This window comes from Patiria miniata, unplaced genomic scaffold, assembly GCF_015706575.1.
Source record: "Patiria miniata isolate m_02_andy unplaced genomic scaffold, ASM1570657v1 HiC_scaffold_7, whole genome shotgun sequence".
Classification (NCBI taxonomy): domain Eukaryota; kingdom Metazoa; phylum Echinodermata; class Asteroidea; order Valvatida; family Asterinidae; genus Patiria; species Patiria miniata.
Window position 1 is genome coordinate 25,004,765 of NW_024037074.1, and position 144,179 is coordinate 25,148,943.

General features: G+C 41.2%; 3 protein-coding genes and 5 long non-coding RNA genes across 9 annotated transcripts in view; 4 read left to right on the forward strand and 4 right to left on the reverse strand.

Annotated features, from left to right (window-relative positions):
- The first annotated feature begins 11,434 nt into the window (after positions 1–11,434).
- On the forward strand, positions 11,435–26,460 carry LOC119718845 (caprin-2-like). Its single transcript, XM_038188265.1, has 3 exons — positions 11,435–11,542; positions 22,326–22,388; positions 24,469–26,460. Exon 3 carries the CDS (start codon positions 24,470–24,472, stop codon positions 25,043–25,045), a length of 576 nt encoding a protein of 191 aa, XP_038044193.1. The 5' UTR covers positions 11,435–11,542; positions 22,326–22,388; position 24,469; the 3' UTR covers positions 25,046–26,460.
- A 5,058-nt stretch (positions 26,461–31,518) lies between these two features.
- LOC119745053 (DNA-binding protein Ikaros-like) lies at positions 31,519–32,601 on the reverse strand. The gene has a single exon (XM_038221276.1). The coding sequence runs from the start codon at positions 32,599–32,601 to the stop codon at positions 31,519–31,521; it is 1,083 nt and encodes a 360-aa protein (XP_038077204.1).
- A 12,721-nt stretch (positions 32,602–45,322) lies between these two features.
- Positions 45,323–46,836, reverse strand: LOC119745911. Its single transcript, XR_005273674.1, has 2 exons — positions 45,851–46,836; positions 45,323–45,689 (listed from the first exon to the last, which is right to left on the reverse strand). It is a non-coding gene; the product is annotated as an uncharacterized LOC119745911 (long non-coding RNA).
- Positions 46,837–48,095: 1,259 nt separating this feature from the next.
- LOC119745912 lies at positions 48,096–49,767 on the reverse strand. Its single transcript, XR_005273675.1, has 3 exons — positions 49,712–49,767; positions 49,355–49,485; positions 48,096–49,204 (listed from the first exon to the last, which is right to left on the reverse strand). It is a non-coding gene; the product is annotated as an uncharacterized LOC119745912 (long non-coding RNA).
- A 1,108-nt stretch (positions 49,768–50,875) lies between these two features.
- LOC119745913 lies at positions 50,876–55,764 on the reverse strand. Its single transcript, XR_005273676.1, has 2 exons — positions 55,538–55,764; positions 50,876–51,051 (listed from the first exon to the last, which is right to left on the reverse strand). It is a non-coding gene; the product is annotated as an uncharacterized LOC119745913 (long non-coding RNA).
- Positions 51,883–52,120, forward strand: LOC119745914. Its single transcript, XR_005273677.1, has 2 exons — positions 51,883–51,972; positions 52,009–52,120. It is a non-coding gene; the product is annotated as an uncharacterized LOC119745914 (long non-coding RNA).
- Positions 55,765–60,122: 4,358 nt separating the features above from the next.
- On the forward strand, positions 60,123–110,805 carry LOC119746284 (S phase cyclin A-associated protein in the endoplasmic reticulum-like). 2 transcript variants are annotated; one of them, XM_038223128.1, is made up of 28 exons: positions 60,123–60,555; positions 64,589–64,715; positions 66,977–67,302; positions 69,629–69,729; positions 72,499–72,597; positions 74,158–74,304; positions 75,339–75,553; positions 77,774–78,205; positions 78,714–78,802; positions 80,645–80,827; positions 82,956–83,149; positions 84,502–84,613; positions 86,360–86,500; positions 87,859–88,014; positions 88,934–89,076; positions 90,109–90,190; positions 91,367–91,522; positions 92,942–93,043; positions 93,397–93,593; positions 95,670–95,799; positions 98,641–98,753; positions 99,357–99,480; positions 100,547–100,752; positions 102,472–102,627; positions 103,638–103,875; positions 105,940–106,092; positions 107,963–108,154; positions 110,725–110,805. In XM_038223128.1, exons 1-28 carry the CDS (start codon positions 60,253–60,255, stop codon positions 110,788–110,790), a joined length of 4,683 nt encoding a protein of 1,560 aa, XP_038079056.1. In that variant the 5' UTR covers positions 60,123–60,252; the 3' UTR covers positions 110,791–110,805. The 2 variants fall into 2 exon arrangements, with proteins under 2 accessions (XP_038079056.1, XP_038079057.1); XM_038223129.1 differs by lacking the exon at positions 72,499–72,597.
- A 25,674-nt stretch (positions 110,806–136,479) lies between these two features.
- The window catches only part of LOC119746285, a 24,797-nt gene continuing 17,097 nt past the window's right edge, over positions 136,480–144,179 (forward strand). Inside the window, exon 1 of the long non-coding RNA XR_005273718.1 lies at positions 136,480–137,386. This is a non-coding gene — a long non-coding RNA (uncharacterized LOC119746285). The remainder of the gene's footprint in view (positions 137,387–144,179) is intronic.

Below are 144,179 nucleotides of genomic sequence, written 5' to 3' on the forward strand. Positions count from 1 at the left end.
TGCACAGAAAGATAGCAAAATTTGAAAGTAACATGTGACTCGCTCTCGTCCAATCAAGACACAGAATCTGTGGGTGAGGCGTTATAATACACGCTACGCGCAACGCCCAACGCGCACACCAGCATGCATTTGGGCACTAATACCGCGCCATGGTATAGTACTTTGGTTGCTAATGGTATAGTTCTTTGGTTGCTACTGGTATAGTACTTTTGGCCGTGCACTGAAAGATAGTAAAAATAGAAAGTACCATGTGACTCGCTCTCATTCAATCAAGACACAGAATCTGTGGGTGAGGTGTTATAATATACAAATATTGAGTGGCTCAGCGTGGAATGGGAGGAATATTATCGCAAGGTAAAATCTGGACTTTTCCATTTCACGAGGCGAAGTGAACTGGAAAAGTCCAGATTTTACCGAGCGATAATATTCCTCTCATTTCACAATTTAAAGCCACTCAATATTTGTTTTATATAACTGACATATAGATCATTGTCATTTGATATATTTTAACTTTTTTCAATACAAAACTGGAGGAAAATGTATTTCTCTCTTCCAAACCACCCTTTTACGAAATGTTTGAACCCAACGCTGTAGCGCTGGCTCTTTGGAACAATACGCGCTACGCGCAACGCTGAACGCGCACACTAGCATGCATTTGCACACAAATACTGCGTCATGATCCTAACTGTTGAATAGTATTTCCCATTCCCCATGGGCGGATAGTACTTTTTGAGCCGCGGCATGAATGGGAGCAATAACGAATGCCACGTGATGTGAGTTCCACCAATCAAATGACAAGGATCCTTATGTCGGTTATATAAACTTTAATATTTGTTTACCGGGCTACCCGTGGTAGTGAGTACATTTCTGATAGGCTGACATACCTGCCAGCAAATATTACGAAGCGGTCAAGGGCACTGCTTTCATAAGCTCACTGGCATGGATTATCTAGTTATTTGAAATGAAACTTGATAATCAATAATGACCTTATTTATGCTGGTCCATACTCCATGAAAGAATAAGAAGTGAGCAATATCGGAATCGTACCCTAATTCTCGGTAGGTAACTGTGGTCTAGCGGTAGAGCACATGCGCATTATGCAGGCTTTATGATCGTGAGATTGTGGGTTGAAGCCGCGCCGTAGCCATGCCATGGTGTGCCCTTCAGTGAGGCGCTTTACCTCAATTACCTCACTCAACCCAAGTGTAATATGGGTACCGGCATTATTCAATGCCGGGAAGGTAACAGAATCGACGTGGAGGAGGTGTGGCGCTCCCCCCCCCCCCCACACCAGCCCAGCAGCATTACAGGGAGGAGTCTAGCCCAATCGCTTCAAAAGAGAGATGGGCACTCCGTTCTAGTGAACACAGGTTCCTCCCCTTTACTTTTACCTTTACCCTAATTCTCTCCTTGCATCAAAAAGGTTTCGACGAATATTTGGGTGCAAGATGATGAAAACAAATCCCTAGAATTGGGGGAGGGGGAACGGATATGGACTTATTGTGTCGCTTGTACTCGAAATACATATTTCGATAAGTCTTATATATTTTAACGAAATCACTTTTCTTTTTACCAAAAAAATATATTACGGCTCGAAAAATATTAGGTTCTTGGAAGGCGGTTTCGTTTACGCGCAAAACCAAACAGTCTTTTTCATCGGGCACCATGCGCCTCAAATAAAGAAAACGTGTTTTTGTTACCACAAAACATACACATTAAAATTTCGTTAGGAGAAAAATAAAGAGCACGGGCATACTTCTTCAACACAGATATTGTTTAGTAGTTTATTATCTTCTCTCGCGCCCTATCCGTTTCTTCATTTCTTTCAATCGACTGTTTTAGTGAATGGGTCTACTTTAATTAAAAAGTAAATTAACTACTTTAATTAAGAGGACTTTACTAGTGCACTCGAATAGTTACAAGGATCTGCAGATCATCGTGCATGGATATAGCCGGCGCCAAGTGAAGGTCGTAGAGATTACAAAGCGTATGAGATGACGTACCAGCAGATTACTGCATTGAATTACTGCACTGAACTCTGTTTCAACCTCGGTATTTGGCGATTGCTTCTTGCTTTCTATAGGGCGGTACATTATTATTATAAATTTTTGACAAAGTCATGGTTTGTGGAAAGACTGTACAGCAAATCTTAAACCACATCCCGAATAAAATAAGATAAACTTAAAAGTAATCAGTTAAAGATGAGAAACTAAACTAATCATGTAAACTGTAAAACAAAAAGGACAAGATTACTGCGTTGAATTACTGTACCGAACTCTGTTTTAACCTCGGTATTTATCAAGTTAGGTTTTGCCCTTCACCGACGTTTAAACACTGTATACTCAGTGTGTTACCTCCCGAGTGAAAGTTGGAAAAAATCAGTCGGGTGGGACTCGAACCCACGACCTCCTGTTTTCTAGTGCAGATGTCTCACCACTCGACCCCTGGTACCCGCTGCTATGTACATCAGATTCGAACCAGCCAACCGATCCCGTTAGCTCGGTGGTCGAGTGGTAAGACATCTCCACTAAAAAGCAGGAGGTCGTGGGTTCGACACCCGAGTGATTTTTTCCAACTTTCACTCGGGAGGTAACACACTGAGTATACAGTGTAAACGTCGGTAAAGGGCAAAACATAACTTGATTTATATCACCCCGACGCAAAATTCCATCTTATAATAACCTCGGTATTTGGCAATACTCGAATAGCAGTACTCGGGGGTGGGGGATGTTATAGCTTCACTTACCATTGCCTAATTTTATCGATAGTTTCAGTTTGAAATGGTTGATTGGCTTGCGGAGAAATCGAGATTTTCTGATTTTCCTCTGTGCAAGCCCGGACAAACACATTTAACAGGTAGCCGTGAGTGGGTCTGTATATACCGGTCTGACTGGGCCTGGGCCAATTACGCACAATGAACCATTTGCCGTATGGCTGTATTCGGAAATGCGAGTACTCGTACTCGTACTCGGAAGTACAAGTACTCGTGCCCGCAGACCCGTTCTTGTACTCGGAGGTACAAGTACTCGTACTCGGCAACCTTAGTACATCGGCAGTACTCGGTACTCGGAAAAAAGTACTCGACTACAACACTGCTTTCTATAGGGCGGTATAGTAATTAGGAAACTTACCTGTCACCCGTGCGAGGGGGTGGGGCGATATTGTCCGAGTCATAATTGTGCAGCTGTTGATTTTCCTGAATTTCTGACAAAACAACGGACACGGATCTTAAACTGTGTACTGTCAGATCCACGCTCAATGACACACCACTGTTTACTGTTGAACAGCGCCCGAAATGACCTGTGAAATGATCATAGTTGTAGTCCGTGGGCCATGGGGGATCCCAGTGAACCCCCCCCCCCCAGAACCCACCTTCACCGATTTTTTTTAATTCTTGGCATGTCCCCTATAGAAAAAAAAGATGTTAACAGTGCAAATTTAGGGATGTACTCTCTCAGGACGCCACTTATTAAATTAGAACCGCCTCTGATTGAGCTTAGATGCATTTTCTTAGCACAAGGTTTGAAAGGGGACGAAACGAAACGCCCTGCTTAGCGATCTTTATCAAACTAAGCACAATTACTATTCACGAATAGGTCTTTTGAAAAATATGTTTGGTTGTCATGGGAACTAACTATAGAGGGCGCTACAGTCAAACGAAATATATATACCCGTTTATTTTGAAAATATTCAAAAGACAATGCTCATCATTAACAATAAAGTTTACTTTTCGTCTTGAAAGCCACCGAATTATTAAACTTCCGTTGAGCTAATTTGAGAGTAAGTTCTTGGAAAATTGAAAATTATAGGCCTATACATTGGAATACGTTAAACACCGTCCTGCTGAATCCAGGCTCTTGTGTTCTGAGCCTCTGGGTTGGTAGGTGTCAGGTAAAACTTCCAGATGCCTTGATTCGTCATGGAAACCGGCTACAGAGGGTTCTATACCCGTATAAATATAATAATACATATGCATTTTTTAATAAGAAGAGATTTTATGAGTTTGTAGTCTAAGTGGCAGTCAAATAAAAGTAAAATCAAAAAAGAAATGTGGATGTGATCAATTCTAAGCTGTTGCATCCATACTCTTGTAACCACAATTGGGTAAGATATTGAAATAATTTCATTTATTGACGATTTTGACCTCACCAAATTGTGCTTATAATTTATGTTACTAATCTATATTTTTAGCTCACCGATGGACATACGGGAGGTACATTAGTCACCGTAACACATGTAAATCTTAACAAGGACGGATCTAGAGTGGCTATTGTGGGGGGGGGGGGGGGCTGTGCCAGGGAGAGGGGAGGAGGCTGAAGGGCTCTCACAAGTGACAAATGGCCTTATTGAGAACATTTCGGTCATTTCCCCCTCCGGCCCCCCCCCCCCCCCGATTCGCCAGAGATCAAATAATTATTGTCTCACTGAAGTTCACCAACCGTTTACATTTATCACTGCTTGCGATAAATAACAGCGTAGATCAATTTTACAACAGCGTGGTTCACCTTTTTACAACTTTGTTCCCAAACCCTGTGAAAAGAATAAGGTTTCATTATTCACAGGCAAGACATCATTCCTTTTTTTCGTATGTTAGGTTGTGAAATTAACCAAGGGAAATTCCAGGTTTGGGACAGTATGCTCTGCACTTCGTCAGGAGGAGACAAAGGGATTCTAACACCCACGAACTGCTATGTAGGTTGACTGGGGCAGGGGGTGTCTTGTAGCTGAGCATTGGGGTATCAGTGTGATGGAAGGAAGTTGTGAAAAAAGGTTGTCAAGGGTAAAGGAGACCCATAGACCGACAAATATGTGGGAACTGAGCTTTCCGTACGTATTGGTTACCCATTGGATTGTCTGAAAGAGGACAGAGCACCAGATGTCACTGATAGACGAACCAATATCTTGGGGGTACCGTGTCCTGGAATAGACCCAGTGGTTGTCCTCAGACTGTTCAGTATCTCCGGGCAACTGTTGGTCTCTTGCATCCGATTGGGAAGGTTGGAGATCACTACAACTCGATCTATGATAGTCTTGGGCAACTGAGTACATGTAGTAGTGGAAGTGGGGAGGTCGCTATAACCAGCCATATGGTTGCGAAGGCAAAGCTTCGGTCGTTGTCCAGGAAAGCTAATCCGATTACGTACTAAGACGCTGTAACAGAGCATTGGAATTCGTGAACCCCCCAAAACATTGCGTTTTGAACGTTGTGTTTCTCCGAAAATATGCTCGGTATGATCGATATGTTACGTTCGAACTGAAGAAAAAATTATAAACTTCATGTCAGTGAAAACATCGCCGTCATCGATGCCGAAACGTCAATACTGGTGACTGTCACAGCTGACCTTTATGTCTGGAAGAAATCGTTCGAAAACGTCCCCAAATGTATGTATTTATCCCATTTTCTAGGAATTTACCGAAGTTGTTATTTCACGAGAAGTTGAAAACTTATGTCCTCCAAGTGTATTCCGAATTTCAGTTTAATTTGTTGATGCGAACTCTAGTGTTACACTTTGAACCATCTCTAAGGAAAATTTCGAAGACGATCAAAACAATTATTTGCTGATGCAACCCATGTGCATTGTTTAGCAAAGCGCCGTAGGCGCTACGGCTGACCGATTTCGGCCCGGCACACAATTTATGATCACATATTAACCTATTCACTAGCGTCACTCGGCGTGACATGGCGTGGGTCTCGGTATCGACCAATGGAAGCCGACACTAAAAAGGGTGATATTTGTTAATTAACAACTCGTGAAGGAGGCTTGTATACATTTGTTCACTGCACACCGTAATGGATAGGAACCTCATTAATATTCGTGAGGCTTGAAAAGATTGATAAATATTGCGCACGCCAGTGTTACAATTTTCGAGATTGCACGTAACGAGGCCTATTTTTCCAATTTCAACAAAAAGTAATGAACATATCACAGCGACTTTTAGCACATACTTGGATCATTATAGGGGAAATAAAACCTAAAAGTTGCATGAAAATACTGTCTTCCAAACGGGAGAAATCCAACCATTAATTCTTCATGTTGGGACTAACAATACCAAGGACGACCCTGACTCAGTTGTAAGTGAACTAGTACGCGCAGCTGAAACAATTGTAGGCAATTTTCTAGCTTTAGTCACTCTATTATCGATCATCCATCACAGAAGTGAAACCATCATCCAAAAAACAGAGCCCAAGTAATAAACAGAAACCTACGTGGCCTCTCCTCACAACTTGTCTGAGTTATTTATCTCCAATTCCAACATCACGGATATGCAACTGGCAAATGATGGAGTACGCTTAAACAATCGTACAACTGCTACAATTGCGAGTAATCTGACCAAGCACTGGAAGACTCTATCCATCCCATTGTCCCTAGCACTCTCCTGAAATAGTCTGCCTGAACACGTCATCCAAAGTTTATCTGTGAATGTGTTCAAAAGTTCCCTGTTTGATTGTTGACCTTTTAGCTCAGTAAAGTATCATTTTATTTGTTTTATTATAAAGCAAGTTTATCGTTGTTTATTTTTACTATATATATTTTTTCATTTTTCAACTCTTTTAATGCTTCACTGTTGTGTGTATTTTGGTTTTATTGTGCATTTCCATCATTGTTTAGTGTTATTTGTTTTTCTATCTTTCAGAATTATTTCTACTAGTTTAAATGATTTATTGTTGCGTGTTATTGTTTGATAATATCTCTATTTTATCTTCTACATTTTCGTTGGCCAGTTGGAGTCTTATGGTTTGAGTTTTTTTTTTCACTTTTAAATTTATATGTATTTATTTTTAACGGTTTTAATATTGTGAGTAGTGCTCGTCTGCACGTCTATTTTATCTTCCTTGTTATTTTGGTCGGTCATAGATTTTGTCATGTTACTTTTACTTTTTCTTTTCTTTTTATACGTTAAATTTCAAAATTGTCCTTTTTTTGTTTTACAGTTTACATGATAAGTTCAAGTTCTTATCTTTAACTGATTACTTTTAAGTTTCATCTTATTTTATGCGGGAAGTGGTTCAAGATGGGCTGTACAGTCTTTCCACAACCCATGACTTGTCTAAAATTTATAATAATAATATACCGCCCTATAGAAAGCAAGAAGCAATTGCCAAATACCGAGGTTGAAACAGAGTTCAGTGCAGTAATTCAATGCAGTAATCTGCTGGTATGTCATCTCATACGCTTTGGAGTCTCTACGACCTTCACTTGGCACCGGCTATATCCATGCACGATGATCTGCAGAGCCTTGTAACCATTCGAGTGCACTTGTAAAGTCCTCTAAATTAAAGTAGTTAATTTACTTTTTAATTAAAGTATAGACCCATTCTCTAAAACCGTCGATTGAAAAGAAAAGAAACTGATAGGTCGCGAGAGAAGATACCAACCTTCTAAACAATGTTCTATTGGTGACATGCCAAGGATTACCAAAATATCGGTGGCGGTGGGTTGGGGGTGCACTGGGACCCCCATAGACCACGGACTATTGCCTCTGGGAGAAAAAGTTGAGGCGAAGCTCATGTCAATGTGATTGATAAGATTTGAGGGTGATTCGAAGGAACGGACAGGGGTGTTAGTCCTGGGGAGAATAGGGGAATAAATACCCCACCATTTTTTTGAGGGAGGGGGCATTGGATCATCCCGGTCAAGATGTTCGTGGTAAAAATTGTAAAAATATAATGTTGTAGCCAATTAAACAGTTAAATATCGACTCGTAAAAAAGCATGCTGCAGTAATTGAGGTTATGCGCTTATGAAACAGTGCCGCAAATGTGTCTTTATGCAGTGACACGTAGTGTCGAACGGTGTCTAGCCACCCCTCCCATAGGCAAGCCTAGCTTAAGCATTTGCAGAGTCTGGTAAGGTTTCAGAATTTTGGGATGTCAGCCCCCCCCCCCCCTGTCGTCCCAGATGTCGTCCATGCCACCATGGGGAGTCGGATATTAACTTGAGCATGTAGTGTCACATTTATAAGTAGTAAATCACTGAATTTCAAATATTCTGAGTCTTGAAAAAAATACTCACACTTTTTTCTGACTGAACGCTTCACATAGTTCATATCTGTACGAGGTTAGAGAAGTCATGGTTTCAACTATAACTGCAATGTATTAAACACAAGCTGATTTACCCGATCATAGATCGGGTAGGGCGTATTTGTGTTGGGGTTGAAAGTGTGGGGAGTTAAATGTAAATGGGGGATTTAGTTGAGAAGATATGTAGCTATAGAAAAGCAATTTACGCGATCTGAGGCAATTTCTGACCACGTACGATAGTAAAACAAAAGATCATCTTTTAAACATCATTTTCGAGTTTGGAGTCATTGAATCAGCTGTTCTGAGCAAAAGAATATTATAGTAGGCTACAATTTTTATTCGGGGAAGAAAAAGTGGGGGTAGGGAACCAAACGATATTGCCCGCTTTAAAATGTTGGGGTGGGGGTCCCCCGTCCCCCACCGATAGACGCCGCGCCCATGATAATTATGTACCATGGCATTTATAACTGTCTGTAAATTTTCCCGTTGGTCTGTTAAATTGCATTTTGTGAGGCAGTCGCGTTTGTTAATGTGGGAAAACTGAGTTGAAAGACTTACCGTATAGTACACAGGCGAAGGCTGATTGTACTGTTTTGACAATAAATCATAATGGAATAAAACGTGAAGGTGGCATTTGCAATAAAAATGTTGAGTGTGTTACCATAAAATTACATAGTCTGAATCATGGAGGAAGGTCATTATGAAGGTACAGTATTGGACTCTTCAACAAACGTAAACTTGAACTTCTTACAATTTGCGAGACCTGCGAGGAAAAAGCCGATTTAACTATTTTATTCAAGTTGGCATGGTTCAACCATAATATAAGCAAGGCCAAACAGCCAACAACCGCCAATATTATTATTTATGCACTCTTCGTTATTCCAACCCAACATAGTTCAAAGATCACAATATTTGAAGCAATGCATCGATCCCTCGTTGATTTACCCGATCACAGATCGGGTAGGGCGTAGAGTTGGGGATGAAAATGTGGGGAGATGAATGTAATTGGGGGATTTAGTTGAGAAGACATGCAGTTATAGAAAAGCAATTTCTGTGGTGCGATCTGAGGCAATTTCTGACCACTAAAACAATTTTTTTTTTAGCAAAAAATCATCTTGTAAACATCATTTTCGAGTTTGGTGTCATTGAATCAGCTATTCTGAGTAATAGAATCATTATACATGTAGTAGCTACAATTTTTATTCGGGGAAGAAAAGTGGGGGGAGGGGACCAAAACAGTGTCCCCCGCTTTAAAATGGAGAGGGGGGGGGGTGGGGTGGAGGGGTTCCCCGTCCCCCACCGATTGACGCCCATGATAATTATGTACCATGGCAACAGTCTGTAAATGTTCCCGTTGGTCTGTTAAATGGGCATTTTGTGAGGCAGTGGCATTTGTGGGAAAACGTACTTGAAAGGCTTGCCGTAGCACACAGGCGAAGGCTGATTAGGAAGGTCATACTTAAGTTTCAGTATATTTGACTCTTCAACAAACGTAAACTTGAACGTCTTACAATTTGCGAGACTGTCTGCGAGGAAAAAGTCGAGTCAACTGTTATTCAACTTGGGTCAACCATCTGTATAAGAGCAAATTTTACTCGGCCTCCGAGAAATGTTTACTCCTGAAACGATCTGAGACCGCAGTCTTTCGCGACGCCAAAATCGCTCCACGTCCGTGGAAAAATGTGGAGGGTGTCTTCCACCGGATCGGACACATTTTCGTCGATTTTTTGTGTGACTGCGTTTAAGATCGCAATGTTTGAAGCAATGCATCGATCCAATGCACAGGCCCCCGAAATTATAACGCAACACTGTGGCGGGCAGCGAACTCACAACGCTCAGCCTTGGTGGAAGCATGGAGTTGTATTAACACACGATGGAAGCAACAGAGCACTATACACGTCACATGCTTGTGCTTCAAATCATGCAAATAGCGAGCACCGTAGACCCAACCTCGTTTCCAGGGTGTGGAGCAGGCTGCAGTACGCGTTGCCATCGACAGTTTTGCATAGCCCGGAAATACTACGCAGTGTAGACTTACGATTGGTCAGACCGCGCAAGGCATACTTAATGTGTAGTCCTTCTGAGTATTCGTTGCAGTCGGCGCAGGGGCGGCAAGCGAAGCATACGAAAGAATAGGGGCACTTGGTGGCCACGCACCATGGAGAAAAAATATTTTACCAAAGTCACACCAACCACAATTTGGTGAACGCTTTTGCAGAACGGCCGAGTAGAACACGTAAACGGAATTCCTACGTCGAAGCCGCTGACCTCGCACAGTCCAGACACGCAGAAAAGCCAGCACAGGGGGCGGCCAGGCAGTCAACGTGAAAGCGCACACGACGGCAAATTCCTGCGCAAAATGCAGTCACGAAAAATAGACGAAAAGGATCGCCGGTCCGTACGGGAAAATCAGGACGACCCGAAGTGTCCGACCCGGCGCAAGACACCCTCCGTATTTTTCCACGGACGTGGAGCGATTTTGGCGCAGCGGGAGCCCGCGGTCTCGGATCCTTTCATGAGCAAACATCGTCTCGGAGGCCGAGTTAAACTCTCTCTTATATATATAGATGATTGTACAAGTTACAGTAAAGCTTGAGGGATAACAGTATTGTTTTTTCGTAGAAAGAAACTTTAGTGTCATGGCAGTGGATTGTCTCGTTTCACAAATCTGAATAAGTGGTGTTACAGATTTGTCATATACAAAGTAGTAATTAGCTATTGCTTTCGTTAAAGTTTGTTGGCTTTTTCTGCGGAAAAGCCTTTTTGTTCAGGATTTTTATTATTTTCGTTCAGGGTCAGATCCGGTGCATTCACATGGCGTATTCGAAACCACGTTCTCGGGTAACCTGCGAACAGTGTTCTCAGGTGGCCGATTACGAACGCCCAAGTGTGTGAGTGGAGTCCAGCTGAGCGAAAAATATGTCAGCCGCTGTATAACGCCGAATGAAAAGAAGGGACAATTAAGTGAATTAATACGAAAACAACTGAACTCCCGAAACAGCTATAAACATTGGCAAAGACTATGCCGAAAAGCCCACTCAATGACCACGTACAAGTGTATTATTTAATCATTACTATTACTCCTGCACTGAATGAGTGCTTTCAATTGTATGCACAAACATTAACGCCAATTCTGGTACTGGCAGAAATCCGCCATTTTTGTTCTTGACGTTCTTCATCTGCTCCCCGATAAGCGTGCTGGTTGTTATTCGAAATCCCATTCTCGAGTTCATTTAACACGACAACGGGGTTTCGAATACGCCCACAGTGTTAGTGACACAAGCCTTCATGGTGACTATAGCCTCAACGACATAAATTTCGTATCATCAATATGAATCGAGTCAGTGACGTGTGATTGACAACAAGCAGGGGCCAATCACAAACCGGTCCCAAATCCCTCAGTCAGTTTGCAAGTTTTAAAGCAGGTGAAGCCGCTCCACTCCTCAAATTAACCACAGCTGGTCTTCACATTCGGACCGCAACCCGATAGAGAACGCCTGCAAGAACAACATTTTGCTCGGTGAGTGTTTGAAACAGTCATTTCTTTTCTGCCGAAGAAAATGTGGTGTCTGTTTTCGGCATCCTTACGAAAATGTAGATATGGATTTTGAAAGTCCGTGAATCCATTCCTATAATTTCTTTCCTTTTCTAAATTTCCTTTTCGCAATACATTTACAATGTGGCTTCCAATATGGCTTTCACGAGGGCCGTATTTAGAACATGTATATAAGATGTACGAAGCGAGCCACTTGTACGGCGGCGCAGACCAGTATAGCTTTTTACAGTTAAAGCATTACTGTGCTTGTTTGGCCTTTGCGCCCTGCTTTTTTGACTTCATATTGCAAAAACTTCCAAATATCTTTGGAAAAATCATTCAACAGCCTCCAAGATAGATGTTAGTATAGGAATAATGTAATATAACACGGTAATACTACGGAAGCCCTCTCGTGCCAGGTTTTAAAAGTGAAAAATGTTGTTATCGCGAAATAACGCAATTACAAGATCAAACATAGGCCTACTGGTTTTCAGCACCCCCGCCCCCCTTTCAAGCAAAACCGTACCACGAAAAGAGCACAATGGATACAAGCGCAATGACCATACAGGAACTTCAAGAATATTTCATCAAAATGGACAAATAAAGGCCAAACTAAACACCCGGGGTGAAGTTTGTACACGACAGTATTGCGTTATTTCGCAATAGTGTTGCAAAATAACGCAATACTTTTGCGAAATAACGCAATAATGTTGCAAAATAACGCAATAGTTTTGCGAAATGACGCAATAGTTTTGCAGACCAACGCAATACTTTTGCGAAATAGCCTGCAGTATTGCGAATTGACGCACCAGTATTGCAAAATAACGCAATAGTTTTGCAATATAACGCAATAGTGTTGCGAAATAACGCAATAGTATTGCAAAATATCGCAATAGTATTGCGAAATAATGCAATACTGTCGTGTACAAACTTCAACCCGGGTGTTCAGTTTGGCCTATTTTGTGCATTTTGATGAAATATTCTTGAAGTTCCTGTCCGTCATTGCGTTTGTATCCATTGTGCTCTTGTCGTGGTACGGTTTTGCTTGAAAGGGGGGCGGGGTGCTGAAAACCAGAAGGCCTATGTTTGATCTTGTAAGAAAACGTTGCCAAGTTTTAAGTGATTTATTAAGGGAATAAATGTGTGCTCCAGAGGTTTTTATCACTCTGTTTAAGACCACTTAGAGTCTGGGTGCTTATAATTACCCGAGCCGGAAGCGAGGGTAATTATCAGCACCCAGACTCTAAGTGGTCTTAAACAGAGTGATAAATACCGACGGAGCACATATTTATTCCCATTCATAAATACCTTTTCGGTAAAAAAAAATCATATAATTCGTTCAAAACATCCCGATTTTGTTCAACAAATTCACTTTATGCTTTTTGAAACATCCCTCTAGCAAAATAATGGAGTGTTCAGCTGGCGAGTAAGATGTAAACAATAGATTGACGCGCGCGTATCATGTTCTGCGAGATGTCGCGCAGAACGCACCTGGCGCGTTTTTTAAGTTCTATATCTATGTCATAAATAACCATAGATATAGAACTTAAACTAGATCGGACGCGCGTTCGAACGCGCCATTCACTGTGCACAAAACTTCTGGGTTCTTCATGGACGCGCTGCAAAGTCACGTGAATAGGGCCACGCGCAAAGGGCAGCTGAGGAATGCTGGACGGAAAAATATCGCCAACACCCCCACCTGAATTCAGCTATGCGTTGAAGTTCTTAACAACAGGTTGACATTTTTAACTACGATTTTTGACAATGTGACATTTCATATTCCTTTGAAAAAGTTACACATGAGTTTGCCTCTGTGTCTTATTTGGGGCCAAATTGGCGATTGTGTTGAAGGTAATTGATTTTCAGCCAAGAATACTAATTTGTACCGAAAGTAGCCACATTGTGTTATTATATCTTTAACAAAGACAAATGTCAAAAGCGTAGTTAAATATCAACCTGTTTCATGAGATTTTCCCCTCTTTTTTAAAATGTGCAATAAAAATCAACCGTTACTTGCCTATCAGACAAAACATAAACTTTTAATTTTACCAACATCAAAATGAAATAACAGAAAATCATTTTGTAAATGAGCAACGATAAAAACGGGCACTCGAAGTATTGCGTTGCTTTAATAATAATAATAATAAATCTTAAAATTAATGTGGCCTGACGTTGCGAACTTAGCAAGTTCTTCTTCAGAGGCTAAAACAGAAATGACAGAGATACATACATTAACATGGGGGTGCACACAAACATGCAGGGCTGAAAGAAGAAACACAAAAGGAGGATTAGGAGGGAAAGGTGTGGAAAGATGCAGGGGAGGGTGGATGAGAGAACAAAGAAACAAAGGGAGATGGCAAACCACAAGGGGTCTGGTGTAAACAGGGGAGGGACCAGAAAGGGGAAGGATCAAAGGTCACAGGGAGTGGGAACGGACAAAAGAGTGTGAGAGTGAAGGGATGATGCGGGGGGGGGGGGACAGTATAGAGGTGGAAAGGGATGAAAGATGGTGGGAGATGTGTTAACACAAACAAGGAAGACCAGATGGATTATCTGTAACAGAGGACAATGGAGGAAGAAAAGGATTAATCATTTCCAAGTTGGATGTTGAGACCATGTGGTTGAATAGTTCGAAGACGATTCATCCACACCTTCTCTCTGCTGAGGCGAACTGACTCTTTGCGATGGCCAAGAGATTCAATGCCCTGCAAAATCATATCAGAAATGGAGTGGTTAGGCAGGTTGAAGTGATGACCAACAGGGGTGTCTAGTTTCTTGGTGTTGTAACATTTTAAACGTCTTTGATACAAAAATCCTTGCAAAATTATCACCTTCATTGAGACATACGTTCAAGTTATCAATTCCCAAGTCACTAACCCGGACAACTTCCCCCACAGGACTCATGATAATCTCCCCAGAGAGGAGCGCCTGGCTCTCAACTCCTTGCGCTCTCGCACCGACATCATCATCAAGCCAGCAGATAAAGGTTCAGCTGTGGTCATCATGGATCGTCAGCAGTACATTGATGAGGCCCACCGCCAGTTGGATAATCGCACTAACTATACCCGCCTTGACTCTGACCCCACAGGCACTTTCTGTCAAGATATACAACAGGTACTTGACGATATGCGATCACGTGACCAGTTGTCGAAGAAAGCTCACAAATTTCTTTCTCCCTGTGATTGTAGGACTGCCAGATTTTACCTGCTACCCAAGATTCACAAGGCTGGCAACCCCGGTAGACCCATCATCTCCGGTAATGGCTCACCCACGGAACGCATCTCCCTGTTCATTGACAGTTTTCTCAAACCCCTTGTCCCACAGATTTCGTCATACATTCACGACACCCCAGAGTTCCTACGCAAGCTTGAAGGAATCAAGGACCAGATTCCCAGCACAGCCATCATTGGGACTTTCGACGTCTCATCTCTGTACACCAACATCCCACATGAGGAGGGAGTTCGTGCTTGCTCCTTGGCTCTGGCCAAGGCAGGACACACGACTCCTCCCATCAGTGATGTTGGCACCCTCATGAGACTTATACTAACGAAGAACAATTTTTCCTTCCTTGGTGAACACTATCTACAGGTACACGGCACTGCAATGGGCACTCGCATGGCCCCGTCGATGGCTTGCCTCTTCATGGGCGACCTCGAAGAACGCATTCTTGCCTCGGCCCCATGTCGCCCTTGGATCTGGTGGAGATATATTGATGATGTTTTCTTCATCTGGACCAGTGATGAGGACAGTCTCTTGACCTTCACTAACCACATCAATTCCTTCCACAGAACCATCAAATTCACATCGGAGTTCTCGGCTCACCAAAGCCACTTTCTGGATGTCACCGTCCGCAAGCAAGGCAACTCACTAACCACTGACCTGTATTCCAAACCCACAGACACCCACCAGTACCTCCACTCCTCCAGCTGTCACCCCAGGCACAGCAAAACTGGCATAGCGTTTAGCCAGGCACTCAGACTCAGAAGAATTTGTTCTAATGATTCCGATTTCTCCCGCCATACACAGATACTGAAGAACAACTTGGTGGCCAGGGGTCACAGCTCTCGCCAAGTTCATCGTGCCATTGCCAGAGCTAAATCTATCCCCAGAAATCAAGCTCTCACGGCTAAGGCCCCTGATGCCATGGCCAAACCCATGATTCCCTTGGTTACCACGTTTCACCCCAATCTCCCTCCCCTCCGCAAAATCACTAATGACAATCATCATATCCTCCATACTTCAGATCGCCTTGCCCGCACCATCCCCAACGGCCCCACATTGGCTTACAGGCGTCCTCGAAATCTACGGGACTTGATTGTTCGAGCTGAAGTCCCATCCTTAGATGCATCCCCTCCCACCCAGCATGGTACTTTCAAGTGCAGTTCCAGATGTGTTGTCTGCCAGATTCATATCCAGGAGTCTGACTCCTTTTCTGGCCACTCTTCTGTCACTACCCACAGAACCATTGGTAACATCACTTGTAACACCTCTAATGTCATATATCTCATTTCTTGCAGGGTCTGTGGAGTGCAGTATGTAGGTGAGACTAAGAATACGCTCAAGAAGCGTTTCTATGCCCATCGGTCAACGGTCAACACCAAGAAACTAGACACCCCTGTTGGTCATCACTTCAACCTGCCTAACCACTCCATTTCTGATATGATTTTGCAGGGCATTGAATCTCTTGGCCATCGCAAAGAGTCAGTTCGCCTCAGCAGAGAGAAGGTGTGGATGAATCGTCTTCGAACTATTCAACCACATGGTCTCAACATCCAACTTGGAAATGATTAATCCTTTTCTTCCTCCATTGTCCTCTGTTACAGATAATCCATCTGGTCTTCCTTGTTTGTGTTAACACATCTCCCACCATCTTTCATCCCTTTCCACCTCTATACTGTCCCCCCCCCCCGCATCATCCCTTCACTCTCACACTCTTTTGTCCGTTCCCACTCCCTGTGACCTTTGATCCTTCCCCTTTCTGGTCCCTCCCCTGTTTACACCAGACCCCTTGTGGTTTGCCATCTCCCTTTGTTTCTTTGTTCTCTCATCCACCCTCCCCTGCATCTTTCCACACCTTTCCCTCCTAATCCTCCTTTTGTGTTTCTTCTTTCAGCCCTGCATGTTTGTGTGCACCCCCATGTTAATGTATGTATCTCTGTCATTTCTGTTTTAGCCTCTGAAGAAGAACTTGCTAAGTTCGCAACGTCAGGCCACATTAATTTTAAGATTTATATATTTCAGGTCCATCCAGTCAGTAAGCAGTTTGCAGCAGTTTTACTTTTTTTCAATAATAATAATAGCTTTATTTACAGATGGTAGCCGTGTCACCTGACAGATGATTTTCAATGGGCCATCAATTAATACTGCTAACCTCAATAGGAACATTACATTTGAAATGAATGGATGACTACAAAAACAAGTCTCTGGCCATCTGTTAAGAGTACTGAACAAACTGATACTTAAATAACTTTTAGGTAATAAACAATTTATATACAATGAAAACTTACTCGCTAGCTAATAAATAACCTGATGAAATGGCAGTTCCATATCCATATCATCCATTAATCAAGATGTCAAGAATATCATTGCTCATGAAAAAAATATATTTGGTTGTCACCATCCGAATATTTATGTGAAGGTCTAGCCTATGCAACTTCCGAGGGTAGATCCATTTCTGGTGGTAGACTGTATGCATGCTCTATCGCTGATGTTTGTTTTGCCGGTACAGCCATGCATTGAAGCAATATCTTCGACGGGGGCTTGGGTCGGTTCTTTCCTTGCCGTTGGCAGCTTTTCTCTCTCGTGCTGAAGTCCATACACGAGACTGTAGTCTTTCTTCGAAATAAAACAAATAAAGCACATGATAGGCCTTTAAATACATGACAGTAATTATCGATAGCCTATCCTGGCCCCGAGGCTCATTGTAATACTTACAGGCTTCAAATGAGTCGGGTAGTCTTCAAAGATTGACGGTACGGCATCAACACGCAGACGTGTTTCCCCCCCCCCCCATTCCACCTTGAAGCACTCTGCAGGGAAATGGTCGCTGCAAAGACGATCGTGCTTTGTTGGATTCCATTTGCTGCCATTTGGAATATTTCTCATCGATGTGTTCAAACTAGGAGAATGGTGCATTTTCTTTAATCACCCACATCCCACAACAAAAAGTGACTCCCAATCCTCGTTCCCCCGCGGAGTCGGACTATTATTGAAAAGTAGGAGAGGGGAGGGTGATGTTAGGCCAGAAATAATTGTTATTCGATGTTCAGGATCAGGAGTACCATCTTAACTTTTAAAACAATACACTGAAAATATTTTAAGTAGGCCCTACGCGGTTATTACAAAATTCGGAGGATCCTTTGGATCACACATGGGGGATTTTTCTCCACACCCATTCCTGTGATTTATGCCCATTTGGCATTGCGTAACGTAGCCTATATTGAGTTAATTTTGATAAAAGCTGTCTTGTTCGAAATGTACTCTCAAGAGATAAATTCTGTGTATTAAGTTACTCTTACATGATGTTAACTTCTTGAGAGACTGTTCTCCGGGTCCCTTTCTACGTCTTAGTTCAACTTTGCTGCCGCACAGATTGCCGCCATTTTCAAGCAGTGATGGAGTACAAGTGATCGTCATGCCCAAGAAACGCACGTTTAAATTTTTGACCCTATTCACGTGACCAATGGCAGCGTCCTGTCAAAACGCGCGTATCATACGCGCGCCCGATCTAGTTTTTAAAGTTCTATATCTATGGGCGCGTTGCGTTTTGAATTTAAAACTATAAAATTCTGACTCCCTGGTAGTGTTGCACATGCCTACGTGAGGATTGTGAACGTTCAACCAATGAAACGATAAGAGGCACTGGATTTTTAGGAGTCTACATTTTATTGTGACACTGGAAAAGTGTTTAAGTCCAGCTAGCCATGTCTTTATCATCCGTTTAAGACCGGCCACGTGACGGGCTCTCGACCAATTGGAATGCGTAAACTGTCTTAGGTATTTATGATATCATTTCACACACCCACCCCGTATTAAATCATGTGCGTCCTGATTTTTGTTTAGACACAACCGACTAAAAAATGGCCACAAAGCACAAACGCGTGCTGACAGATGAGAACTGAATGATATCCTCGCAACTAGAAAGTACTGCATAAATATTATAAGCAATTTTACCCATGCACTTGAAGGATACCAACTTGAGAATGTTAATAATCCCTTGAATTTAATAATGCATCCACAGTGCATTCGTATTGTAACAATTGCACTGATATAATGGGTTTGGGGGATATGTCAACAATACGCTTTATATTCCGCCACGCTGAAGAAAAGTAATAAAAAAACTTTATAACAAAAATCCATTTGTTCTTAAAGCCCTGGGGCCAATTTCATAGAGCTGCTTAAGCACAAAATTTGCTTAAGCACAAAAACGTCTTGCTTAATAAAATCATGTTACCGGCCAAACTCCATGTGATTGTTACGCTAAGTAAACAGCAGCTAAATACCGGTCACAAGCAATGTATATCACATGGAGTTTTGGCCGGTAACCTAGTTTTACTTAGCAATGTTTTTTCGTGCTTAAGCAAATTTTCTGCTTAAGCAGCTCTATGAAATTGGGCCCATACGTCACGCGAAAGCGAAAGCGAAGCGAAATTCGTGACGTCAACAATACATTCGAAGCGCGTCCACCATAGGTGACGACATGAATTTCGCTTCGCACAAGCTTTCGCGTGAAGTATGAACCGGGCTTAAAGGGGCCGGGGCGAAATCCGCCTCCCTCAACTTTTTCCGCGATAGCTTTAAAAAAAAAAACAATTCGCGACCCGAGCTGTTCTGACTTTTTATCCTCGAGCCTTGCCCGTTTTTTGATACCAAAAACATAAAAATCAGACAAACTTAAAAAAAAAAACGTTCCGGCACTACAAGCCGGGAAAGTAGAATAACCATTCATGCATATTAATAATAAATTCCAAAACCCTTGACCTATGGTCATGAAATTTCTTGGGTATGTTCATGATAAGTTGTTCTATGCGTGTACCGATTTTCAAAATGTTCATCACTTGATGGCCGAGATCTTTAAGGATCTCAGGCGGAATCCCCCCCCCCTCCTCGGCTGAGAGGTGGTCAAAATAGCCCGACCCTTTTAGGGTTAAAGTTAAAACGTGTTTGTATGAGGTAATTAGGCACTGGTGGGTTATGCGAAGTGTTGGGATGATTAACCATCATTTTCAGTTTGGAAAATGCCAACTGAGTAGAAAATCCCAATGTTTCCTTAGATTCGTGAAATAACACTCGTCATACAATCTCCAGTCATTGCTTTAGGTCTTTGATCCCATTTATTATTTGTCCTCCGCTATTACCCCCTTTACAAATCAAGGATCCGCCATGCAGGGTGAGGTTTTATACACCATAAAAACTGTATCTGTCATAAAAAATGACGTGAGAATTTGCCTACAAGTAGCCCTAAAGTAGGCCGAAGTAGGCCTATAGGTTCAATAATTCGGACACACGCATGTTTCGTTATCACGTTATTTCGCAATACTATTACGTTATTTTGCAAAAGTATTGCGTTATTTCGCAAAAGCATTGCATTATTTCGCAATACTTTTTGCGTTATTTCGCAATATTATTGCGGTTTTTTTCGCAAAACTATTGCGTTATTTCACAATTTTTTTTTTAACTTTTAGAACTGTCACGAACAGGGTTCCGTATTATTTGTTCACTGTGTTGTGGTGCCGAGCTTTCTGACGTACTGTCCTTCATCAGGGCTCGGAGGCAACCAACCCTGATGGAGGGCAGGGGTCACATTCACGAAGACTTCGCAAAGTAATAACGAAGTCGCAAACACCTCGCTGACGCGTATTTCGTATTCACAAAAGCTACGCTTCGCAAACACTTAGGAAATGTTAGCGAATCCGCCATATTTTCGCAAACACAGCACAAAACGTTTGCACGTTATTCACAAAGGCCTCGCCACCTTTGCGATTTCGCAATCTCTTCGCAAAAGGTTCGCTAACTGGCTACTGTTTTTGCGACGAGTCCGAGGTCGTTGCTAACTCCTCGTAACTGACATTATGGCGCTGTTGCTCGCACTGGATGAAAAACGAATTACGCAGAAATATGGTGTTTCTGACCGCACCAACGCGTTAGAAAGACACAGTGATGATAAATAGTGACACATAAGGTATACAAAATTGATTGACCTCTCCAAGGGAATCAGACGTCAGATATGATGTCCCCACATCTGAAAATTATTTTCATGGCAGAAAGAGTTAACATTTAGACGTGGGTCATGAGAAAGTGGCATTTACAAGAGTAAATCTAATTAATATCTACAGATAGGGGATAGAAAGGTTATGACCTCTCGTTTTGGGTCCCCGGAGGTTAAATTTGAATTGTCCTATATATGGAAACTGTTCTTCATAGCATGAACACCTACCATTTAGACTTGGATCGTGATACTTGGATTTAGACTTGCGGTTTAAAAAGTAAATCTTACAAATAGCTATAAATAAGGTTTACAAAGGTCATTGACCTATACAAGGTCACCAGAGGTCAGATATGAATTGTTCCCACATATATTTATCATTTTAATTTTATGAAGACCTATGACGTAGACGTGGGTCATAGGAAAGTGAAGTTATGAAGAGAAGTTGTAATAAATACAGTTTGTAAAGGTCGTTGACCTCTCAAAGGTCACCGGGGTCAAATATTAAATGCCTCCATGTCTGAAAAAAGAAGACATGAAGAACTAACATGCGAAGTTTCATGCTTTTATAACACAAAATTGCAAAAATTCTCTGAAGTATTGGGGCTTTGCCACTCCACTATTGGGAGAATCGAGCTCTCCCTTGCGTTGCTGCCCGTCTAAAGCCCGGTTCATACTTCACGCGAATGCGAATGCGAAGCGAACTTGACGTCATCGCCCCTTCGCTGCGAAATTCGCCCGAGTTGAAACATGTTCAACTCTTACGAATTCGCAGCGCGAAAACTTGCCATGATGTCACAAATTTGCGTTCGCTTTCGCTTTCGCGCCGAGTATGAACCGGGCTTTAGGCATTGTAAGTATGCACGTATACCGATTTATATATGGATGATTGTGGGTCGAATGAATCATACCTAGTGATTACATAACACATAGTTTGGCGTATTCGCTGATGTATGACCCAAGTTAAAATTTTAATAAGAACCCACTGTTTAGACTTTGCGAAAGTTTGCCAACTTAGCAATTTCGCAATTTTAGCGAAAGCTTTGCTGAAACCTTCGTGAATACTACGCACCGCTAAGCTAGCGATTTCGCAAGTAGTTCGCTAATATTTGCGAGGCCTTCGTGAATTTGGCCCCGGATGTTCGAAAACTCGGCACCACCAACCTAACAGTGAGCACTATATACGACTATATATTGTCTTCTCTAGTCCCAATAGAGCCTGAAAGTGCGCCATTTTGTCTTTTAGATTTGTCCATAAATGTTAATTCAACTAAATGTAGTCCGAAAACACGTTTTAGCAGCCTGTTTAAGTTTAAGTTTTCACCCAACGACCGCCAAAATTTGTTTACGTAAATTTACGTAAGATATCTTGGTTAGGGCCGTTGATGAACGAATTCCCCTCTGAATAAATAATCAATCCGAATCATGTTTTACTTAACGTGTGATTATTTACGAGGTGTTGTACTTGTGAAATGTATTTGTGAATGTACGCCTCTACCACCTTCCCCCAACCTATTTCTGAGCGGGATTTCAATGACTCATTCTCTTTGGTATTATTTTTAGCCAGCAATCTGCTCGAGTGTTGAGGATTCCTTTTGTGATAGAGTTCAAGAAAGTTGCAGCAAGGTGAGTGTCTGTTATTTGACATTGTCCTCACACAACTATTAGAATAGAGGTAAATTTTGAGGGAGGCAGCATTTTTCTACACATTCATAAACTGGTTTTTTTCTTGGTAAAAGAAAAAAACGTCCCTTAAAGAGAAGTGATATTTTAGAGAAGTGAGGGATCGCTGCTCTCTTTGCATCCACCGCACACCCGTGCCCTTGGCAAGTCCTTACCTATCAAACCCATGGTGAACACCACACTGTTTTTGAAGTTGTTTGTAAGCTCTGGCATAACACTTGACAACCCCCTCAGTGTCCCATAAAATGTAATTACCAAATTAAAATCTTCACAAAAAGAGGAAACAAAATGTATTAAACTCTATTTCAAAAATTATATGAACCACTTCGAGAAGAACCTTTGCAAATGGAGGCAAGATAGTGTGTAGTAATGTTATTGTCAAGTGGTATAGCGCGCTATTAACCTAGGGGTCTTCTTCGTTAATTCGTTCGTAACAGACCTTGGAATGGGGAGCATACCTATGTTCCCCGATTACTATGTTCCCCAATACCGATGTTCCCCAAATTCTAACCCTAACCCTTTCCCTCGTCCGAAGGGTTTTGGGGAACATCGGTATTTGGGAACATAGGTATTGGGGAGCATCGGGTAGACCCCTTGGAATGCACACCTGTGCACTTGACATCACCTTGGCCAACTCATGCCACAGGCTCTGTGTCACTTTTAATGGGTCTCCAGTGAGGGAGACAGAGTTGCAATATCAAGGTCACTGAGTTTGCAATGTGACGATCAACAAAAAAAAATACCCTTTATTTCAACTGACAATCATGACCAAGTGAGTAATTGTAAATAATTTCGTGCAAAACTTTCAAGTTAAACGGCCGGAGATAATGGTGCACACCAGGCGCGGTTCTACCGGGGGGGGGGGGGGGCTTAGGCAAAATGTTGTCTAGCCCCCCCCCCAAAAAAAAATTCCGTAAAAAAAAAAATTGCATTAGCAAAAAGAAGGATTGTGATGAACATGCGAACGGTCTCCCCCTAAAGAAGAAATAGCCGTGACAAGGGTGCATTAGTTAATATAGTGTGAATGATTTTAGGATTTTATTGGCGCTCCCCATTGAAAATATGGCATGGCAAATAATATAGCCTTACAACATCAACGATATCTCTAGTTTGCATTGATGGATTTTGTTGATATTTTCGCCAATTATAAACAAGACTATAGGCTTTAAAATAATATACAATTTGATAAGCTAGTATGACCACCTTTGGAGCAAATCAGCGACTTTTTTTCATGCATAATGTTTATTGAGACACGCTGTCGTCTATAATAGACCCTTGCGAAGGGTAGATTAAATTATGCGAATGAAAACCTGCGGCTAGACCTCGAAATTCTGACCATTCAGCAGGCGCTTTCTATATCGGTGCGCGCATGGTCGGGACTGAAATCCAAAGTGCAGGAAATGCAATGCACAAGTTACGTGATTTGTTGTTTATTTATTTCTACGCGTGCATAAAGCTACTCTGAAATATCTTGAACTTTCGCTAAATTGAAGCGGATGGTGTAAACGCTTGCCCGTTTTTATGCAAATGTGAATAAAAGTTGTGCATAATTGAATGAGCAAAGTGTGGAATTGGACGAAAATTTTAAGCATGCATTTCATATTTGAATGAAGAATTCGCTGCAATTAATAATTACATTGACAAAAAATATAGCTCCTGATTGCTTCTCTCATGACTTTTCCTTAAATTTATCGGAGAGCAAATAATAACAAAATCAAATCGATGGGTTGCATTGGCAACCACATTTATAAGCTACGCGTTTCATGAAGTTTAGCCCTTGCTTCCACTGTTATATCGCGCCGAACACATTCTGTGAGTATTAAAAAAAAAATGATTTTCCAAATCTCTCGTCATAGGCTACATGGTTTTCAAAGGCCGGCGGATTGTCATGATGTCACTAATCTTCCACTTAATTGGACCTCAGATTTGTCCCTTTACTCTTCCATATTCTTCTCTCCTTTTTATCCTTTACAAATGTTCACCTGATTTGTTTTTGTTTAATATTTTTTTCTTTTCTGTACAGAATGAAGATCTACGTGGCAACCATTATTTCAATCGCCCTCCTCCTGGGCAACTCTGTCAACTTCGGTGACTCCACCCCGCAAGTGAGACGAGTGGACAGGTCATCCCGACTAGCTCGGTTCGAGACTAGAGATCTCCGAGTTTTAGTAGGACTACTAGCGAGAGAAACTAGCGTCAACCAGCGGGTAGCATTCACCGCGGTGAGGACGACCAACACGGATGTCTCTACGAGTAACGACACCCCTTTGCCCTTCGAGAAGACCGAGACGCTCCTGCCGGGTACCAGCTTCGATCTGAAGACCGGCACATTCACGTGTAGTGTGCCAGGCACCTACGTGTTTATGTTTTCTGCACTCAAATTTCATCCAAGCAGCGACCTGTTCGTTTTTCTCCGGAAGAACGGAGACATAGTTGTCACTAGCATTAGCACTGATTCTATTCATAATGAGCAAGTGTCTGGGAGCGCGGTGCTGGCTCTGCAACAAGGAGACACCGTGTATCTGACCTTATATGGTAAGGCGTTTAGTGGTTCCTGGCAACAGACCACATTCAGTGGCTTCCTCCTTTACCCCGAATAAATAAAGCAATCCCAACGCACCAGCATCGTTTTGCTGATTTTTTATTTGCTTTCCATTTTGTCGAAACTAGAACCAATGAAGGAAAATAAAGGATGCTCAATGTCACAAGAAAAATAAACTACCAGTATTCAGGCTTTTCGTTTATGCATGCGCAAATCTGTATAACAATACATATTAACACTTATTGAGTTCATGTGTTAAGATTTATAAAATGAGTATCAGATATTTGTATCAACTGTAGAGTGGAGTATTTGGATAGAATACTTTCCTTCAAAGCAATCTAGGCCCTAGTTATTTCTTTTTGTTCAAACAAAACCGTTTTGCAATAAAGCAGCGCCACAAGCATGTTGTTGAGACATAAACAAAATTGTGTTTACGATAACTGAACTACATGGAATTATTTTAGGCTAAAATTGCCAAACACAAAATTTATATTGCCACATTTAGCCAAACAAAACCATAAAATAAAATATTTCTTCAGGAAATTAATGCATCTATTTATGTTATTGGGTAATTAATCAATAAAAAGGGGGTAACGAAACCAGATATATCTAAAAAGGTATTACAAAGCAAATAAATATGTATAAAAGACAAATAAACATACAAACAAACTTTTCATGTTAGAGCGTAGGTGTAAACACACACTGTTTTAGCTGTCTGTTCCCTGTATGTCCAGCACAGATGATGACCATCATTGATTAATGAATCCTATTACATTGTATGTCAAGAACAATTTCTCAAAGTGGTGAATCTAATTTCCTTATTGACTTAAAGATTGGTGTTTGGAATAATAATTGTTTGAAATGTTGTCATGCTATTCATATCAATTTGCTGAAACGTTGAGACTTGCATGTAAAAAGTTATAGTTTACAGATTCTTTAGAAAAACATAGAATGCATTGGTTTTTTATCAAATGGTTGGATAATTTTAACATTATAATCTGTGAGAATTGTGTTTCAGTAACAATTGACTGGCTATTAAAACAATAGGCCAATATAGAAAAACATCCTTTCCATGATTACGAAAAACATTAAGGGCCTACCATTTAGTTTTTGATGAATATTTTGCTCGACATCAGTGTGCAAACCAATCTTTTCTTGTTAAGCAAACGATAGTTAACCACTTTTCATATTTTCTGAAATATAAAGGTACCCACAACAACGGAAAAGATGGCGTTTGCTGCAGAGTTTAAAACCCACGAAAAGTACGGCATTTTGTGTTTAAAAGACCCAAATTATATGATGTTTAATATTTTTTAACCAGCATTACTGTATTGCATTCTAGAAACTCACATTGAAAATCAAAATACACGGTACAATTTACATTAAAGTGAAGAGGGTTATACTCAACTGGTTGGAATTGTCTTTTGTCCCCAATTTTTGTAGTGACTTTTATTTTGATACCATATTTGGAAATAATAACCTACAGTAATCTCTTTAGGTGTGGACCTTATTTGGTCGTATAAGCATACTACTGTTATATCTTTAATGTACAATTCAATCCACTCACACGCAAGTAAAAGTGCGGGGAGTTTTGACCGTTAAATTGTAATTCATATAAAAGTATACCTAAAACAGTTTACCCATTCATATTGGTTCAGAGCCCGTCACGTGGCCGGTTTTAAACGGTTGATAAAGGCATGCGGCTTGCAGGTCCTAAACACGTTTCCAGTGTCACGTGAAATTTGGACTCCTAATGAAATCAGGGGCCAGCACCGTTTTATTGGTTGAACATTAACAAGCATCACATATAGGCATGCGCAATATGAGCAGTGAGTCAGTATTTCACAGTCCTATTAAATTCACACAACACCGGTACATGTGCTCTACGCCACATCACGTAGTACGCGCGCGCGCCAATCTACATATAAAAAGTGGTTTACACATAGGGTCTTACCACTGTATAGTTTGTAGTGTGGCTTTAAAGGGACATCGCACATATATATTGACGCCAATATTCACGACATGGCCCCCATGTCGCAAATATTGACGCCAATATTGACGCCAATAGTCACGACATGGACCCAAGTCGCAAATATTGACGCCAATATTGACGCCAATATTCACGACATGGCTTAAGTCGCAAATATTGACGCCAATATTGACGCCAATATTCACGACATGACCTAAGTCGCAAACCCACTCGGGCGTGAATATTCTTCTTCTTTTTTAGCAACCTAGGTAGCGATTCAAGCAACTTGTCTGGCGCGCCCTACTCTACAGCACACGCTTTTTAATATTGTGTTTGTGTTAGCGCGAACTTCCTTCGATGCAAGGACACGGACGTCCATTCAGTGTGACCGTAAGGTCAGAGCCAAATTGTGCTAAATGCACATAAAAAATCTGTCAGATTTATCAAAAATCTGCCAAATTCCCCAGAATTACTCGAAATACACTATAAACACTTAAAATCACATGTAGATTGGTAGTATTACCTTAATTAAGGTTCAGCTCACATTATAAACAATCTATAGTCACATAAAGATGTTATGAAATTATCCCGTAAATTTCGGGCAAAACGTGGATCCGGCCACGACGACGTTTCCAGTGAACTTCAGCACCTAGACCCAGTGTTGTAACGAGTCACTAATTTTTGTGACTCGAGTCGAGTCGAGTCATTTTAAAGAAGTGACTCGAGTCGAGTCGAGTCATTTTAAAGAAGTGACTCGAATCGAGTCGAGTCATTAGGTCAAAAGGTCGAGTCGAGTCGAGTCGAGTCAAATATTTAGCTCGAGTCAGTCCGAGTCACGATTATTTGAACACTATGTATACCAAAATTTATTAAAGGAGGCCATAACTTTAGCAAGCGTTCAAATCCAAAAGCTTTATAAGAAATCGCCCAAAACCAAAGATGAAACAGCGAATGAGAAAATGTGTTTAAAAATCTGGTTCCCAGAAAGCATTTTGTGCATTCTAGAACCAATTTATGTGGGAGTCTGTGACACTCGTATATTTGTACATGACTGCTATTCGCAAAGTAAAGTGAGCATAAATTTTGCACCGTCATTGCAAATACTTTTCGCAAAGTTGCGCTTTTTATTTTGGGACTCGATCGAGTCTTATTAGCCTTCGCTTGAGTCGAGTCGAGTCTTCTGATGAGGGACTCGAGTCGACTCCAGTCATTTGCTCGCAGTGACTCGAGTCAAGTCGAGTCATTTACCCTTAGGGACTCGAGTCGAGTCGAATCACCAAAAATTGTGACTCGAGTCGGACTCGAGTCAAGTCATTGACTCGAGTCATTACAACGTTGTAATGACTGGAGTCAATGACTCGACTCGAGTCCGACTCGAGTCACAATTTCTGGTTACTCGACTCAAGTCCGACTCGAGTCACAAGTTTTGGTTACTCGACTCAAGTCCCTAAAGGTAAATGACTCGACTCAACTCGAGTCACTGTGAGCAAATGACTCGACTCGACTCAAGTCACTGCGAGCAAATGACTCGACTCGACTTGAGTCCCTCATCAGAAGACTCGACTCGACTCGGGCGAAGGCTAATAAGACTCGATCGAGTCCCAAAAATAGAAAGCGCAACTTTGCGAAAAGTATTTGCCTAGACCAGCCAACCTGTCCCATTATGCCAGTGTTTGTTTGAAAGGATTGAAGATTTTTTAAACATATGTACCATTTTTTGTTCAAATTTGCGGTTCAAATTTGTGCTGTTTTTTTTTGTTCAAATTTGCTGTTCTCATCAAATCAAATTGACAACCATTTTTGCAGAATTGTGCCAGAAATCTGCCCCCAAAAAATCCATTCTGTCAAATTTTCTGTCAAACTCTAGTTTTTTACAAAAATTCTGTCAAATCGGCTAAAACGGTCACCTTGCGTCCAATGTACATGTACATCTATGGCTCACGCTGCGCCTCGCGACGAACGTTCAGCCAGAGATAGGTGTGTCTGGGTGCCAGACTGTGTGGGTAACGGACACCCCAAGTTGCTGTGAAAAAAAAATCACGCCTGAGTGGGTTTGCGACTTGGGCCATGTCGTGAATATTGGCGTCAATATTGGCGTCAATATTTGCGACTTGGGTTCATGTCGTGAATATTGGCGTCAATATTGGCGTCAATATTTGCGACTTGGAGACCATGTCGTGAATATTGGCGTCAATATTGGCGTCAATATTTGCGACTTGGCTGCATGTCGTGAATATTGGCGTCAATATTGGCGTCAATATTTGCGACATGGGGGCCATGTCGTGAATATTGGCGTGAATATTGGCGTCAATATATATGTGCGATGTCCCTTTAAAACCACCATAATTTTGAGGGTTGGTTGATCAACATCGTTTACAAATAATATTTGTTTCACTTGTTTTTACTCTTGGACCAAAACGTTTTGATTTGTTTTAACCGAATAGATATATATAATAGGAATAAATATGCAGTTGGTCGGTATTAAACACGTCGTTTAAGAATAGTTGGAGTCTGGATGTTCATAATTACCCGAGCCGAATCTAGACCCAACCTGTCTTAAACAGAGCATTTAAAACCTCCCAATCACACGTTTATTCCCTTAGCATTTATTGAAATTATATGTTGTCAATGTGACCGAACATCCCCCGATCTTCCTCTTAATTTATCTTGAGTAAACTGAAATCTTTGATGATTTAAAAAAAAAAAAATGTAATCCCCTTGACGAAATGTAATCGCCTTGACGAAATAAACATATAAAATACTCGAATTTTGTGACATTTCTTTCTGCTAAATTTCCAGAATTGTTGTGATCATTACCAGGGGCCATATTATTTCCAGCTTTGATATTGTGGCGGATCTCGATTTTCTCGAGAAGTGACGGTCTCGAGAACCCTCCAGACGAGCGGCAGTCCTAGGCTCCAGGGGTTTCCTAGGCTCCAGACGACCCTCCGAAGTCTCCCGAAGGCAGATGCCGATCCTCCTGATGAGCTCGACCCTTCGTCTCCCGCGAGGCAGTTGTCGATCCCGATACGTTAGGAAATGGGCTCCCAAGGGAAAGGGTTTACTTAAGGGAAGGGGTTTCCGTAAGGGAAAGGGGGTTTCTTAAGGGAATGGATTTCCTTAAGGGAAAGGGAGTTTGTCAAGGAAGGGGGTTTCCTAGGCTCCAGACGACCCTCCGAGGTCTCCCGAAGGCAGATGCCGATCCTCCTGATGAGCTCGACCCTTCGTCTCCCGCGAGGCAGTTGTCGATCCCGATACGTTAGGAAATGGGCTCCCAAGGGAAAGGGTTTACTTAAGGGAAGGGGTTTCCGTAAGGGAAATGGGGTTTCTTAAGGGAATGGATTTACTTTAGGGAAAGGGTTTCCGTAAGGGAAAACGAGTTTCTTAAAGGGAAATGGTTTCCTTAAGGGAAAGGATTTCCTTAAGGGAAAGAGATGTTCTTATCGATAGTCAACAATAAAAGTGCTTCACTAAGATCTGCCAAGTATGTCTTCGAAAGCAAATGGAGAATTCCTGCACAGAGGTAACAATAATAAACCCAAATATGCTGTCTTCAATCGAACGAGTATTAAGCTTCACTTAATCAAGTAAACCCAAGGATCAATTCCACAATTGCACCACTACTTATAAAAGAAAAGGAGTGTGTAACATTAACAATACAGCAGCTCAACACTCACGGTAAGATTTGCGGTCACTCCCCGACACAACACTCTGTCTGTCCCCACGATGCTTTTCTTAGTCTGCCACTCTACGGCGCGCCAAAACAGTCTGGCCAGAATGCGCGCGAACGCTGCCTTATATACCCCATTCTAAAAATAGCGCACAAGCTATGGCGGGCAAACGAAACATATAAAAAGTATGGAGCGCCGATTACATTTCGTTACACAGCCCCCCTCTCAAGTTCAGACCGTCCCGGTCTTTAAAACTAATACAACTTCAAAACGAAATGAAGAAGGCGCTCGTCTTATACAATATAAAACAAATTTTTAACTGCATACAAATATAAGGCGCCTGGACTGCAAAGGCAATCCTTAAGGTCTCCTTAAGGACACTCGCTTAAGGCACTAGATAATAAACGATTTATATAAAATAAAGTACAAGCCACTCTTCTGGGGTTTACTTTAAGGTAATCGAAAGGTAAATCTTTCCTCACCGTAAACAGTGATAAAACTTCTCTCCTTGAGACTTCATAAAAATGTACAAGTATGTTTACATATACTAGATAACATTTAAACAGTGCAACTTTTTCTTCTACTTCTTTTCTTTCTAATAAACATCTTTAAGATCACAACAGGCAATAATAAGGCACAATCTTGAATACAAAAGGTTCCTTCTTAACACAGTTACCTACTGCAGTATTTGTACACTTTGATCGTTGGTGACACTTCTTCATACAAGTTTACAAAAATAAAGACTCTGCTTTCGCAAAATGCGAGAGTTAACTTGCTTAAGTTATTTCACAAAAGGTAAAGAAAATAAACATAATCAACTTCATACTGCAAACAAACTACAAGTTATAAAAATATCCTTAATGTGATCAAGTTTCGGCGAACGAGCTATCTTTAATCAAAAACAAAACCGGCTTCGAAGGTCACGTCGTAGATCCTTTCTGTTATTTCTTCTGAGATCTTGACCCCACCATGGAAGATGCTGCGTGTCGAAACTTCTTGCAGTCGCTGCACCCTACCCACCATCATCCTCTCCAAGTCGGTCGTAGAAGCTGGCTTTGCAGTGGCACCAGGGTCACCATCAACTTTATACATCCTTGCAGATGCTGGCTTGGCTTCCAGCTGACGTCTTGACTGCTCAGAACTACTCAGCAGTTTCAGCCTACTTCCCTTCAATACTCGGCCTACATCTACTCGAGTAGACACTTGCTCAGGTGACAGGCTTCCTTCGCTCTCCTGGCTCTTGGACTTACTATTTATCTGTAAGCCGCTGCTGTCCTCACTGTCGCTGCTCGACTCCAATTCGTTCGCAAGCAGTTGTAGCATGCCTCTGGGTTTCCCCCGGACCGGAACACAAGGAACAGCAGGAACCTCGCTGCTTGGGCACTGGTCAATCAGGGAATTTGATGCAGGGGATAGAGAGATCAAGTGTTCCGGGGTACTTGGATTCTGGTTGATGCCACTTGCCGCTTTCCTTGGAGAATCTTTTGGAGTCGTTGGAGGTGTCTTGTCCTTCCTCCTTGGTGTGTTCTGGCGTTTCTTCGGATCTGGCTGCTCCCGCGGCTCTGACTGCTTCCGCTTAGATCCGGCCTGGGGTAATTGAGTTGGAGTTTTTGATACTTCCCTAGGTGGTCTGGTCTCCGTGTGTGTACCCTTCCTACCCTCTCTCGACTTCAGTGCTGTATCCTGTTTATCCTTACTCATCCTGTGGTGTCTTTCGTCCGTGGTTTCTGCAGGAATGTCCGCCACCTCATCTACGGCCGACGGATGGTGTTCACGGTAGTGGGCTCTTAAGTTGTCCTTCCGAGTGTAATGACGTTCACAAAGATTGCAGAAGAACATTATCTTAGTTTCATGCATCTGCGCATGCTTCTCCAAGCTCTTCTTGTATACAAATGATTCGCCACAAACGTTGCAGCGAAGGATCTTCACCTCGTGCCAGTCTTTTGGCCTGACGAACTCGTCCCGTTTGTCCATCTAGTAAGACAAAATTGAAACAAAAATATGGCATTTGTTATTATCAAAATGGCGAGTGCAAATCTTTCCCACTACTACCCTTACTCCAGGTATCGTTTGGGGCGCTTACGTTCCCTCTTAGGATTCCTTCTTCCCACCGAACCCATTCCTTGGGGAGCAATATTAAACCCTTTCTCCTTCGACTGCCCGTGTGTTTCTAGCCTTTCAGAATGCTGTATGTCTTCCCTATTTTGCTGGTTTTGTGAATTGGCCTTCTTGGCCTTTCCAGACGTAGACCCTTCAGGTAGATCTTGTGTCTTAGCCCATCCAGGTAGGTCCTGCGACTCAGCCCCTATAGGCAGGTCTTGTGTCTCAGCCCATCCAGGTAGGTCCTGCAACTCAGCCCCTATAGGCAGGTCCTGCGACTCAGCCCCTTCAGGCAGGTCCAGCGACTCAACCTCTTCGGGAAGGTCCAGCGACTCAGCCCCTTCAGGCAGGTCCAGCGACTCAACCTCTTCGGGAAGGTCCAGCGACTCAACCTCTTCGGGAAGGTCCGGCGACTCAGCCCCTTTAGGCAGGTCCTGCGACTCAAACCCTTTAGGAAGGTCCTGCGACTCAGCCCCTTTAGGCAGGTCCTGCGACTCAAACCTTTTAGGAAGGTCCTGCGACTCAGCCCCTTCGGGATGGTCCAGCGACTCAGCCTCTTCGGGATGGTCCAGCGACTCAGCCCTTCCAGGCCGTGCACGTTTCCAGGGATCTAGTGGTTTCCCCTTGTATGGTTTCAATCTGTCACAGTGGATGACTTCAATTTTTCCTCCACGCCGCTTTTGAATCCGGAACGTTACATCTGAAAGTTTGTCTTGAATCAGATATGGGCCTTCCCACCGACATTGTAGTTTGGGCGAGATTCCCTTCTTCTTTGCAGGGTTATACTTCCAGGCAAACTGGCCTGGCAAGTACACCTCCTTGCACGTCCTCCTGTTGTAATTCAGTTTCTGTCTTCTAGCGCTTTTTCCAAGCTGTTCTTGAGCTCTGTCATGTAGTTCACTCCCTTCGGCTGGTTCCATCAGACCCAATCCAGAGAATCCTGCGACCACTCTGCCGGTAACCAGGGCTTCATGCCCTCCAGGAACCGTGGTCGTTTCCTGAACGATGACTCTAGCACACAGATTTGTTCCTTCTTTGTCCATACAGCGGACCCTTTCCCCGTTCAGGTCCAGCACGGAATTTCCAAAATCCAATTTCCCGTTCGTGGTTCTAAGAAAATCAATTCCTAGTATCCCTTCCACAGCAACGTCAGCAAATATTGCATGTACAGGGCAGGTTGTCCTACCCACCCGAATGTCAAGCCAGGCACTCCCAACAGCGTTAACGGGGCTTCCATCTACGCTATATAGTTTCCCTCCGTCCGTTGTGAGTACCGGCCGTGCCTGGGGTTCCATCCTGTTATACAAGGCTGTCGACAAGACAGTATCAGTTGCCCCTGTATCAATCAAAAGATGAGCCTGCAGTCCCCTGACAACCGCAGACACGAACAAACCCCCCATTTGTCTGAATGATCCAATAATTGCTCCCTTTGTTTCTCGCTGCTCACTTACAAAGGCTTTTGTTTGTCCTCCACCATCACTTCCTTCGTTGCTTGGCCCTGGCTCTCTGGCAGCCTCCCCATGGGCCACTGGGATGGCTGAGCTCCGTTTCCCTGCTGTGACTTTCTCCTCTCATTAGGCTCAGGACAGTCCCTGGCGAAATGTCCCTTGCGTTTACAATTGTAACACGCATCCTCTGCACCTGCCTTGCGACGGCTATATTTGGCTTCCTTGGCTTGCCTTGCGCCCAAGTCCTTTTGGAATGGAATTTCCTTCGTCACGGCCCTTTCCTGTAAAAGGGAGTGGATACTCCTAATAGCCTGGCTCATTTCCTCCCGATTCTCCCGAATCTCCCTCTTCAGGCTCTCCATTGTCGAGTCCCCTTCCGTTTCTATCATTCTGACGTACTTCCTTGCTTTGTCTCCGGCCCTTCTTTCTTCTGTCCTTAGGAAGCTCTCAGTCGCCAAGGCGGCTTTGATCGAATTGTCTAGCGTATCAGGCATCGACCTGAATGTCCCTTCCCTGATAGCTCGGTCGGTGATTGCGTCCATGAAGTGTCCTTTAGCAAGGCGCTCCTTGCTTTCGTCCGAAAATTCTGGGTATGCCAGTGCTGCCAATTCCCTTATGCTCTGCCCAAGTTCCTGAAGACTTTCGTTTTCCCCTTGCCTTCGATGGCGCAATTCCATTAGGTGAAAATCAGCCTGTTGGCCCGGTCCAAACCTCTGGTCTAGTCGACTAAAGAGCTCCTTGAGTGAGGGCTCCTTACCTCCTGATTGGCACCCGAGTACCTTCAGGGCAGGACCCTGAAGACTCGCTGCCAGGAATACAGCTGCCTGTTTGTCGTCCCAGCCATTGGCTTTACGATATGCCTTGAAATGCTCTTTATAGTCCTTCCATGGGACTTTTCCAGTAAACCTGTCAGGGCAGATGTTGGGTTTCTTAAGCACGCCTTCCTTTGGTGCTACTGTTTCCTTATCCAGGGGTGGCGACTTGCCCTCATCCTTCACCTTTGCTGGTTGAACTGTTTTGGCTGCAACCTCTTTCTCCTTTCCTGTTGTCGACACAACTGTGTTGGCAGGAGTCCGTAATCCCGTCCTAGGAGTTGTCCTGAAGGTGCTGGAGACTGCAGGGCTGGGTGTATCGAAAAACAACTCTGGGGTGTCCATCCCTGTCATCCTTCCGGGACTCTGTTTTCTTCCTCTTTCCTCTAGTAAAGATCGCATGCTGATGAGCTCCTCTTCGAGAATCCTCTTGTCCTCAAGTGCGTCCCTCAACATGGTCTCCCCTCTGTCTGCCTCGATTCGAAGAACAGCTATTTCCTCCTCCAATAGCCCAACGTCCTTAGCATCCATATTTTAAGTTCAGTCTTCCTTATGTGGTAAGTAAATCTATCGTTGGGTTGGTTAAATGAAACCAATGAGAATAATTTGTTACGCCTTATCCCACTTCTGACACCAATGTGGCGGATCTCGATTTTCTCGAGAAGTGACGGTCTCGAGAACCCTCCAGACGAGCGGCAGTCCAGATGGTCCTAGGGCGATAATCCGTTTGGAGACTGTCTGTCGCCGCACGTAACTAATTTTCCCTTATATTGTTCGAACGATAAATCTACCCAACCAGACAATAAGTGGGACCCAGACACACAAGCTAAAGCTTCAAGAAGTCTCTTTATTCAGCCATGCAACAACTGCAGTTGCTTTACTAAAAATGCCTCAACAAAAGGCAAGTACTTAAAAAGATGGGGGTTTCCTTAAGGGGAAGGGTTTCCTTAAGGGGAAGGGTTTCCTTAAGGGAAAGGATTTCCTAAAGGGAAAGGGAGTTTCTCAAGGAAGGGGGTTTCCTAGGCTCCAGACGACCCTCCGAGGTCTCCTGAAGGCAGATGCCGATCCTCCTGATGAGCTCGACCCTTCGTCTCCCGCGAGGCAGTTGTCATTCCGGATACCTTAGAAATGGGTTCCTCAAGAAAGGGGGTTTCCTTAAGGGAAAGGGAGTTCTTTAAGGGAAGGGGCTTCTTAAGGGAAGGGATTTCCTTAAGGGAAAGGGAGTTTCTCAAGGAAGGGGGTTTCCTAGGCTCCAGACGACCCTCCGAAGTCTCCCGGAGGCAGATGCCGATCCTCCTGATGAGCTCGACGCTTCGTCTCCCGCGAGGCAGTTGTCGATCCCGATACGTTAGGAAATGGGCTCCCAAGGGAAAGGGTTTACTTAAGGGAAGGGGTTTCCGTAAGGGAAAGGGGGTTTCTTAAGGGAATGGATTTCCATAAGGGAAAGGGAGTTTGTCAAGGAAGGGGGTTTCCTAGGCTCCAGACGACCCTCCGAGGTCTCCCGAAGGCAGATGCCGATCCTCCTGATGAGCTCGACCCTTCGTACGTCTCCCGCGAGGCAGTTGTCGATCCCGATACGTTAGGAAATGGGCTCCCAAGGGAAAGGGTTTACTTAAGGGAAGGGGTTTCCGTAAGGGAAAGGGGGTTTCTTAAGGGAATGGATTTACTTTAGGGAAAGGGTTTCCGTAAGGGAAAACGAGTTTCTTAAAGGGAAATGGTTTCCTTAAGGGAAAGGATTTCCTTAAGGGAAAGAGATGTTCTTATCGATAGTCAACAATAAAAGTGCTTCACTAAGATCTGCCAAGTATGTCTTCGAAAGCAAATGGAGAATTCCTGCACAGAGGTAACAATAATAAACCCAAATATGCTGTCTTCAATCGAACGAGTATTAAGCTTCACTTAATCAAGTAAACCCAAGGATCAATTCCACAATTGCACCACTACTTATAAAAGAAAAGGAGTGTGTAACATTAACAATACAGCAGCTCAACACTCACGGTAAGATTTGCGGTCACTCCCCGACACAACACTCTGTCTGTCCCCACGATGCATTTCTTAGTCTGCCACTCTACGGCGCGCCAAAACAGTCTGGCCAGAATGCGCGCGAACGCTGCCTTATATACCCCATTCTAAAAATAGCGCACAAGCTATGGCGGGCAAACGCAACATATAAAAAGTATGGAGCGCCGATTACATTTCGTTACACAATGCATGCGACATGCTACCCTGTCTGTCTTCATTGCATTACGACTGGCGTAAAGGGTATGAACTTCTGCTGTCATAGCGAAACAAATTACGTTTTTTCCTTCATCTTTTTACCTGACGGAGGAAGCTGGAATTTCGTTTGCAAAGATGCTCGGTTCAGAAAAGGTGAATTTGCCGATCTATGCTTTCGTCGTAAACATCCTCAGTACGAACCTTCATGTCTTGTGAAGACTATTCGTGTGCGTAATTCCTCACACGATATTGGTTGATTTGATTCACAGGGTTTCATTTACAGCTCTATGGCTTAGTTGAGTGCATGTGTACTGCTGCATTATCTTCAATTAAACTTGAATCCTCAATCCTGATTGGTCAATCCATGGCAACTTGAACAAGCCGTGCTACATCAACCTCGTGCCCCGTGGGTACGACCTTGCAGCGCCATGTTGTTTCACATCATGCCTTGCGCGATCGTAACCCCTGGAATTGTGTGATTTAAATGTGCCAAAATATGGCACATTATAATTAGGGCTGCAGTTTATCCGTTTTACGTGCCGACGCCATCTTTAAAATGTTAAAAGTTGTGATTTTGAAGAATCAATCCTTTCCACAGCGTTTGGACGTTGTGTTAATTAGCAAAGATTTGTATTAAATGTACGTACCCCTTTCGTGCCTTTACAACCACAGATACAGGTGGGTTTTTTTAGCGAAAAACGCGGCTGACATAATCCATATCGTACAGGCATCGCGACTTTTGAATCATAATTTTTTTTCGTACGTGACGTTACGTGCAAAGCACGCGAGCGCATTATGGGCGCGCCCGGCGTGCGATCTTCGAAATGCGCGCGCAGTACGCTGTGAATAGCCATTCAGCGTCATTTACGTCATCATCACAGCCAGGGGTTAGTGTAAGGAACGAGCACGCGCCCCTGGAGTCGAGGCTGGTGCTACATAATATGCTAGTTCTAGTATATTCGAGTAGCGCCCCTGTTGTCTCAACAGAATATTCTTCTGGGTTTTTCCTCCCACCTCTAAAACTGTAATTTCTTCTCATTGTCTTCTCTCCACAGGTTTCTTCAGGCTTTCGAGCTTACAGTGCCTAGGGCGCTATTTGGTTTCAGTACCAGAAGTAAATAAATAAAAACTAGTGGTTGTGGTTGTGTACAACCACAGAGCTGTTCCCAGTTTTGATTCTCTATTGGACCGTAAACAAAATGATTTAATGATTTAAAAAAAATGAAATTAATAAAATTGAAATTATATATTACTTTTAAAAATTGCACTTCAGGTACAACCGGAAGTAAGGGTCAGATGACCTCAACATACACATTTTCATTTAAAACACTTCCCTGTCTATAAACCTACCATATTTGAGATCAATCGGTCAATCAGTTTTATAGTTAAAGACTACTTGTATAAAGATTGCCTCATTAAATATTCATGACGTCATAACATGAACATATTAAACTGCCCATTAATAATAATGCAACATATTTAACCTTTAATGTTGCTTAATGCTAATATAAGGTGTCAACTCCATCAAATTTATAATTCATTAGATATGCTAATTAGGGTCAACATAAACGCTTCCGGTAACACCGGAAGTAGAGGTTACATGACCTTGACATACCAATTTTCATCTAGAACTTATCCCTGTCTATATACCTACCAGGTTTGATATCAATCGGTCAAAATAGTTCTATATTTATAACACTGTAAAGATTGCCTGATTAAATATTCATGACGTCATAACATGCCAACAGTTAAGTGTAAAGTAATAACAATGCAGTATAATTATCTGTCAATATAGCTTTATATTAATGTGAGGTTTCAACATAATCAGATTGACTTATCAATTTTCTGTCTGTATACCTACCAAATTTGAGATCAATCGGTCCTGTAGTTCATTAGTTATAAGGCTGTAAAAATTGAGTCTATAAATAGATGTCACGTGACCCCTGATGACGTCACGATGACGAACAGTTTCGGCATACATCTTCAGATGATGGTTAATGACTATGCTGAGTTTAAAGTTGATCGGATTTAAAATAATTCCCAAAGTGGCTTGTAGAATAAAAACGTGTACAAAACCTATGGGGAAAAGTGGAAAAAGAGAAAAAACTAGAGCTGTATGTCTGTATGAAAACAGAACACAGGGCTTTTTCGCATTTAAGAAATTTTATTGTTTTGTTGGTCCTTTTGCAGTCACTTTTTAGAGTGCTTCATGCAGTTAAAGGTTGTTCAAAATGCTTATAATTATTCCTAAAATAGAATTTTATCACACATGCCCTGCAATGACGTCTTGACAGCAGTTGTCATTACACATTTTGTCATTGTGGTCTTGGTTTGTACCAAGTTTGAAGTCAATCCAATGAAAGGAAGTGTACAATTTTGGAAGCAGGATCAAACTGTAAATATTAAAAAAAATCATTAAAAAATGAACCGATGACGTCATCGTGACGTCACTTCGGATTTTGCAAACCAGTACCATAGAATGTGTTTTCAAAAATTGAATTTTTTATGACGTCATCATGACGTCACATGTTTTTCAAAACTTTGTGCAAATACCTATTACCTAACAAACAAAATACAAAAAGAACTTTGAACTTTGCATGTTGCGTTCGTGAGATATGGCTGAAAGGTCCAAAAATTCAAAAAATTATATAAAATCGCACGATGACGTCATTATGACGTTACCTCAATTTTTACCTATAACACACCCCGGCCTATCTACATACCAAGTTTCAACCCGATCGGACTTGTATTTTTAAAGATATAGGACTTTAAAATATGCACATTTGTGATGACGTCACGTGACCCATGGTGACGTCATGATGACGTCACTCTTCGGCATACATCTTTGCTATAGGGACTATGCCTGTGGTAACTATGAATTATGTATGACAAGGATTAATGCCAAAAGTAGCACTGAGAAAAAACGTGTACAAAGTCTATGAGATTTAGGCGACAAAAAGAAGAAGAAGAAGAAGAAGAAGAAGAAGGTAAAGAGGAAGAAGAAAGAAAAAAATGAGAACAAAAAGAAAGGCTTTTCCGCAACTATGCGGAAAAGCCAAAAAAAGGGGGAAAAAATTTAACGAAAACAAAAGCTGTTCCCAATTGAAATTGGGAACAGCTAAAAAAAAAAGGGGGAAAAAAAACGTTATTGAAAACAGAAGCTGTTCCCAATTGAAATTGGCCCAATTGAAATTGGGAACAGCTAAAAAAAACTTTAACGAAAACAAGAGCTGTTCCCAGCTAAACAAATAATAACAAAAACAAGAGCTGTTTCGGTGTGTACACCGAAACAGCTAAAAAAAAAGGGGGGAAAAAAAACTTTAACGAAAACAATAGCTGTTCCCAATTGAAATTGGGAACAATGTGGAAACAATGTTTTTGTATAATATTAATGTCAGGGAAGGCTGTTGACGTGGCTGTACTCGACTTCATCCTGACCAGGAGGAAATGGTGTAACAGTACTCAACTCTTGCGCCCAACAACCTCTACAACCTCTATTAATTTTTTCTCAGTTTTGGTCAATTTAATGTTTTTTGTGGTCTTTTCCCCATTATATTCGTTGCATGGATATAGGTAGCTCAGTTGCTTGCGATACCGTCAATAGCAATAGCTGTAATAGTGCATGGAGTGTAGGGGGTACGTAGTGGTAGAGGAAGTATCTTTGTTTTAGCAGTCAGCCACATCCCCTGGATGAACTCTGGCCCCTTCACCTATTGCGGCAGGCTGTCAGGAACTGACCTGTTCATGTAAGAAAGGCTGCACCAAAAGTGCAGATGTTTTCGAGCCACACTCCCCTGCACTGCACTATAGCTGCTTGTTATTCTTAACGGGAATTAACGCGCAGCTAAGCGTATACACTAAAAGCTCCACACATTGTAAAGAAATTTGCAAAACATTTGAATGACAAGTTTCTTTACCAATCAGAATAATTGCATACGTCCAGATTTACTGATTGAAACTTACTATTACAGTTCTTCGATCATATCATGTGTAAAGAATTGGATGGAGTAGAATTTAATCAGAACTCTTCTGCATACCAAAATAATTTTGCTCTGCCAGAGAAAGCTGTCATGAATCAATCAAGTCGAGGCCATATGTCAGCTCCATGCCCGCCCAATGATCTTGGTCCAGTCCGGCATGTAGGAGCACACATCCTCAGCAGTGGCAAAGCGGGTGTCCCATTGCATTCCAGCATGTCCACAAAGGATAGACTTCTTTTCCCAGGTGAGGCAGTGCCCCTTGTGGGCTCCGAGAGAATGATGCACGCAATGTCCTGCAAGCTCGAGACGGTGTTCCCGGATCCCTGCAGTGGCGCACCCAGGATTTGCTTTTTGGGGGGCACAATTTTTTTTTTTTTGGAAGAACATTTTGGCCGCGGAAGAAATTGTTGTTTGTTTGTTTGTTTGTTTGTTTGGGGGTTTTTTTTGGGGGGGGGGGGGTTGGGGGTTGGGACAGACTATTTTCACGTTGGTGGCACCACTAACACCCCTATTATACTACTCGAAAATATGCTACATACATAAATCATCACGCTCAAATCGTGGGACTAAAAGAAAAAAAAAAATTAAAACTTGACAACTTCTGGGGGCTCAAGCCCCCCCCCCCCCCCCCCCCCCCCCCACGGTGCGTCACTGCCGGATCTTTTCCGTCACCTCTGGCAAGCCAGCGTAGAGGTCCACATTCCTCATGTAATCCTTTCAGGGGATGTCAGGGTCTTACGCAGCATCCTGGTGTAACACACAACCAGACATATTTCTTCATCTTAGAAGTGAGGGTCCAGGTCTCAGCTCCGTACAGAAGTACTGCCTCTGCCATTGACACAAACCGTGATCTTTTCATTTGATCACTGAGTGCCGATGACCACACCTTTTCCATTCTGTGGAACACGGTGCTGACCACACCTGTCCTCTTCGAGTCTTAAGGTCTTTCTCACTGAAGCTGGGGGGGACCGCCCCCCCCCCCCCATGTTACCTTGTTGCCCCCCCCCAGTCGCCCCCCCCCCCTCCCCCCAACTGAGATTTTGAGTTTCTAAAAAAATTATCATTGATCTACATGACGCCATGGGCGTCAATCCTGGGGGGACAGGGGACATGTCCCCCCCCCCCACTTTTTGAAGGGTGGGGGACACAATATCAAATGCCCCCCCCCCCCCCCACCACCAGATTTTTGAACTCATGTCTCATTTACAGGGCCCTATTATGTACTACAATGTATCTTTTGCTTAGAAAATATTGGTTAAAGTGGTCAGAAATTGCCTCAGATAGCACCACAGAGCATTTAGAATCCACAATTTTTCGGGGCCCTTAAGCGGGCCCCGAACCCCACGCCTAAAGCTCAGAATTCTGGTAGCTGATTCAATGACTCCAACCTCGAAAACAATGTTCAAATAATTATCTTTTGCTAAGAAAATATTAGTTAAAGCATGGAGGAAAGTGGTAAGAAATTGCTTCAGATCACACCACTGAGCATCTAGAATCAATTTTTTGTCGGGGCCCTTAAGCGGGCCCCGAACCCTACGCCGTAAGGGCTTCGCGCTTGATCGTGCTCGCATCAGTTCTGATCAAGGTATGTCCGCCCCCCCCCCCCTTTTGAGAAGCGATTGACGCCCCTGCATGATGCCCCCCACTGAAAAATTCCTGGCTATGCCACTGCATGGAACGCAACTAAACAATTTGAATTAGTACTAAATGTATTTGGGATCGTGTCAAATGGTCAGTTTGTCCAGATACTTAATACGGCGGCCATATGGTTTGCCGTAAGAGGACCAACACTGGCCCGATTCAGGCTATGTACCCTTTTGCCTTTATGGTTTGACTTGAAAGGGCCGGCACCGGTCCCATTCAGGTTGTGTACCGTCTTGCCATTATGGTTTCCCAAAAAGGGACCGACACTGGCCCGATTCAGGCCTTCTACCGTCTTTTTATCATGGTTTATCGTAAGAGGACTTGCAATGGCACGGTTCAGGCTGTGCGCCGTCTTGCCATTAGAGACACACTCTTGGGAAAAAATGGTCCGGTTAACTTATTCCTTATGATGGGACTTGCGGTTTGGCCGAAGTCAATTTAGCGTGATCGGCTGACTGATAAGGTTTACGCACAAAACCCCGATCCAACGAGGTTTTTGTATAGAAAGCTGCCGAACCACATTTTGCGAGAGTGTGTCCGTAAAGGGGTTGAAGCCTGCCGGTAATGCTGAGCCATACTGCCAAAGTTACCAATGGCATCCCTACATTTTCTCGTGAAAATAGGACCCATTTTTGGACCCTAATTTTATCAAATCTGCTCTTAGATAATAGCCCAAAAGCTAGGGAGATGATCCTTGATTACTCGCACAATTCCACCGATTTTTTAACTAGACGGTCTCGTTTTTTACAAAAAAATGTGGGGGCACTTTTTATGCAAATTAACGACTCGCGTAAATTTTTGAAACCCTAATCAAAATTATTGCGCCCGCTGTCGGTTTTATTGCGCCACTTCTGATATATCTTCCGTCTAGCCCCCCCCCCCCCCCCCGCAGCCACCCCCTCCCCACCACCAACTCGAAAAATAATAGTAATTAAATACTCTTTAAAAAAGTGCTCGTTTATTCAGAAATTCACGAAGCATATTCACGCTGATTGGATGTTTCCAAAGTGTCTTTCCCATTTGCAAAAGTTCTTTTTAAAAGCCCATGGGGGCATGCAAATTGTGATTTGGCCGGCGTATGCAAATCCTTACAAAAACACCTAATTATTTTATATTCCCTGACGTGCCTTTATGTGCGCACCCCGCCCCCAATCGCCCATAAATAATAACGTCATTTCAGCTGGGTTTTGTTACTTTTGTAGTAGCTTGACCTCCCCCGCCAACAACTAAAACAAAAATAGGCAAAATACTGACAACCTTCCAAGGATATCAAGTGTCTCACATCTTTCAAATTTTATTTATTTTGTTTAATTCCTTAGTCTTATTGACATACAAATATTTAAACCAATTCATACAAATACAAAAGATTCCAAATGAGGAAAAAAGTTGGGCAGAAGGCCAATAAATTTGAGAAATTAATAATCACTTTATATCATAGATGATTATTACATAAGCAACGACTACATGACTGTGCACGGTAAAGCCAGGTTTTTGTATTTCGCCATTTTGTGAATAAGATTTTAAAAAGGGTAGATAAAACTTGGGAATGCCCCCCCCCCCCCTCAAAAAAAAATCCTAGATTATTTTGAAACATTTCAGAACTATATTTTGTCTAATTTAGCTATTATGTGAAAACAAATATTTGATGCGAGGCAAGTTCAACACTCGATATATATTGCGTTTATCCTTTTGTGAGGTAAGTTAGTTATTAATAAGAAAATGAAAAGACATGCAAAACCACCAAGGAAAAAAATTGTGCATACGAAGTAAAAAATATAACAAGTAAAAAAAAGTGCAATGAAATAAATCACAAAAGGACAAACACAAATGTAATTTGAGTGTCACTTATACCTGTTGCAATGCATTTTAATGGATAGAAGTTCCTGAACAGTTTATTCTTTAAATTTTCCTAAAAATTAAACGTTGTTGGTTTTCTAATAAATATACAATGGAAAGAAAGTCACGTTTTAGTTAAACCGACGTCTTGTTAAAGACGTTAAATTTAAATAAAGTTTGTTACATTTCTTCAGTTTTTAAACAATAAACTAATCCTTTTTGAAATCTTTCAAAACTCTTATGACTTAAATTGGTTTTCTTAAAAATGCACTTTCAATATCAAATTAAATTTATAGAGCAAAATTCTCCATTGTCAACTGAACAAAAAGCAAATAGAAAGCCTTTGGCGAGACCTCGTTTATAATTTACCGAGAAGATCCAATTGAATGCATTAAAGGTAAGGAGTATGAAATTATTAACTTATTTTCGCGATTAGTACACTGTATTTCCTTAAATCATATTAAATTTATTTCAAAACATTTGTGTCCTATATCCCCTTCAATTATTGAACGAAATTTCAATTCAGTTCACTGTGTCGTTCTTGAGTTATCGTCTCAACAAGGTGTGTTTTATTTTTTTCACTTAATGCCGACTTCGTTTTTATCGTAATCCACGTTGACAGAAGTCTTTATGACCAGTAAGACAAAAAAAAAAAAAAACTTATTCATGCAATAGTTTTGGATGACCCAGGACAGATCAAAGGAACATCCCTTCTCCCAGACATGTCACTGCTAAAAAGCCAGTGACACATTATTACCCTTACAATAATTTTTCAGCAAGTTTCCATTATTGTCCATTGTTAACTGTCTGTTGCAGTATCCGGTTTAAGATTATTTTAGAGGCATAGATAATTTAATGAAATCAAAATTACTTTTCATTTTATTTTAATGACGTTGCATTATGCAGTCTGATTTATCATTTCATGTTGTGCAAGCTAGTTTTTTTTAACTCAAGTTTCCGATGAGGGCATCCTTGTCCAGTAGAGCAGCTTCGTCATTGTCCAGTCTCGTCCAAGGTTGGTGGTCCTCATGTCCCACGCATGACAAAATAAACAAGCAAATTAAAAAAAAAAATTATAATATTAGGAAATCAAGCACTGTGGAGGGACAAACTACAATCAGAGGAATAACAAATTATAATCCTCACAACCTGGTCTTTTTTCGTTTTCAAAGTAAACTCAAGAAACCTCAAGAATCAGTAATGTCCAGGCCAGCAGGCGGTGTCAGTCCATCGTCGGTCCTCCCAGCTTGCGATGGCTTGAGGCAGGCTCATCCTCATCTCAGTAACACAATTCCCTCATCAGTCAGTGGTCCTCATTTCTCAACAAGGATTCAAATGACGAAAAAAAATCTGAAAGGAGGGTTCATTTTCGTCCAGACAAAGCAGCCTAGCTCATCCAGTCTGTCTCAACTTTTAGATCATCAGTTTCTTTGATGAAAGCTGCAACTCTTTCCTAAGTGGACAGGGGTACGAAAACACTGGGCCTAGCCCATTTGTTACTGAAGTGAAACATTGCAAATGTAGCCAATAATTATGTCTAAGCCTACCTATAACCAGGTCATGGGTAGGACCCAATGGAAACCAAACGATTCTACCCATGTTTCCATTATTTCCTTTTTAAAACAGACACGATTACTTTGTCATAATGTGCCGACGCTGATAATGGCAGGTTGCTTTGGAAACTGCATATAACTCGCACACTATAAACAACCATTAAAAGAAATTCACGTGACATTACGATGACAAAATGCCATCTTAATCCTTGCCGATCCCTTCCAAATCGGACTTACATTGAACATAGTACTATACGGAAGGAGGGTTACACGTAGGCTAAAATCAACAAGGAAATAATAGTTTTCTATGTTACTCTAAACCTGTCGCATATCTTGAAATGATTTCTTTTGAATTTACGTTAAGTACGATATACTCGTATCGCCCACAAAGATTTGATCGTGAAAGTCTACATTAGACCGATCTTTTTAACTACTGCAACGCTTTTTTCCATTATGGTTTTCTTGTTCTCCCCTTCAATAAAACAGCACTGTCGGCCTTACACGTTATCAAAGGTCAAAGTAAGACAACCAAATGAGTAACTCAAAGGAGAAATATATACTTGATGAAAACATGTATCCCTGCCGATCTTTCCAAATCGGACCCACATAAATGATGTAGATTAAGTTTAAACGTTTACAAAAACACACTGAAAACAGGGGCGGCGGAACCGGGGGGGGCTGGGGGGGGGGGGGGCAAACAGATTTTCCCAAGTGCCCCTTTTGCGGCCATAAATGTGCCCCCTCGAGATAAATAAAAAATGCCCTTAAAGTATCTTAGTATTTCTTAGAAGTGATCGTGAAAGTCTATATTAGACCGATCTTTTTAACTACTGCAACGCTTTTTTCCATTATGGTTTTCTTGTTCTCCCCTTCAATAAAACAGCACTGTCGGCCTTACACGTTATCAAAGGTCAAAGTAAGACAACCAAATGAGTAACTCAAAGGAGAAATATATACTTGATGAAAACATGTATCCCTGCCGATCTTTCCAAATCGGACCCACATAAATGATGTAGATTAAGTTTAAACGTTTACAAAAACACGCTGAAAACAGGGGCGGCGGAACCGGGGGGGGGGGGGGGGGGGGGGGGGGCAAACAGATTTTCCCAAGTGCCCCTTTTGCGGCCATAAATGTGCCCCCTCGAGATAAATAAAAAATGCCCTTAAAGTATCTTAGTATTTCTTAGAAGTGATCGTGAAAGTCTATATTAGACCGATCTTTTTAACTACTGCAACGCTTTTTTCCATTATGGTTTTCGTGTTCTCCCTTTCAATAAAACAGCACTGTCGGCCTTATACGTTATCAAAGGTCAAAGTAAGACAACCAAATGAGTAACTCAAAGGAGAAATATATATTCTTGATGAAAACATGTATCCCTGCCGATCTTTCCAAATCGGACTCACATAAATGATGTAGATTAAGTTTAAACGTTTACAAAAACACAAGAAACAGGGGCGGCGGAACCGGGGGGGGGGGGGGGCTGGGGGGCGCCCTCCCCCCCCCCCCAGATTTTCCTAAGTGCCCCTTTTGCGGCCATAAATGTGCCCCCTCGAGATAAATAAAAAATGCCCATTAAAGTATCTTAGTATTTCTTAGCAGTTACCATTTCCCAATAATGGTAGAGATATTTTTGATATAAACGAGGAATATGAAAACCAAGTCCCAAAACCCATACAAGACGGCCTGAACATGGGCACATAATGTATGTTTAGCATATAATCATTGGTTTTGAAGAGCACCCCCTATGTTGGAAGATGGAAAAAATCCTGGCGACGCCCATGCTTAAGTTGTACCCTTTCACATGCATAACCTGGCTATTTCTGGCCTTTTTAAAGGCAAACTTCTTGACAATGTCACAAAATTGCAGTTATTTTCGCTGACGAATAATACTTGAAAGATGTGGTGTAGGCCTAGAACTTGGGGGGAATGCCTTTAACATGCTGCTTTAATTGAAATTCAGTCATTTTCTTTACATCGATATAATGAAGTTTTTCCTTAATTTCCGTCTTTTTTTAACCTTTTTTCTGCCGTCATTTTCCCCACCGTTTACCAAAATTCGCTTTCCGACTTCTTAAAGCAGTGTAGTACCGTACCGGAAGTGGCTGCCGATTATAATTTGAAATTGTTTTTGTTGACATTATTTCGGTCATTTTTCCTAGGGCCTAGAAGTTTAGAAAATTACCGATTTTCAAATATTTATTTCAGTCTTTGGCTGCCGCTGTTAATCTTTTTACCGTAATTTTCGTCTCTTTAATTTCGTTCTTCCGCAATCGAATTGTTTTACTTTGTAGGTAAGAAAAATAACACTGATATCAAGTTTTATTTCTCTCACTAACGCTGTGATTTTTTAGCCGTGTAAACTATGTTTCGTCACTTCACTTATATGCCGCTTTCATTTTCGGTGTCATTTTCCTGTAGCTACCTGTAGAAACAGAGTGCCGTGCTGCGAGAAGAAACTCCACGTACTGTGTGATTTTCGTTGTTATTTAATTTGCACCGATTTGATTTTTGTTTCCACGTTGCGTCACACGCGTTTAGTCAAATATTTCGGGTAGGTATCGCAGTAAAGGTAAAAACAACACTGATTTCAGTTATTTTCGGCGTAAATTTCATCATTTTCTCAGCCACTTGTTGGAAGCGGAGAAGCATTTCTGTGAGAAAAAAATCCGCTCATGATTTGATTTTCACTGCAATGTATTTTACAGACATTTGACAATTTTTTTCTTCAATTTTCGTCATATTCGTTGTCAAATATTTTAGGTATAGGTATCTCAGTAAAGTTAACAAGTAACAGTGATTTAAGCTATTATTTCTTCCAATTATTTAGCGTCAGAATTCGTATTTTCGTCGTTTTTATGTTTTATAATATTGCAAATTTTTGATCCAATATTCCGCAAATTGGAAAGTGTCTGATGAGGGCATCCTTGTCCAGATAGAGCAGCTTCGTAATTTTCCAGTCTCATCCAAGCTTGGCGGTCATCATCTTCTAAAACATGACAAAAAGAGTAAACTAGCAAAATTTAGATTTAATATTTAAAGAGGAAATCAAGCATCGTAAGAGGTGACATAGTATTAAAGGAATAACAAATTTAAGTGTAGGCCTACATATCCCTGGTCTCTTTTCAAGTAAACATACCTCAAGAATCGGTAATGGCCAACCAAGCAGGCAGAGTCAGTCAACCGTCGGTCCTCCCATCTTATGGTAGCTTGGAGCAGGCTCATCCATCTCAGTAAGACAATTCCCTTATCAGTCAGTGGTCCTCATGTCTGTAAAAAGATTCAAACGACGAAAGAAAATATCCGAATTATTATTAAGAAATATCTGAAAGGTAGAGCAAGAGGGGGGGGGGGAGAAATGTTCGAATTAACCCCACAAAGCAGTGCACCACTACCAGCACTCTTTATTTGTGGGAGAATATAGAAGAGCGCCAGATCACCCATTTTGATTACTTGTTTCTGCTTATTCTTTAGGTACATGTAACTAAAAACTAACCTCAAGAATTAGTAATGGGAAGCCCAGCAAGCAGGTCATCCGTTCATCTGTCGGTCCTCCTCCCTGCTTCCGGTTCCTCGAGTTTCTGTGTGATGAGGCTGTCGGAGCCCTGACGATGTCTTGAGGCAGGGTCATCCTCATCTCAGTAAAGCGATTCCCTCATCAGTCAGTGGTCCTCACTTTGCTGAAAGGATTCAAATAACGAAAGGAAACATTTGAATTATTGAGCTGTATTCGTGCCAGGGATCGAAAGGGGAAAGAAAACATTGAATTAACCCAACAAAGCAAAGCCCTGCTACCAGAACTCGTTTGTGGACGAACATAATAACAGAGTCAGATCGCCCATTTAAATTAGTTCTGTGACTTGATTGTTCCTGTTAAGAGGAGGCCAACGTGTAAACTAACCTAATAATCAGGAATGGGAAGCCCAGCAAGCAGGTCATCCGTTCATCTGTCGGTCCTCCTCCCTGCTTCCAGTTCCTCGAGTTTCTGTTTGATGAGGTTATTGGAGCCCTGACGATGTCTTGAGGCAGGCTCATCAATCCCAGTAGAGCAATTTCCTCATCAGTCAGTGGTCCTCATTTTTCTGAAAGGATTCAAATGACGAAAGAAAACATTTGATTTATTGAGCTGTAACCGTGCCAGGGATAGAAAGGGGAAAGACAACATTGAATAACCCCACAAAGCAAAGCCCCGCTACCAGAACTCGTTGTTTGTGGACGAACATAGAAGAGCGCCAGATCGCCCATCTGGATTAGTTCTTGATTGTGTCTGTTTAAACAGGCTACATGTACACAAACCTGATAGTCAGTAATGGGAAGCCCAGCAAGCAGGTCATCCGTTCATCTGTCGGTCCTCCTCCCTGCTTCCGGTTCCTCGAGTTTCTGTGTGATAAGGCTGTTGGAGCCCTGACGATGTCTCAAGGCAGGCTCATCAATCTCAGTAAAGCAATTCCCTCATCAGTCAGTGGTCCTAATTTTTCTGAAAGGATACCAGAAGTCGTTGTTTGTGGAAGAACATATAACAAAGTCAGGTCGCCCATTTTGATGAGTTCTGTGACTTGATTGATTCTGCGAAGAGGAGGCCAACATGTAAACTAACCTCAAGAATCAGTAATGGGTAGCCCAGCAAGCAGGTCATCCGTTCATCTGTCGGTCCTCCTCCCTGCTTCCGGTTCCTCGAGTTTCTGTGTGATGAGGCTGTTGGAGCCTTGGAGGGTTGATTTTCGTCCAGACAAAGCAGCCTAGCTCATCCATGCAGTCTCAACTTTTAGATCATCAGTTTCTTTGATGAAAGCTGCAACTTTTTCCTAAGTGAACAGGGTTACGAAAACACTGGGCCTAGCCCATTTGTTACTGAAGTGAAACATTCCAAAGCATTATGTCTAAGCCTACCTGTAATAAGGCCACTTGTTACCAAATAGAAACTAAAGAATTCTACCCATGTTTGCACTATTTACTTTTAAAAGCAGACATATTTTTTTTGTCATAATGCACACGAACATGTGCCGACGCCGAAAGTGGCAGGCTACCAATAAGTTGTACCCTTTAACAATGTACTTTTTTGGTGGGGGGGGGGGGGCAATTAGGTCTTTTTGAAGGCACTTCTCGACAATGCCAACAATTTTGATGTTTTTAAATGCCGCTGTATATATCTGAAATTCAGTCATTTTCTAAACAGATATTTTGTTCATTATGGTGTTTTTTTTCCTCGTAATTTCGTCAATTTCATTTTCTTTTGCTGCCGTCATTTTCCCACCGTTTGCAAAAATTCGCTTTCCGACTTTTTGAGGCAATGTAGAACCGGTATTTACTGCCGAGCATAATTTCATACTTGTTTTAAATCTTAATTTCGGTCTTTTTTCTGTGGCCAAATTTGGAAAGGCATCGAAGTTTAGAAATAAGCACCAATTTGCAAGTACATGTACATGTGTTTACTTCTCTCGTTGCGGATGATTAATTTTTAAGCCGTTATTTTCGTCATTTTGATTTGTTATTTCCATAACCCATTTTGCTTACTTTGTGGCAAGAAAAATAATACTGATTTCGGGTATTTTTTACTCTCACTAACGCTGTGATGTTTTTTTAGCGTTATTTTCATCATTTTCCTAGCGTGTAGGCCTACACGTAGAAAGCGGAGTGATTTTTTTTTGGGAAAACAAAATCGCTTACGATGTGATTTTTGCTACAATTTATTTTGGACCGATTTGAATTTTGTTTTCAGTTTTCGTCATACGCGTAGTCAAGTAAATATCCGGGTAGGTATTGCAGTAAAGGTAAAAATAACACCAATTTCAGGTATTATTTATTCCAATACTGCCTAACATTTTAAAGTTGATTTCGTATTTTCGTCAATTTGAGGCTTGTCGCTTCAAAACCGTAACATTTTTTGCCCGACGTATTGCAGTTGCGAAAAAAAATAACACTCACATTTCAAGTATTATTCCTTTCAACATCTGCTTCAATTTTGCTTAACGATTTGACATTTTCGTAGCCGAAACGATTAATTTGATTTAAAAACATTTAATTTTGTCTATTGTCAGAGACAACAGACGGATACCATTAAAAGAATCACACCACACAGAGAGCAATGCACACAAAGGCAAAAAATCAAACATGCAACATTTACAATGAAACAAAATACAATCTACTTTTGAGTTTTTTCCCCCAAAAGTCATTCTCTCTGTAAGCATTTTTTTACTCGCAGATAAGTTTATCTTTAAATACTTAATAATGAACCGAGCTTAAAAGCTCTTCACAGAATAAAAAAGTCTTTTATATAAATTGATGTAAAGTATAATTAACCAAAGTTATGACTTTTGATTTTACTACGATCATTAAAATATGGTCAACTGTCAACTGTGCCCTCACTGCTCACAGACTAGCGAAGTATAGAAAATGCGGCGCTTTTACAGACGCTGTTAATCCCAGATTTTTTTAACTTTTAGTGTTACTATAAGAGCGTATATGTCACCTTAACAGAGAGCTCATTTAGGAATTAGTGTTATCCAACAGTTTTCTCTGTATGGCTATTTAAGTAGTAACGTCCTTCCGTGTTTTTGTTAAATGGTTTAAGTTTTGATGTTCAAGTTCTTCTGAAGGAAGGGGCCTCTTGGAAATCGGCGCTAATATGCACCGAAGAGGGTATCCCTTACAAGTGACACTGCACCAGGCATGGTCACTGTCAATTGCCGATGGCCTAGATTTTATGAATCTTGCTTGCTCTTAAACATTTTATACAATTATAAAGAAATTATATCGTCGTTGGTGGACAACGCACCAGGCATTGCCACTTTCTGTAGTTGTTTTACTAACTTTTGTTTAATTAGTGTTTTGAGTTGGGCAAAGTACCAGCCAATGTCCGTATAGAGGGCAGCATTCCAGTTGATGATCGATAAAACATCACAAAATGACTCTCAATCAATTTCAAAATCGACTTTAAATTTGCGAGTGAAGTTTCTTAATAGCGAAAATAAAATAAAATACACCAGTACTTTCAAGTTTAGGGGGACAGTGTTATTCATTAGACAGATTTTCGTTTGCATTAAGTTAGTGTTATTTTTATATATTGTTTTTTTTTTTTTTTTTTAGAAAACTTTAAAAACTCCCCATCGCACTGCCTCAGGCTCAATGTGCGCATGCTCGCAGTGGGCTATGCTTGCTCCCTAATTTTAGTTTGCTTCATTTTCCCTAACACTGTTCATTGCACTTTGCTAAACAGTTCCCTAGATTTTATCACTTCGAAGTATGGTACACGAAATCGCGCGATTACGCAGGTACGCGGATATGCGGATATGCGGATACGCGGGTACGTGGCTACGAAGACCAAGAGGAGATGAGCATATTGTTCCTATTTAGGACCTACTACTATACATATGACAATCACCACGTACGTACGTGATACATTTAATTATCACATACTTACGTGATAATATAATATTACGTACTAACGCAATATTAGTATTATTATTGCGTACATACCTGATAAATAAGTACATATTACGTACGTACATGTATTGCATATGTAAGTGATAATACGTGTATCCTTAAACGAGTATACGTTGTGTATACGTACTTAATAATTATCACGTGGGCCCTACGTACGTAATAATTATCACGTGGGCCCTACGTGATAATATTACCTACGTACGTGATAATATTCAAGTACGTGCGTGAGTTACGTACGTACGTGACAATAACACATACGTAATAGTATTAGGAAAATGAAAAGAAAAAAAAAACTCCCATGTCCCTTCACGGTCTTCGTACCACACCGTCTCCGGTCTAGCCAGAAAAAAAAACCAAAAAAAAAACCACGAGTTTGCGAACATTACGTATGAATATGCCTTATTGTCGAACGGAAAAGCGATAGAACGCGGTGCGGAGGTTTCTAAACACGTATGAGAATATTTCGCCGAATCTATATGCCTATAACATTATCCTAACACTCCTACAGATCCAGCAGCTGCTTTGCTTTGCGGATGCTGCATAATGCACGCCTGCAACGTCTGCACCCCTCCCAACTTGACCTAAAAAAAACCCAACTAATTAATTGTTTGCATCTGTTTGCATCACTTGCACCAACGTTTTGCCAAGAATGTTGATTAGGTTTTATATTGTTTCAATTTATTTTTTAGTTTCTGAGACTGAGGTGGAGAACGTCTTTTAACCTTCTCCAGAAAGGGAGTTACATAAAACCTGCAAGTCAATGTGACAATGAAGGAGACACTGTCACAGGTTTATCATTGAAAATACTGGTGTAAATTAGCGAGTTTAATTATTCAGGGACAACAATTTGAAGAAAAAAAAAACTTCCACTGGAATGCTACCCTTCAACTGTTCCACGTGCGAACGCAATGTCACTGCACGTATCAAATTCCTATGCAAATTAACTCACGTGCGAACACAATGTCACTGCACGTGTCTGACAAATTCTTTCGAAATTGTATTTTCTCCCCACGTGCGAACACAATGTCACTGCACATTTCAGACGAATTTCTATGCAGATGTTATACTCAACGTGCGAACGCAATGTCACTGCACGTATTTTATAAATTCCTATATGCAAATTAACACACGTGGGAACATAATGTCACTGCACGTGACAAATTCCTATTGGCATTGCATTATTATTGAATAAAATAATCATTTTCGTTCAACCTTAATTCTGCTGTAATTTATCTTCCATGTAAACTTTTTTTTAACATCCAATGAAATTTAAGGAGTTCTCTGTTTCAGGTGACAAAACTCTCTACTTTTACCAGAGCTTCCTACAAAAAATTAAAGCATTTTACTGCGTTGAAATGAAGTAATTTATCCGCTCAGCCAGAAGACAATTCCTGGCCGGCCAGTGGCTTCTTTTTTGCAGTCTCAAACTTTATATCTAAACTGCTTCGGATTAACGGAGCCTATAGCCACGCCCCATTTTACTTACAAACGTGCGAGCGCAATGTCACTGCACGCGTCTGCTATGTCGAATTTCTATGCAAATTAAACGTGCGAACGCAATGTCACTGCACGTGTAGGACGAAATATTATTCAAATTTTATATTTTACGTGCGAACACAATGTCACTGCACGTACCAAATCCTATGCAAATTTTTTATCATTCGTGCCGAACACACGTGCGAGATGAATTCTTATGCAGTATTGTACGTGCGAACACAATATCACTGCACGCTTGAGACGAATCCCTAATCACTTATTATTGCTTATCCCCAAGTTATACTTTATACACAAATAAAGGCCTTACACTTACTTAAAGTGGCCCTAGATTTTGTAGGAGAACCTTATACACATGTACATTAATCAGAGACATGTAACGTACCTCTTTCTACTCTTGAAGACATTGCCCCTCTTGGTGTTGATCGGAGTAAATGGTAACGATGTATTTGTTAATACAATATAAATTGGACACAATGTGCACGTTCAATTAGAATAAATACAGAGCCAAAATGATAATTTTGAGCAGTGTAATGAGTTGCATGCAGTGAGCGTGAGGAGCACAACGACAGTAATGAAGGCCTAGCCCGGCACCAAAACAACAGCTAAAGATAAAGCCCGTGCACACTAGGTCGCTGTACCATGGTGATCAACGAGGCATGAATGTAACAATAGGGCTGGAGTCTGAGTGGAAATCTTCTAAACACGTTATTTGCATAATGTGCATTCAGCACAAGCCTGGGTTAGAAATGAGAATCGGATAGAATGCTAATGACGTAATCCCGATGGGCGATTACATTTTGGTCACTTAGAGGGGTGGCACAGTTTCATACTGATCAACTTGAGTTGAAAACAATTGCCTGTTTAAATAAATCTGTGAAGGACGAAAACAAAATGTACTGCACCCACTTTTGGGGGTTGAATTTTTGGACTGACCGGTTACAGTCGCATCACCGGGGCACTTGCTCAATAAAAGGCATCTTCCGTTGGTGTAGCAGCGTATCCAGCTTTATTATTATTTTTTTTTGGGGGGGGGGGCACATCCGTGCTGAACTTGATGTCGACATGTATTTTTCACCGGACACTTGGCCTCCGTAAAATCAAATGGGGGGGGGGGGGCTGGGCTGGTACCAAGTTTACAAAAATTGGAGCGCTCTTCGAAACCGGCCATTTTATTCTGGTTCTGTATCTGGTGGAATATACTGCATGCATAATCTCATCAGTAGGGATGTAATATGCAGACGCCATGGTGACCGAGCAGATATGTACATGAAGTTGTAGCGTTTTCAGATTATTAATTCTCAATTATCAATTCGTCTTAATTTTTAGTTAATTATCACACTTTAATTATCAATGTTCCTTTTTAACTTTTTAATGATTAATTCTCTCGAATGTATTACTCATTGTTTTCCTTGTAAGGCTATGCAATGTGTAGTCCCTATACTTTTATACAGAGCAAATGACCTTCACTGCCCACACACAAGTCTTTGGTCACTAAACCAAGTTACTTTCAAGATCATTGTTTTAAGGAACTATATTACTCATTCCTAGTCATTTTTCTAAGACTCAAGGAAACCACGATATGACTAAGTTTCCCCATTCTTAAGGATTTCTTATTCTCAAGCCTTCCTGTTTCCACCAGTATATAAGTGCTGCTCCACCAGCAGTATCTCATTCTGTTTCATTTTGTTTCAATTCCAATTCTGTTCCATTTCTATTCTAGTCTATTTCAGTTCACCCAGTTCTCTTTGTCTCAGTTCACTGTAACCAGTTCAATCAATCAATGTGTATTAAAATATTGTTGTGGAATAAACAGTCACGGTAAACACAGTCCTCAACCAAATTGTGTATCGACCTATCCATTCCCCAACAAAGTGGGCCCCCTGATGATGTCATCTATGTTAAGAGACAGAAATTCTGACTTGAAAATTCCAATGCTTGGTGCTTGACGTATTTCCGGTTGAAATTTATAATGTGCCCATTTTCAAGGCCCATTGTAGAGGTTTTAGGGCTCGGGTTTACATATTCCCCGCTTATACCGATTGCCACTTAATAGGGCGAGCACTGGACCAATTTCGACTCAGTGGTATCTGTACCGTCAACACGGAACCGTTTTGGCGCAATCCAGCCAGCATAGCCCGCTTCTGGTCCTGTACCGTTTAAACTGTATGGTACTGCCACAGCAAACCCATGATTAGCTGGTATCGGCCTGTTTACTGAGTCAATGCCATCTTTGAACCTAGGCAGGTAGAAATCTCTGGCACTCCACGATGTGATACAACTCTGCCTCTCTACAACTACATGCAGCTAACCACTTTTGTAGCTCCATTTGATTAAGACGGGTCTGTGATCGGCTAGTCCTGGTTCTCAAGCGGCTGTTTTCCTTTGAACCCATGTCGATGTAGCACCTGTTGGGAGGTTTTCCGCCGTTTTTATAGTCTAACCATGGCAATCGGTGGGCGTTTGCTCCCAGTCGTTGCTTCCAGTGTTGGAGTCTTGCCACTTCCCTGGATGTTGTGAAGGATTGGACATGGCTGAGGAAGCTTTTCTTGACTTCAGCCTTTTGTGCCGAAACTTGCCGTCCCTGGAGGAGGCGACACTCGTCATTTGTAAATATTTGTACATCTTAGCTCGGCTGGCAACTTCCCTTCGGCAATCCGAAGAGGAAATGCCAGCAAGGAGGTGCAAAATACTTGTGTTGGTGGGATTCAAGCATCCAGTGATCAAACTGCCTGTTGTTTAAGGCTGGGTCAGGTTTCATGGTATGGGCTGATCTCTCCCAGACGGGGCACGCATACTCTGCTGAAGAATGGCACGGAGCCAAAACGGTTCATCTAAGGGTGTGTGGTTTGGCTCCCCTTTCGGACGGAGGTTGTTCAATTTCTTTATGATGTTGTTACGGGGAACTAAATTTGGATGACTTGAAATGACAGGATGCGATGGAGGGTCGCTCTAAGGTAGACAGGATGGCTGCAAGGGGCTAATAATATTCCGGACCAGTTGATGTTAAGGGTCGGTTGGCTTCGCGGTTAACGTTCCTGAGAAGGAACGAGCAGACTTGGGTCTAAGCGAGATTGGCACGGAGGTGATTGCGCTCATAGTATAGAGACGGCTAAGTGCTTCTATGGCTTCGAACGGAATCTTTCCAGATGTAACACAAAGATCGTCTGCGTAGATGAAACGCTCAATATCCTGGTCTAAATTAAATTGTAATTTGTTTTGTGTAGACGTATACAGCAACGGAGCTAGCACAGTGCCTTGAGGTGGGCCGTTTTCTTGCCGTCGACAGCGTTTTTGTTTTGTTCTGAACAACAAAGAAGCATCAGTCTTTGAGAAGGGCTCCGATATGATCCGTAACTATGATGCGAGGTATATTGGGTCAACTTCAAGATCATTTTCAGGAGGCGGCAGTGGTTTACAGTATTACATGTGACCGAAAGATCCACAAAAATAGCTCCACTTCCAAACCCATCCTCAGCTTGCTGTGCTTGTTGGCTTGTTGTTGACTTGCAATGTCGCAATCCAGGTTTCGGGGGGGGGGGTAGGAGGGATGTTTCAGCAACGGGGACAAGCCTGTTTAGGATCAGGCACTCGAACATGAACAAAAACAGTAATGGGTTCCTGTCTGGACCATGTTACCTGTGGCCTCCAAAGCCTGCAGTGAACTAGTTAATGTGGCTTCAAGAATCAAAGTGTATGCGGTGCAAGACGTGCATGCAGCACCTTGCTGAGTGCAATATACTCTGCGCTTGACATTGTGAGAATAAGGGCGAGCACTTTTAAACTTTAAAGTTTTGTGAGTGATGACATTTATTCTCACATACTGTTGTTTTACTTGTACTTCATACAGTATTTTCGGTGACTGCAGTATAAATCATCGGTATTCTGTTAGAGATTTTATCTTCAGTTTGACTATTTTGTGTGTATAACTAAAATCATCTTGGTCTCTTCTGAATAAAAGAGTTGTTTTTCCTGTCACTGAAAATGTATGTTTTGCCACCTAGACAGTAGCCATATTTGGATCGTTACTATACGTATTCAGTCACTTATATGCTTTAGAAAATGTTATTGAAGTAAGGATGTGTAAGTAGAATCACCAAAATATACTTTTCAAAAAATTAAATGATAAAAAATATACCCAAATATGGGAACAAACATATTACAGGGCAGGTATTTACGATTTATGCAAATTAGGTACCCGGCTTCCCAAAAGAATTTCAGGTGTCACCCCTTCTAAATATCTTTTCTAGAGCTATAAGAATATATCTGCCAAGTTTGGTGCTTTGGACCAGTCGGTCACGTTCTTGTCAAAAATTCGGTCTAAGCCACCTGACTAAATCCATCCACAGCAAAAGCAAATGTGACATATTCCCTTTAACCAAATTGGCCAATATCGATTTTTCAGACAACCACACAATACCGACTTTGCGAGGTTTTAGAATGATGAATCACCCGATCGGAAGTTAAAAGAAAAATTTGAAACTAATGTCTCAAATTTGCTGCTTCTTTTTTAATTATAAAGTTCTGGACTCCTTGGAGAGTTGTGAGTATTTCACTGATTTTTTTAAGTGAGGGCATGGTCTGTACCGTACATGCCCTCCCATAGACTATGGTACGGCCGATGAACGATGTCCGTGATAAAAAGTAAAGAGCGCCATCATTTGACAGATTTCGTTTCTAAATTCAATCGAGTGGTTAAAACCGGCATAACAAAATTCATTTGCTCCCTCTCGAGGTTTGATAAAATTTATTTTTAATTTGAGCACTTTTATTACAAGAATATAATATTTATCGTAAAAAAAACCATAATTATGTTGATTACAGTACACCTCTAACAGTTACGACCCGGGCACTACATAACTCGATACACGGTTGGCTTTCTGCATCTGTATGTCTACCTGTCAGTATGAGGAATAAGCCAATCAGCACAGACCTTAGTGAAAGCTTCTTGACAATGTTAATGTTTACGTCTGTTTCAGCGCTACACTACACAGACTATGCCACAGCCATAGTGTTATTCGACCTCGACAATGTCAAATTGCGTTCCGATTTTATCCAGGCTATTTTAGGTTTTCGGTGGTCCTATGAAAGAGGTGAAACATGAGTGAATCTCGGAGAAGACGAAACAGTAACGGGACAAAGCAGAGGTTTGGAAATGGGGCAAGCGAAGGAGATTCCGCGACTAAAAACAACAGTCACAGGCATGACAGGCATGACCCGTTGATTACGACGAAGCCCCCGTTTTCTTCAACTTCAAGCTCTGTCGCAGGCCATCATGCCCCTGGAGGGTTGGCTGTCGGAAGAAATCCCTCAAATAAATCCAGTGAACGCGAGGGAAGCAACTCTGGCAAGTCAGGCAGTTTAGCACCATCGACTCTGCGAGGGAAATCTTCCAATTCAAAGGTTTGGAAATGGAATAGGCCTCAGTTCGGCATTCCAACTGCGCATGCACACAATGATATTAATAATTACGCAGTGGCTATTGTTACGGCAGCCGTAACGCATTTCCCATTTTCTATCGTTACGGTAGACTGCAACTTTTAAAAAAAACATGACAAGAAAATATAAAATTAGAAGGAAAAAAGTGAATCTGAACGTTATGAAATTCGGACTTTATTTCCCTTTTAAAAAAAATCCTCCAAAGCCTCAGGTTAGAAAAGGGAAAAAATTCGAGTGCAAAACTGAGATTCGAACCCGCAACCTCGCGGTGCAAAATCCTACCCTCTATCGCCTGAGCTGTCGCACTGCTCGCTAAAATGTGTGGAAACAAATAATTATATACTTGCGTGCATATCAAAAAAGTATCGTAGAGGGCGCTAAACAACGACTGCCGTAACGATAGCCACTTCGTAATAATTATGGTTCACAATCACAGGTCATTAGGGATAATCAAATGCGCATCGAAGGTACTCCTAGAACTATGAGGCTCCGCGTGAGCGGAGCCTCATAGATCAAGAAGCCCGCAAAATTGCCTGCAGCACAAAACACTAATAAAGTACAAAAACGTCCATCAAAATGCAGCCATTTCACACAGAACCGCTGCACAGTTTGCCCCTATACTCCGTACTTTATCTCTTGACATACTCACGTATCTTGTGCGGAACTAACATAGGTGGATTCTGTCGGTTTTTAGGCCAAAATGATGAAAAATATGCCCTTTCCGCACTGAGCCAACCTGACACTTGAAACGTGCAAGCGAAATGATGTGCATGCGTACAAGTGCATGTACCGTACCCCCCGCGGCGCGCTCCGAGCGAACCGAAAAATCATCGCTCGATCATAATGCGTGCACGTTTCAAGTGTCAGGTTGGCTCAATGCGGAAAGGGCGATTTTTTTCATCATTTTGGCCTAAAAACCGACAGAATCCACCTATGTTAGTTCCGCACAAGATACGTGATTATGTCAAGAGATAAAGTTCTCATAGTTCTAGGAGTACATCAAAGGCGCATGAACGTGCAGGGAGACAGGCGCACAACAAAAACATAACAGCCCCCGCTAGACATTAATCCACTCTCGTCAACTTCCAGTTTAGTCCCTGGTGGACCGTTCGGGAGTCTGATCTACAGTACAACTTACATGTACAACAAAACACTTCTGTATCTGTATCTGTATGGTTACGTTGCAGAAACCTATTCAGGCATAATATTGCAACTGAGTATAGGTACTCAAGGCACTGGGAGTTATGTCTATTATTAGATGAATGAAGTAGGCCTACATGAGAAATATGAGACCCATTATGTAGCACCTAATTGGTTTACAAGGTGCTGTGGCCACAGCCGGGACACCGGGGTGAACCCCTTGTCTGAACGACAAGTGTACTGGGTTCTTTAACGTGCATTACACAATACACGGGACCTACAGCTTTACGTCCCATCCGAAGGGCGAAGCAAGAATGGTTAAAGTGCCTTGCTTACGGGCACAAGTGTCTGCCGGCGGGCTCGAACCCACGTCACTGTTGCCTCTGAAACACCAGAACATGAGTTCGGTGCTCTTAACCGCTATGACACTCCATTGCGTGTTAATTACGAGCAGAACGGGCGTTCATGTGACATCGCGTAACGTCGCGTAACGTCATGTCAGCAATATTATTCCGTATGTCATGTATGTGGGTCACTTCTTTAGTAGCCTAAGTGTTCACTTTGGGCCTTTTGAAAATTTGGAAAGTTGTTTTTTCAGATTTTGAATTTCTTTCATGGGATGTGATCATTATGTTGTACGGCAACTATAATTATCGCATGGCACAATCTTTAGGGTCAGATTTTGGTCAGATATTGCCTGATATCGCACCGCAAAGCATCAAGAATAAAACAATTTCCGCTGCCCTTAAGCGGGCCCCAGACACCACGCCGTTAGGACTTAGCGCTACACACTCGCATTACTTTTAATCACATTACATGTATGTCCCCTGCCCCCTTGTCCTTTTGCGTAGGTGCCACAACTTGCCTTCACCATTTGCTGCTTGTTACATTTCATGCCCCCCCCCTTTAGAAAATCCTGGATCCGCCCCTGTCTTTAGGAATGGGGCCCATTCTACACAGTCGCTCACCGTTGTGCGCATGTGTCAGTTTTCAACTTAGTGAGTAGTGTTTCTCAGACCCGACTTTGCTCCCCTTTTAAAAGTTCCTTTAGAGCTATGTCAAATCAAAAAGAAAAACTAAATCTAAGCACTCCAATTAAAAGAAGCATCTGGTTTAAAACAGTAAAAGTAAGAAAATATTTTGGGAAAATCAAGTAAAACATAAAAGTAGGCCTAGTTCGTACTAGTCCAAAAATTTGGGACTCTCAATACTGTGCATGAGAGTCCCAAAACTTAAGGTATTGAAAACATGCAAAACAAGAAAATAAACTGGCACCTAAAACAACCAGTCCAACACAGCTTCAGTACTGCATCAATCAACCATGCCAAAAGAATTTAAGAAACATGTGGCATGAAGCGGGAACTAGTCTCAATTTATTACACATTTCTCCATAGTCAAGCCACCAGACTATTGACACTGAATGAAGAGGTCAGTCTTTTCAAATAATAGATGGATCATGGATGGACATGTACCAGTCTAGTATTTAGCCCCATTTTGAAATCACTTGACTTCCCTCTCATGTGCAAAATATTGAAGAAAAGTCTCCTTTAAAAATGGAATTGAGTCTGCAAACTTGGTTGGTGAAATACTGAGGGCATTTTCTTTGCCCCAGTGGCATTTTTTGAGAAATTTGCTGGCTAAACTGTGAGTAAAGTGGGCCTGATTTAGTTTTGCACGTTTCAGAGCACTCCAGAGCCCTGTCTGAGTTCGTACATGTATGTAACTCCCATGTGGTGTCCAATCCAGGCGTCTCTCAAAAGTGGAAAAAAACGTGCCCGCTTTTGTTGGCGCACGGAGCCCATAGCTATTCAGTTTGCTATTGTGTGGTGTCTCCTGTCCTTTAAAATGAGGAAGAATACAACGTACATGTAGGGCCTATACATTTCTTCCTGACTCTGCAGTTTATCGTACTATTAGGCCTATTGTTTGAACGTGCCATTTTGGATTGTAATGTTCTTAGAGCATAAGTTAGCCCTATACTGGTAAATGTGGCTTCTCGGTATTGTGAGCCACACTTCAATGCATGCTATATTAACTGAACAGTTTTTTTTTCTGAACTTGAAAACAAAAACATGATGGGTCCCTCCAAATGCATGTTTGTGCTGACAGATCAGACTCCTGCACTCATACCAGATGTCAGCGGCATCTGGTTCTTCTGTAAGGGATCCCCCAAAGTACACATCATTGGACCAAACTTGTTTTCCACTCTAGTGGCTGAATTGAGATTGACGCTGTTACTGTGTGCCCCGTCTTCATACATGTACCTTTGCTGTGTTAGACCCTTCCACCAATGAAAGCTTGCCATAATTACGTGTTCCACATGGGCATTAAGGGTAAACAATCACTTTAACCCTAACCGTCCCAAATCCTCCAAAATCCTTTTCGCAAATTGGAGGAATTTGCAGGATTGAGGTTACATGGCAAAAGTGCGTTACTGATTTTGGAGGACGCACTGTGTCAAGGTCTTGGGCCTGACCTTGCGTTGTTTATTCTCAGCCATGCATAATTTAGTCCTTGATTATACTTGAAATCCTCCGCACTGCTCCAAGATGTCACTGCCTCTGCCTCGACATATTGATAGTCATAGCCGGAGGATTTTTTTACAGGATTGAGGCAGTGGTCACCCTTCCACGGACCACATTCAAGAAATACTGGAGGAATTTGCAGGATTGAGGCTATATGCTATTTTTCCACGAGGCTAATTGGAGGATTTTGCAGGATTGAGGCTACATCCTAGGAAAAATGCCTAGGGAGTTAGGGTTAAGGGATTGACTAAAAATTCTTGAGATCTCTGTCCATAAATCTGATTATAGAATTGCTCATTAATAGCAAGAGTAATGTTTCTTGTTTCTTGCAGGTGTCCTACACACGTTCCCAGAGCTATGACAAAGTGCGTCGTATTGTCAGTGAAGAAGGAAGACAAGCTCGCAATCTTGTCACATGGAATGTTCCAGTGGATGACAGCGATGACAGTGACAATAATGGTAATGAAAGTGACTTTGAAGTGGTTGAACTGTTCACGGACTTTGAACTTAGGGAATCACTCAAGAATTTTTTTGTTTAATTTACCGTACAATTGTACGTCATGGTAAGTAAAAGCAGCGTCATTTCAAATATTATTTGGAATTTTGTTCAATTGTGGTGAAGTGCGAGCATCACATGTACATATACGTATGTACATTGGTCGGTGACCTATTTGGCCTAGTGCAGTAGGCTGATTTCTGGCCTTTGTTGCATAATGTTACATTCGTCGTTGTCGGCATCCTTCGATCTTGTGCTGGAACATCGCCTGCTGTGGCTATAAAGGCCGATACGTGAGTGACAGTCTCTGCCGCACACGGTGCACCTCAAGGGGGTGTCCTGAGGGGCTGCCTGACGGCTGTTCTTTCTGCGAGCGCACTTGTCCTCGGTGGCCTGAGTTTATACCAATATTTCTGGGAGCAGAAACTAGTCTATCAGTGGAAAGAAACAACTTGCAAGTCATGTTGCAAGAAAACCAAATACCGAATGTAATAGGGCTCGCTCAATGACTGTCGTCTCTGTAGGAGAACTGCAACCGCGTAGTTTACGCAATCAAGCACGCTTTGCACAGTGTTGAAAATGTTCCAAACACGTGTGCTTGTTGTTGAACTGTGTTCGAAATACGACGCAGCCGATGCGCGTTATGCAAGTTGACGCTCAAAATGCCGATGCACGTGGATGGTCTGTAGGAAATGACATCATTCGAACTAGACCTATATTGGTTTGTTCACATGGCTGAAATTTGCATATGTGTTGATTGAGAATTAGACAAGCTGCTCACCAGGATTTGATTGCCACCTGTCAGAACATCATGTATTGATATTTTTGTAAGCACCGTCGATATCAGAATTTTCAATAATCGATCTATCCCATGTAAAAGTTCAAGACCAAAAAGATGACTCTTTGATTGAAAAAAGAGCAGCTTTATCCAGAGCGTCATTGCTCTAACTTTTTAAACAAATCTCAGCGCTGGCAGTTTGTTCAGAATGGGAGGTTTCTTTTGAGGTTTTACATTGGGGGAGACCACGAATTCAAGTGAACGCAGAGCACAAAGCGACGCCGCATGGTATTTTCCAATATTTTCATTTTGTGTCACAAGCACAAGTTAGCGCGTTTTATTTTAATATGTACAGCAAACGATATATACACAAAGTAAAAGCAAAAATGGGAGATTTATTTTGACGATAATCTGACGCATTTTGATATTTTCGATATCATTCCTCAATATTGAAAATTTTGATATTTCAATATGATTAAAACAATTGCTATCGGCGATATCGATGTCACAATAATATCGAATAAGCGAGAAATCTTGATATATCGATGGTGCTTATTTTTATGGTAGCGGACTACCTGATATTTAAAAGATGCAAACTGAGAAGATTAAAGTTTATAACATCTTCATCTTCTCAAGACCACTTACATTTTTTGAATATTCATATCAGAAAAATGCTATTCAGATATTCGGTGGGTGATCGAATATTTGAATATTTAGTAAATTCATTCAGCTCAACCCCAAAAGTATCGATGATATTGTGAACGAAGAACAAGGGTGTAAATTTGTACACAAAGAAAAAAAAAATCAATTACATGTGCGTTAATTGGGAGACTGACTGATTGTTATACTGTATTATTATTTATATCAGGCATCCAGCGGTAAAAATAAATCAGTGTATTGTAAATGTATGCTTTTGTAAAACGTACCCAGATGACAGCAATATTGTCAGTAAAAGTACCCAAATTGCAGACAATGTTACTTTTGATATTGTCCGGCGCGCCATCCTCCAGGCATTTTCACTGGTTTCCGCATGATCAAGAGTGTAGAAACTCACAGTTGTCAACCACTCATCAGAGCGTAGCGCGGTACCGTCAAACACAGACACCCATGCAGCGAGCAGCGGGCCAGGTATAAGCGCACTGATGTCAATAATCACAATGGCAGCTTCAAATAGTTTGACGAAATAGGAGAAATGAAGATGGTGTCTTGAATGTATTTCTTGCGAATCAGTCGGATATAAATAATAAATAAATAAAGTCAGCCGGGTATAAATAATAATAATAGTATTGGATTTTTTTTTCTCGGGGGATACAAGATGTATATATTGCACGCGCTATGACGATGTTGCACTCGTCTTTGACTCGTGCAATATTGTCATAGCTCGTGCAATATATTCTTGTATCCATTTCAAAGCCATCCAGTATGTAATAATTGTTTTGTTTTCAGGTAAACCAGAAAGGCGGAGGAAACCAAAAGCCAGAAGCAGTGCTGTCACTCGGAGTGCCCGCTTGACACCACGGGCCACAACTCCCCGCAAAAAGAATGTGCCCCACCCTGGAAATAGTCCCAGGGACCAGCATCAAGACGGTCAGGGTTCCGAGGCTGCCAAGCCTGATAGCAAGGGTGCTGCCACTGCTGCTACCAATACTGCAGTGGCCAAGAAAATGGATCTAAGAGCCCGATATTGGGCCTTCTTGTTTGAGAATCTGCAGCGGGCAGTGGATGAGATCTATCAGACATGTGAAGCAGATGAGAGTATCGTAGAATGCAAGGTACTGTTTTACAGAATTGTATGTAGCCAAATTGGGAAAAGTGTGGTCTGGAAGACGAATATACATGGCAGTCCCTACTAAAAAAACCCCAGATTTTGGGAATTGTGGTTGTGTGCTGCATGGATCTTGAACATACTGTATCGTCGCATCAGTACAACAAACTCCCCTCTGCAACAAAGTTGTATCTCGTGCGAAGACGCTTTGTCCAGCAAGGTTGTATCTCATGTATCTTGGCATCCATTGACTCTGTGTCTTCATCCGAGTTATTTTAAGCGAGATACAACCTTTTGACATTGAAAACTCACGTTTCACGTACATGTACATGACGTCACACGCCATTTTAGGAGATACGACATTGTTGCACGGACACGACGATACATTATATATTTTTCTTGACAAAGTGGACATTGTATATTGATGTCACCTAACGTGATACACTTTGATTTTTTACCTCCAGCACCTTGCCAGAGCAAAAGTTTTACCTCAAATTTCACAGGAAGTGAAATTATGGCACGTTCTAAATATCCCTTGTGGATAAGACTCAAGTTTACCAACCCATTAGAAAGTTGCAAGAGAAAAGTGTAATAAATCGAAACATTTTTCCAATTCATCACATCATCAGATGTCAGGCCCGACATCTGTATATTTGGTGGGTCAATATCTTTCATTTCATTGGCTAATTTTGCAAGAAAAGAAAGAAAATGTCAATTCTTGTGAATCCTTTCAAGTAATCTTTTTAATTCATTCCTTTAGATGCTGTTCTTACCATACATGTAGGCCCTATGTGTTTATAGTATGTACGGTACCTGTATATGTTGGTACATATTTTAAAAACACATGATATTCACAATGATATTAACACAGTTTTACCGTGGAAGGTGTATGGTTTGTGATTTACAAAAGTTGAATACATTTCACGAAAGCTTCTGAATGCCATATTTAGTTTGCATTTCCATTTAATTCAGACTTTTACAGGTACAGTTAACACATGTATGTGTAACACAAAGGCCCTATCCGAATGACGTGGCTACGACTTGACATTACACACGAGTCTATGGCAAGTGGCTGCAGCCGCTACCATAGACACGTGTAGAAATTGAAGCCGTAGTTAAATCATTCGGACACAGCCTGACATGCACCACACATCTTATGACGTTCTTTCCAAATTTATGTCAAGACATGCGTTTTGGAAATCTTCATGGTATGGTTATTGTTTTAATTACCAATTAATCTAACACATGATATATAACACATGTATGCCAAATGAATAAGCTTTTTCGGAGTTCCAAATGCGCATTCCTAACCTGTGACAATGTGCATTGTTTGTCTCAAATGGCCTTTGACATCATCGCGCCACTGACTTTACAAAAAGGCTGTTTGTGCATTGTGGGTACTGTCAAAGGGCATTTGAGACAAACAATGTGCGTTGTCACAGGTTACGAATGCGCGCAGTTGGAACTCCGAAAAGGCTTATTTGGGCGATTCACAATGCAGTGCGCCATCAAGAGTTTGCCATGGAGAGTCCATTTTTCAAGTTTACGGTCGACAAAACATGGCCCATTTGAATGAGTGTCAGTAGACAACTTGAGCTGATATGTTGCAGATTGGGGCAAAGCGTTCTGCCGCCTTACAAAAAACACCATATTGATAAAAAGACAAGAAAAGGGCAAATGGATCCTCGAATCATACATGTACGCTTACAAAACTACTAACTGGAAAAATTTACAATTTCAAATGCCCCGCGCTGTGAATTTGTCGACAATCTCCTACAATGCACTGGGAAAAATGACCTCTCCGTGGCAAACTGTTGGTGGCGCACTACATTGTGAAACGCCCGAATTGCTCTACCACCATCTTGATGCAGTCATCTTTTTTTCTCCCCAGTTGCTCCCTTGCCTTATTCATACTATTCAACTGGTATTCTTATGAAGATAGAACATTTCATAAATATTTCAAATTATTTCAACATGGACCCTGTTGAGTTTCTGAATTTTCAATATTTTCATGCACTTTTTACGCACTGATCAATTTGATTTCTTCTATAAATTGGGATAGGCCTAGTTATAGGCCCATAATCAAAGAGTGAAGGTTTAACAGATTTGGCTTGGTTTACTCGTTCTGCATTTCTCTCTTTGAGAAATTATCTGCATAAATAGGTAAACAGGTTGTAGTTCAAACTTGTAACTAAGTTGCACTTGTGTCAAATTTCAGAATTAGTGAGTAAACTACATACTTTCAAATGGTAGACAGAATGACAGGTTATTCTATATGAATATACATGTATCAGAGGCCAGAGTTATATTAATTGACCTGGTTTTCTCAACAGGAAGTCATCATGATACTCAAGCGGGCCACCCATGACTTTGAATCTCTCATCAGACGTATCAATGTACAGAAAGACTTTGAGAAATGTGACATTGAGAATAGGTATGTCCACATGGCGTCTAAAGCTGTAGTGTTCTCACCGCCATGTTGCAGTGTCAGTATGATGTGTTACTCATGTTTAGGATACTAACAAACTGGTTTCCCATGTGACCCTTCAGTAACCACATGTTTCCCCACGTGACCCTGCAGTAACCATATGTTTTACCATGTGACTCTGCAGTATCTACTGCTACAGTGTATACAAAGCACTCTGATTGATTCTTGCTTTGTTCTCCAAATACATGTGGCACAGATGACTTCATTTGTGTTTTTAATTTTAACTGTTACTCTGTATACTTTTAAACAAAGAAATGTTCAGTATGCATGCGTGCCACTGCGATCTTGTTTTCAAATTTAGCTTGTAAGCAAACGCATGCATCTATGCTGCTCTGTCTCCACACAGATTCCACTCTTTGCCCTTACTTCTTCCTTCTGGGCAAGCGTACTTCTGGAATTTTTGCTGTAAAATCAGCCTATCGACTCTGTGCACAAACGGTAGCTGGTGCATGTAGATAGCCTCCTTGTTCTGTTGTTCATCTCCCCTGTGGAGGATTTAGGAGGTGTTTGACTGAGTACCAAACAACTTTTTATTAGCAAAAGTCTGTAGTGTCTTCATGCATGTCATGTGGCATGTGTGGCCGGGTGGTGATCCAGTGATGTAGATTTCTATTTGTCACTGTTCACAGAGTACTTGGTCACTTAGTCTATAGGGGTGTTTCCAAATAGGGCAAGCAGTGTAACAATCTTAGATGTAGTGTGGAGGTTTCAAAATACAGCCTAAATGTATACACCAAACTTTATGATACTGCCTGGTTGACAAGGGAAAGCTTACCAGAGACACATCAGCCTTGAAGGAATGGGTATGCTTGCACCTTTTTGTGAAAATGTTTTATACAAATCATAAGAAGAGATTTTACAGAAAAATAAGTTAATTTACTGGAAGGTTTCATTTTTTTTTTTTCAAATTGGTTGTTTATTGACTTCTATGTATTGAAAAAGAAGAATTGATGCCTTTTTCACTAATTTCTTTGCATGCACTGATTAAAAGTTTAATTTTGATTTGATTTGTTTTTAGTGGAACTCTATTACAAACACTGCGTTACCAAACAATTGGCTAAACCAAACATTGTTCTAGGCTTCCAAATTTTATGCACAAAATAAGGAATGACTCTGCATCTTTCGAAATTGCATCCATATCATCCATTTGAAAATGCTTCTCAGCTGCAATTGGATGTCAAAAAGCTTGTTTTATAGAATAGCCCTGAAAATCTCTTCGGCAGTTTTGGTAAACTGGTTCCCAACGCCCCACTATGAAGACAATAATAAGAAAAATAATAGAAGGGCACAGAACCAGTCTACAACTCTGGCTCCATGGTCTGATGGTAGCAACAAATGCACTGTTCATAAAAATGACAAGCAAATATCGATGATCTAAAATGATGATACATGTATCAGGGAGAACTTCACAAAACTTTATTCTCTCGTTTTGCATTTGTATTTTTCTCTTATATTTTTTTAATAAGGATTTAATGCTCAAGTATTCGAAAGAAGCACATTGTGATTTTCAGATAGGTTACCGCTGGTATAAAGCATCAATTCATAAACTTAAAATATTATATAACTTCAATTTTCCTTTGATGAGAGACATGCTTTCATTATTTCCCATCATTTGGAATGGAAAGTGCAGTGGAATGCCGCTGTAACGAACATCGCAGGATCTGCAGAAATAGTTCGTAATAGCGATCGTTTGGTATAGCGATTTTAACATGCCGGTGCTCCATTGTACTCACTTTTCAATAAATAGTGCCCACAACTTTGCCTTGCACGCCGGCCCAGGTAGTTACAGAAAGACGACTTCGAACACGTGCCCACTATTGAATTATGTAATTACACAGTTTTTGAGCTTACTACCTACAGCAATGGGTGGATTTCCCCTTCTATTCCTTTGGGAAATAATAGCCAGTTGTCACTCTTCTGTTGACATTTTAACAACAATGTTCGGTTCTGTACACAAAATCGGGAGCCAAGGACGATGTTCGGTATAGCCGAATGTTTGGTATAGCGGAATGTTCAGAATAGCAGTGTTCAGTATAGTGACGTTCCACTTAACATGTAAACGGTGCCATATTGGCAATTTATAGTGTAGTGCCAGTGGCTTAAAATTGGTATGCCCGACATTCTTTTTGTGGATCCTATCATGTTTGTTATAGTGATGTTCTACTGCATATCTTGCACACTCATTAAAAGTGTGCCAAAGTTAGACACTTGAGATTGATGTCTCACACAATTGTATTTGTTTTGCTTACAAATCTCGTTGCATAGTTTGCTGTGTTGTTTTTTAATTACTTTTTTGTTGTGTGTTGCGTTTTTGAATTAATACATTTTTTGAATTAAAATGAGCCAGTATGAGCTTTACACCCAAAGACTAATGACAAATTTTGCATGTGCACATGTGCTTATCTACATCTTGGTATGATTAGCTACATAAAGGAATCAAAGTTACATCAGAATCCAAGTCACTCACTAGGCCTCACATACCCATACAAAATATTCTTCCTTCCCCCAAAATTGTTGGACATGCTTTGATTCGCCAGGTGTCAGCTCATATTGGTATTGTTATTGGTTACTGTTACTGCTTTCACCCTTTCTCGTTTTCTCTCCCCTCTTCTTTGTTTTTTCTCTCAAAAAACTCTCTTCATCTTCTGCTGTTGATTGTGCGTTTTGCACCTACTGGCACTAACTGCAACTCTGAAATGACCACACAATGCACAGACCTACATCTATTGTGTGGGAGGTTCGGAAGTCATCCTCACCGGCTAAGCATAGAACACCCAGCTGGCCACCTGACAGTAGGGCAGCCAGGCCTCGCCGGTGGGTTACTTCATGTCCTTAACCCATACATGTGCAGTATGTGCAGTAAAAGGGCCTGCTGAAGCAGAAGGGCCAGTGTGTTACTGAGTCACTGACTATAAATAATGTGCTAAACTCCCAAACTTTCGGGTTCACTTGGTCACTGTTAAAAAGGACTACCTGTATCACCCTTGCGGCTTACGGTTGGTCATAGGTCAAGTAGGGCTAGCAGTTCAAGCCTGGCGCACACGAGAACTATCTGCTTTGCCAAAAGTCATTTGTGGCCAATGCGTAAACAGATAGCTCCCGTGTGCGGTCAGTTTTACCAAAGATTTTGGTCATTCGTGACGCTGCGCCAAATATCTAACGTGTTCGATAGTTCTAGTCACTCGTGCCCAAAGTCTTACCGTGTGTGGTGAATGAAAGCTATCTGCTTTTGGCTTGCGTGTTGAGCATATGCGTGCTTCTGTCATATGACGTGAAAAGGCAAAATGGCTGCGCCCAGTGGATTAGTGGCATCTGCAATCTTGGACGACTAAAACTGACCGCACAAGGGAGCTATCTGCTTACGCCATCGCCCACGAATGACTTTTGGCGATGCAGATGGCTCTCGTGTGCGCCAGGCTTAAGCGAAACAGGAATTCCGTTTCACCTCCAAGACATTCAGTGAACTCTTGCTTACATTCTGAGCATTTTTGTTTAGTATGCAATGTTCTCAAAAGAAAGTGTTCCTGGCATTTTGCTGCTCTTTAGTTGCCTTGCTACCTATCTAGGAAAGAAACCAGATATACAAAAGTTGAAACTGCTTAATAGTTGTTAAAAAAGATATTGTATAATTGACTGTAGTTGCGCTTCATTATATAGGCCATCAGCCTCGGTCCAAAATTTTGGCAACCGGTATCAAATGAGAAGAATAATCGTCATAGCGATTTTTGGCAAGGTATACACCTCCAGAGTTGGAAAATATGTGATAGCATTGCAGCGGTGGCAGCTTTTTAGGTGTTATCACCCTTTTTTTCAAAATGTCCATCAAAATGCTTGTTACCACTGTAGGGGCGGTATACCTTGCGCATGCGAACTATAATCATTTATGCCCTGATTTGATTCTGACCAAACCCCAGGCTGATGGCCTAATAGTATAGTCAAGTACATTACCAGTAAACTCACAAGAAAGACCCCCTCCCCAAAAAACAACATCTTAAACGGATGCATAATGACAATGGAGTGTGTAAACTTTCCTCTCATTTGAGTAGCTCATTTGATTGACTTGCGTTTTTTACAAGTACATGAAGTAACAATGCCGACAAAAGCATACTTGCTTGAAAGATCTTGCATATTTTCAAAAAAGTAAATTAACTTAAAATAGCGGCAGTAAATAATGGTATTGTCCACATTCAGTGGACAAAACATAATTTTCACCGAACAAACCACAACAACAACAACTTAAGTGAAAAAGATGGCATTGATTGCTTAATTAATTTTGTTGGTTATTGTGTATCAGAAATATTTTGCAAAGCACTTGAGCAATAGTACTTGAGAATTGTCTGGCAATGTGATCACTTTTGTGTCTTTTCCCCATAGGCCTAATTCTTTGGCTTGGGAGGTCCGTAAGACTTCCCCTGGGCGGAGTCTTATCAACAGCCCCACCCCAGAAGGCCGGGACACTCCAAGTCCTGTCAATCGTAGTCTGAATTTTAGTGGGCAGGAGGCTACCAAAAACAGAAGCAGGTAAGTCTGAAACCTCCAGATGATGCCATCCTCTGGTTTATTGGAGAGATTGTTTATTCAATCATGTGGTTTTATCATCAACAGTGTTGTATTGAAATAAGGATCATGTATATCAAGTTGCTGTACTAAAAGTCACATTATTTATCTTCTTTGTCTCGACATTAGAAATGCATGCATAATTTTTAAGAGATTCTTTGAAGTTGTGTAGACATTGACCAAGTACATGTATATGTTCAATTTAAATAGAGAAATGGTATCTAAGGCTTTCTTTGTGTGTAGTGGAAATTTGAACCGTGCCATTTTGAACAAAATGTTCATAGGAAAGTTATGTTGAGCAAAATCAGGATGTCAACCAAATTTGTTTTATGACATAGATTATTTGGTCAGTACCTTCCGCAATTGCTTCTTGTATAAATTTTGCATACCTAGCATCTAGTGTAAAAAAAATAAAATAAAAGGAGTTGTTTACGTCATACTAACGAGCTGGACACAGCATTTTATAGCTAGAGTGGTGTTTCGAAAAGCAGAAAGTAAAATTTTCCAATGAAATAGTTGGAAATTGTTAATTTTTGACTTGTTTTGAATTTTGGACTGAAAAGGTATTTATGAATGGGAATAAATACGTACTTGGTTGGTGTTAAACACTACATGTATGTTTAAGACTGGTTGGAGTCTGGAATGCTGATAATTACCCGAGCCAAATGGCTCGGGTAATTATCAGCATTCCAGACTCCAACCAGTCTTAAACATACATGTAGTGTTTAACACCTCCCAAGCACACATTTATTCCCTTATTAAAAGCTTGTATTTACTTCTAGGAAGGCAAATTCTTTTAAATAGGTTTTTTTGACGGTGTATCGTTAAACCAAATACTGCACAGCATTACCATTCAGCTTTTGATGTCAGTTTTTATTCCTCCACTGCAGAGTCTATTGTAGCACAAACACTTTCTAATGCTCTTGCTGTTCTGTTCACAATGATTTTGATTTCTGTTTCTCAGAGTCTAATTTGTTATCCATCTTGAACTCTTGCAGTCCTGTGCCCTTAGTGACAGAAGTAGCAGAAACTGCTGTGGTGGCCAGCTGGGCTGATAGGGTCAAAGGTCACACCGTCAAACCCATCGCTAGGGTACCAGGAGTGAAACCATCAGATGTTAAACTTGGAGACAAGAAAGGACAGGAGAAGGGAAGGAAGCAAATTGGCATGCGTGATACTCAGATGGTGAATGGGAAGCTCGCCCCAGCCGAAGGTATGTGCACAGGGTGTCCCACAAAAAAATGTCCCTCTTGATGAGGGTGTACAGAATTCTCGTAATTTATGAAAAAAAGGCAAATTCAATTATAGAATTGATGAGCCCAAACATTCTTCTGTCTTGTGTGAATTTTTTGTTGGATTTGGTTCAGTGGTTCTGAAACAAATGCCATTAAAGTGACACTAGTCCATTCTGCTCCATTCAGAGTTTGATGATACAGGGGTTCCCCCCCCCCCAAAAAAAAATGTCTCTCTCAGGCTTGTAGTAGAATTTGAAAAAAAAATTAAGTATTATTTCTACTTTTCTTACAGAATTGTGAAGCATATTTATCAACTCTTTTCTGTAAAATGTCCGTCGGATTTGGTTCACCGGTTTTCCAAATAAAGGCAATTAAGTAACACGGTACTATTTTGCACCATTCAAAGTTTAACATTTAGCTTAAATTGGCTTTTTGATTAGATTACTAAACTAAACAGGAGGAATGCTATTGTTGACATTTCTCATTGTTGACTGTGGCTTTTTGTTATACTATCTTCTTTAATTATAACAAAGGAGTGTCTCAAACACCTGTTACATTGTATAACAGTTCAAAGTGATTCAGGACATTCAGGCAGTAGGCGGGCCTGAGACAACAGAAACACATTGTGTATACTCTCAATGTATGTATTGTCAAACTTGGAATAGAGCAAAATGGAGTAGTGTTACATTAATGGCCTTTGTTTCAAAACCACTGAACCAAATCCAACAAAAACTTCACACAAGAAAGAAAAATGTTTGGGCTCATCAATTCTATAATTGAATTTGAATTTGTTTTCATAAATTACGAGAGTTCTGTACACCTTCCAGAGAGACATTTTTTGGGGACATCCTGTTTGTGAGCTATAACACTCGTAACCAGTCTTTCTGGGTGCTGTGCGTGATTTATGATACATACATGTAAGTTAATGTGGATATTTGAATAGAATCAGTCGGGATGATTTGGAGATTTTCAAGCAATCTCATCGGCTTTTTTTGTGAAGGCACTCTGAATTATATATTCAGCCTGGACGAGTGGTCACACCCAATTAATCCCAGATATACATGTACACTGAAAGCAATAAGACAAATACAGTAAACACCGGCTAAACCGACATCCTACAAATGGCTCAAGTCGGCTGTCTGACTAAAGTCCCGATTGTCCGTAATGCATTTCCATTCCATTTTTTCTATTTCTAAGTCGGCTTATATAAGTCGCCATTTCGCTCAAGTCATCGTGTTACTCTCGGTCCCCTTTCCATAAAAAGCATCACAAAATCCTTTGTGTAAGTCGTCGTTCAAAAAAATCACGCATTGGCATTGACTTCCTACTGCAGTTGGCATGAAGTGCTGAGTGAAAAGTGTTTTGGCACGGCCCACGATCGCTTGCATGCATTGGTGTCGCAAAAAGGTGTCCTACTGCATACATCGCATAGGCATCTTGAGCATATCAATACCAGTACCCCCTCTAGGCTGTACGCATGCGCTCTGTCCATTTGGGGGGTCGTCTTATTGAATGACTAGTGCTGCAGTCAATGCGTGCGTGGTATACGTACTGGAATATACAGTATCGAACCACGCACCCATTTAATTCGTTACTGTGCACAGACATATGTCCGATATATACACGTGGTCTCCACTATCAATACCCAAAACGTGGTGATAAATTCTACAATTAATTTGCTGTATTCAACTCAAGCATTTAGGAGATAATCCAGGGTAAATCGAAGCCAATTAGTGCAATGACTCATATGTGCTAAAGGCCATTTATGCATGTTATGTAAGCCGGCAAAATGACGACTAACAGCAGATGTCAGCATTCGCGTAAGTCGTCATAAATTCTCGGGTCCCGAGTGTGCCGACTTAGCCGGAGTTTACTGTACATCGAACAAAAACAATTCCAAGTGCATATTAACGTACGGTAACCAGTTCACGTCCGATGACGGATAAACATGCAACAAGCGAGGCCGGAAATGTCTGTCAGCGACAGGCTTGCAGCGAGCAAGGTCGAAAATATCAGGGTGTGCTACCCACAGATGACGGCCTGAACCCGTCTGGCATCGAAGCTTGTAAAAAACAATCCCGTGCCTGGGTCTGGTCAATGTCAAAATAATCCTGGTGCAAACTGGCGTAAGTAAAAGTTATGAAGTATTTGACACAACATGATTAGATGTCTTAGGTTTGCTGATATTTTGTAAACAGATGATGGAGAAGGCTGGGAGACGGTGCAGCGGAGTAAACCCAACCGCTCCAGACCGTCCTCAGCTAAGAGCAGGTCTCATCATAGCAGCACCAGCAGTAACCACTCAGTCAAGTCTCAATCTGGTATCAATCCCGCGCCTGATAGCAGCAAGAATCCTCAGCAGACTAGCACTGGTCAGAAGGATGCCAAGCAGGAGCGATCTCGCTGCAGGACTGACAGTGAGAAGGAGAACAGACCGCTAGAGAGTCATCTGGTCAATCGAGAGCAGCCCAACACCAATCAGAAGATTCAAGGGGAAAGGTCAGAAAAGTCCAATACTGAACGTCGGATGGACAAGAATGAGAAGATCTCTAATTGCCCTATAGACACCCAGAAATCAGATGAGGCTAACATTCAGGATTTGGATCCAGCTATTGTTGCAGTTTGTGCAGGTAAGTTTTTAAGTATAGGGTGAGTAGAAAAAAAAGGAAACCCAAATGTCGGGACTATTGTTTTGGTGAAGTTCTGCATGTAGCACTTCAAAATCTAGGATATGAAAGTTCAATTCATAAGCTTTCTTTTAGTGCAAGAATCATTCAAATCATTCAAGTTACGGGTTTTAAACACAACAACCGTTTTAAAGTTCTGTCCATTGATCACACAAAAGTTGTGCATTCCTTTAGCAAAACGAAAACAATTCACATAGGAAATTGATTCTTGTACTAAAAGAAAGCTTATGAACTGGGCTTTCATATCCTAGAGTTTGAAAGTGCTACATGCAGAACTTCACTAAAACAATGATCCCCACATTTGGGTTTCGTATTTTTTTTACTCACCCTGTACATGTATAAGACATTTCTTTCATAAAAGATTGTGAAAATCTCCCAAATGATAGTTTCATCACAAACTGTTTATATAATGAAACGATTTATATTGTGTTCCTGCATTTGCTTTATACAGGAATGAGTGGTTACCTACTGCCATCCAGTGATCAAGTAGAGAGTAACAAAGATAACACTGAGGACAAATTGGCTGCTAAACTGGATAAGGTAAGGCATGACTTGTGTCAATAACAAGCACAGATTGAGAGTGTCTGGAGTATCTTTAATATAAATAAAGCACCTCTAGGGTTAAGTTGATTGTCTATTCATAAATACCTAAGACAGTTTACCCATTCCTATTGGTCGAGAGCCCGTCACGTGGCCGGTCTTAAACGGATGATAAAGACATGGCTGGCTGGTCTGTAACACTTTTGAAGTGTTTATGAAATTTGGACTCTATGAAATCCAGTGCCTTTTACCGTTTTATTGGTTGAACGTTCACAATCCTCACATACATGTAGGCCTGCGCAATACTACCAGTGAGTCAGTATTTCATAGTCCTAAATTCAGACTGCACCGGTGCATCTGCGTTGTGTGCCACAACACACAGTACGCACAAATTGTTTGTTTACTAGAGGGCCTTGCCATTGTATAGCTAAAAGGGTTGTTTTCTTGATCAAAATCATTGACAATATGTGATGCGATCAAGCTAAATGAGTCGTTTGTTGGGAATTTTTATTTGAAAATACAGGCCAAAATAGGGCCACTTCATCACGTCACTTCATTACATCTCTTGGTGTTCCAACTTCCATGATTTTTGAACTCACGGTAAGGATGGTATCAGCGTGCAGTTTTCACAGCAATAATGCTGAGATTGTGCTCTTGTCAAATTTGTAAAAAAAAATTTTTTGTCCAGAGTCGACAAACGATGTAGCTTGATCGCATCACATATATAATTTTTGACTTGTTTCAACTTTTGAACAGAAAAAGTCTGGATGCTGATAATTACCTCGCCTTTGGCTCGGGTAATTATCAGCATCCAACTGGTCTTAAACTGAGTGGTTAACACCTCCCAAGCACACATTTATTTAGCATCTTTGTAGAAGAGAAATGTTTCACATGGACGCAATCATCAGAGATGAAACTTTTTCAGATTTTAATCTGAAATCAGATTTTTTTACTTTTCCACTGAAATTTTAGATTTTTTAAAAATCCCACAAAAATGATTAGGCCAAAAAAAAAAAGTCTCCGGTTTCTGGTATGGAGCTTGTCCAAAAAGTGGTGCGGCGACGCGGCTTTTTTTTTTTTTACCTGACATTTTTGCTTCAAATGTCGGCTGATGACTGCAAATGGTGCCCGACTAAACTTAGTGCAAATATATGAGAGTCCAGGGAGGCCACATAAAGCTTATTCTCGATCATAACCCCATAAAATAAACACGTTGAAATTGCACAGCAGCAGAATTCCAGTCAAACCAGTGAGTTTGGCGGTTTTGAGACATCATCTTTCATTGAAAAAAAAACGTTTTCATTTTGCCGACGCGCATGGCTACGGCGACGCGCGCGCATACCAGAAACCGGAGACTTTTTTTTTTTGGCCTTATCTAACAATTTTTCCACATTTTTTTTGTTTTTTCATTATAATTTCCAAAAAAATCCATGAAAAGTCAATGAAAACGGCACGTAAAATTTTCACAAGTGTAGTATTTTAAATTTTTTTTACCACCTGTGAACGGAGTGATTCTAGGGTAGAAACCCACCTAGGCCAACGTTGATCAGATCCTTTTCCGGCTGGAGAAAAGGTTAAATACTGACCTATGACATGGAAAAATTCACTGGGTCCCACGTTGATGCGCTGCGTTACTCTGCACTGTGCGACGCTTTGGCAGCTCGGACCCAAGGTCCAATTTCAGATTTTTTTGCCTAGGCCAGTTTCATCTCTGAATCATGAGTATAGGGAGCATCTTTGGAATGAGATGGAGAGTATTCTAAGATTTGAGATTCTCTGTGTAGTGAGGTGGATGTAGGTATTCATGCTATTGGATTCTTTCTGCAACCCATTCCTCCCCAGGATGTCAGTGTTGCCATTGATGAAGAGGAAACACTGACGAATGAGATTGAAAAGTGTCAGGATGAGGCCTTGGCATCGGCCATTGCCGAGGAAGAGAAACTAACCAAGGAAATTGAAGAGGAGGAGAGCAAAGAGATCATTGTGGAGACAGACGAAGGAGAAAGTGATCTTGCTCTCAGCACGGTGAGAAAAGAAAACAAACAAATACAGGCTATCGTCCTTTTTGAATCCCTGCAGCTGATTTCACGAAACTTTACGCAATGGCGTAACTCCGCTTGCGCCACAATATATTGCGTAAGCCGCGCAACATTTCATGCTGCGCAACATTTCACTTATGACACATTTCACGAAAGTCTGATGGTGCGTAAGTCTGCGACTTGCGCAGTAAATTATTTGCGCAATCATTTTAGGTGGCGTAAGTTGTGGCGAAGCGACTTAAAATGACCTATTTTACCAGCAAATCGTGATTATCGTGGAGCCTCAAGGTTGAAACAAGACACTCACAGCTTCTTGTTTGAAGTTAAAGAGTTTTTATTTTACTAGTGATAGAATTTTTAGAGTTGCCGCATGATTCCGAAGAAAGTCGGACAAAATAATTTTCAAAATGGCGGGCTGAGGTGATTCAACGACTTTTTTCATGAACGAGCAAATTCACACACAAACAGCCATCATAAATGCTGTTATCATCCTCATCCAAGATGTTTAGATTATTTAAAACATTGTGCAGCTACGCCAAGTTTCGTGAAATCGAGCGTAAGTTGAGGGCGCAGCTGCGCAACAAATTTGTTGCGTAAGTCTTACGCATGGCGCAAGCTACGCACTTTTTCGTGGAATTAGCTGCTGTTCTTTAGCTAAATAGCTTCAGGACTGGTATATGAAAAGAGAATTTCAACATATGTCGCATATTAACATTTTCATTGTAGACTTTGGTTGAGTTTTTGGCCCAGTTTTCAACAAGGTATAAGCTTATGTTAGGTAAAAGTACTTGTGCCTAGGACCTCCGTGTAGAATAAAAACGGGGCACCTTGTGGCATGTGTTGTGATACATAAAGGACCCAGATTTACAAATTAAATTAAAGGTTACATGCAGACCAACAGAACAAACAAGAAATATCTTTGTTATCACATATTTTCCTGCCACCTATTATACTGCTAATGTGTAAGGACACAATACTGGCAACTAACAGTGGGACATTAGAGATCTGAAGCAAGATAAAAGCTGTGCAATGTTAGTTTTCTCTTAAATTGTTGGGAGAAACATCCATTTATTCAGTGGAAAACAACATTGAAAAGATAAGCTAAATATTTGTCACTGCAAGGCAGATTATAATGGTATTTTGGACAGTTAACGTTAGTTACATGGTGGCCACTCTCCACTTGTGCATTCTTCAGCAAGTATCAAACAGGGCAACTGTGGGCTTCTTGTAGTCTTGTCAAGGTATCTTTTTCTTATTAAAATCAAATTGCGGAAAAAAAAGTTGAGAAGAAGTAGGTTTATCAGTGGACACCATAACTAACGTTAAGTGGACGCCGTATCTAACATTAAACTGGTGTGCTGTGATGTTTATAAGAGTAAAAAATAGCAACAAAGGCATTTGGCAATAGAAACATGGAAATTAAGTGTTCTTGTCAAGTAATCTTATTGATATTATCAAGCTGCCGGCAGTTTTTGAGAAAATTAGATTAAGTTTAAAGGTATAGTCCATCATTTGTAATTTGTGCATTTTGTTCGTTTGAAGCAACAAAAGTGCTCAAGATCTAAAGAAGGGTATTGAACAACTAACCTGATGAAGTTTCAGCTCAGCTTCAGCTGTATATTTTGAGAAAAACAACATTCTAGGATCTCGATTTCAAATCAAAAGTTGTGAATCATGTTTTGAATTGGGCCTGAATTCAGTGCCCGATACACGTTCTCACTGAGCTGATTGCAGCTACGCGATGTAGCGCACTGATCCAACGAATTACAGCAATCGCGCACGGGTGTGCGTCGTGCCAATGCTTGCGCCTGCTTCGCCGAATAACAAAACGGAACTACTAATTTGAATTTTTACAGTGCTTCTTAAGTGGCACCGTTGGAAAGGCCTTCTTTCGTTGATTTCTTCAAAATGACAGCTTGCCAGAAAGAATAGGCTTAATTTCTCAGGGAGTTTAGTCCCCTTACTATCTTTCAACCAAGTATGTTTTTCAACAATAATTACGCCAGTTACTTTTTGGATAGCTGCAAATGATGGACTCTGGCTTTAACACCCTTCATTGGATGCTGTTATAATATTTACTTGGAGTTTCATTGTCTTTTTTTCCCTGTTGACAGAACACTCTGAGCTCACTGGACAGCTCACAGCAGACCCTGGACTGGAATGAAATGGTGTTAGATTTTGAGGAGCGACAAGGCCAGCAGTCACCAATCAGCTGGGGTGAGATGGTGGAGATCAGTGAGATTGAAGGCAGGCCACCGGGCTATGCACTGCATATGCATGAAAAACTCTCATCTCCATCCAGGAAAAGGTAACAATCCAAAGCTTATATCTCAAGTCAAACTGCCTTCATTTTGTAAAAACGGCCATTTTCTGCAGTGGCACCAGGGTGGTGGGAGTCGCATCAGGTAGTACGCACTCTGGGCTGCTTTGACCTACAGGGTTCCCAAGATGCGCCCGCGCCCCGTCTTTAAGAACATGTGCGGCATGCGCATGAGCGTAGCATCACCGCAAAATAGCTTCTGGTTTTGTTTGGGGAATTCCAGTATTTATTCTTTACACTACTCCCATCTTTGTTGTATGCGCTTTTGTTACGCAGGGATATGCATGAGTAGACTTCTTATGCATTCAATTTAACAGAATTTAAAAGAAAAGAAAATAGCCTCCAAATACCAAGTGTGAATTATTGTTGTTGAACACAAAGCTTTAACATTTTGTAAACTAATAAAGTGGAAATTATGGATTATGTGAGCCGGAAACTTTTTTCATTTTTGACAAAAAATAGTACAGTGAATTTTTGTATTGTTTTGGGAATAAAAAGTGCTCATGAGTGATAACTGCTCAAAGCACAGCGATCTGTGTTTTGATAAGGGAATAACAGTGTGAGGAGCCGGTCTTCACTGCGTGATAATGACCGGGTGTGGGGGTGACCGCTGTTAATGGACCGAGACGAATATATTTTAGCTTAACAGTTATAACGACGTAAACTCAACAGAAACTGCTGCCGTAGCGAAACAAATTACAACAATGTTTTCATATCTTTACCTGATGGGGGAAGCTGAAATCTTGTTTACACATTCCTTGTGTCCGGAATTACAAAGATGCTTGGTTTAGGAAAGGTAAATTTGTCGGTGGGTGAAGTGTTCAAAGAAAATAAATCGTAGATCTACGCTTTCGTCATAAACAACCTCAGTATATACTGCACTGCTGTACGATGTCGTTTCAAAACTTCCTTACGCGCGCACACGCACGCATCCCTAGCAACTGTGTTGCGTACGTGCGCGTCAGTCTCACGTGATGGGGGTTGAGCGCATGTGCAGTGCTCTATTGTTACAAGCTACCGCAGGACTGTTACTATATTTTGACCAATCATTGGCTTGCATGGGGCTGAACGGGGCTGGATCAATGCTGGTTCAGGGGCCATTTATTCGCTTGATCTTTGAAGCTGGTCCATTATCGCCGTTAATGCCCGGCCACGTGATCGAGTCTCGACCAATCAGAAACCATCAACTCTCCAAGGTATTTATTAATGATAATTAAAACACAAAATAATTTTGATGTGACACCTTTTGTTGAAGAACTTACATGTATGGCAGTATCAAGCATTTACCTTAATGGCAATCCAGATATTGTTCAGTCCATTTTATCTTTGTGCTCATGCAGAACAAGAGCCGAGGCCCAGAAGCGCCATGAAGAGAGACAAGCAAAGGCCCAACAGAAACGAGTCTTACTCCTGGATGAAAAGGCTATCAAGCTCAAGATGCTTCATGAGAAGGTACCAAAATACAGCTGATCAAGCAGACTTGAAGTCACGTAAAGCTGACTGAATAGATCTGTGCTGGCCTATGCTGAATGAACCAAGCCCGAATCGAACCGAACCGAACCGAACCGAACCGAATCGAACCGAACCGAACCGAACCGAACCGAAATTGGCTCGGAAGTCCGGCAAGTTTTTGTTGATAGCGCTAGGAATGCTAATGCTTGCAACGAACCGAATCGAACCGAACCGAACCGAAATTGGCTCGGAAGTCCGGCAAGTTTTTGTTGATAGCGCTAGGAATGCTAATGCTTGCAATGAAAGGGCAACATTCAAGCGCACGGATGATTGAATTTACCGTGTTGACAAGTCACCGCATTCATCTTCATTATTTGCAGTGTTCTAGCCAGGCATGCAATAGGATATCGGGCTGATACGCTTTGAAAAAATCGTACGCACCTGCAGTTCTCTCAATGAAAAGCACGTGCTCTTTGCATGCTGTGTAGTATGCTTTGCATGCTGTGTTCCAGCGTGACATAGTACGTTTGGACCAAACCATTTGAAGGGTCTGCTTTCCTCAGCACAATTTATCAGCAGTTTCACTGTGTCAAAATTACAAATAATACTTTTATTGAGTCTGAAACCTATCCCTTGTTCAGAATGAGTTCTTAATCGTCGCAATGTAATATTTTCCGGAAAGAATTTATACGAAAAATGATGTAGTCTCCCAAAAGAGGGTGGAGCACGCCTTTACAAAATTGATGGATCCGTCCACAGAATGAGAATTTGATGAAAGTCGCGAATCGAAAACTATTTCTGTCAGACGTGCGCGGTACACACGTATTTGTTCGAACCTGCAAACGGCCTATGAGAATATGCTTTTCATTGCAGGCCTATACATTGCACCATGGACGTGTACATTATGTATGCACAACCGAACCGAACGGATGCTCGGAGAAAAAAAATTGAACGGCAACCGAAGCACTATTTTGAGCAAAGCTGGCAGCTAGCTAGGATGTTTCACCTGTCCTTTTTTTTACTCAACCCAACAGAAGGAGTTCCAAGCATAGTAGAATGGAACAAATAGGTAGAATCAACATTTCCTACCACACAGTACCTGTATATTATGATGTCCAGCTGGATAACTGATCAACCTGAAGAAAAGAGTGTATTCTTTATATAACTTTATACTGCATATGAAAGCAACAAACTTATCAGTGCAAAAATGTATGTAAAGCTAGGGGCCGGGGAAATCCCCCCCCCCCTCGACTTTTGTTCGCGACCCGAGCTGTTCTGACTTGCACATCTTTTGATACCAAAATTATAAAAAGTTGGACCACGGGTTTCCGTGCAGCGAAAAATTTTCCAGCGCGTAGTTAAAGCTGAATTTCCCCACATATGTAGTGTACACAGGGCAGAATTACCATTCGTGTATATGAATAATTAATAAGCCATAACTCCAAAACCCCTTTGACCTGTAGTCATGAAATTTCTTGTTTATGTTCATGATAAGTTGTTCTATGCATGTACCAAGTTTAAAAATGTTTCGTCACTCGATGGCCGAAATCCTCGGGTCTGAATCCCCCCCCCCCCCACCACCACAGCTGAGAGATGGTCAAAATAATCCGGCCTTTTTAGGGTTTAAGAGTCATTTTGTAAGGTGCTGTCATATTTGACATGCCATTACGTTCTTAAAAAGCTTCAGTCTGAAATCTGCAGCTAATTCTGTGTTGACTGTCGTTTGGGTGTGGTTGACTACTGTAGATCCAGGAAGTCAGGGAATGGAAGGAGGAATTACTCATGTTGAAGAAGAAGGAGATGGAGGAGAAACAGCAACGAGCAGAGCAGAAGAGACACATGCAGCTGGAAGCAGTCAGAAGGAAAGCACAGGAAGAGGAACAGAAGGTCAGACAAGCAAGTCAACAAGGGCAGTATTAAGCATGATAAAACACCGGCTGGCTGGTTTAAAGCACTTTTCTAGTGTCACATGAAATTTTGACTCCTATATAAAACCTGGTCCCTTTTACCCTTTTATTGGTTGATAAACGTTCACAATCCTCACTTAGGCATGTACAATACTACAAGTATTTCATAGTCCTAAATTCACACTACACCGGCTCATCAGCCGCGTTCTGCACCACATCGTGCAGTACGCGCCATGCATGGCAATCTCCATATAAGGAGTTGTTTACAGCTACTCGTGAGAGGCACATACCGTAACATAGCTAGAGGGGTGTTTAAATAAACATGAAGTAAAATTGTGGAACAAAATCTTAGAAAATTTAAATTTTTTTACTCGTTTTGACCGTTTGACCGAAAAGGTATTTATGAATTGGCATAAATATGTGCTTGTCCGGTATTTAACTTCTACTTCTACTTCTACTTCTACATTGATACTTGGCAAAGTCCCCACATCGGAATATCACACCAAGGTTGCGTGTAAGACCGATGAATATCTAAGGTAGACTGAGGGTGGTTTTGAATTGGGAAAATGGAGAGCAGGTAACTGATGCAGGGAGGTTGTTCCAAGTAGGTATTGTTCTTGGAAACAAGGAGTATTTGTAGACGTTGGTGCGAGTAGATATGTGGCAATACTTAAACTGATGATAACCGCGTGTTCCTGGGGCTGCTGGAGTTAAAAAGTCATGTCGGCTGAGAGATGGTAGATGGTTGTGAGAGATCCGGTACATTGATGATAGTCGGGCGTTTCTTCGACGGGTTTGCTGTGACTCCCGTTTCAGTTCCTTCATCATAGAAGACACGCTTTCAGTCGGATGATATTTGTTGAGAACATACCTTGCAGCTCGTCTTTGTATGGCTTTTATTTTGTTGATGTTGGTTTTTGTATACGGGTCCCATATACAACTGCAGCATCCAGACGCGGACGTACTAAGGCAGTGTATGCGCGTTCCTTAAACAACATGTTTGAGACCGATTTGAAATCTGGACACAGATTGTCAGAGCCCAGACTGCAAACCAGCCTTAAACATAGTGTTTAAAACCAGCCAAGCATATATTTATTCCCTTGTTTGTTAAATGTAAATAATATTGAACCAATTGGGCTTAATGACAACACATCTGATTTGTTTTGTTTGTTGTAGCAGCCTGATACCAGTACTGGTTCAAACAATTTACTAAAAGTAAAAATATAAAGAAGGTCTCAAAGGGTAAACATTTGCAGCTTGAGGACATGTCTCATTGTGATCCAGAAAGTCCCAGGTGTTTCACTGTGACCAGTGTTACATGGTGTGTTCACTTGGCAGGCCAATGAGATTGCATTCATCAATAGCCTGGAGGCGCAGAATAAGAAGCATGACATCCTTGCACGTCACCAGGGCCATGAGGCACGTCTACAGGACCTGATGGAGGAGAGACAAAGGAAGCATGTGGAGAAGGCAGCCAAAGAAGAAGCAGTCCAGGTACACAAATCTAACCAAGCATTATACAATTGTTGCCTGCTGTGGCAGGGTCCATGGTGCTTTGTACACCCGAGGGGGCAAATGACACCCGAGGCGAAACCCATGGACCCGTCACAGCAGGCAACAATTGTTTTGTTATCTCACGTCATCGGCAATAAGTTCGAACGTCTCTCCCAATGTTCTCCCCCAACTCTCCCTTTCTTACCGTTGAGGGGGTACTATACAGAACGGCATAATTCCAATACCTTGAGACTCAAACCACCGTACCAATTGATGGAGAATGGTTTTGGAAGAAAATATGATAACAAGATCTCCCGATTTGGTTGGTAGTTTTTGCTGCAGAGCCTATTTGTGAAGCACACATCTTTCATGTGGGTATTACTTCATATTATATAACACCCAAGTAAATCCTTGTCATTTGATTGGAGGATTGTAGGTTAAGAGGCATTCATTAATCGAACCATTGCACTGCCTATGTCATAACCGTGCACTTTTGGTTCCATTCACCGTGCATTTTCTTCCCACTTCTGATATCTATGGTCCCATCCCTTTTGATCTATTGCACGCCGCGCGCACGCTACGATGCGCAGCAGCCCAGCGCTATATGATATTTGTGCTAGTTAGACCATATCATGCATTATAGCAGAACAAAATTGCCTTCAAAGCTAATTTTTCTGCTATAGTAAGCACAACTTTCCTTCCAACTGTTAAGCAGCACCATGAAATTGGGCCCTGTTCGTCCTCAGCGTAAAAGCGAATGAAAATGTGGGACATCACATTTCAACTTGGGTGAATTTTGCAGCAACAATTCGTGACGTTTGATTTGCTTTGAATTCACATTCACGTGAAGTATGAACTAGTCCTTAGGCTGCAGTGTGTTTGGACTATATGTAGCATATTGCCTGGCTTTGGTTGACAGGAGAGGAGGAAAGCTCTGGAGGTGGAGAGGATGGCTCGTCTTAAGGACATGCAGAGACATCGGCAGGACCAATCAGATAAGCTCAATGTACTCAAGGAGCAGAGGGAGAGAGCTAGGGAGTCTGCAGTCAAGGAACGGGCCAAGTAAGGACTAGTGTCTCACATCATACATACATAATGGCAGACTTCACATCGATTACAGATTTATCATGATGTTTGGAATTAATCCAACTTGAATATGATAGCATCACTCTACATCTGTGTACACATGCATGTCATACAGTAAGTAGCAGACAATATTAGTCCATATTCAGAAATGCCTGTGACAGTTTACCCATTCCTATTGGTCGAGAGCCCGTCACGTGGCCGGTCTTAAACAGTTGATAAAGACAGGCTGGCTGGTCTTTAAAGCTACAGTCCATCATTTGTAATTTGTGCATTTTGTTCGTTTGAAGCAACAAAAGAGTTCAAAATCTAATGAAGGATACTGAGCAACTAACCTGATGAAGTTTCAGCTAAGCTTCAGCTGTACATTCCGAGAAAAACAGCATTCTAAGATCTCAATTTCAAATCAAAAGTTACTTTTTTGAATTGTTTTGAATTGTTTTGAATTGCAGCTATACGCGACGTCGCGCACTGATCCGACGAATTACAACAACCGCGCGCGCGTGTGCGTCGTTCCAATACTTGTGCGCGCTGCGCTGAATAACAAAACGAACTACTAATTTAAATTTTCCTACGGTGCTTCTTAAGAATCACCTTTGGAAATGCCTTCTTTCGTTGATTACTTCAAAATGACAGCTTCCCAGAAAGAATACTTTCACAGGGAGTTTAGTCCACTTACTATCTTTCAACCAAGTTTGTTTTTCAACAATAATTACGCCAGTTACTTTTCGGATGGCTGCAAATGATGGACTATAGCTTTAACACTGCTCCAGTGTCACATGAAATTTGGACTCCTATGAAATCCGAGGCCAGCACCATTTTATTGGTAGAACGTTTATAATCCTTACGTAGGCATGCGCAATACTACCAGTGAGTCAGTATTTCATCTATAGTCCTAAATTCACACTACACCGGTGCATCTGTGTCGTGCGCCACATCACGCTGTACGCGCAACGCACAGGTCGATCTCCATATATATTCATTTATGAATGTTTTTATTCCTGATTGTAGAGAGCGAGAGCAGAGACTATCTGCACTGAATGCAGCCCAACAAGCTAAGGAAGAAGAAATACAGAAAAAGATACAGCAAAAGGTTGGCATATGCTCTGGAAGTATGACACTGAAATTTGAATGTCTTGCAAGTGAAAAATGTGTGTATGATGCATATCTTTGCTTGCTTCTTTTGAAGAAGTTGCCCCTTAGGTGATACAGTAGCGGATCTGGGGTGGGGGGGGGGGGGGGTTGCAACCCCCTTTGTTCAGCTGCAGACTAATATTATGACACTAGTAAAATAGGGCTAAACATAATCAGTGGAATGCTAAAGTCACTAAATATATTCGTCAATTGCCAGGGATTTCAAAATGTTGAAGGGCATGCCCCCATGCCCCAGACCCCTTAGCGGGGCGTGCCTCAACCCCCCTTATATATCAACCCTCCTGTCTCCTGAAAGCTAGATCCGCCCCTGTGATAAGAGCAGTGTTTCCACCATCGAGCACAGCCTATCGAGTGCACACCTTACACAGTTTTCAACACAATGCAGCTCAGTTGTTCACATGACCACTTCAAATAAAATGCTCAGGGTATCGGTACTTGCCTTTTGGGATCTATGATCATACCTGAAAGATCCATCCTTTACTCCAGGACAACTTATACAATTTTATCCTGATTAAAGGTAGAGTATATCATTTGTCATTTGTGCATTTTTTTGGTTTGAAGCCACAAAAGTGCTCAAAATCTAAGGAAGAGTGCTTAACAACTAACCTGAGGAAATTTTGGCTCCTTGAATGCTGCACATTCTGAAAAAAAAACACTATTCTAAGATCTCGGTTTCAACTCAAAAAATGCAATGTTTGACTTTTGAAAGTTGCAAGTGTCATGTTTTGAATTGCGCCCAAAATAAGCGTCCGGGACATGTTCTCATTTAGCCAATTGCAGCTACGCGATGCACTACATTGACTAATTAGAGCAAGCGCCCTCGCTTGTGCATCGCTTCAATGCTTGCCAGCACCCATACACAGATTCACCGAATTACAAACCAACTGCTAACTGAAATTTCCAAAAATGCTCACTAGATGCATCTTGCCTTCTTTTATTGTTTTCCTCAAAATGAGAGCATGCCAGAAAGGATAATTTCACAGGGAGTTCAGTTTAAACCAAGTAAGCTTTTAAACGATAATTTTGTCAGTTACTTTTAGGATAGCTGCAAATGATCTACTCTACCTTTAAACACTGAATTTTGGCAGCAGTGTTGGTTCTTTGTCGTTGACAGCATGATGAAACTACCCGTCGTCACAACCAGCAGATAGAGCAGAAGCGTGAAAAGGCCATTGAACTGAGCATGCTCAAACACTACCGCACCACTGACGTAGCCCCTCACCACAACCCCTATGAAATCAAGAAGATGTGTACTCTCTGCAGTGTCTTGGTATGCATACATCCAACAAATCAAGTTGATGAAATATTGACTTTCCAAACTTCCCTCTCTTCTAATACTGCTTGAGTATAGGGGATAGTTTGTTCTTCATTGCATGCTTTAAACATGTGGGCACGTGTGGTGAAGTGGTAGAGCACAGGATTCATGATCGTGAGGTTGTGGGTTCAAGCCATGAGTGTTGTGCCCTTGGGTAAGGCGCTCTACCTCAATTACATCTCTCAACCCAGGTAATATTCAATGCTGGGAAGGTAACAGACTTGCTGTGGAGGAGGTGTGGCGATCCCCCCACAGCAGCATATGAGTCTGGCCCAATCGCTAATGAAAGAGAGATGGGCACTCCGTCCCTGTGAACACAGGTTCGTCCCCCTTTGTCGTTACCTTTTAACCAGTTTGCGACGGGAATATTTTGACATTGACTGGACCCAGTTTTTCACGAACCTCTTTGCCAGACGGGTTCAGGCCGTCATATGCGGGTAGCACACCCTGATTTTCCCGGCCTCGCTTGCTGTGAGCGGGTCTCTGACTGTTATTTCCAGCCTCGCTCGTTGCATGTATATCCGTCATCCGTTCCCAATACCGCGAAACCTTTGCGTGTGTACACGTCATCCGAACTGGTTAAAAAGAACAAAAGGCTATCCTGATAAAAAGGGCAGGTTTGATTGATTCAGTTTATAGTAAAAACTATGCTTCAGGTCTCCATACTTGAACCCCAGTCTAGGAATAGAATAGTTCTGAAGATAGCTTAAACACTCATTTGTGATACTTGAGAATTCCATGAAACTCATTGCTTTCATCTGGCAATGGAGCTAACTTTTCCTCGAGCAAATGCAGCTGGCAAAATAGGATTGACTTACTATTCTGTTTAAGGGGAATATACAACATTTGCTTTAGCTGTAATTTTCAGAACTCGATGGATTTTGGGAGTTAGTATTTTACAGCAAATATTGTTAAATTAACTTGTTTGACGTTTTGGGTTCGTAGATGCTGGAAAATCAAGAAAAACAATCATTTTCTTGTAGTCTGGTTCCCTGACCCCAATTAACTTGAAACAGAGCAATTTATAGACATTGGGGAATTGTAAGGTCAGGGAATCAATCTAGCTGGCTTGTACCCGTTCACATGTGTGCAATCGATTGCAAAGAAAATGTGTACTAACTAAATATGAAAATTGGGAGCAGTATTTAAAAAAGCCAGTTTTTTTTCAACGCTGGTCAGCTGACCAGCAATGGAAATCGACACTAAAATACCACTTTTCTTGAAAATGACAGCACAGATTTCACACGATGCTTTAGACTGTCAATCACTAACAGTACAGTTAGATGTTCATGATAATTTGGTAGTTTTGTTTTTGGATGTTTGCAAATGTTGTATATTCCCTAATACAACATATTTCCAACAAATTATTTGCAGATTCCATCTGAAGTGTACCTACTGAGTCATCTACGAGGCAAAAAACATAAAGAAGCTGTCCTAGACAAAAATCAAGGGAAGCACATGACTGATGAAGAAATAGTAAGTCAAGAAATTGCATCGCGGGAACTTTATTCCATTGAGGGAAAGGCAATATCTGTTTTCTAATGTGAAAATATCTGCAACATTGCTCTTGGCTGAGGCATATCACTGGTAATGCAATAACATTATTAGTGCAATAACATTACCAGTCTTATCTTAGGAATGGCAGTCTTTCTTTTTGGAAGAGGAAATAATATGTAGTTTTGTGTCATGGGAACTATTGAATGTGGCCTTAAATCAGGAAGCAGTGTCATCTCCCTGATTCCATGGTAGTCATGGTTGTGTAATGGAAAGAAGTAAGCTCACACTTAAAAGTTTCCGGCTGACTGACACTATTTTGGACTGAATTACAGGAGAGTTACTCTCTAAAGCTAGTTGTGGAGGCCTCGCCGGACCGAGCAGACCCTCAGGAAATGGCGGAGAAGGAGAGACAGAAGGCAAGCCGCAAGAGAGCACGCAAGCTACGGCAGAGAATGTCTTCAAAGGGCAAAGAATATGAGAACAACCTTCTGTCTAAGACACAGGCTCATGAATCTCAGCTCAGGGCCAAGTGAGTAGTTTTTCCTCCCCCATTCCCCAATGCTTGTTAGATATTTCCTAACAATCACAATCCAATGAACTGATTTACTCCAATCCCTAGTCATTATGAAATCCCTTGAATGAGTTTACACAAAGGATACCACCTTTAACCCTAACCGCCCTGAATCCTTCCAAATCCTCTTTGCCAAAGTGAAGGAATTTGGAAGATTGAGGTTACATGGCAAAAGTGCAATACTGATTTCATAGGATGCACTTTGTCAAGGTCTTGGCTCGGACCTTGTGTTGTTTTTGCTCAGCCATGCATAAAAATAGGCCTGGATTATGCTTGAAATCCTCCGTACTGCTCCAGGAGGTCACTGGCCAAGCCTCAACATATTGACAGTAACTGCCACAGGATTTTGCAGGATTCAGGCAGTGGTCACCCCTCCATGGACCTTTTAAGAAATAATGGAGGAATTTGCAGGATTGAGGCATGCAATTTTTCCATAAGGCCAATTGGAGGATTTTGCAGGATTGAGGCTACATCCCAGCAAAAAGGCCTAGGGAGTTAGGGTTAATGGTTGTTGGGATCAGGCAATTTAAGTATACGGGGTGGTGCAAAAAGAAGGAAACCCACTTTTGACAGCAATTTTCACCTACTTGTCGAGCATATTTCAAAAATTCAATTTAATGGTATTAAAATATTGATCCTTAAACATAAGTGACGAAAAAAAGGATTGCAAATGAATAATTTGTCTCTGAGATATGGTAGTTTATAAATTTCATGTGCCAAACCTGTTTGTCCACGGACGGCTTTATTCCATCCGCTTGACTGAACTCCGGAGCTTGATTTGAAGACAAAAAACACTACACTAGACTTACATGTGGACAACAGTGATTTTGGAGACTTGTATTCAAATTAGCATAATAACATAAAATCTTGTGATTTTTTTAAGATTTTTCACCATGTATGGTTGGAGAGCTATACTTCACTACATTATAAAAAAAAAAACCAGTTCAAATAAGTTAAGTAAGTAGGTTCAAATTCCTGCCCAAAGTGGGTTTCCTTCTTTTTGCACCACCCTGTATATTTATAAGCTGATCCACTATTGTCTTGGTCAATTTGAAGAAGAGTTACTCCTCATGTATCGCCAAAGCTATAATTTCTATTTCAGTCACTTTGTATTTTGTTTTACTGGTCAAAGACCCAAGACTGCATATTTAGTTTCAAGAAACTAAGCCTCAATGATCTACATGTACATCCAGGATATGGGGGTCCAGTGAAACTTCTGCTTCAACTGTACATAGCAAGCCTAGAAATAGCTCCAAACACATGGCACAATTATTATCCATGGAGTGTTATCCACGGAGGCTCCGAAACCTTTATACAGAGAAAACAATCTGCATGATACAATGTACTTATTGTAAATAAAGCAAGGGTGACTGATTTGCATTCCTAAATTGTGCAGCCAAATGGAATCCAATCAATAAATGCCTTCACACCTTGGCAAGACTATTTTTGCAGTTCTTTCCCGAAACATATTTCTTACACTATCAGGTTCAAATGCACATTTTTTGTTGCATTTTACCTGCACTTTCAGTCACTGTATCCCCATTTCTAATGGTGTTTAACCAGTTCACGCTGGAAATATTTTGACAAGAATGGAACGAGGTGCGGGATTACTTTTCACTTCACCTCAATGCTAGGCAGATTGAAGCCATCACCCTCGGGCAGCACACTCGTATTTCCGGCCTCGCTTGCTGCAAGTGGGTCACTGACAGATATTTCCGGCCTCGCTCCCTGCGTGTTTATCCGTCATCCGTTCCTAATACTGCAAAACCTTTGCGTATATGCATCTTTTTTGTTTGTAATGTTCATGCAAAGTTCACTTGTTCTTGAGGAGATTTATAATGTAATATCATACATGTACCGGTAGGTTGAAGGTCTAGCACAATAGTTGTACGAATTTTGTGTTTCATTTTTGTCTGTTATCTTGTGTGGTAGATGACAGTGAGTCAATCGGTAAATCCTGTCTAATGAGCCACATTTTAGGTTCTTAATATGTCTCAGTGTGATATTCATTTCTTTGTGTTTATTATCCTGCAGGCTCCAGAAGTTGATCAAAGACTTGAATAAATATCTTCAGTCTCAGGCCTCCAGCGGTCCCTGGGAACAGAGCAAGGTGTCGGCCATGGACAGGGCCCTCGGGGAACTCAACCGCATACTGGCCAAAAAGGTTGGTTGATTGGTGGGCCACACTACAGGGTGGTGCAAAAAAAACGAAACCTACTTTTGACAGGAATTTTAACCTACTTAACTTATTTGAACTGTTTTTATAATGTAGTGAAGTGTAGCTCTTCAACCATACATGGTGAATTTATTTTTAAACTCTCAAAAATAGTGTAATCATGCTAAGTTGAATGCAAGTCACCAAAATCACTGTTATCCACATGTAAGTCTGGTGCAGTGTTTTTGTTTTCAAATCAAGCTCTGGAGCTCAGTCAAGCCGATGGAATAAACCCGTCCGTGGACAACAGGTGTGGCACATAAACTTTTTAAACTACCATATCTCAGAGACAGAATATGCATTTTCAATCATTTTTTCATCACTTATGTTTAAAGATCACTATTTTGATACCATTAAATTGATTTTTTGAAATATATAATATGCTCAACAAGTAGGTGAAAATTGCTGTCAAAAGTGGGTTTCCTTGTTTTTGCACCACCTGTAGTACTGTTTCAGGGGATTGTTACCATTCTGCATGGGTTGTTCCATTTCATGTTCATCATGGTCTGCTATTTTACATCATCGTGATCTTGGATCGTATTCACACTCTTTGGTTCTCCAACAAATTACTTGACTATTCTAGATGATCTTGCCTGATTTGCTGTACTCCAGACCAGCATGACCAGGGCCCTATTTCACGGTGCTGCTCAACACAAAACTTTGCTTAGTACAAAAAAAGTCTGGCTTATGAAAGCAGGTTACCAGCCAAAACTCCATGTGATTTTCATGCTAAGCAAACAACAGCTCAATACTAATCACGAGCAATATACATCACGTGGAATTTTGGCTGGTAACCTGCTTTTATAAGCCAGCCTTTTTTTGTGCTAAGCAAATTTTTGTGCTTAGCAGCGCCGTGAAATTGGCCCCAGGAGTTTGCCATTTCTGTCAGCACTGCCATGACTCAGCAATGCAACTTAGTGACTGAAGTCAGAACATTCCTTCAGTTTTCTCCCTTCAGGAAAAGGAAGTCACGTAACCATCCCTTCCTGGGGTATCGTTTAGATGGTTTGCTAACAAATGAACCTATCAACTCTTTTTATGAAGAATTCATTTGCTCAGGTTGTAAGCAGTTCAGAATCAAGAGTCAACACTTTGTAAATGTACAGATGGTGATTTGTAGCAGTGTAGTGGGTGACAGTCTTTTATTGCAAGTAGCAGAATTGTTTATGCATGGCGTATTAGGAATGTACTTGTACTGTGTGCAACTGAGATTGTCAGTGAGTTATTCTCTGTAAGGCCAAAAAAAAAAATAAGTCGGTCTCTGGTCAGCGCGCGCGTCGATTTTAAGCATGTGCATCGATCTTTTTTTTCCCAAAATGTTCCGCGGTAGCTCCAACAGCGCCCTCTATTTCCGCACCTCCGCAATTTTTTTTACCAAAGAGCACCAAGGAATGGGAAATTGCACCAAGGCAAATGATCGAAAGCACCAAGGCAAATTATGGAGGACACCAATGTACATGAGAACACCAAAAAAGCAAAATAGTACCCACCTAGTCTGTACAATCCAAGCTTGAAGAAGAAAAAAAAAAAAGCAAAAAAAATAAAACGCGTCAATTCCGGAACTTTGGTCTGACCAGAGACCGAATATTTTTTTGGGGGGGCCTAACATTCCAATTTTTTTGTCATGAAGAACACCGAAGTGAATACGTCATGCGCACAAAATGTGTGTAAAAGACATTACTGGGTGATTCAGCCCGTGAACCAACACGTGCGCGTACTCCATTCGTTTGCACTACACTTTCTGGGCGCGTCCGCGTGCAGAACGGTCGGATCCCCTTATGTTTTGGTCTGGCAACAAGAACCAACTGCTGGCATTATTTTGCACACAACTCAGCTGGCCCGGAGTTGCACCACTTTGTATCTAGTTGGGCTTGATTGTATTGTCATTTTGAGTATATCCTTTGTTGTACAAACGATATCTCCAGTCTTTGGTAAGTGTTTACTTGTAAGTTGAATGAAAATGGAAGATATCAGCCCTAAAACTGAATTCCGCTAACTACCCGGTAAGGTCAGGGACCTTGTTCCAGCTGTACTAGCGAGTCCCCATGTCATGAGCCCAGAACTGGATATTTTCAAGCTACTGCCGAATTCAGTTGTGGAATTCGGTTTGAAAAAAAACAACGCTTTTGCTGAAACCTGTTGGCAGGTTTATAAGATGTTCTTTACCTTCCAACACACCCTTGATTGCATGGCATTATTGAGGTTGAAATGTTCCCGGATTGTTGCGAGATATGCTCAGAATCTAAGCTTTTCTGGACTTAGGCCGTGTCCGAAACGGGCTTCCAGAGCTACGGCTACGTCTATTGTCAGCGCGTCCCCGCGTATTTTCAATGGGCGCGGACCTAGACCTAGCTCTAGACAGCTGATTCGGATGCAGCCTACATCTCCATTGAGAAGTCGCCATCTTGCTTTGTGAGCGTGAGTGCTTCGTGAGTGCGTGTGACGTCACATCCTCCAAACATTTGCGAGTAGTATCTCTACCAAAATGTAACGAAAAACATAAGCATTGTCCACGAGATGCCACTCGCACTGGTCTTTTTTCGAGCTACATGTAGCATCCGGGGCCTCAGTACGTGTCTGGGTAGGCTGCACGCGTGCCTTGACTAAAGGCTAAGACCTACATTGTAACATTGTCAATGGAATATATTAAAAGTTATCCACCCTGAACTGACTTGTTCCTAATTGCACTGAGCAGCATTCAGTCAAAGAAATAATGTAGTGCGTGATCACCTGGCATTTGCTACTCACAGTCCTGATGTCTTCTTTGTAATGACACTTTTGTCTGTTCAGGAGCAAGCTGACCAGGTCACATTCAGGGCATGTGGTGGGCTGTCTACACTCGGTCGTATTCTAATGCTGATAGATTCAGGCAGTAGCACGCAATCAAACGTCATCCCTGCCAAGTAAGTCACAGTGCTTGTTTCATTCTCTTTGGTTTTATTTCTATTCTCAAATAAATCACCTAGAGAAATTCCTGCTGAACTATCCAACCCTAGATTAGCATTATCCAATTTGTTGTCTTATTTTACACCTTTGCTCTTTGGATTCAGAGCCTGCTCATTTTGTTTCCCATGTGTTTGTATTTTGCCTCTTGTCTTACCTTTCGGCCATAATGTCCTCATTCTTCTAGGGATGTTTTTAGAATAACTTTCATTTATTTGTTTGTGGAAGGCATTCCATAAACAGATAAAATTAGTACGTCCCTCACATAAAGTGGAGTTCCTCTAACATAGCGCGCTTTTCCCGACATTTCCCCACGAAGTGTTTCAAATTGTACTACAACAGTACAATTTGAGTAGATACTAAAACAAACGAAACAAAGGATGACAAACAAACAGACAGGCACAAACACACAGATAATAACAAACAAGGAAAGCAAACGGATTAAAAACTGAATAAAAGACAAACAGGAATAATAGGAGACAAACACACAAGGCAAGAAGCTTTAGAGAACAAACAAAGATGAAACTTTTTGAATTCCATGTACCTTTTTCTCTTGTCAATAGATCAGTGTGCAGTGCAGCCACTGCATTCAGGCTGACGTGCAAAGGTTGCTTTGACAACTGCCAATACGCTCTGTACAGCGGCAAACTGGCACCCATTGTAGAACTACTAGTTCATCAACTCGGAGTAAGTCTTTATTGTTTTATAACGTGTATATTACTAATCACATATCATGGTCAGAGATCAAATAACATGTTTGTTTTTTTTATTTTTGAAATTGTTTTTCCATCACTCGAATGTATAGTATTTATCATTATAACAATGACGGATAACACATGTTCTCAGAACAAAACAAAGGTTTTGAAATTTATATAAATATAGTACGATATGTATAAAACAAATTTAAATTGAGGGTAACAGTTGCATTAACCCTTAATCCCTATGGTGTATGACTAATTCTATGATTTTAAAAGTTGAGGATTACTGACTGTGGGGGTTAATTTCTGGCTTGTTGTGATGGAATTAGTTTGACATTTTCAGGGCAAATGGTTTTATATTTTTATGGTAAATGAGGGCACCTTGGGTCAATACAGGGTGAGTCAAAAAGAAAGTTACCCAAATTAATGATTTTTTATCTTATAAAGCAATCAAATTATCAAATTTGAAACACGAATGAAGTATGCATCTTCTTCCACTCATGTCCAAAAAAAAATATTGAAATTGATCCATGCTATCAGGAGTTATAAACGTTTTACTAAAAGAACCAATTTTTATAGCTGTACATGGAATCCCATTAGAAGATATTGAGCTGGGTGAATAATTACAGATTACGTGAGCACGTTTCATTGTACTCAATAGGCATTCATTGGTTCGTAGAATGGTAAATGATCAGTGGTGGAGCTTTGTGATCTTTTTTTTTAAATTGGCATAACTTGGGTATAGATTTGGCAAATAACGTGAAATTTTCAAAGTTAAAAGTCAATACGATGTACTTTTTCCGTATGTTTTTCATGTGAAATGGAGCAAGCCAAATATTTTAAAAATCATTTTTCAAATTGGGTAACTCTCTTTTTGACTCACCCTGTACAGTGCGCCCTTGCATTCTTCACAGGGGCTGTTTACTTTATGGGTAAAAATGGAATAACAAAATGACGGGTATCTTGTAAGTGGAAGTAAGTTTTCCACCAAATAAAAGTTCTATGAATGTTATGTTACGGAGTAAACCATTGACTACCTGTAATCTTGCACACAGCTGATGGTGCCAAACTCTGCAGATCCTTCCCCTAGTCTGTGCCACAGCCTGTCCGATCCCATCTCCAGCTGTCTGATGCAGCTATTGTCCACAGTCTTACTCTGTCTGGTCAAGTATCGGCAGCAGAGCACTTCATCAGATAGTCGCTCTGGGGCCCAGAAGAAGCAAATGGATACCTTTGATCAGTGTGGACAGGATCTCATCAGGTACAAACTGCGCATTTTGCTACTTGTTTATCTGCTTTGAAAGACAGACAAGTGACACATATGTTCAGCAATTCATCCTCTCTCAAGCAAATTATACATGATTAAATCAATTAAAGTTAAAAATCGACAATTTACCATGCGTTTCACACTGACGCATATCTGTGTCATGTACACGCACAGTAGACAGCGAGATGTGTGTGACGTCACAACGCCATAGGGAGAGTTGACCTGTCTTTCCCAATAATCATATCCGTCTGCTTGCGACACTTTGTGTTGAAGTATGCTGTTTGTGCCAAAATTGTTGCATCAAGCTATATAACCCAGAGGGCCAAGGATTGATTGATGAGCTAAATGAGCAGGGATAATGCTAGGTTTACACATGCCCGAATTAATGCCACGAATACCCCGATCTATCCCGAATAAAAAATCTTGATGGCATCAGGAGAAATTAGCCCCGATTCGCTGTTTGTAAGAATAACTTAAGAATGAAACAGAAATAATCAAGAACTAGGTACGAATTGGAAGCCGAATCAGACCGCACCAAGCCAACTGATTGCGATTTAATGCAGAATAAAACCGAATTGTAGCAATTTTGTCAAGAATAACATACGAATAACTCAAGAATCCTCCAGAATGACCCAGAATTATGCCGATTTAGTGTATTCGTAAGTTATTCTTAAAATATTTGTACATTTGTTGATACAATCGTAATGATTTGGCATGATTCTGGACTGTTAACACCAAAAATTACTCTACGAAACTTGGAAGAATGCGGTAAGAATATCCTGAATGATGTAAGAATAACCAGAATTAGTTACGAGTACAACAAGAATAAACCAAGAATTGAAATTGAATCCCGAGTCAACCCGACAATTTTGAACATGTCTAAATTGTCAGGGCGCTTCCCGATCTTGAACGATCTTTCGCCGAACAAACAGAATCATCCCGAGGCAGCCAAAAACCAATCCCCGATTTACTCAACAATTGCTATTCGGCGGCGATACGGCTTAAAAATCGGGAATATGTGAACCTAGCATAAGGGAAGAATGCAAAATGAAACAAGCGGTAATTCCAGGGGCGTGTTTTTGCGACCGCGACATGTTTGTGACGTCAAAGTGATAACCAGAAACATGTTAAAACATGCGCACAAAAACACTGAACCGAAAACAGTGTCAAAAAGTTGTAAACAAAAATGGCGGAGGGTGTAAATGGGATGGCGATTCTTGAAGCAAATTCTTGAATTCACTGTAAGATTGTAAGACACTTACGATATGCGTATTAAAAGTAAGCATTACTACTTCAAACTTAATTTTTCACAACACTGTTTTATTACATGTCGTGTATTTATCTCTCCGCCATCTGGAAATGCACTCCGTTACCGACCCTTGGCCTTGGTTCGGTTTTGGTCGGAACAGTGACGTCACTCCAGCCAAGCGTTGTCACAAAAACGCTCAACCAATGACCAAAGCCGTAGCATGTTTCTGGTCATAGTCGCGAAACACGCCCCAGGTTAAACTTCAAGGGAGCCCAGTAAATCCTGTCAAAAGTGTCTTACTTTGAGGTACACCTCGAGTTACAGCTTGTTTTATTCCGCATTCTCTCCTGATAATAAATTCCTTTGATCACATAAAACTGTTATTATTATTATTAAGAATTGTAAACAAAATAGGCCCAACCTATATGTTGATTCTTGTGTTTGTTATCTGGAAATGTCTGCAGCTATTTGGTGTGCTATGGTGTGATAGATAGTCTAACGTCATGCTTCAACCGTGTGAGGGGAACCGTTGATGAAAACCCATCCCTGGCTGAGTTCCTGCAGCATGGCCTGGGGCTGCTGGGTGCCATGACCAAGTTTGTCTCCTCTACCTCCAGCAGGTCAGTCCATCAGTACAGGGCTGCTTCTTTAACATTCAAATCTGGCATCAAGATATTCTGGCTAATGTCTTCCATCTCATGATTTTGCACTTTGAATTATCCAGTAATTTGCAAATATGCTCCCAAAGTATGTTGGGTCTGGATTTCCACCTTCAAAGTATAAGCCTTGCATTTCCTTGCATATTGCGAGTCTGATTTCATTTCAGTTTAGAATGAACAAAAGTTGTGTTCTCCGTGCTCTTTAACAGATTAATTCTATTAAAAAAAAATTCAACTTGTATGTTATATTCCAACCCCCCAAAAGTCTCTTTTTCCCCCCACTTTTTTGGGCCTCTGCAAACCTCTGCAAAAAGAGTTTTAACCCTAACGATCCCCAACCAGCCAAACTCCAACACCAGGGTTTGTTGGAATCTGTTAGGATGAGTGCTGCACTAGTAAACTGACTGTGCTTTACGTGGGATTAGGCATACCACAAAACAGAGTCCAACTGTTTATGTGAACAGTTTACCATATGGTGTTGGGATTTGCAAAGGATGAGGAAGGCTCCTTGTAAATCACCCTAGGGAGTTAGGGTTAATCTGAGCACAAACAGCTCACTTTGCGAGCTGACTGGCTCCCGGTCCGTACATTATTGATACTGATTGTAGGGTGGGAACCAGCCTACCCACGAGAATCGGAGTTATTGTCTGGCAGCCAACAATTGACCTATCACAGTAGAATCGGGTTAGAATCACGTCAACGCAGCTTGTAAAATATTGTCCAATTACGGTGGCTAATAGCTTTTGCACATTCAGGAAGGCGTGCGTACTTCGAGCGCGAAACAGTACAGTACAGTACACGCACACTGTGTGTCCCGTCCACGGAGCTCTCAAAAGAGGTAAAAACGCGCCCTCTTTTGTTGGCGCACGGAGCCCATAGAGACACTCCACTGTACCACATAGAGGAATGGATATCTGCCCAAATGTACAGACCTGAGCTGACACCACTTTCTGTTTTGTTGAATTGCCCAGGTCAGGATGCATCTTCTTGAGCAAGAAGGAGGATCCTACCCAACTTCTGGCTACTTTTAGAGCCACTGGTTTCAGTGGTATCGTGTCCCTGCTGTATGGCATCCTACTTCATGGAGGTAACCCACCACGAGGCAGTACTACAACACCACCTGAGCTGCCTGAGCATACACTCAATGTGGTGACTGCAGGCATCAAGTTACTCAGTAATATCGCTGTGTTGGATCTTGAAATGATGCAGGTATGATGCAGAAGTGTGAAATCTCAGCTTTAAAGCTGATTTCAGCTATTTTTTGTTTTGGATTTCAGCTTTTTTTCAGCTTTTTCCCTCACTTGCCGTGTACAAAAGTATAGGAGATTTCCAAAGTTCAGCTTTTTTACACCTTTTTCAGCTGTTTTCAGCTATTTTTATCAGTGGTCACTCACACCCCTGATGATGACGCTGATTTCCATATTGGCATTTTGGTGTTTACAGTTTCTGGGCAGGAAGGTGTTCGCAGAGATGCCAACATTTACGATTTAGGCGATTTATACGATTTATTCACCCCGATTACGATTGTACAACCCTTATATGATTTTCCAAGATTTTACGTGAATAAAATAATGTGTGCACAATTTGTATTACATGTACAGTGTAGTATCTTGGATCCTGTTTTTGCATAGCGGGTATTAATAGAATGGGAATTTGGAGCAGACTATTGGGTGTGCGATTTTTAGCGCATAAAAGAGAACTGACATGCAGTGTGTGCACGAAAACGACATCACTCAAAAGAAAAGAGCCCAATTGGGCGTAATAAATAATAGTCTGGTTTCCCAAATTTACACATAAGCAATACATGGAAGTACGTTGGCAACCAGTTACGGACAGTAAAACCTAATCACCCCAACATTATGCGCGCGCCCTGGGGGTGGTGAATTGAACCGCGTGCTCTACGGTGCAATTCACGGAAATTGCAACGCATGCATTTTTGTGTGGCAATTGAGCATTATGGTTTTTCATTTTGTGGATAGAAGAACAAACAACGATGGCTTCATGTCTCCATAAGTTTAAAGGGAATATACAACATTTGCTTTTGCTGCATTTTTCAGAAATAAATGGATTTGGAGGATTAGTATGTTATAGCAAATATTGTTAAACTGACTTGTTTCACGTTTTGGGTTCGTAGATGCTGGAAAAACCAAGAAACCTAATCATGTTCTTGTAGTCTGGTTCCCTGACCCCACTTACGATGAAACAGAGCAATTTATAGACTTTGGGGAACTGTAAGGTCAGAGAATCAGTCTAGCAGACTTGTACTCCTTCACAGGTGTGTGATCAATTGCAAAGAAAATGCGGAATAGCTAAATTTGAAAAATTATGAAGCAGTTTTTGAAAAAAGCCAGTTTTCTCCGACGCTGGTCGGCCAACCAGCGTTGGAAAAATACAATTTTTCTTGAAAATGTCAGCACACCAGGTGCCACGATTTTACAGGATGCTTAACCCTAAAAAGGGCCGGGTTATTTTGACCATCTCTCAGGGGGGGGGGGGGGCACCTAAGATCTCGGCCATCGAGTGACGAAAAATTGTGAAACTCGGTACATGCATAGAGCAACTCTTCATAAACATACCAAAGAAATTTCATGACTATAGATCAAAGGGTTTTGGAATTGTGGCTAATTAATTATGTGTACACATAAAATCTGTGTACGCGACGTATACGGGAAAATTCAGTTTTACGCGCCGGAAAATTTTTCGATGCGCAAGGCTCGAGGCTAAAAAGTCATAACAGCTCGGGTCGCGAAAAAATTTTTTTCAAGGTTATCGCAGAAAAAGTTGAGGGGGGGGTGCCCCCCCCGGCCCTTTTAGGGTTAAGACTGTCATTCCCTAACAATTCAGTAAGGTATTTCATGATAATGTGATCATTTTGTGTTTTGATGTTTGCAAATGTTGTATCTTCCCTTTAAAGATGAGTATAGCAAAAAGTGGGACTTTGTTGTGAAATCTGTTCGTGGGAAAAATATGCCTTCTGCAACATTATGTCGCTCTGCCTGTGACATCAACATCGCTCGCGGTGGATCGCACGACATTGAGAAACACAGTAGGGAATTTCTAGTTTTCAGCAAGTGTCTGATGGAAAATTACTCTTTCAATTTTGAATGTTGGCATCCCTGTGTTCAATAAGTGATGTATAGGTAGTCATTTAGATTTGTAACTGTGTATTACACAACCAAGGTATGTACGTTGTTTGCCTTCTAAATGTTAGCATTGTTTGCTTTGTTTTGTGAGAGCCAATTTGCTTTCATATTCTCTTCTTGTCATGAGCAGAGTGCTCTAGGATCTGAAGGCATCTCACTGGAGTTTCGTCACATTGCCACCTATCTGATATGGCATTGTAGTCACTTTGTCAGCTGTGAAGATCTACTGCATGAGATCATTCTCATTGTGGGCTACTTCACCATACTCAACACGGAGAATCAGGTGCGTACACAGGCAGATAGGGACTGGATCCAATCCGCTTTCCCTAAAAAAAAAATATTAAAAAAGTCTTTGGCAGGAAGGTGACCGAAATGCACTGCCTTCTTGGGCTTTTCAGAGAATAAGCCCTTTTCACACTAGAGCTTCTCAACCTGGGGTGAACTCTACCCCTGGGCAAACCAAGTGCCGCCCTGGGTTGAGTTTTTTAGTTTTCAACCCCGCGTTCAACCTTGCATTGTTTCACACTTGTTTCTTGCAAACCAAGCTTATTTTGCTCGTTTAGTACTAGCTGTTTTGAACCCTGGCAAGAATTTCAACCCGGGTTAAAAATCTCAACCCTGGTCTGGAGCAGGGTTGAGTTCAGCCCGGGGTGAAATCAATCTCAGGGTGGACGCATTGTTTGCACAGGGTTAAAAATGTTCAAGTGTGAAACGTTGCATGTTTGTAACCTTGCGTCAACCCTGTGTCAACCCCGAGATATGTTTAGTTTGAAAAGGCCTAAAGAAACCCCTTTTCCACCCAGAGGCATTCTATTCATGATGATGATTACAGTGATTGGGTAAACTTACTATCATGTTTATTGTACTTCCTAAATACTGTATGGTAATTTAGATGAAGTAAATTTAGAGAAAGTAACATCCAAATCCTAGAGCTACATGTACATAAAAGATGGTGATAGTAAAAGTCATCAATTTGTTCATCACAAATGTGAATTGAACTTATGCTACCAATTGCACAGTTAGTGACAACTGTAAACTTACTATCCAGTTTATTGTACTTCCTAAAGAGTGTATGGTAATGTAGATGAAGTAAATTTAGAGAAAGTAACATCCCAATCGTAGAACTACATGTATATAAAAGATGGTCATAGGCATTTTTGTTAAAAAAGGCATCAATTTGTTCATCACAAATGTGAATTGAACTTATGCTACCAATTTGCATAGTAAGTGACAGCTGTTGTCAATTTCATGTTGAGTCCATTATGGATCAAAATTTTAATTGATATTACTTGATCTAAGTTGACTCAACATGGTTACATTCTGAAAAATAAAAGTACTTCAAAGTCCAACTTCAACAAATTACCACGCTGGTATCATGTATAATAAGATAACTTGATAACGCTTTAAAAAAATATGTGCCTCGGCAGCGTTACCTAGTCTGAGTGTCACCTGTTATAATAATAATAATAACTGTATTTATATAGCGCTTTTTGCCAGAGGATACAAAGCGCTGGGGGAGAATGCAACCAAGCCAGGTAAATGAAGTATATGAACATTATGAGACCCATTATGTTGCACCTTATAAGGGTTTACAAGGTGCTGCGGCGCATAATTGCTGCCACTGCCAGAAACACCGGGGCAAACCCCTTCTCTTAGCGACAAGTGTTACTGGGTTCTTTAACGTGCATTACACAACACACGGGACCTACGGCTTAACGTCCCATCCGAAGGAAGAAGCAATAATGGTAAAGTGCCTTGCTCAAGAGCACAAGCACCATGTTCCCACGGTCAGGATTCGAACCCGTGTACCACAGCACACGAGTCAAACACAGTAACCATTGGACCACAGCGCCCCACAGAGCCATGTCCTGTATAACTTCTGATATGTCTAGACATGCAGATATATGCAAGCAGCGCGCCAGCCAATCGGAGTCGACTTTACTGAATCGTGACGTCATTTCATTCCAAAACAGGACTAAATGGTTTGATTGGTCGATGCGAATGCAGTGTTTTATATAAATATAACAACAGCGGGGCGCGATATCGCGTAACACGATACATGATACAAGACTAAACATTACCTGGAGATGACAATTCTGTAATGACTAGATTAGTATGATCTGGTATGACTGTCCATTCTTGTTTATCAATAGGTCCTTGTGCAGTCTGGTAACACGCCTACCCTCCTGCAGCAGCTGTGTGGTCTACCATTCCAGTATTTCAGTGATCCACGTCTGATGGCTGTACTCTTTCCTACCCTTATGGCCTGCTGCTTCAATAATACTGCGAACAAGATCATTTTGGAGCAAGAGATGAGCTGTTCTCTATTATCTTGCTTTCTTGAGGTAAACAACTTGTAATATTAACTCCCTTAAAATCGTTTGCATTTATCCAAAAAGTATATCCCAAAAACCCTACTGAACTATTATCAAAATGCTTACTTGGATTAACCCTAAGCCCCTTGAGTGATTTACTATAGGAACTTTCCTCACTCCTGCTAATTCCAACACCGTATGGTATACAAATATTAAGTGGCTCGGAGTGATATGGGAGGATTATTATTGCAAGGTAAAATCTGGACTTTTCCATTTCATATGGCAAAGCAGAGTGAACTGGAAAAGTCGATAATAAGATTTTACCGAACGATAATATTCTTCCCATTTCACAATTGAAAGCCACTCAATATTTGTTTTATATAACTGACATATAGATCCTTGTCATTTGACATATTTGAACTTTTATTTCAATGCAAAATTGGTGGAAAATGTACTTCTCTCTGTTTGAACCCAACTCTGTAGCGCTGGCTCTTTGGAACAATACGCGCAACGCTGAACGTGCACACCAGCATGCATTTGCACACAAATACCGCGTCATGGAACAAGAATGATCCTAACTGTTGAAAAGTATTTCCCATTCCCCATGGGCGAATGGGACTTTTTGGGCCCCGGTGTGCATGGGAGTAATAACGAATGTCACGTGATGTGAGTTCCACCAATCAAATGACAAGGATATGTATGTGAGTTATATAATAAACTCTACACCCAAACTGTTGGACTCTGATTATTGGTGGTATGCCTGACCCCATGTAAAGCATAATCAGTTTACTAGTACAGTCCTCACTCCAACAGATTCCAACAAACCCTGGTGTTGGAGTTTGACTGAATGGGGATTGTTAGGGTTAAAGGGAATGTACAGCATTTGCTTTTGCTGCAATTTTCAGAAATAAATGGATTTGGAGGATTAGTATGTTATAGCAAATATTGTTACACTGACTTGTTTCAAGTTTTGGAATCGTAGATGCTGGAAAACCAAGAAAACCAATCATATTCTTGTAGTCTGGTTCCCTGACCCCACTTAAGATGAAATGGAGCAATTTATAGACTTTGGGGAATTGTAAGATCAGAGAATCAGTCTAACAGGCTTGTACTATTGTAGTCTCCACAGGTGTGTAATCAATTGCAAAGAAAATGCAGACAAACTAAATATGAAAAATCAGGAGCACTTCATGAAAAAAGCCAGTTTTCTCCAACGCTGGTCAGCCGACCAGCGTTGGAAAAATACAGTTTTTCTTGAAAATGTCAGCACACCACCAGGAGCCAAAACTTTACCGGATGCTTTAGACTGTCATTCCCTAACAATCCAGTAAGATATTTCGTGATAATTTGATCATTTCGTTTTTTGATGTTTGCAAATGTTGTATCTTCCCTTTAATTAAAGATGGTACTAATCATCCTGTGAAATTAATCCGTCTGGCTTGCTGCCTTTTAGAAATCAAGAAATGTAGGTGATTTCCAATGATCAGTCAATTGACTGACTGACAAATGATTATGATGTTAAAAAAAGGGAAAGTGTGATGGATTGCTCGTGTTTTTGTTTTCTTTGATCATTTCAAACACCCACACTGATGTGAAAAGTCCACTCTGTCTATCGTCAGGAGAATGTTGGACCATAGTTGATGCTGGTTTGGTGGGAGGCAGCTATGTGTGTTTAACCTGTATGAATGTCATGAGTGGGGGGGGGGGGGGCAATGAGTGTGGCTTGGTGCAATAGAACCAAGCATAATAAATTATCCCTGTGACTTGGTGCGTCCTGCTCCACATCAGAGAGACCACATATCATTATCAACTTTGCATCAAACTTCATTTTAGAAATTGAAAAAAAATATATCAATACAAACGTCGCACCTTTGCGCTTAGACTTCTTTAATACCGGACAATAACACACTCATTGAACTAGAACGAATTGTGATAGACAAAGTAGCCTGTATTTATAAAAGATTTTGTTTAGACAAAAAAAATAGACATCTTGACATCTTGGGTGTCCACCCTTTACAAGGGAAGCCTTTGACCTACACTCAACCAAAAAAGAAAGTCCCCTCTTAATGCTTTTTTGTCTAACTCAAAAACTACTGGGCACATTCTGCTCAAATTACGACTGATCAGTACAGAAATTCCTCAGCAATCCAGCCATACTCTTTGTTTGGCCCAAAACAGTGATAATGTTCACACAATTAGGCAATTTACATGTATGACAAATGGTATCGAAAAAAAAAGTTGCACTTTTGTGTGCGTGCAGAGTGAGTGTGAACCACAAACTGCACGTAGACAAAAGTGCAACTGTTTTCGGTATCATTTGTCATAAATTGCATCAATTCGTACACATTATCACTGTTTTGGGCCAAATAAAGAGTATGGCTGGATTGCTGAGGAATTTCTGTACTGATCAGTCGTAATTTGAGCGAGAGGTGCTCAGTAGTTTTTGAGTTAGACAAAAAAGTATCTGAAGGGGGGACTTTCTTTTTTGGTTGAGTGTATAAGAAATAATACAAACACTGGAAACATTTTATAATAAGGAATACCTCAACAAATTTCAATTTTCAAATGAATGGAAGATGTTTTATGTCATCTTGATGTAGGAGAAAATTCAAGACAAGAAAGTCAAGCAATCACCCACATCAACAAAGAGCAGAGGTAAGTCCTAGGAATGCCTTCCTTCCAAATGTTTTGCCATGACTGTGGATTAATTCAGTTTACCAAGGCTTTGTTTCCATGTTTTCAATGTGTTTCACAATTTTCTATATCAGGGTTCGACCTTAGATTTTTCTTTCACTAGCCAGCCAGGCTACTGAAACCTCTTAACTCGCCCGCAGGCATTTTCACTAGTCCGCATGTTTCTCTTTTATAGAGCTTCTCATAAACAACAATGTGCACATGAAAAACGTGTATCCCGAGGCAATCTTGTCAGTGTTTTTAACCAGTTCGCGCCAGGATTATTTTGATATTGACTGTACCCAGGCACGGGATTGTTTTTCATGAACCTCAATGCCAGACGGGTTCAGGCCATCATCTGGGGGTAGCACACCCTGATATTTCCGGCCTTGCTCTCTGCGAGTGCGAGCGGGTCGCAGACAGATATTTCCGGCCTCGCTCGTTGCGTGTTTATCCGTCATCCGTTCCGAATACCGACGTGAACTGGTTGATAAACAGATCAATTAAGTTAACCCTAACCCCCTAGGCCCTTGTTGCTTACAACCATCCTCAATCCTCCAAAATTTTCCAACATTTTGCAACTCCGCCTAAATTTTTCAAAATTGTCAGACAGTCCTGCCTCAAAATGCATTCATCCTCAATCCTCTAAAATCCTCCTCATCCCAAAACTTTGCACTCGTGTTTAAATGAAGGATAACCAACGCCAAATCCTTCAAAATCATCAGACAGTCCTGCCTCAAAATGCATTCATCCTCAATCCTCCAAAATCCTCTTGTGCTTCAATCACCATTCATCCTCAATCCTCCAAAATCCTCATGTGCTTCAATCATCATTCATCCTCAATCCTCCAGAATCCTCATTTGATTCAATCACCATTCATCCTCAATCCTCTAGAATCCTCCAAAACCGCCAGGAGGATTTTGGAGGAGTGAGGTGGGTTAGGGTTAACCCTAAACAGTGAATAAAATTAGACACAAGTTGATACAGGTTTGCTTTCTGAATGTAATGATTTATTTCTTCCTGTCCTTTCATATTTGCCGTAGCCCAATAATTTTTGACTCGCCAGCCGGCTGCAGCCGGGCTACTTAAGGAATAGTTTGACTAGCCCGCCGCTGTTTTGACTAGCATTTGGCTAGCGGGCTACAGCTTAAGTCGAAACCTATATTTCTGTTTGTGTGGAAGTGATTGTGACTTGTTGTATCCAGCATTATTTTTGAACTGAAGTTATTATGCAGCTATCAATTGTATGCCAGTGGGTTGAATCTTGATTGTCATGTGTTGTATTAAGACACATTCACATTCACACATTCACAATTGGGTCTACCAATGTAACTTGTCATAATACATAGTGAATGTGCATATTGGAATATATCACGGACATACAACAGGGTGTACTGACAAAGTGGAACATTCCTTCCAGATGAGATGCCCGTTGACAACTCCATTATGGTAAACAGTTGTTGAGTTTGAACAGTGAATCATAATCTACAAGGGGTTTAATGTCTTGTAAAAACTGTGATATATGTTCAGTTTAATTGTCTCCAGTTTGTGTTAACCAGTTCGCGCTGGGATTATTTTGGCATTGTAACGGCCTTCGTAGATTTTGCATCTTTATTCAGCACAATTCAAGTTCTTCGTCACAGTACATAAAATAGTCTGGTGCCAACACTCTTTAACCATCCTATGGAAACATGCATTGTCAGCCTTGTTATTACTTGGGTCAATATTGGTCAAGACCCCCATTGGTTTGTACACAGTATGCCAGGAGGTGAGGAAGAAAATTATGACCACTGGTGACCTCTTAAATAGTAGGAGGGTTAATGTGTTTTTACTGCAGTACAAGGATTATAACAGCAGACTGGTTCTGTAAATATTACATGCTATAGACTACATGTCTACGAGGCGGGTTCCAAAGGGAATTTTTGGTGTTACCAGAAAAAAACTACCGCACGGCAGCGAGCTGGATATTCACCGGGATGATGTCACCTGGGCGCGTATCATTTTTACTTCCCGGACGCGCGGCGGAATCGGCCAATGACGTGCTCCAATTTGATCATGAATATTTATAAGGTGTAGTAACACCAGTTACTGCATTACCTTTCAGTCCACTAAGCACACAGTGGTGAATACTGGCCATCTGAAGGGGATGCAGTGCACATGGGCTTATATTGGGGTTGGGTTGCATACAGAAACGGCTGTCTACTGATGATATTTAAAATGTTGTCGTTTGTGCCTTCCTAGTGCTTAATGGACCGATCCAGTAAGCCCCGCCCACAGCGCACTGGGCAAATTAACACGTGCTCCTCTCCAATGCCATGCTGCATTTTCCTTCCGTGCGCATCATACGCGCGTGCACGCATGTCGGACTTTAGTGCACGCATGTCGGGCATAAATCACGGCTGTGATTGGTCAGAACACCATGGGGCGGTGCTTACTGGATCAGTCCAATGATAGAAAAAGAGTGATAAATCCGAGATACCACTCCTGAAATGCCTACTCCTAATATTCATTACAGCTCAAGTCATAACCAACAATGGCTTTTCCTATCAAAGCTCCGTGGCATAATAAAGTATCTCGTCGTTCAGGAATACCAATGGTGGCAACTACAAACCAATAACCTCATTAGATCCCTTAGTTATTATCCACATAGTTGATGTATGCAACTGGGCTAGACTAGGACTCCCCACAGCATGAGAGGGAATTCAGCTTCCCAGAAGTGGAGGCCATGGCTACATTGAGTCAGTCAGATAAACCAATCCACCACTGTGCTTGCTCCAAATATAAATGTAATGGGTTGCTTTATCTTTATCATGTAGTTATTTCTGTCACAAGCCAATGTGGAACCCCTGACCATCTGATCGTGAGCCACGAACCGTAACCACCAGGCCACACTCCCCGCCATGTATGTACATGAAAACCATCGTGTACATGAAAACAATCAGCTGGGTTCTCATTTGGCTAGGATTTTACACAAGGAGATTGTGGACAAAAACACCTTTTTCTAAAGTCAAAACTAAACTTATGTGTCATTATTTTCTCCCTCTTTCAAACTGCGTATGTTCATGTATATTTTGTGTGTGTTTGATTGATGTTGTCAAAAGATTTCCATGTATGCTAAAGAGAGACTCCAGTGTTTTCCCCCGGAAAACCAAACTACCGGTACAGTACATGTAGATTATCCAACCCCATGCACAAGAAAAGTAACAGGGTATTGGATGGGTTTAGTGCTGAAGTCATATCCCAGCATGCAAAGCTTGATCTAAGCATAGAAAAATAAATCATCTATTCAATTCCAATAACGTAATTGTTCATCTTTTTTGGAAAAAAAAGAGAGAGCATTTGTGGAGTATAGATAGCGCTTCAAACCCTCCCTAAATCGTTTTTGTGTGATATTTTGGCAAGCAGGTGGATTCAGTCACAGTGTTCTGCATTGTGCAGTGACACCTCGCACAGTTACACAGTGTATTAACACCGTATAAGGATTTAAATGGTTTAAATATTGCCTTGAATATTGATTTTCCTGTCTGAGGGTTCTAAATCAGAATGGTGTAGATTAGAACACAAGAGAACTGTCCGCAAAGTTACTGCTTTGGTCTTCATGAGTGAGAACAACCAACTCTGTGCTCCGTGAAATCAGTATAGTGCCCTCTAGTGGCCAACTTTGTTCAGCCAAATTTGGAGCTGTTTTGTGCTCTGTGCATCCTGTGGTCCTTGACCACAAAATGAGAATTGTGTGTGTGTGTGTGTGTGTGGGTCACACTGCCTGCACCAAGCATTCAAGAGTACTGGTTAACCCTCTCTTTGTTACCATTTTGAACCACTGTCAATGTGTAGATTACAAAGGAAAATTATAAGAGTGACTTCCAAAAGGATACACTTAGCTTGGTCCTTTGCCTTTTATTTGGAATGCATATGTATGCCTTTCATCTTCATATCTCATCCAGCATTGTTTGCTAAGGCTGATGACAATCAAAACCCGCTATGGCGACCGTGCCCTCTCTGTGCTAGCCCCGAAACTCTGGAACTCTCTTGCCATCCACATCCGTGAAACTGATTCATTAGACTCGTTTAAGATAGTACTTAAGAGCTTTCTTTTTTCACAAGCCTTTGATTAGTAAATTTATATTTGTACAAGAAACAACTGTGCGCTTTGAAACATGGTGGAAAGCGCATTATAAATGTTGTAAGTTATAGTTATAGTTATAGTTATTTGTTGTTTCATGTAATGTCTTCACTTCTGATCTGATCGTTAATATCAAGAGGATTTGAACTCAATAGAGGAATTGGCAAACATAAGTTGTTTCAATCAACTCCTAGACTACATGGATGTATGTGATTTGGAGACATCAGTAACACAGGGCAGTTTAGTCTACCAGATAGCAGGATCATCTTTGGACTGTGTAGACTCTCTGTAAACTCTAGGTTACTTTGTAAAATGGGACAAGCAAGTCCAGCTAATGGTTTCAAACTGTCCAAAATGTCGGTTGACCAGAAAAGAGAAGACTTGACCTATTTTAAAAATCTTGATGTCCATGATTAGTAAATCATAGACATCTTGTGTTTTCTGGTTAAATGATGGTTTTTCTTTGCAGGGACACCAGTCTGGTTATTTAGGCCAAGGACATGACATTGTGGTGACCCTTATTATATCCAAGACCATTCAGACTTGAATTTCAAGGTGCAGTTTGCTATAGGCCTCGTGTTAAAGGCTGAGTTAGATGGCAATATGGTTTTATATTGCTTGGGAAGGCACAAGTAAACAGTTTGTGCATCCACTGTTACCATTTAAATAACAAAGAACACGCCCTAAGATACTTGCAATGCATATGAAAATAAAAAATAAATCAGTTTTTAAAATTCAAATAATTATTTGCAATATATACAAAGTACAAAAGTGCAAATATGACTTAACTCGTATAAATAATGACAACCTGTTGGATGAAAACAAAACTTCAGTTAATATCTAAAAAAGAAAATCCTTAAAGGGAATATACTGTATACAACATTTGCAAACATCGAAAAATAAAACTACCATGTTTTTACAAAATACCTTACTAGGATGTTGGTAAATGACAGTCTAAAGCATCCTGTAGAATTATGGCACCTGATGTGAAGTCATTTTCAAGAAAATGGTATTTTTGTATACATTTCCAACGGTGGTCGGCCGACCACCGTTGGAAAAACAACTATTTTTCAACTACTGCTCCAAATTTACAATATTTGTTTCAGTCCAAATTTTGTTTGCTGTTGGTTACATGTTCATAAACGGGTGCCGGCCAGCTAGACTGGTTCCCTTACCTTACAATTTTCCGACATCTATAAATTAATCCATTTTATCTTTAGTGGAGTCAGGGAACCAGACTACTTAAACAATTTTGTTTTTCTTGTTTTTTTGCAAGCATTTTTGGACACAAAACGTCAAACATGTCAGTTAAACAATATTTGATCTATTGTACTAACCCCTCAAATAGTTCGTTTCTGAAAATTACAGCAAAAGCCAATGATGTACTTTAAAACATAATTACTTGGTTTTTGTTTTGTTTCTTGGAGGGGGAGGTTTACATACATTGTGCCTCAAGTGAGAATTCTAAATAACAGTGAACTCATCCAGATTAGTAGATCCATAACCCCATGCATGCACCCTGTTCCCCCCCCCCCCCCTGTTGCATATATACATGATTGTTATCAAACAAAGACCTTTCCGTAAATTCTAGAACACGCATTGGAGCTTGTTGCTGACACTGTGAATATGATGCTGTGCTAGCGCTCCCAGAAGGGTGATTAAACCCCATGAAAAATGCATTTTTGCATTAAATAAGTTCAATCTGGTGGAGGAGGAGGGGGGGGGGGTAGTCAGGCTGTGGCTGAGTGAACTCTCGCTGTCTGTTTTGTCCCGACAAGGCTGGTCATTAGGGAGATTGGACTCTGAATTATGGAAGAGGAGCAAGCTTTAATTCCTGCCGATGCCATGGAGACATGCATGTGGATGTCAGATGGAGTCTTGTGGTTTCTATGGTGATGCTTATCGGTCTTCACAGTTATCACTGTAGAATGGAGACAGAATTTGGTGTTTGAGAATCAATTCAAGACAAGGGGCACTAAGCATCTATTGAAACACTCACAGGTCCGTTGTAGTCAGCCATTGATATGACTTTCTTTCAGTCACAGATTTATGCATGAAGCACTACTTCCATACAAGAGAAAGCAGGTCATGCGAAGGATTGAAAGCCACAGGTGGCTAGTACTGTCACATTTACACTCAATCCTGATCCTGCATTTATCCACTATTGAAAGCTTGAGACGTTTGCATACCAGTATGTGAAAGGTTATTGTGAAAAGGTCACTCAGAATGTGCAGAAAATGTTACTAATTATAATGAATTTGTTTTGGCAATATGCTGAGATTCCTATATACCTAAAACTTCACAGGATTTGGTTGAGTCTTCACTAGCAAGCTTAGGCCACTAAATTGGACTGACGTGCTAGTGAGAGGGGAAAATGTGTAAAACGGGTCCATGGTTGAGCTGACCATCCATGGAGCTATAAAACACGTGTAGGTGTGTGCATGTTCATCTTTTCAAACCGTGGACGAAAAATACCAGAGAACAAAAGAGAACAATATCGTCCACGATTCCCAGCATACGTCCACGATTGAGGTCGTGTACAAAACCTATGTGAGTCTTCCTAAAAAGTTGTACAAACAAAAGAGGGACAATAGGACGTCCACGATCGACGGTGAACACACGTTGGTGTGGCCGGCCGTGTGTGTAGTGTGAAACGATCGCACAATACACGGGTCAAAACATTACACTGGTGTTGCATTGAGCAGTGTGAAAACGTAACAAAATTGAACCGTGTTGAAATTTTAAGAAGTGGACACTGGTGGGAACCGTGTAGATTTCGACACGGATCGGACATACATAGTGTGAGAAGGCCTCTAGCTACCTACACAATCACAACACAAAAGAGGCTTTGTTTTACTGGTTGTTTTTACTCCTACCGGTATGGGAGTTGTCATTCCTATATGTTACAATTGTTGACTGCTGATATGGGACGTGGCAGTATTTTTTACTCCCGAGAGACACATAGCATCCAACGTGGAGCAAAGGGTGCTATACCGTACGTTCTCAAGGGAGTAAAGAGCACCATGTCCCACATCACAGCAGTCAACAATTGTTTTGTTTGCTATATCTTGCCAGTAAAAAAAAACAGTCATATCACATTCATGTAAACACTGTGACTGGTTAAATGCCATCAACAGACAAAAGAGGTAGCTGGCATACCAATCACCTCCAGTCAAAGCATGGCTATATCAAATTCAGAAGGGAATTCTTATCTGTTAAAAACAGTCACTTGATTGATTTTGACTGCTGTGAAGGCGTACAGAGGGAGGATTTTCATCTAAGAACCTTTTTTTGACTATTTAAGCCTGGTTTTGGATGGTGTTCTTATTTTTTTTCTTTACAAAAATAAAATGTGTTGTGTGAAATTCCCTGATACATTCCTTGATGTTAATACAAATTTAAAAGTCTTCTAATTGCAGTGTTGATTTATGTAGTCTCTGTAATATATACATGGTCCATCCTCATATGTGTGTACCGGTACGTCTTTGAAATTGCACGTTTCTTCATTCTTTTTACTCTAATATCATTTTAAATATTTGATTAATTCAAAGATAATCCTCTATATTTAGTTTGTCATTAAAGACACTTGTAGAGTGGTCTAGGTAATGATGAGTATTCTGAAATTGGCCTTCCCTGCATGAATGAAGAGCTGATTACTCCATTACCTCCTGGCCACAGCATCTAACCCACCCTGGTCCCTATTATCATTAGCAGAACCACGGAGCGTAACCATCCACCATTCATCATCCCATCTATTATCCTTATTGCCTGTGCTGTGTGCAACAGCCTTCAGACAAACTGCAGTCACAATATGTAATACATGTGAATTTGACTTTGCATACCATATTTAAAGAGGTTGTGGAATGCTCGAAAACATTTCCGTCATTTTTTGGGTATATGTAGCCTAAGGTGTGATGAAATAAAAATGACTATTGTTTCTGTCATGAAATGAGTACAAAAGGTACTTTTGAGAGTTATTTTTCAGGTCCTGTTTCGACCCGAACGTGCAATTTGTGTAAAAGTCGTCGTTGCGGGCAGCAAACAAAACGCAGTAAATCGTGACGTAATAAACAGGACTCGTATATGCTACTCTGCATCGTGAGTTCTGTTTATTACGTCACGATTTACTGTGTTTTGTTTGCTGCCCGCAACGACGACTTTTACACATATTGCACGTTCGGGTCGAAACAGGCATAACAAGACTTGAAAAACAGCTCTCAAAAGTACCTTTTGTACTCATTTTATGACAGAAACAATAGTCGTTTTTATTTCATCACACCTTAGGCTACATATACCCGAAAAATGACAGAAATGTCTTCGAGCATTCCACAACCTCTTTAATATAGCATCCTCATTAGTGTCAGAGTATTAAACTGTGGGAACAAATTGTGTGAATTTGCGAGGGGGCAACATGCGGCTGTGGCAATCCGCACATTCCTGCACCTCGCATCATCCAGTGGATGCCTATTGCTTACCACATCTCATCATCTTGATAAGGACATCTCTTTGGTCTTTATTACTCATAACCCTTACTGAAAAGTCACAGACAGTCAAAAAGTTACGCAACAAATTATGACATAAGTTGCATTGATTGTACGCAGTCATTTTAGATGGCTTAAGTTTCTACGGCATACAAATTAGAAATGGATTGTTTTACTGACTAATTGTGATTGTCATACCCATAGGGTCTGTCATCTCCATACTTATCAACATTGATACACAGAGATGAAATTGTTTAGATTTTAATCGGAATTCCGACTTTTTCAAATTTCTTTCCAAAATTCAACCAGTCGGTAGTACGGTAGAAGCACATACATGTAAGCAAGCTGTGATTGGAGCGCTGAGCTGGAAGTAAGTTAATAAGGATAGAACCTATGACATCTGAAACTACGTACATTGCTTCAATGCTGTTTGAACTGCAATAAAATCCATACAGTGCGTTATTTTTGGAGGTTTGAGATTAAGTAGTACAAAATCATGATGGCGAAGAGGGCATAAAAGATCAATTTCAGTGGCAGTGGTTGCAAGAAAAAGATAATAATGATGATTTTTTTTTCATACGTTAGTGGAGAAGTATGATGCACTGTGTACAGATTGCACTATGAACATATATTAACCACAGATCAAAGAAGTACATGTATGTAGATCCTTACTACTATTTATGTGGAACATAATAGCTCCTTACTTTGATACAGCTAAACCTGGATGTCTTCATCAGGTCTAGTGAGCCTATGGAGAAGGCCCTAATGGAGATTAATGAGTCTTCTGGTAGACAAACAGGCCTTAAGTGCCCGGAATCAATCAGGAAAACAGGGATTGGTAGGAAACAGTGTATCAGTAGATCATGCCAAATAATGGTATCAAAGGACAACGTTAGATTGAGGTAGCATTGCTCATGCAAATTATCTGTGTAGTTAGCAGATATGTTTCCATTGCTCAGTGACTGAGGCACTGGTATTGGAATCGCGTACCAAATACCCAGGCTTGTATAGCAACACCTATACTAGACATGCATCCATGCATATCCTAGTTCTTTGTACTTGATCTCCCACTCAATGGTTTAATAAGAACACAGGGCTTAGCAGTGTTCTTATTAATAGTTTATATATGCCAGTGTTCAGGTCCATTTCCTTGATAGCAGCGGCGGCGGAACGGTTTTCAAACGGGGGGGGGGGGGGGGGGGGGGGGGGGGGGTGTCAATGAAAAAGGGGCACTTGCACATCCATTAGGGCCAGTTTTGTTTTTATCTCCAGGGGGCACATTTATGCTCAAAGTCAAGGGGGCACATTTATGTCTGCAAGAGGGGCACTTGGGTAAATCTGGGGGGAAAGTGAGCCCAAAGCACCCCCCCCCCCAAAAAGGCGCGGATCCAGAGGGGGGGTTTTGGGGGTCCAAAAAAAAACCCCAGCTCTGTCCAAAAAAAAAAAAGATCATACAAATTCCTAAAAAAATAGGTCGAAACCCCCCCCCCCCCCCTCTGTGACGCCCCCCCCCCAAAAAAATTATAATGGTATAATGTTCGCCTGTTCAAAATACGGTACATCATTCTGTAATCTGTGTTAATAATCGTCACATTTGAACAGCGCCCCCTATTGAAAAATGCCGCCCCTGCTTAATACGTATATACATGTATGCAAGGAAGAAAAAAAGGAAAATATCTTTCAAACCGATGCTATAGGATAGCCTAAGGTAGCAAAATTGTTGTAACCTCAAATAAAAGACAGCAGTATTACTAGGGATAATGATGTCTTCTCTCTTGCAAATGGAGACTTCAGAGCTGTTGAAATGGTTTCTTGTAAGAAGTAACTTTGTGGGAAATGTTCAAAGTCACTCAATAAACTGAAAAATGTCTAGCAGTCTCACATTATTGGAACTTGATACATGTGTTCATTTTGGGTGCCTAGTTTTATTAGTAGATTTGAATGAGAGAAAAAATTGTAATTTAGTATCGGTACTGGCCATTTTGTTATCAAACTCATGATGAGGTATTGAACAGCAGGTCTCATCCTGCCTTATTCCCGGATCAATCCAACCTGTCCACATTGAATGGGGCAAAGGACGGCAGGAATGGCACATAGCATCTATAGTCCAAGAACAAATTCACAGTGTGTTATGCAGGCGTCAGGTGATCAAACAGCATGCATTCAGTATCGAGCTGTTTTTGTTTGACAACCAGTCCTGAGTTACAATATTAACGGCTTGTAGCCAACAAAATCGACTTAATTAAAAAAAAAAAGAGCTATATATCTGTATTTTCTGATGTGGCAGTGCTGGCATAATTTTTGATGTTTGGAGCTGAGTTTATGTAGCAAATTTATTGAGGATCAAATTTTGTTTTGTATAAATGTTTTTGATAATGATGGAATAGAGGTTATCTGACAGGCAAATAGAACTTCAATAGAATGCCCGCAAAGTTCGTTTAACTTTAGTTGGATTTGTTTCTTGATCATCGGAAGAAATAGGGCCTATCTTGTTTGAATCCCTGTAATCATATGACTGAAAAAAATGTTTCTTTGTAAAAGCACACTTCTAGCTTTGTTGCTCTCATGAAATCATGGAGGAAAGAACATAAACCAAAAATTAAAAACAAATAAAGTAAATTATAGATTTCTAGAAATTAAGATTTCAGTGATGTGATAGTATGTGCACCTTTATATAACAACTTATTTTAAGGGGCATTTTAATGAAGCAAAAATTCTAAATGACAGAAATAAGTGCTGGTTGTTTTTCTGTTCTTATACATGCAGCATGTACATGTAATATGATTCCAACGTCTGTTTCAACACATCCATGTAAATCTTTCTAATCCTAGGGTATTTGTTTATTAAACAATATTTTGTAAAACGCAACACGCAACACAGTCGCCCAACCATTCAGTACACAATGCAAGTGTGCATGTTCTCAACCTGCTGTACAAGATGAGCCCACAGCCTCATGACAAGGAAAGCTGGGCCCAGCTCGGTGTCCCATTTCACAACCACCAGTGTCCTGTATTTCTGTGTTAAGCAAACAGTCCTGAACACACAGGCAAAAATTGGCTTCCTGCCTGGTCTTTCACAGAAATTGAGAGAGGAGATGTACAGGAGGGCTGGGGAGGGAAGGCATGTAAGAAGAGACAGCAGGGCCTCATGAGGCCCAGTTGGCATCGCTGGTCTATGGGGACTGTAAGACAATGGAAGACCTGGACAGTACCATACTGCTGGGTAGGGGATGGTAACGTTAGCCTTACTGGAGAGGCTCAGGCCCTATTGTGTTTCATGGCTAGCCAGCCACATAAGGTCTTTCACTCGGGAATGGCAGGTGGCCATATTGTCAGCTAAGTTGATACAAGTGGAAAATTGAAACCCAAATGTTGCGCGTAAACATTGTCAAAGTGATTGCACTATTACTCAGCTCTGAAATGTGATTTTGTGCAAACAAATCAGGGAAGGGAGGGAAGGGATGTAAAGTCAATTTAACTCGTCACTGGAGCACTTTTGTGTGTGTGTGTGTTTTGTTTTCTTTTTTTTTGGTTAAGCATTATGCTTGGAGTTTGTAGTCATCCTGACCACTCAGAGGCAGAGGGGATGTGAGATTGCTTTTTTGAAGTCAATTGAAGCTTTCAGAATATGGAAGCTGTTGCACAATGAATGCAAAATCTCTGTCTTATACATGTACAACTGCTTCCATACATGCTGATTCTATTGTCTGTTTCAGTACAAGTGTTTCAAAATAATATTTAAAAATATTGTCATTTGTGACCATTCGGTAGTCTGGTTCCCTGACCTGACAATTTCCCTCGACGCCCAGACGTCTAAATTGTAGGTCAGGCAGCCTTCGTGGCTAAATATAAACATGACGACATTGGCGGCCCTTTTTCAAAGCTGGGCTTCGTTTCTGAATTAGCTTTATACTTATAACTTTTAATGTTCCGATCAAATTTTTCAAAAAACATTACCTGTTTCATATGTCATACAGTTTAGTATTTCTGTAAGAAAACACTGACAAATGTTGACCTGTAATCTTGAAAGTTAGGAACCCAAATGTCATCTTAGCAGGCGAAGCCAAAATGGAGACCACACTGAGTTTTGGAAAATCCCGGTAACGGTCGTCAAATTCAAAATAGTACATGACGCAGCAAAGCTCGCCCCTTCTATGATCCGAGTCTATAAACATGTACTTGATGCACAAAATTGTCATTGACTTTCAAGTTTTCTAAATGCAAGCAACGAATATTATCAACTCATTTTGTTTATTTTTTACAAGCAAGGCAGGTAAATAAAACCTAATTTATACTCGGAAATATCCAGGCGCTATCCAAGATTGTCGACGAAATGAATTCGGCAAACTAAGGACATTTTCAGAAAAAGGAGGCATTCCTCCCGTTTTGGTCAGGTGCCATATATATATATTTTGTACAGATACTAGCGGCTACCTGACCTAAGATTCATCAGAAATTGTCAGAATCTTTTGGTCTGGGAACCAGACTAACCATTAGGGAGGTTAGGTTCATCGCAAGCACAACAGCAAACTTGCGATTCAAATGTCTTCCAATTCTCTCCCCAAAAGAAGTATGAATTTGCTCGGGCAGAGCGCACAGGCAGCAAACGAGGCAGCCCAAAAGCCATTAAGCTCATTAAAGCAAGAGCAGCCTATAAAGTGGTGGCGTGCCGTCACACATGGCTGCATGGTTACACACCAGCTCTTTTATCTCACTCTCTGAACAGACAGTATGTGCTCACTCACTGGAACCTCCAACCAATTGTTGCGCTCTGCTGTGGGGAAAAAAAAAGAAGGTACCGGTAGAACCAATAATAAAACAAAACAAAAAAACACTCGCATGATGAGAGCTGATGGGCAAAGTATTAATATCCAATTAAATATATATGAGGTACGAAGAATGATTAACATAGCTAGGCAGCGGGTTAGTGTACAAGCATAAGACTAGACAGGTTTGACATAAAAGAGTAATTGCTGTGGATGAGTGTACTTTGTATTTTATTGCAGAATGTGGACTGTGGCTTAAACCTTAGTTTGCCAGTAAAGGTCTACACTCACCAGAGATCGCCAAAATGTAGTGTTACATATTGTTAAAGGGAATATACAACATTTGCAAACATCGAGAAAAAAAACTACCAAGTTTTTACAAAATACCTTACTAGGATGTTGGTAAATGACAGTCTCAAGCATCTTGTAAAATTATGGCACCTGGTGTGAAGTCATTTTCAAGAAAATGGTATTTTTGTAAACATTTCCAACGGTGGTCGGCCGACCAGCGTTGGAAAACACTCGCATGATGAGAGCTGATGGACAAAGTATTAAGGTCGGCCGACCAGCGTTGGAAAAACCTAACTATTTTCAACTACTGCTCCAAATTTACCATTTTTTTCAGTCCAAATTTTGTTTGCTATTGGTTACATGTTCATGAACGGGTGCAGGCCAGCTAGACTGGTTCCCTTGCCTTACAATTTTCCATCATCTATAAATTGATCGATTTTATCTTTTGTGGAGTCAGGGAACCAGACTACTTGAACTTTGTTGTTTTTCTTGGTTTTTCCAACCTATTCGAACACAAAACTTCAAAAATGTCAGTGTAACAATATTTGATCTATTATACTAACCTCTCAAATAGTTCATTTCATAGTTCATTACAGCAAAAGCCAATGATGTACATTCCCTTTAACCAGCAGTATTTCAGAGGTCTAGATCTCAGTGTTGTAATGTTTTTTTGGAAACCCCTGTTTGTTCACAGCGATGTTTTGCCTTGCCTATAACATACGTATTTCCAGTTCAAGCTGTGAATAAAACCATCATGTTTTGTGCCGAAGTGTCAACATAAGACTAGTGCTGCATAACATGCATATCACATAAGTGACAATTCACGGTGTGATTACTGCTGGGTCCCACGCTAGTTACATGCTAACACACACAAAGCGATCATTTAATAGCGCACATCTATATATATAAGAGAGAAGTTTACTCGCCCCCGAGACGATGTTTGCTCCTGAAAGGATCCGAGACCGCGGGCTCCCGCTGCGCGAAAATCGCTCCACGTCCGTGGAAAAATACGGAGGGTGTCTTCCGCCGGGTCGGACACTTCGGGTCGTCCTGATTTTCCCGTACGGACCGGCGATCCTTTTCGTCGATTTTTCGTGACTGCGTTTTTCGCAGGAATTTGCCGTCGTGTGCGCTTTCACGTTGACTGCCTGGCCGCCCCCTGTGCTGGCTTCTCTGCGTGTCTAGACTGTGCGAGGTCAGCGAGGTCAACGTAGGGGTTCCGTTTACGTGTTCTACTCAGCCGTTCTGCAAAGGCGTTCACCAAATTGTGTTATGGGGTGACCTTGGTAAAATATTTTTTCTCCATGGTGCGTGGCCACCAAGTGCCCCTATTCTTTCATATGCTTCGCTTGCCGCCCCTGCGCCGTGTGCAACGAATACTCAGAAGGACTACACATTAAGTATGCCTTGCGCGGTCTGACCAATCGAAAGTCTACACTGCGTAGTATTTCCGGGCTATGCAAAACTGTCAATGGCAACGCGTACTGCAGCCTGCTCCACACCCTGGAAACGAGGTTGGGTCTACGGTGCTCGCTATTTGCATGATTTGAAGCACAAGCATGTGAGTGACGTGTATAGTGCTCTGTTGCTTCCATCGTGTGTTAATACAGCTCCATGCTTCCACCAAGGCTGAGCGTTGTGAGTTTGCTGCCCGCCACAGTGTTGCGTTATAATTTCGGGGGCCTGTCTGGGATCAACGAAGGATCGATGCATTGCTTCAAACATCGAGATCTTAAACGCAGTCACACAAAAAATCAACGAAAATGTGTCCGATCCGGCGGAAGACACCCTCCACATTTTTCCACGGACGTGGAGCGATTTTGGCGTCGCGAAAGACCGCGGTCTCAGATCGTTTCAGGAGCAAACATTTCTCGGAGGCCGAGTAAATTTTCTCTTATATAGATGGTTGCCCCAAGTTGAATAACAGTTGACTCGACAAGTTCCTCGCAGACAGTCTCGCAAATTGTAAGACGTTCAAGTTTACGTTTGTTGAAGAGTCCAATATACTGAAACTTAATTATGACCTTCTTAATCAGCCTTCGCCTGTGTACTACGGCAAGCCTTTCAAGTACGTTTTCCCACTGCCACTGCCTCACAAAATCAATTTAACAGAACGGAAACATTTACAGACTGTTGCCATGGTACATAATTGTTAGTGGTCAGAAATTGCCTCAGATCGCACCACAGAAATTGCTTTTCTATAACTGCATGTCTTCTCAACTAAATCCCCCAATTACATTCATCTCCCCACATTTTCATCCCCAACTCTACGTCCTACCCGATCTATGATCGGGTAAATCAATGAGGGATCGATGCATTGCTTCAAATATTGTGATCTTTGAACTATGTTGGGTTGGAATAACGAAGAGTGCATAAATAATAATATTAGCGGTTGTTGGCTGTTTGGCCTTGCTTATATTATGGTTGAACCATGCCAACTTGAATAAATTAGTTAAATCGACTTTTTCCTCGTAGGTCTAGCAAATTGTAAGAAGTTCAAGTTTACGTTTGTTGAAGAGTCCAATACTGTACCTTCATAATGACCTTCCTCCATGATTCAGACTATGTAATTTTATGGTAACACACTCAACATTTTTATTGCAAATGCCACCTTCACGTTTTATTCCATTATGATTTATTGTCCAAACAATACAATCACCCTTCGCCTGTGTACTATACGGTAAGTCTTTCAACTCAGTTTTCCCACATTAACAAACGCGACTGCCTCACAAAATGCAATTTAACAGACCAACGGGAAAATTTACAGACAGTTATACATGCCATGGTACATAATTATCATGGGCGCGGCGTCAATCGGTGGGGGACGGGGGACCCCCACCCCAACATTTTAAAGCGGGCAATATCGTTTGGCTCCCTACCCCCACTTTTTCTTCCCCGAATAAAAATTGTAGCCTACTATAATATTCTTTTGCTCAGAACAGCTGATTCAATGACTCCAAACTCGAAAATGATGTTTAAAAGATGATCTTTTGTTTTACTATCGTACGTGGTCAGAAATTGCCTCAGATCGCGTCACCGTAAATTGCTTTTCTATAGCTACATGTCTTCTCAACTAAATCCCCCATTTACATTTAACTCCCCACACTTTCAACCCCAACACAAATACGCCCTACCCGATCTATGATCGGGTAAATCAGCTTGTGTATGCATATTGCTCAACTTTTTGAAATCAACATGTTTGGATGGAAAGGGGCACTTGCACAGCTGTGCCTCTGTAAAATCAAATGGGGGGGGGGGGGGGGGGGGGGGGGGGGGGGGCGGTACCATTTTCCAAAATAGGGGGCGCTCTTCGAAACTGGCCATTATGAAGCATTGTGTAAAATTTTGAGGGTGCATTGTAAGGGTTTTGGGGCTTGGTTTTCATATTCCTCATTCATATCAGAACTCATTTTGGGAGAATGGTTATACTGAAAACAAATTATCAGAAATATTAGGGCCAGTTTTGTTTTCATCTCGAGGGTGCACATTAATGCTCAAAGGGGCACATTTATGTCCGCAAGAGGAGCACTTGGGTAAATCTGGGAGGAGGGGGGGGGGGGGGCAAGTGCCTCCCCCCTGCCGTTTTCCGACGCCCCTGCCACCATCACCAGCCCACCCCTGCATCATGACCCAGCCACAGGTTCTCCCTTGGTGTCTTGCAACTTTCTGTCCAGCAGTTGGGACATTATTACTTTCTCATTAAGACCACCCCTCCAAGCTGCATGCTAAAATAACAGTTGCTAAAACATATCCCACGGTCTGCTGTCCAAGGCACATTGTTGGAGATAATGTAGGCCCTACTGCCCTGCCTTCCCTTGATTTGAAGTTGTGAGCGGCAAGACGGTTTCTAAAGAACAGTGAATTGGGAAAAACTTGTTCCCATCATCCTGAAATAACAGGCTAGAGGGAGGTACCCCTGGGCTTGATGGGCTACCTAATGAAGGCTAGGCCCATCCAGTGTGATTTCATTGATATGGGCGGCTGCATCAACTCTTTCAGATTCATCACGGCTTTTCTTCTTCAGAGCCCTACTTCAGGATCAAAGACTATGCATATTGATCCATTAAGAAAACAGAAAGATGCTTTGGAAGGTACGCTATCATGCCCAAACAACAACACCACTGAATAGTTTGAGGGCTGGGAGGGGAACTGACCCTAACTCTCTCATCCTTACCGCCACAACTTGATGGAATCTCACACAAATCCTTTTTTTTTTCTTCCCTTTTTCAGAAGAGAATGGATAGGGGGTATTTCACATTTTATTTTTGCCGAGAAGGTGCTTTTAAATTTGCATTAGTGATGCTGAATCAACAGCTTGTGGTTACAAAACCAGAGGGCAGACTTTTCATATTTGGTGAAGAGGACGGTCCTGTGCCCTCTGTGACGAGGATGAAGACAGATTTACACGTGTATGTGGTAGCATACAATAATAGGAACAAATATAATAGATTCATTAGATTGCGGGAATCTTTTTAGCCAAAAGGAACAGAAATGGCATTAGTTATTCATTCCTTAATAAAGGTTTGAAATATTTTCTTCAGGGAAAATTACTTAGTGTACATACATTGTACATGGTCTTTCTCTGTGAAAATGGCATACTTTTTTTCTGAAAAATCTGAGCTTTTCCTCTGAAGGCATTCGCTTGCTGCCAATTGTTTTTCTTCATATTGATAGAGTACAAGCCTAACTGCCAAGCTCCATTAGACAAGGAAGAGTATAGCCTCTAGAGAGAAAAATGGAGCCCCGTCTTTTTCAAACCATTCAGAAAGGAGATTCTGTTTTCAAACTTTGAGGCTCTGTGCCCATCCTGTTTATTGTCCATGACACTTGGTACCGGCATTACATGTATTCTCCCTTATGGTCTTTGTCCGCTGTCAGGTTGGCGTAGTGGTACTTTGCTCGTGCGCCTTCCATCGCAGTGACCCGGGTTTGAATCCCGCCTGGGCCAATATGTGAATTGAGTTTTCAGTCCAGAATATTCTTCTGGGGTTTTCCTCCCACATGTAAAACTGTAACTTCTTCTCAGTGTCTTCTTTCTACAGGTTTCCTCAGGCTTGCGAGCTACAGTGCCTGGGGCACTTTTGAGGAATCCTTGGTTTCATTATCAGAAATACACAATGTGCATGTAATTAATAGTAGTAATAATTACTAGAAATGTGTTTGTCAAGTGGACAAACACAGCTGTATCAGCTGTTAGCAAATGACTTTTTGTCTTGTTTGACTTTGTCTGTGCCAAGTTTCACATGTTGACCTGAATACTGAAAATGTCAAATTTAGTAAGTATAGAAGACAACATAAAATCTGGAAAAAGTCATTAAAAAAATCAATTGAAGATGCCTGGAAAGAAAAGGAAACAAATCTTAACAAAAATATGAGCTGTTTCGGCGGACTTGCCAAAAACAGCTAAATAATAATTGGATTTGTCTCCAAAATACGTTTGTGCATGTAGAATACACAACCTAAAGAATGTGTTTGTTGTGTGAATAATAGCATCAACCAGTCTCTGTTTCATTTATGAGGAGAAATGATGATAGGAAGACATTGCCATTGAAGCTCCACGAGATATTTGTCATATGTTAGTGCCTGGCAATTAGGTAATTGACAGGTCCATGATAAAGGTTGGTCCTTATCCTGTCCATGGCAACCGTAATGCCCAGATAACTTGTCTGGTCAATCTGCATTACTTGTCATGTTTTGAATATTTCCTCCCTCTTTTATCTGATGGTATGTGATATCCTCTTTAGGTAGAGGCAGCAACGGCCTGTGCTTGTTTGTCAGAAATGCTTGCATGTTAAATAATCCTGCTGACTAACTTGGGCATTTCCCCCTCTGGATGCCTCCTTGAGCTGCACACAGTGACTGCTGAGCAGCAGTGATTAGTTTGTTGCACTGACACATGGTTTACATGTGGAGCTATTAGCTGATTGGTTGTTGCAAAAATAAGCTGAGGGGGACTAGTCATTGTAATGACACTTTGGAGAAGGGAGGAGATTTATGAGGTGGGTGTTTGTAGGGAAATGAAAAGATTTGTTTCTGCTTTGGTACTGGGATTTAATGAAAATATTGTGACATTTAACAAAGCTGTCCCTTGTCAAATCTGGATACGTGAATATACTGTATCTATTAATATGCCAAATCACGTGAGTCAGGTAAAAAAGAACTCCTAGAACAAGCATGTTAATATTTAAAACAAAAATTTCTTCACAAATTATTTAAGAAAATTCCCTAAGAGGAACAAATACCCAGAAACAAATAGGATGACATTAGCCTAAAGGACCGATTTCCTCTGAGAAGTTAGCCTTTAGTCAAGGCCCACCCGTTTTTACCCAGACATGTAATGCGCCCCGGTTGCTGGCACGTAAAAAGACTACCTCGCGAGCGGCAAAGCCGCGAGGGCCTTTACCACCTCGTTGAGCTAATCACTTATTCATGTATTCAAGTTATATGAATAATGCGTAATGCAGATATATTTGAACCAATCACGACAAACAACACTTCAGCTGGCCCCGATGGTTCATCATCGGTACTGTGCTGCTGCCGAATAAAATTTAGACACAATGGAACGGCTTGAAATATTAAGCTTTTTTCCGAAACCCGTAGGCGGTTTATAAACAGATCTCTACCTTCCAACACACCTTTAATCACATGGCGTTGTATTATGTTGCAGTGTGAATTTCCCCGAAATGTTTTAGTTTCGAGGCAGCGAAGTCAAAACAGCTGTTAGTAGTTCTGTGTTTTCATTGGTCACTGTGCAATGCATTATGCATGAAATTCATCTACCAAATCGGTTGACAAATATAAAGAAAAACATAAGCGCTCTCTACGAGATGGTAAAGGCCCTCGCGGCTTCGCCAGCATTCGGGGCGCGTCACATGTCCGGGTAAAGCTAAGACGCGTGGGCCTTGACTAAAGGCTACTGAGAAGTTGGTTAAGGATTTTTTGTTGTCTTAAAACCATAGGGCGTTCAAAAAAAAAGAAACTATTATGTGCACTTTTTTAATTCGTTTCAGGGCTAGCTTACCATTTATTTTAAATAATGGTGAATTAATATGGCAATAATTAAAATGCATATACCGGTACCTATAATACACTACTCTGTAGTAATAGTGCAGGGGGCCCAACCTGTTAGCCAGGTGCCCCCGAGGCCGGAAACATTTGCACTGCCGCCAAACCATCCGAGCAAGTAATTAGACCGGCATTAACAAGAAAAAGAAGGGGGCAAAAAGACCCCCATTAAAAAAAAAATTGATGTATCGCGGCATCAACGGAGATCAGAAACCTGTTTGGGGCCATTTCTGAGCTGAAATCAGGAAGGAAGTTCCCATGATGGATTGCTTGTCAAAAATCAAGCTACATTGTAAGCTAAAGATCAGTACTTTTTGTCGGCAGCCATAATTATGTCCCCTTTTTTTCCCCCTGAATATCAGAGCAGTCCAAATTCGCCCATATTTTAACCAGGGTCATATTTATGCAGATATAATTAGGTTAAGAGATGGGGGGGGGGGGGGCAGCAGCCCCTAGCAGCATAAGCCCCCCCCCCCCCCCCAACACGCTGGTTAGACAATACGTACCCTGTTAATGGTTTGCAAGCTCCAGGGCAAGTCATCCATGATATCTTGGTTTGCCTATAATTAATACAGATCCAATGAAATAGAGACAAAAGGGATGAGGGAGAAAGTGTTTCAGTGTTGTATACACATCACTAGAGTACCTGCCTGTTGCCAAATTAAAGCTTCATTTCAAATCTTGTGAGTTTTTTTCCGCGAGGGGGGGGGGGGGTGCTGTGTATTTGTGTGTGTGCCTGTAGATCAATTCACTAAAATAGCTTTGGAGAGCAAGTAAATGAGGTACTTTTCAAGTTTTGTTTTCATTTGTTTAGGGGTTGGGGTTGCCTCTGTGCAGGAACTCAGTCAGTTCAGAAGCTTGTCTGAATCAAACCGATTCGTATTTGAAAATGATAGTACCAGTGTGTCAAAACTAATTTTGCCTCCTTCCCGAGACCAAAAATCTGGATGCACCCCTTTATTTTTTTTGCCCCTATTTAAATGTGTTACCTTCATAAAGTTAATTGTTAGATCTACTAATATAAAAAAACAACCTCTCCTTCAATCAGTACCTTTAAAGATAAATGTGTGTAATTTTGGGGTTTTTTCCCAACGCTGGTTTTCTCGAAAATGTCAGCACACCAGATGCCATGATTTTACAGGACGCTTTAGACTGTCATGCACTTTTTATTTTATTTTTTTTTTTTTTTTTTTTTTGATGTTTGAAAATTTATGTTGTAGGCATACCGGTATATTCCCTTTAAGTCTCCTTCCCCTCTACAGATAAATGTATTTATGCATTAAGTGTGTCATAATGTTATAGAAGCAATAACTTCTTGTCAGCTTTCTGCCCAAAGTAGGAACTGGCTCCTATGAAAATAGATTTCATCTTGCTGGCAGTGTAATTCATGGATGTTAACTATTTAGTTGTCCTAGTTTTGTTATATTTGTATTTGTCTCATGTGGAGATTGTCTCATGGAACGTACAATATACACGTGGCTTTGGAAGTTTTTATTCAAGCAGAAAGTTAAGTCTACAAGCACCACTTGACTTCAGATCAGTTAGCAACTCCTGAAAGTACATCCACCTGTACAGTGAATTAATGATGAAAGTGAAATTTAAAATAAATACATAATGCATCACATGTAATACATCATGCCATTCTGATATGTTGGGCCAGATAATGTATAAAATCTTGTTTCACATGGAAAGTGCATGTATGAACTTGGATTTAGTCAGTTAAATCTGAACAGCGCCCTCCCTTGATATGAATTTAATTGCCTTATTTTCAAGTTTGTTTGATTCAGGGTTTCTCAGTTTCAAGCTCAAGTTGATTCTTTCCATATAAAAGTTAGCCTTTACTAACGTTTGTTCAATAATTATAATAATAATAATTTATTCATTAACATGTATATTGCGCAAATTCCACATGAATATGTTCGAAAGCACATCAATTAAAGCATTTCAATGTGTTAAAACAATTAAGGTGATTAATGAGTAATTGGGTTTTACTTCTATGGTGTATAAGTGTTTTTCATTATCTCTCTAGCATTTCCCCAGTCACATTTTCTCTGGAAAAGGAATGTTGCACAGTATGTAAACAGACCAACTCACTGTGTATTTTAATATTTCCCATGAAGACTGTTTGCAAAAAAACCTTCCATTTCCCACAAATCCACTCTTCACAAATCCACTCTCCACAAATCCACTCTTCACAAATCCACTCTCCACAAATCCACTCTTCATGCCACACCGTGGTAGGCCACATCCTGTACTGAATCATTACCTCAATGTAGATGAGCATATCCCTGGTTACTTCAACAGATGTGGGTCAACTTTGGTTATTCAGTTTGATCATGTAGGGTTTTTGTCATGAAACCAATTACTTTTGAGAGTAAACAGTACAACAAAATGAAATCTTTGATCATGTCCAAACATGCCCTAGGCTTCTAGGATCCTCCCAGCACCATAGAGGAACATCCCGTCCCAAAGCCTGAAGAAAAGACGAGTGCGGCTTTGTCGATTCCCGTACAGCTTGTTTTTAACAACCAGCCACCAGTAAAACATCTCATTATCAGTTTTGCAACGCCATTCTGCGGCATTAAAACCAATCCACTAAATTTGCGTCCTCCCTTGAGTGCATTTTCCAAATTAAAACCTATCCATGGGATTGGGGAGCACGGAAGAACAAGTTTGCATTGTGCACATGCCCTGACGGGATACCTCTGGCACAAGATGAAAAATAATTGATGATTTGGCAAATGAAAAATTAAAGCAAAGGCTTTTGACAATGTGTAGAGGAAGAAGCAATCCAATTTGAGGTTTTTTTTCTGTTTTTGAACCAGCCCAGATGAGTGGTACTAATAACTCCTGCCTTTGCGATCCTAGCCCTGATGGGCATTGCAAGATTGAATACTGTCCCTGTTATCCACCCCACTGGATATCCACTGGTTCATTAGGAGTCTAGAGATGAAAAGCCCAGGAAACGGCCACCAAGCAAGGCAATGCTGAATGAAACCCTGCATCACAGCACACATTCTCCCGTGCACTTTTACCTCCGACTTGATTATTGCGCTGCTACACGAAATGAACCACTGGCCTGTGCAGCTCTTATACATAGTATCACTCCATCAGCTCCCCCTTTTCTAATAAGATCACATGGGTTACAAGGCTTTAACGTGTAATTTACCCAACAATCTGATAGCGAGAGATGTTCCTAGTTTTTACGAGATTACTAGCCTGCTAAATGGCCGATGGTACATGCTGGAGTAATCCTTTTACTCCGTCCCTCTTCCCCACCAGCCTTTCTCCTTATATTGTACATTGACAGCAGGCCAACAAACACCCATCAATTTCTGTGATGACACTTTTTTTTTTCCTGTCTCTCTCTCTCTCCCCATCGCTCTCTTTTTTTCTTCTGTCCTCATACAAGATACGTCTATGATCTAACAGGATTAGGGTCTCTGCTGCAGGATGCTCGGAGCGGTATCGTCGCTCCCTGTCTTCTGTGGCCGTCTGATTGGGATTAGGTACGGCTAGCTGGTGCTGATCCAATAGATAGAGAGATATTGTACTGCCCACAGGCTGCGTTTTATTATTCGGCAGATTGTTGTCATTGTGCCACCATTGCGTTCCCTTTCTTGCCATTCACTGTTGAACAAGGAGAGTTTTTCTTGGTCACAAAAGACAGAAAATTGCTAGTCTTTTGAGACAGAGTGACAACCATTGTGCTCTGTGCTCAAGATAGACTTTGTGAATCAAATGTAACATTTGTGAGGAATGGCACAATATCATCACATTGTAAATTGAGAGAGCTACTGATAGCAGTTATTGTATATAAGTTAGCTTTGGACCCACAAAAGTGTCAACGTTTTTGGCCAATTCCGGCATGACTGACAGACAGATTTTCACTACCTCTTTTTTTCAAAGGCCTGCCACAACCAATATGTAAGGTTTAACTATCTAAGTTATGTAGAAAGTCAACGTAAACACTCTATATTTCAAACTAAAAATCAGTCCATGAAACTAGAGGATTCAGTGTCTGTATAGTGACAAAGTCAAATCAGCCGTAAATCAGCGTGACAGACGGGACGGAAATTACACTCCATATTTTGAAAACGACTTTCACTGGAAAAAGCTATCTGTTCCCCTGGGAAGTTTAATGTTGTTTTTTTTCCTTTTAAAGTTAATCGCTTTCAGCCAATTATCAGTGAAGACTGTCATGTTTCATCTTTTGGTTTAAAATTCTTCAGTAGTGGATAGGGACGGCATCAGACTTCATAGTCAACCAAAAATAAAATCTTTGAAGCATAAGAACTGTAACAGAGGGGAACTCAAATTTCCATCACAAAATAGAGAAAAACGCTACTTCTGTTTCTCGAAACTTCAAGCCATAGAAATAAATCCAAGTGCAGTAGAAGAAAAGCAAATACTGTTTCTGAAAGCTTTGTTTGTCTACTTTCCAAGAAAAAAAATGATTTACATGTAGAAAATGTACTTTGAAATTCATGAGTTCGCAACTTGTATCCGGAATTAACCTTTTATACAAAAGGGCAAATTTAATGATTACTGGTGTTAGGCTGAATTGGTTGCCATGGACATCCTACGGAATTTGTTTTGGTACCATATTGAACCCCCCCCCCCCCAGATAAAAGTTAAGAAGAGTCACCAGATTTCATGCCCATCAGCTTAAGTGTTCCAGGCTATTACAAAAAATTCAGTGGGGGGATTAATCACTACTGAGATGTTGTAGTTAAAAAAAAATTAATTCGATGAATGTTTTACGGGGGAAATGTTTGCCTGCTGGCAATTATTTTTCTGCAACCAAGTGTAGTCAAATTCACATAATGCGCATGCGCCAGTTGTGGAATGATTCTGGGATTTAACATCCCTTACAAACAATCCTCCGCAGCCACGTATGAGGGGGAAAAGTGACATTTATTTCAACGATCAGTAAGGGACTTGATTAAACACAATTTAAGAAAGAAAATTCACTTACATGTACGTGAATCCACGCATGCGCATTACAGTAAATGACTTGGCCAGCCTGCAGAAGATAAAACCTGCTGCCTGCTGTGGAGGTCTGATCATTAAGCTGAGGACGTGATAACCCACCATGCTGCTATTATGTCCAAATATATACTAGGGATGTATAGCAATTTAAAAATAGTAGCTAGATTTTGCCACCTTGGATGGCACCAGTGGGTGAATTTTGGGGTCCAGGCCCATGGACTACTTGTCTGCTTTGTCAGTCTTATTTTCAGTTGATTGCAAAATCAGTGCTTCCGAGTCTGACCATGGAGCTAAGCATACAGTATTCAGACCTTTGTTTATCATACTCACTATGTGTACATATGTACAGTGTACATACATGTATGTGTGTACCTTTCTAGTGAGGATGCTAACTGAAGACTCTGGTTGTTCCCAACTGGTGCTTTGTTGATCGAACCAGTCCCACATACGCATGTCATTGTCCCTTCCCCCTGTATTTACTCACACAACTGTCTGCCTGATCACCACTCTCTCCCTCAGGCCACTTGTACAATTTATTTTCAGAAGCCAGGGAGTTCATGGTTAATGAATTTCTGCTATTATTCTTGGGCTGTCCGCAATCACACCCTGAAGGATACAAGTATGCCTGGGTTGCTGGGTCTGGATGAATGACGGGCTACTGTCCTCTGACCTGTGCTAAGAACCTCCCGTGTTGATTCAGGGCTGGCTGTGGCAAGAGGTGATAGAATTCAGGAGGAGCACATAGGGACCCACTTGTTCTACCCTTGCTTCTGGGGTACCTCTGTTTGCACTTGATGAAGTTACAGTAACAATGTATGGATTTTGGAAAAGGTTAGGTGTACTGATGCAGAGTACATGGAAGTTGAATAACGGTAAGCTCTTTGACTGTACCATCATTTAAACCACCAGGAAAATGGACTTTTTAAATAATGACGAACAAAGAAACTTGGGGTAAAAAAAAGAAATGTTAGATTTTTGTCATTTGCATACAATGACACTGTGTACTACCGGTATGTATGTAAGTGGCCCACACAATTGTAATTATTTCATACAGTGGGACCCAAACACTAGTTGTGTGATAGGTTTTGGGGGGATCAAAAACTTTGGGCAACCACTTGAAAGTAACGGTCCTCACAACTGAAACCTCCCCACAATGGAGTGTGAGCCAAGACATGTCAAAGTATTGGTACTTGGCTAATTGTCAACCACAGAATGATTCATTCGCTGAGTTCAATTTTTTTGAATAGGGAAGAACAGAAATGTTCGTATCATTTCCTTATAGAAATGAAGTTCATGTTTTGAACATTCTAAAATATTTCCGAATCAAAATTTCACCTATTGATTAAATGACTGAGTCTTGTCACCACTGCAGTGTGTGTCAGTGGATTATTACATGTACATTGCAGTACATGTATATGAACTATGTGGCACATGTACATGTAGTAGGCCTACTACATGTATGACGTGTGAACAGAATGATATTGACATACATTTAACATTCATGAGAGAAAGGTCTATGGTTCAACCGTTCTCAGACAACTAACACAGCTTTGTCATTCTTCATGAATATTATTATTAATGATACAACTTTACCATGCAGTACTTCTATGCATGATGTGTATATGTATGCATTTTGATCTCACTGTAGTGGGGCATCACTGTCAAATAGCAAATCCTTTTTGCCGTAATGCAATAAAAGCATAGGCTTATTATTCTGTAACATTGAGGAAGGCAGTATTAAGATGTTTTGTTTGGCACCAAGCCACCAACAGTAAACCAGCAAACATAAAACACTAGCTAGGCCAATATTTGAAACTACCATCACATCTCTTCAAATCTCTTCAATTTAGTCAAGCCCACTAAATGGATTTGATCATGAAATAGTCAACCTCAACAAAGCTGTGATAGGAGAAACTTCCAACAAGATTCTAGCAGACTCGGGGAATAAAATGCCCCTGACATCTTCTGATAAACCAGCTGGTTAGTTTGATAGACAGCGCACAAGCCAAGAATTTGAACTCTTCGGTCCTGTCACTCCCCCAACTCCATTTTAAGCAACAGAAGGAAATCATCAACTTGTCCCGGCTTGGTGAATTGTTATAATTCTGTCTTGTTTGTATGTTTTGTATTGACCCTAAGGGTCTACGATTAGGGACTAGGCAGTGAGAGATATTCAGCCAAAATGGACAGTTTGTCATATAAATATTTATGTGCAGTGATGTGTGTGCAAATGTAGTCCCCCAAAGAAAAAAAGGAGGTCACTGAAGACAAAGTTGGGTTATGTTTTTACCCTTAGCCTAAATGATAAAAAAAGTTCTTGAAATGTGCCTCATATATGACAGAGTATTACCCTTGAAGGTGTGTTTTTTTGTTCACTGTATTTATTTTTATCTGTCAGGTTTGAAAAGCGTGAACAGTGGAGATGTGGGATTGGAATAGTGCAAAGTTGAAGTACATGTATGAAGGAATAGAGTATAACATCATGTCTGTGCCAGCACGGGGCTGTTATTTCTTGTTCCCTTGATCAAATATAATTATATAATTTTGGATGGCTTTGAGGTGGATACAAGAATATATTGCACTCCCTGTGACAATATTGCACGAGTCAAAGACTCGTGCAATATTGTCATAGCTCGTGCAATATATTCTTGTATCCACTGAAAAAAAAGCCATCCAATATTCTTATTATTATTTATATCAGGCTGACTTGATCCGCAAGAAATACAATTTAAGACACTGTCTTCATTTCATCTTTTTCGTCAAACTATTTGAAGCTACTGTAATTGTTGACAACAGTGCGCGTTGTTGACAACCTGGCCTTCTTCTTGCTGCATGCGCGCAGCGTGTTGCATGTTCGACGAAACGCGCGCGCTATATACGCTCTGTTGAGTGGTTAACAACTGTGACTTTCTATGCTCTTTGCCATCATGTGGGAACCAGCAAAATGCCCGGATGACTGCAATAATAATATTATTATGCAGTCAACCGGGTACCATAATATTGCAGTCATCGGGTACTTTTTATGAAAGCATGCAATACGCTGATTTTCTTTTACCGCTGGAAGCCTGATATAAATAACAATCGACAACATTTGATAGATGTGATCGGCAAACAGATAATTAGATGTGATACATGTTTTACAAATGTAATGTTCTTGATGCATGTCATTTGAACCACGTGTAAAGGTGTTGTTTTTTTGTCTACCCTTATGTTTGATACTCACTTTGGTTATTTGTTACATCTCACAGAATCCACACTTGACATTCAACTCCTACTTGAGTACCATTATACAGGTAATATCCTCCACAATCCTTCTATCTTTCAAGCGTCCATGCTAATACTCAAACCAGCAAAACAAACGCTGCTTGATATTGAACAGGCCTTTTTTCAAACAGTAATTCCCCCTTGCAATGACGGTGGTGCATGGAAGAGTAGGCTGACTAGCATAAGCCATACCCCACTATCTCTACCATCTCTTCTCCCTAATGCTGTTTCACTTTATCAGCCTTGGAGACGAACATGCTTTTAGACGGATTCCCGGCGGGATTGGCGTTATCGCGCAGCATCTGCAGATTAACCCTCTTAACAGACTGCGGCAAAACTGTGTCTTAAATGCATCACGTCTTGCATCTTGTTTGACTCTGTAATGGAAGGACTAGACTATTTGCAAACACAACGCAGCCAGTGAGATCGTCGTCGCAGTGTGAATTTCAGCCTTGAAAACTGCTTTTGGTTGGGAAAAGGCAGGCCTAAAATGCTGTTGTTCATGGTTTGCTTCTATTGGATTTAAATATTGTACGCATCCTCATCGAAGTTGCTGCAATTAAAACATTAATCATGATATACATGTACAGTCTCTTAATGTACAATGTATGAAGTTTCAAACAAACACATTAAAAGCAATATTTATAACTAAATACGATGTGGGGTAGCTACAATCCTGGCCAAATCTCGCTGGGACCCCCCACCGCTCAATGTTGTCTCTCATTGCGCGGTGTGGGCTCCATCCCCTGAAGAGAACAACATGGAGCGGGGGAGTTGGTGACCGTTGGAGGCTAAGGTTATTTCCAAGTGTCCCAACCATTTTGGCCGGGATTGTAGGTTGGGATTGCAGGGTTAAGGGTATACATGTCAGTTAAAAAGGAAAAGAGTGGCAAATGGAGGGGGAGTAACTAAACAAACACAACAAACAACAACAACAACAACAACTGACAAATCAAATAAATACTTCACAGTAAGTATCTAAACAAAAACAGGGGCTAGGGAGTAGGGAGGAAGGAAGGTCTTTCCATGTGAAGCTGTGTTTCAGTCTGCTACTTGGTCTTCATGAGCATAACAGCCATGAGTGCTGCCCCTATAACCATTTCAAATAAAGGGGGGGGGGACAAACCTGTGTTCACAGGAACGGAGTGCTCATCTCTCTTTCGAAGCGATTGGGCCAGACTCAAGTCCATGAAATACTGGTGTGGGGGGATCGCCGAACCTCCTCCACAGCGAGTCTGTTAACACCTGGGTTGAGAGGAGTAATTGAGGTAAAGCGCCTTACTCAAGGGCACAACACGCATGGCCACGGCGGGGCTCGAACCCACAATCTCACGATCATGAATCCTGTGCCCTACAGCAAGACCACACCAAAAAAAGTTAGCAAGGAATCTTTTCACACAGGTAAGCAATGCACACAACATTTCAAAGCAAACAACCTTTGTTTCAGTTTACCAAACACTTTTTAATATTCTGTCTTTTAAACTGAAAATAAATGTCACAGATTTTTTAAACATAGTTATATTTTAAACAACTAGAGAGCGCACTCTGTATACTGATCAGGATAGGTCATAAGTCACAGTCTTAGCAATGGCTTGGAAATGCCATAGCTTGGTCCAAGTAAACAAACTGCGCAAGTGCACTCGCAGTCTACGCGTGCAAGGTGTTCGCACGTCATAGTGCCCCCTATTGTCGCTAATCGTCATTCCTTTGTTTGTTCTTTAAATTTTTAGCAACAGCTCTCATTGGTTTTGTACACGAATTTCAATCGTAGACTATTGGTCAATCGTGGACGTACTGTTCGTGCCCTAAACCTTTTGCCCTAGGCCCACGATTGCCGGTGTTTACAGGCAGGCCTACACCGCGTTATGGGGAAGTTTTTTATTGTTAGGCAAATTAAGACCAAGTCGTGGGGACTTTCTGCTGTCCCCACAGCGTTTTCGGTCGCCACAAATATGTTGTGACGACGAGCGTACACGTATGTCCCCACAACTAAAAATAATGTAAAGGTGTTCAATAATGTAAATACTCACCCAAACACACACCATTAAAAAGAATACATAACAAAAGAAAACGACCATTTTGATATTAGGCGCAGGGATTTTACAATGACACACAACACAAATATACAAATCCTGTCAGTAAATATAGAAACAGTGATAATATATTGGTACAACTGAAACACAAATCAGGTCATGTTCCAACATTCACTCATACGCACTGCTCTACCGACTGCCATTTTCTGCAGTGGCACCAGGCTAGTGCGAGTCGCGCTCAGGCAATACGCACCCACTCCAGGCTCCTTCGACCACTAGGGCTACCAAATGCACGCGCGCCTCGTCTTTAATAACGGGTAAGGCATGCGCGCGGTCATGGCACTACCTCAGAAATGACTTCTAATTTTGTTCGGCAAATTACACTTTACAAGGCACTAACATTGACAGATTATAATTCTTTGTGCTTTCATTAGATATATGTTGTTGAACTTGTAATTACCCGGTCATCAACAAGGTTTTTGTCAATTAATGGGGGGGGGGGGGGGTTCAGACTGCATGATGAATGTAATATGCACATGTAGAGCATGGTTTGAAGCTTTGGTACTATACATAAAGGTTCATACCTCTTGTGAATTTCACTGAGAAGCGAATTTGTTAGGGTAACTGCAAGCGTCACAGTGAAACTTCAGTCACTGACTTCATGAACCTCGCTTCGCTTTCGCTTTCACATGAAGTTTAATTGAACCCGGCCTTGCCTTGTAAAACATTTTTATAAAAATAAAAAATTCTTGTTACTTGTAAAACAGTTTGGCAACTCCAAACAATCCAGAAAGCACTTGAAATGAAATGCCTGCCTGTGTGATTGGGTGGAATAGGGCCTAGGTTCAAATGAGTCACATTGGCTCCACTGTTCTCAACTACCTTCGCTGTGTTTGCTGTTTCAATTTAAATCCAATGAGAGGCAGCGAGCACTGCGGCTGAAAAATCCACACAACCAGAAGAGAAAAAGTGCAAGCTGTCATTCTTTGTCAGCAAATGCCGGGCTTTTTTTTTTCAACTCTTGGCTGCGACCCAGTGTATATCTACATAAACACCGCCCGTATCTTTTGTCTGCCCTCTCCGACAATCTGTGCCGTGGTTTGCAACTTGATCATCGGGTTGGAAAAGAGGGGTGGTGTTTGCCGTTCCAATTAACTCCCAATATCAGAGCAGAGGGAGGCATTAAGGATGCCAGTAATTAGTGGCTTCGGTAGCTTCACTCTGCATATGCACTGTGTTTCTGTCTATTATACTGGCCCAACTTCTTGGAGAAAGAGATGGCAGCAAAGGGAAAACGCCTGGTAGAAAATTAACTGTAAACCAGTTTGTTGTAAATGTTATTGGTTCGCTGTGTTGCCTGACTGGAATAATATTCTTTTGCACCTTTAAATTTTTTGTTTAGACATAGTTGTCACATATGTGATCAAAGTCAAATGAGAGAAAGACAGGCCTGGAATTGTATTACTGTTAGTTTGTCTTACAGTCACTATGTGGACATGTGAACAAAAGATATCCACATAATGCAGGTTGTGTTGACGTTATGTGGACTAAGCCGTGTCTGCATAACGTTTTGCCCTCCCTGGAAAACAGGTTTAGAGTCATTTTCGGGTTAAAGTTATCCGTTGCAGAATGAAGAGAAACATTCCAGGAAATAAAAAAAAAAAATTGGGGGTTGAAAGAGTTTTCACAGTTTAAGTAAAGTTATTTTTTGTACCGAGTTTTCTTAACTACACGTATACATGTAAAACAAACGTGTGTGTATGTGTGTGTGTTTGTTGCTTATTTTTTTCCCCCATTCGCCACAGCTTTTCCTCTAAATGGAACATATTATTAACTCGAAACAAGGAACAAATATCGATCCTGATCTTGAGGTGTGCATATTACTGTGACGTTATGATGATATCAGGTATGGAATTACACTTAATCTTTGGAAAATGTTATACAAATATTGAGTGGCTCAGCGTGGAATGGGAGGAATATTATCGCAAGGTATAATCTGGACTTTTCCATTTCACGAGGTGAAGCCGAGTGAAATGGAAAAGTCCAGACTTTACCGAGCGATAATAATCCTCCCATTTCACAATTTAAAGCCACTCAACATTTGTTTTATATAACTGACATATAGATCCTTGTCATTTGATATATTTGAACTTTTATTTCAATACAAAACTGGAGGAAAATGTATTTCTCTCTTCCAAACCACCCCTTCACGAAAATGTTTGAACCCAACGCTGTAGCGCTGGCTCTTTGGAACAATACGCGCAACGCTGAACGCGCACACTCCGGCATGCATTTGCATACAAATACCGCGTAATGGAACAAGAATGATCCTAACTGTTCAATAGTATTTCCCATTCCCCATGGGCGG

Coding starts and splice junctions, on each gene's coding strand:
- LOC119745053 (XM_038221276.1), bottom strand. CDS start 32,601: ATGGACAAACGGGACGAGTTCGTCAGGCCAAAAGACTGGCACGAGGTG.
- LOC119718845 (XM_038188265.1), top strand. CDS start 24,470: ATGAAGATCTACGTGGCAACCATTATTTCAATCGCCCTCCTCCTGGGC.
- LOC119746284 (XM_038223128.1), top strand. CDS start 60,253: ATGAGTGAATCTCGGAGAAGACGAAACAGTAACGGGACAAAGCAGAGG. Junction 60,556..64,588: donor GGAAATCTTCCAATTCAAAG/GTTTGGAAATGG, acceptor TGTTTCTTGCAG/GTGTCCTACACACGTTCCCA. Junction 93,044..93,396: donor ACATGACTGATGAAGAAATA/GTAAGTCAAGAA, acceptor ACTGAATTACAG/GAGAGTTACTCTCTAAAGCT.